The sequence below is a fragment of the Vulpes lagopus genome, chromosome X, assembly GCF_018345385.1.
Source record: "Vulpes lagopus strain Blue_001 chromosome X, ASM1834538v1, whole genome shotgun sequence".
In the NCBI taxonomy this organism is placed as follows: Eukaryota; Metazoa; Chordata; class Mammalia; order Carnivora; family Canidae; genus Vulpes; species Vulpes lagopus.
Window position 1 is genome coordinate 110,456,019 of NC_054848.1, and position 144,179 is coordinate 110,600,197.

Genomic DNA, 144,179 nt, shown 5'->3' on the forward strand with positions numbered 1-144,179 from the left:
AGTAAATTTATTTTTATTGGTGTTCAATTTGTCAACATACAGAATAAGACCCAGTGCCCATCCCGTCAAGTGCCCACCTCAGTGCCCGCCACCCAGTCACCCCCACCCCCCCGCCCACCTCCCCTTCCACCACCCCTAGTTCGTTTCCCAGAGTTAGGAGTCTTTCATGTTCTGTCCCCCTTTCTGTGTATATCTGCTTTAGAAAAATGTCTATTCAGATACTTGACTCATTTTAAAATCAAATTATTTGTTTTATTTGTTTGTTTGTTTTTTGTTATTGAGTTGTAGGAGTTCCTTATATATTTTGGATGTAATCACTTACCACATACATGATTTCCAAATATTCTCTCCCATCCTGTAGGTTGCCTTTTCACTTTGTTGATCATTTCTTTTGCTGTGTAAAAGGTTTTTAGTTTGCTGTAGACCTACTTGTTTATTTTTGCTTTTGTTGCTGTGCTTTTGGTGACATATCCAGAAAAATCATTGCGAAGACCAATGTGAAGGAACTTTTTCCCTCTTTTCTACTAAGTTCTACAGTTTTAGATTTTGCATTTAAGTCTTTAACCCAATTTGAGTTAATTTTTGTGAGTGGTTTAAGGTAGGGGTTCACTTTCATCTTTTGCATGTAAATATCCAGTTTTCCCAGTACCATTTACTAGAGACTATCTTTTCCACAATGAGAGTTCTTTTTAAAAATTTTTTTTTTATTGGAGTTCAATTTGCCAACATATAGCATAACACCCAGTGCTCATCCCGCCAAGTGCCCCCCTCAGTGCCCATCACCCAGTCACCCCAACCCTCCCCACCTCCCCTTCCACTACTCCTTGTTCATTTCTCAGAGTTAGGTGTCTCTCATGTTTTGTCACCCTCACTGATATTTTCACTCGGAAAAGGACAAACATTATATGGTCTCATTCATTTGGGGAATATAAAAATTAGTGAAAGGGAATGAAGGGAAAGGACACAACGAGAGTTCTTGACTCCCTTTCAAATATTAGTTGACCATATATGCGTGGGTTTATTTCTGGGCCCTAGATTCTGTTTCTGTGTCTATTTCTGCCTCTTTTTCTGTGTTTCTACAGAGGGGACAAGCTTATCCTTTTACTGTGATATCAATCTGTTCAGCTATCCAGTTTCATCAATTTCATCTTAGATTATGCTTTTAAAGAATACCTAGATTGATGGGAATAATATTGTTGACTTGTTCATATTTTGAGATCCCTGAGAGCTATTTTGTGTATGGTGTAAAGAGGAAATACTACTCTAATTCATAAAATGAATCACTATTCTCTCGTAATTTATTAGAGAGAGAGAATTCTTATATCCTATCATGTATATTTAGCGAACAAATGCCTGAAAGTCTAGTTCAGAGTGAGCTTAGCAAAAAAGTGGAAATTATTTTCTTTGTTCACATCAATAAAGAAAATAAATCATTCCTTACAACTCCTTTAAACTGTGTGATATCAGATTTGGTAACCATTCCTCGCATCATGAAATTAACAAAATCTGAGAGAGGTCTAGGAAGATGCTAGTGGAGTAGGAGGACCCTAGGCTCACCGTGACACATGAATACAACTAGATAACTACCAAATCATCCTGAATACCCCCAAAATCAACCTGAAGACTGACAGAACTAATACCACAGCTAAAGGAGAGAAGAGACCATGTCAAGGAAAGTAGGAAGTGTGGAGATGTGGCTTAGGACCAGAAACGGATCTTGGCCATAAAAAAAGAATGAAATCTTGCCATTTGCAACAACATGGATGGAACTAGAGGGTATTATGTTAAGTGAAATAAGTCAGTCAGAAAAGACAAATACCATATGATTTCACTCATATGTGGAGTTTAAGAAATGAAACAAATGAGCAAAGGGAAAAAACAGAGAGAGGTAAACCAGGAGATAGACTCTTAACTATAGAGAACAAACTGCTGGTTACCAGAAGGGAGGTGGTGAGGGGATGGGTGAAATAGGGGATGGGCATTAAAGAGTGCACTTGCTGTGATTAGCACCAGGTGATGTATGGAATTATTGAATCACTATATTGTACACCTGAAACTAATATTACACTCTATGTTAACCAACTGGAATTTAAATAAAACTTAATAACAAACAAAAACAAAATCTGAGACATAAAATGTTGAAATTTGGGTTTCTTACTAAACCACATTCTTAAGGGTTCATATTTTATCTCTGGACAATAGTTCCCAGAACTTTTCTAATAGGGGTCTAGTAGGCTTCCTTCAGCGGAGTAAATAAGTGAGAGATATTCCAAGAATTGAAGAGAGTTTGCGAGCCCAAACTACATTCTACAACTATGGCTCACGGTTGTGGATTCAGATCCTAGAGCACCAATATCTGAGTCATTTTGGGCAAATCATTTTCCTTCTCAGATATTCAGGAAAGAGCTTAGTGCTCTTTTTTTTTTTTAACCTAGTAACATGGGATAATAATACTTGCCTTTTTTACAGGATTGTTTTTGTGTGCAAAAGCATATAACTGAAGTGCAACGTTGTGTGTGTGTTTATGTATTCAAATGCTCTCCATGTGATGCCCATGTGGTGTGCACACTCATATTTTCACATCTAGAGTGTAGCCAGATTTGCTCACAGTGCTTTCTTTTTGCTTTTTGGCTCACAGTGCTTTCTGGTACATGAGATTCATGTCACAGAAGGTAACATGTGGCTGTAAGGGGAAAGGATGGTTGGATGGTTGGATGGTTGGATGGATGGATGGATGGATAGATAGATGTGATAGATCCCTGATAAAGAGACAGGCCACTCTGAGTCCCCTCAATAGAGGAGAAATGGCTCCAGTTGCTCTGGGGAATTGACATGGAGTATTCCTGCTGCATTCCCTTGCCATGTAATAAGCTTTGTGGAAATACACCATTTACTGAAATGCACTCTGGCCTGGGTCTCAGGAATTTCCCACCCTTGCCTTTCTCTATGTTGCTACTGCTGGGGAAACTATGTCAGAGATATAATATTGGGCTCTACTTTGGTAATACCCAAGGAACCCAGAAATAAATTCCAAAGTCTCAGAAACAACATGGTTGGGAGACAGAAACTCCAGTATTGCCTAGGTAGGAGGCTCAAGAAGGCTTTTGTGCACATGTATGGTTTCAGGGACATCTGTCCACATAATTACTCACTCCCCTTTTCTAGCAAATACCAATTTCTTTTAATTTTGAAAACACTAAAAAAGACCTCTATGTGGAAAAACTTTTCTTTAGCTTTTAACTTCTACATAAAGAGTTGAATTCCAGTTCTAAATGGGAGCATAGGTGACAGAGAACACTTTTCCCACCAGTACTTCGAAGCTCATCTTTTCTTCTATATCTAAACCTGTCCCTCTTATCAACTTACCATAGACTCTAAACTCTGTGGGGTCATGAAAATTCTCTCCCCTATATTGATTGCTTAATGTTATGAACTTTGAAAAGTATTTTCATTTATATTAGCTCATCTAGTTCCTACCCCAGATTGATGAAGTTATCCTAATTTTTCTTTTGCTCTAACTTTTGGATTTGTGCCTTCATTTCCCATAGCCACTCCTTTTCTCAGATCATTATTACCTCATCTGTATGGGCTCAGTGGCTCCTTTGGAGGACACTGACAATTGAGTTGCAACCATTCTGTTCTAAAATCTGACTTTTAGCTGTATCTGGAATGGCTTTACATCACCTACTTAGAGGTATCAGGTCTCAAAGGCTGGTTGTCTTTTTCCTCCTTCTGGTATTACTGACACTTGAATATACACACACATATATGTAATATTTTCATTCACCAGATGTTCGTACGGAGATTCTGTGATTGTAGAAATGAAAAAGGCTTGAGTGGCTAAATGATGACCACAAAGGTGCAGAAGTCAGTATTTTGCTTTGAGTTCAGCCATTCTGAACCTTTGGCTTCTGATAGTGGTTCAGTCAGTTAGCAGTTTTATGTGTCTCTCCTTAGGCCCAATCCCATTTCAATTTTGAATTTTCTTAGTATCACTTCTCTTTCAAAGCTATTTTGTACTAATATGTCATTGATATGTCAACTTATGACTTTTTCTTGTTTTTCATAAAAGAATGCTCATTGGTATGTATCAGCTGAAAGATGGTTTTTGTCATTCTTCGAAGAGGTAAAGAGTCCCTAATATGGTCTCTAAGTCCTAAAAGACTTTAATACTCCTTTGCTTATCTTTGATCAACTTGGTTATAGAACTCTAATTATATAAAAAAATGTAACTATCATAATGTCAACCACATTTAACCTTCTTGATATCCCATGATTCTTTGCACTAAGGGCACAAGGCCAGGTCTTTGCTGACTGCTTGATAACTGAATGAGTGATTATTCTCCTTGTTAATGGACAATGATATAGAAAACTCTTCCATATGTACAGAATATTAATGAGAAGCTGCACACGCTGAGATAAGACTATAAGATGCTGCAAGCAATCACTTATAAGAACATTATAAAAAATATTACTCGTCAAGGATGTAGCCAGACTGGGGGTCTCTGTGTGACGAATGAGGAAAAAGGCAAGACACATTCCTGCCCACATGAATGAGTAATTTGCAAACAACAGTGTTTCTTGTGATTTCTAATATTGAGTTTTCCATTAAAATTTTAAAAAGTACTTTGTGAGATAGCATTGCAGATTCTGAAATGGGGAGGGGAACATCTTGCTTCCTGCCTAGCCCCTTTAATGCTTTTTCTGCCAGCTACAGTGTGTCAAAACATTTGTCCTTCATGATAAATGTCACAGAGATGACTGCTAGAGAAATTTCGACCAACCCCAAGAAACTGGTCTATCCATTTTGCTTTCATTTTTGAGTATTGTTTCTAATTGGAAAATTTAGGAAAACCATTCTTCTAATCTGTTTTTTTTAGATGATATACCAAAAAAAGAGGGAATGTTCATTGGATGTTTAATTCTCCACTTCAAAAAAAAAAAAAAAAAAAAAATTCTCCACTTCAGTTCACTTGGGCTCTGTAAATAGGATCTCTGATTTAGTTCTAACAGATGCATGGACTGTCATAGCCACGAGGGGCTGAGAGACCGTGTAAGCCTGTTTTTCTCAATTCAGTAATGTAGAGACCACTTTTAAAAGGGGAAAAAATTCTTACTGACCCCCAGTGTCACTCAAATTATTTTCAGAATGCTATTAAAATAGGAATGTCATACTATAAGGGGAATGTGTAGTTTAACATGTATTTATATATATAAATATATATTTTTAGTAATACACATAAAACTAGGTATAAACTTAAGAACATGTGTGATAATTGCCTTCTCCCACTCCTTTCTTGTAGTCAAAGAAGGACACCTGCATCATATATAGGGCCTTTGTTTGGCAGGAACGTATCTTTTGTCTAACACGTCCACCTTTGTGAGGTTTTTGTCTGGCTTTTAACAATCACAACAACACTCTACTTGGCTGCCATTCAACTGCTAACACAGACACATAAATGGGCAGGAAAATAGCATGGCAGTACTTCATTGTAAGAATATACCTTTGGAAACTTTATTTTTTTTTTTCCTTTGGAAACTTTAAAATAATGATCATAGTAATGGAAAAACAAAATTGGAATATTCAAATAACAACAATCTCCCCTAATACATCTGCAGAGCCTGGTTTGAGAAACATCAATCTAGACCAGTGGTCTTCTTTTACAGAAGGAGAACTGTTAATCAATGTCACAAGCCAGAAGTAGACCTGGAACCAGAAGCTAGAACTAAACCAGTTTCTTGACCTTTAGTACATTTTCTGCAAAGCAATACTGCTTTTATCTGTATAACTTAAATTTATCTCATCTAAGAGCAAAGTCAGGATAACACCACTTTGTGTTATCTCCCATGATGCTGGGAGTTTTACATCACTTAGGGACTCACAAAGTTTTGTCTATTTACTGTCATTAGCTACTTTTTTACTTGAAGTCTTATTTGTTGTAACCATAGAATTGATGCCTTACTTTTATGTTGATACTATTAGTATTTGATGTATGAGTAACAGGTGATAATAGGAAAAGTTTCTGCAAAAAAAAACAGGTTAGGAAAAAAGATCAAGGGTCCTGGTTGAGGCATTGTGCATTTGGCCAAGGCAATGAGTTTAGATAGTTGGAATAGTGACAAGTTCTAAGACTTGTAGGTAGTTGTTATTATTGAGGTCCTAAAGTCCCACCTTTGGGGACAAAAAATCAAGGTTGCTAGATGAGGAGCTAACCACATTTCCTCCCTCGAGCTCTGTTTCCCTGTGTGTAAGATGAGGCTATAGGTGAAGTGATCTTTTAGACCTTTCAGCTCTGCTGTTACAGGATATAAATGAGCAGATTATTGCTGTCCTACCCTTTTTACTTTATTTCCCCTTGTAATTTGGTTCATATGATACATATCATAGGAAATACGGTATATCCAAGCAAAACACAATTTGCTCTGAGATTTTCTTTGATGCCCTTAAAATCAGAGAGATAAAAATTGTTTTATGCTTCATCATTAGGTAGATTGATTACAAATTCAGGTGGATTCCATTTTATTTGCTCTCCTTTCTATTTTATTTTGGTTCTTAAATTTAATTTAAAGTTTTGAGCGAAGTACCATGTTGTACATGTATAAAGGCAGAAATTACAGGAATAATTTGTTGTTGTCACCATCAAATGAAACATGCAGTGATGTTTATGTGGCACCTCGAAGGATGGATAGGATTTGGAAGGCCAACAGATAAAAATGGAAGGCACTTGAAGTTGGGGAGGAGGTTAAACAGTTAAGCCTGGGATGTTTCTGAAATACTAAAGAACAAGGGAGTGGTGGAGAGTAGGGAGACAGGCAGTAGGACTTTAGGAGAGGAGCCAGGCTTTTGGAGAGAGCCTTGAATGGCAGGCAGAGGAGTTTGAATTGATAAGCAGACCAAAGGATTCATCAGGGCTCTCTACTGCCTGCTTATAGATGTTCTCAGGGAAGCTGAGAGTTAAGTAGTAAGTCCTGGTCTAGTGCCTGTCACATCAGTTTGTTTTGTTTCTTCTTTGAGGATGATGTGTTTTTTCCCCTCCTTTAAAATTCCCTTAGCACTTTGACCCCTCTTAAGGACTGCTTTGGGTGACCTTAAAAAACTCACTTGGGCTTTAGTTTCCTCATCTATAAAGTGAGGGCATGATGATCAGATGGTCATGATTCACTCTCGATCTCTGTGTCCGTCTGTGTCTTTCCTAAAACACTCCAGCGGTGGCATAATCTCATCAGTGAAGTGTCTCACTACAGCAGCTATCATCTACCTGTATGCAGGCGGGAAGATAGGTGTTGTTTGGGAAAACAACTGCAGATGACTCCTACCAACTTTAAAATCATTAGACTCCATAAATTATAAAAGTTTTCCCCACTCTGGCATTCTGATTTACAGGTCTAGTTAATGACAAAAGAAGTCAATTTGGTGACTTTGGAGAGCACACAGGAAAAATGAATCATGTTTTTAAAAGTTATGATCCTTTTGGTTGCAATTAATGGAATACCCATCTAAAAGTGGCTGAAAGAATGAGGACATTTTATTATCTCACATTCAGAGGTGGGTTGGTTCTAGAATTACTTAACTCAGTGGCTCAATAATGTCATCAGAGCTGTAGGTTTTTTTCAATCTTTCTACTCTTTCAGTATTTCTATAGTCTCTCTAACTTCATGGCATCCTCAGCATCCTCGGGGTGATGGCGTCTCCCCTCTTGGTTGCAAAATGGCTGCAGCAGCTCCAGATAGCATATGTAGGAAAAAAACTAGATCTGATGAAGGGGAAGAGGGGACATTTCTTATTTTTCTTTTATTATATAGGAAAACCTTCCCTAGCCAACTTCCCTCAGGTTCCATTGGCCAGATGAGCGAGAGTCACACACTCATTCTTAGCTGCAAGAGAGGATTAGAATGTGTGTATATAGTAAGAGGTAATTCTGCCTGAATAGGAGAAAGGGGGAGGAAAATGGGTGTTGGGAAAGCAACTAATAGTGACTGCCACATATGTCCTTTTTCCAACACTTATCTTATTACCACCTCCCCCCTTCCTTTATGTAGCCGCTGGCTAATTAAAGCTAAGTATTTAGCATAAATCAGGGCTTTTGTGAATTATCTGAATAATTAGAGTCATTGTAAGCCCAGGGCCCTTATTTTATTTCATCTAAAAGTTTAATGATAAATGGGCTTCCATTGCCCAAAATGAGCTTCTCTGGTGCCGAAACCGGATGTAATTTTTTATTGAATTGGGCTTTAGGAAAATAACTTAAAATGTACAGGGATTGTGATAAAGAACAGCTTAAATTCTCAATTTTTTTTTTTTGCTTTACAAATCTCTATCAGCTACCAAAAATAAGACCAGATTAAAGGGGTATGTGAATATTTAATGTAAAATTAGGAATATGTTGCTAAAAATCAGGAAAGAGTTTAGAGCTATGACCATGAATAAATTGTGAAATATCAGCTTACTTCTCTGCTACAACACTGACCTAAAGAAGCTTTTCTGTTTCCCCAGCAACCTCACAAGGCATTAGCTTGCTTCCCTCGGAGTAAATTAAATGTGATTTTCAAGTACTACACTTCATTATTTCAGAAATCACAATACCTTGCAGAAATAAGAACATTTCATAAATCATATTGGAGTTTATTTTTAAGCCAGAGGAGAGAAAGTATTTATTTGGGAATTTTTTTTCTTTTAAGTCTACTAAATTTCTAAAGACTTATAAATTATCTCTATGATGAAGTGGTAAATGGGACATAGTATGTTCAATTTACTTGAAATACATTAGTGATTGCCCAATCATATCTTTTAAAAAGAGTTTTATTTACCAGGTACATGAGAAAAATAAAAACCACATCTCAAATGAACTACCTAACTTTATGATCAAAAGCTCCAGAGGACAAAATCGTATGAATGCTAATCACCCTTTTCTAAAGCCAAGTTCTCTTCATGCATCCTATCACTTGCAAACAATGTTTCCCCAATCTTAGCACATATCTTATGTATGCATTTTTTTAAAAGATTGTATTTATTTATTTATTTATTCACGAGAGTTAGAGAGTGAGAGAGAGAGAGAGAGAGAGAGAGAGAGAGAGAGGTGGAAACACAGGCAGAGGGAGAAGCAGGCTCCATGCAGGAAGCCCGACGTAGGACTCGATCCCGGTTCTCCAGGATCAGGCCCTGGGCTGAAGGCGGTGCTAAACCGCTGAGCCACCCAGGCTGCCCATATGTATGTCTTATACACACATGCACGCACCCACAAATACATGATCCATGCAGCGTGGACCCAAAAGTGGTACACTCCAAATTTTGGTTATTTTAACACCTGAGATATCTCTATCCAGGTCATTTTAAAAAATTCTTATAACCAAAATTGACATAACAACTTATTTTCAAACTATTTAATAATCAGTTTTTAAAAGGCTTTTGAATTTAGCCTGTCTCTAATACTTAGCCCAGTCTGCCTTAGATAGGATTGATCCAGGTACATAACTGACTCCTTATTAGACTGTGAGTAACTTGAGAATGGGGAGAGTGTTCAGTTTGTGCACCATCTGTGGAAGCAAGCAAAGTGCCTTGAGACAAGTAAGTCAGCCTAACGGTTCTTTAATAAAATCACTTAGTATGTGGCTAGAGCTAGACTTTGCTTTGTCCAGAGCAGTGGTCTCCAGAGTGTGTGAGATAATCCATCCAGTAGTAGAAAGGAAATATTAAAACTTGTATCTGTTTTGATCTTAACAAGAAATAAATGGATCTTCAGTAATAGTTAATATGTGATTTGCTAGTAGTCCAAGGATATAATTTAATGCATATAATGAAATATGCCCATATTAGGAGCACATGTTCAGATTTTATCACTGGCAAGGTAGAGATGACAGATGTTTGGAGATCACTGCTTTAGTTGTAGAATGTGCTAGTAGGTTAGATTCCTGATGTGGGAGGCACACTCTGTCCAGACCTTCCCAAACTGCTGACAGATGCCCCAGATTTTCCCACTTTACCTCTTTCTTTAGTATGGTCAGGAGTATAGACTTGGGAGCTAGTCAAATCTGAATATGAATTCCACTGTTGTAGCTTAGTTATATGACCTTGGATAAAACAGTTTACTTCTCAGTCTTCTCATCTTTAAAACGGGGATAAAAATGCCTCTCTTACAGGGTAATTGTGAAAGTCAATAGAGTAACATATGGATAAAACTCAGCAAATATTAGCTGCTTTCACCATCTGTTAAAATTTTAAACATGTAAGCTATTGGATATCAGTCATCAGCACTCCTGCATAAATGAGTTTGGGATTCTTCTTTTTAAATTGTGATAAAAATACACGTAACATAAAATTTACCATTTTAACCATTTTACTTAAAAAAATGATTTTATTTATTTATGAGAGATGCACAGAGAGAGGCAGAGACATAGGCAGAGGGAGAAGCAGGCTCCCTGCATCCCTCCCCGATGCAGGACTCCATCCCAAGACCCTGTGATCAGGACCCGAGCCAAAGGAAGACACTCGACCACTGAGCCACCCTGGTGCCCCATCATTTTAACCATTTTAAAGTGAAAAATTTCAGTGAGTACTCTGACTATGTCTTCCAAAATTCAGATGTTGCAATCCCGACCCCCAAAGATGATGGTATTAGGTGGTGGGGCCTTTGGGAGGTGCTAAGGTCATAAGGGTGGTGCTTTTGTAAATGCAATTAGTGCTCTCATAAAAGAAGCTCCAAAGAAATGTCTAGGCCCTTCCACCATGTGAGGACACAGTGAGAAGTCACTGGTTATGAACCTGGAAGGGGGCCCTCATGAGAATACAGCTGTGCTGGTGCCTTGATCTCAGACTTTCAGCCTCCAGAACTGTGAGAAATGAGTGTCTGTTGTTCATAAGTTATCCAGTCTATGGTATTTTGTTATAACAGCCTGAATGGACTAAGCTAAGTATTTAGTACATTCACAGTGCTGTGTAGCCATCACCACTAATTCCAGAACTATTTTACCACCACAAATGGAAACCCCATACCAACTGAGCAATCACTTCCTAATCCCTCTTTCCCCCAATCCCTGGCAATCACTAATCTGGTTTGTGTCACTATTGGCCTATTCTGGACATTTCAGATAAATGGGATCATACAGTATTTAAAAAAAATTGTTTTTGGATTATGCAGTATTGTGGCTTCTATGACTGGCTTCTTTCACTTACATGTTTGCAAGGTTAATTCATGTGGTAGCATGTATCAGGACTTCATTCCTTTAATGGCTGAATAATATTCCATTCCATGGATATACTACATTTTGTTTTTCTAACCATCAGCTGATGGACATTTGGGTTGTTTCCACTGTTTGACTCTTGGAAATAGTTCTGCTGTGGACATTTGTGTATACATTTTTGTGTATACAAAAAGGTGAAAAGGATGCAGGACTCATATGTCATGAAGACATATGTCTTCAACATGTATATACATAGACATAGAATTGCTGGATCATAATGGCTGGAGCTTGAACATTCCATCTGGGGTCTCCACATGGGAGGACGTGAGGACCCTCATGTAAGTGGGGCAGTCTGGGTAGAAGTGGGAAGAGAAGAGGAGGTGATCTGGGGACAAGGGGCTGGTGCTCCACTCACTGCCACATTCTGACTCAGCACTCCCAGGAATCTGAGAATTCTATATTTGAAACTGGCCTTCTGCGGTGCTGCAGGTGCTGTCATTTCATTTTACCAGGAATCTCAGGGCACATTTTTTTAATCTTAAAATTGTATATTTTTAATTTAAATTCAATTTGCCAACATATAACATCCAGTGCTCATGACATCACATGTCGGGGCACATCTTTTTGCCCCGGGCATGTCTTCAAGGAGTCTTCCTCTTGTAAGATCCTATATCACAAACTCCTTCTAACCCCGGGGAGAGGGTTATCAATTTTCATATCCTACTAGAAGAAGGAGCATCATCACATTGTTGGGGTGGGTGGTTGGGGGAGGATAGATAGCACCACCAAGGAAGAGACTCATGCCTCTCCTCTCCTAGTTCAGTGAGTTAGCCATTTGGTAGCATGATGCATTATCTTTTCCCAAGCACAATAGCCTTGAACCAGGAGTTCCCTTGAATTCCAGCCCCAGGACTGTCTTTCAGAGACAGGTAGATAAGTTGGACTGTTCTATGTTGTTTTCCAGAAACCTATATATTTTTTAATTGAGTAAAACTGAAAGTCCCACTCTAGGAGCGCCTGGGTGGCTTAGTTAGTTGAGTGTCCGACTCTTGGTTTTGGCTCAGGTCATGATCTCATGGCTTGTGAGATCAAGCTCCACATCGGGCTCCTTGCTCACTGGGGAGTCTGCTTGAAGATTCTCTCCCTCTGTTCCTTCATTCTTTTTTTTTTTTTTTGAAAAAAGAAAGAAAGGCCCACTCTAGCTATTATAAAATTAAAACTCTTCCCTGATAACTTCAAGCTGATATCTGGCTGAAGAAAGGGACAGCAGAAGGCTTAGTTTGTTTCCCAGTCTCCTAGAGTCTTGTTTTTGCTTTCTGCACTCCCACTGAGGGTTACCGAAGTCACAAATTTTTGTTATTTTAAAATAATTTCCTATAATACAAGGTACCCAAACCATGGACTTATGAATTTGTAAATGTAAGATGAGATTCCCTTCACCTCCTCAGGACTCTTCCTGAGTACTTCCTGCACTCCTGTGACCTTGAGGAATAATAGAGTGTCTTGGTAAGTGATGAGATGGCTTCCTCACAAATCAGCTGAGCGTGTGTGAGTCCTTTGTGGGGCCTGAACCTAACTAAGCCGGCCTTGAATGACTCCTTCATCCCTGATACTTTCATAAAGATTGTACTAATCAGTTTTTTTTTGTTTTTTTTTAAGATTTTATTTATTTATTTATGAGAGAGAGAGAGAGAGAGAGAGAGAGAGAGAGAGAAAGAGAGAGAGACAGGCAGAGGGAGAAGCAGGCTCCATGCAGGGAGCCTGACGTGGGACTCGATCCCGGGTTCCCAGGATCACACCCTGGGCTGAAGGCGGCACTAAACCGCTGAGCCACCCAGGCTGCCCATACTAATCAGTTGTTAATGCCAAAGACACACATCTTATAAAGCAAAGCAAGGCCAAATACAAAGCAAGTCACCTCATTTAATTATTCATTGTAAATGTGTTTGGCCCCAGACCTCAGCTAAGGTATGGGGATCTAGAAGATGAAGGCATGAGTCTCTGCCTAAACTAGGAAGACCCTTCAAGATTATGTCATTTAACAGTTGTAATGCCTATCTTTGAATTTATAAAAGTAAGACTTTACAAGGTCTGGAGCAAAACCAGACATAGTGTCTCATCGTTGCTGAACCCTGTGGAGCACCCCAAATGCTTAAAATGTCAAAGGAGGGAGAAACTCCTCCACAAGTACGAATTTGGCTTGGAGAGCATATGCTCTCAGGGCACTAAACAGTTTGACTCAGACAGCTACCTGGGTGTGCAATAGTTGTGGATGCCTTCCTCTACAGAGCAGTAGTGACTGTGAGGTCGTTATCATCCACATGCTTCGAGCTGTTTTGAATCTTTTAGTATATGCGCTGCTGAAGCGAGCACTGTTTTGAATCTTTTAATCTCTCTTTTTTAAATTTTTTAAAAGATTTTATTTATTTATGATAGACATAGAGAGAGAGAGGGAGAGAGAGAGAGATGCAGAGACACAGACAGAGGGAAAAGGAGGCTCCACGCAGGAACCCGACTTGGGACTCGATCCCGGGTCTCCAGGATCACGCCCTGGGCCGAAGGCAGGCACCAAACTGCTGAGCCACCCAGGGATCCCCTCTTTTAATCTCTTTTAAGTGTGCTGTATAAAATGCAGTATTTGTGTGTGTGTCCTGTTCACAGAACCCCCCAGAAACAGTATTCTAGTGAAACTTGCTTCTGTTTGCTGGTGAACTATTGTTGAAGCCTCATGGAGTATCAGAGTGAATTCAGAGAAGAGAGAGGTGCCTCCCGGCTGGGATAACGAGGAAAGGCTTCTGGACAAGATCTTGAAACCCATTGCACAAGTACAGGTAGAAGAGATGGGCCTAGCATACCATGTGAAAAAGGGTTGGGGGGTTTTAGGCTATAGTTAGACCATGAATTAATATATTCCTTAATGCTTTACCATACTTCTATTTGGGGAACTGTGCTGGAGAATTAAGCATGGTAATGCCCTGGGGATGCTCACAGGTTAGTTGGAGAAGATATGCTAATAGCTGTTAGAGGTGACAAACTATCACCTGTCACTGGAAGGCAATTAGGAAGGCCTGAAGCATAGGGCTCAAGACAGCACCTGGTGAGAATTGGCCAGAGGCCCAGTCATTGAGGGCCTTGTCCAACATTCTGAAGAGCTCATGCTTCATCATACGTGAGTCGAGAGTGCAGGATGTGATTGCCCAAGAATTTATCATTTTTCCTTCATTTCAAGGTGTCACCTGTTGCTTACAACATTTACATCAAGTGCCCAAGTGCCCAACACTTACATCACTGATCCAAAAAGATCTCTGTTGGAAAAGAAAGTGCTTTATGTTAAGTGTATGCAGTTGCTTCTCACTTTAAGACATATTAAAATGTAAAAACAATAAACCTCAGAATTGAGGAAATATATGATTTGGTGTTAAGGGTAAATTAATTGAAGTTTACAATCTGTAATGATGGAGATGTGGTTGCTTGGTGGATCATCATACCCCTGTGTGGGGTTTTTTTTTTTTCTGGCTCATTTTATTTTATTTTTATTTTTTAAAGATTTATTTATTTGTTCATGATAGACACAGAGAGAGAGAGAAAGAGAGGCAGAGACACAGGCAGAGGGAGAAGCAGGCCCCATAACAGGAGCCTGACGTGGGACTCGATTCCAGGACTCCAGGATCGCGCCCTGGGCCAAAGGCAGGCGCTAAATCGCTGAGCCACCCAGGGATCCCTTCTGGCTCATTTTAAAGGGACCATGTAGACACACCTCGTGCATTGGAAGAAGAGAGAGGAGGCTCCGGAGGGAATTCAGCATTTCCAAGGTGAAAAGGATGCAGGACTCACCTGTGCTCCACACTTCACCTGTCCCTGGCACCCCTTTGTCACTCTCAAGACCCAAGTTTTATCTGTTTTCTCCACTAGATTCTGAAGTTTCATGAGCTAGGGAGTGCTGTTTCCTGCCATATGCCTTGTATCCAGCACACTGCTTGTGGCAAAATTTGGCATTTAATATATATTGAGTGAATGAATGAGTGAATGAGAGTCTGAGGCATAGAGGGTAGAGACAAGGAGTGAAAACTACAGTTGAATCTTGGGAAGGCTGGCATGTGCAAGTGGCAATGTGCTGGTCTCCTAGGGCTGCCTCATAAAATGAGGCCCAATAGGTATAGAAAGAAACTCTGGGGAGACCAAGTGGTCTCCAATAGAGAGAATTCTTATCTTCTCAGTCACCTAAAGACAAAACGGTTATTTACATACTGTAGCAGTTTTTAACCTTATTTGGGGGCAATCGGATGAAAACGGTAGTCAATCTTTCAACACACAAAAAAAATGCACATATGTACATACAAGCAAAGCTTGCAGACAATATCAAGGGGTTCAACAAACTCCCTGTAGCCTGTTTGTGGACCTTACATTAAGAATCCCATTTCTGGGGCACCTGGGTGGCTCAGTGGTTGAGCGTCTGCCTTTGGCTCAGATTGTGATCCCGGGGTCCTGGGATCGAGTCCTGCATCGGGGTCCTCACAGGAAGCCTGCTTCTCTCTCTGCCTGTGTCTCTGCCTCTCACTCTGTGTGTCTCTCATGAATAAATAAATAAAATCTTTAAAAATTCCATTTCCACCACTTTACAGTTAACACCTTCACATACATTATCTCAGGAATGATGACACTGTGGGGAAAATAAGGCTGCACACACAATGAAACCCAATGTGTAGGTGAAGAAAATGAAGCCCAGAGAGTTTAAGCCATTCACCCAGGGTTACTCACACCCCTGGATGTGAGTCCAGGGGTGTCAGATTCCAGCTTTCAGGGGCTCTGCAGGGCACTATTCTTGTTTCCATGTCTCCAGAAGCACTCAGACAGCCTAGTTAACCTCTTGGCTGGCAGAGGTGATGTGAGCAGTGACAGAGTGGTTGTGAAACACTTGACAAATGTATAAAATACAAGTCAGAAAGTGCTGTGTGCTTGTTTGCCATCAAAGAGGCTGTAGAGCATACCAGGAAAGGGGATGGACTCTGGAGACAGGCTATCCAGCTTTGAATCCGATTTTAGCCACTTACTGGATGTGTGATCTTAGGCTGTTTAAGTTGCAGTTCCTTTATCTGTAAAATAGGGATAATAATAATATCTACCTGTGTTAGTGACAGGCTAAAATGGCACTTGGCAAGCACTCAATAAACTTTAGCTCTTCTCAATAAATTATAACTAGTGTTGAAGTAATTATTGTTATTATATGAAGTAATTTTTGTTTCCGTTCATCTCTAAGAAGGGAATCCTGTCCTTTGTGACCCATGCTATAAGCTGTAAGGGAAGCTTTCTCTTTCTGTAATCTGTAGGGTTATATTAATATGCAGCTTTATTTTATGTTTTAAAAACATTTTATTTATTTATTCATGAGAGACACAGAGAGAGAGGCAGAGACATAGACAGAGAGAGAAGCAGGCTCCATGCAGAGATCCCGACACGGGACTCGATCCTGGAACTCCAGGATTATGTCCTGGGCCAAAGGCAGCCGCTCCACCGCTGAGCCACCCAGGTGTCCCTGAATATGCAACTTTAACACTGGACATTGGCCTATTTAAGTTTTGCTTTTTCTTTTGTGAGTAGGTGTAGGGATAAGAAAAATTAGCAGAAGTGATGACCATAAGTTGTATGGTTTCAGTTGATAAAGAACCTCATATTTAATATTTATATTTTGAAAATACAATTACATGCCCATGTTTTTCCCAATTTTTTAAAGAATTTATTTATTTATTCATGAAACACACACACATACACACACACACACAGAAAGAGAGAGAGAGAGAGAGAGGGGGGGGGGCAGACTCCATGCAGGGAGCCCGATGTGGGATTCAATCTCGGGACTCCAGGATCACGCCCTGGGCTGAAGGCAGGCGCCAAACCACTGAGCCACCCAGAGATCCCCTGTTTCCCCCAATTTAAAGCAGCCTCAAGAAGGAGAGAGGGTGCATACAATGCAGTTTGCCCTTCAGAAGTAAGCATTCCATTAAATGGGCTAAATGTTTAAAATATCTATAGAAGGTTTAGAGGTGTTTGTAGAATAAGTCAAGAATTGTCACTTTAGGAATGCTGAACATCAGGGGAAGATAAAGAGTGGGGTAGCAGCTAGTGTGCTGAGAATTGTGTAAAACCCACAACTTCTGATCCTATAACAAAATGGAAAAACCATTAGGCTTCCCTTGCTGATTTTGTCCTTGTCACTATTATTGTAAATTTCCTTTTCTGGCAGATAGTTCTTAGAATTGGAAAGACAGTTGGTAAATATGCACCTTCAGATTTATATGGCAGATAACATTTCAATTGCAAGTGGGCACAAGATGTTTTGACGACGTGACTTTAGGAAGGTTTATCTTATCATTTTCCAGCAATAGATTTTTCTACGTTTTTTTTTTCTTTTCTCCTAATAAAAGCAGTTGGAATGTTGTTTGGTTCTGTGTAGTCTTTGCAATGACAACCAACTCTATGTTTTTGTACACTAGTGAATTGTATTAGGCAAACTACCGGCAAAACTCATTTGGCTTAAATTCCAACTATCTTTAATTTTATTGGATTTGAGAACAATTGTTTTAGGTTTTGAATAATGTAAACTATCACACACTGTGTCAAATTTACTGCGTGATACTGTATTTTTTTTTCCTTCCAGACTGCAAATCTCTTGGATTTTCAAACTTCCTATAGCTCTGGCAAGGGAGACAGTCACAGGTGGAAAATTAATCCGTATTTTATAAAGGCCACACAAATGGAGTGGAGAGTTAGAACTCCAAGTGTGGTTATTAAAATGCTGACATAATTCTCATCTTTCTATGTAAAGTGAGGTGGAGAGTTGAGACAACTGTCTAAGAGTGGGGAAGTCCCATATTTACCTCAGTTCTTTTGTTGAAAAGCTGGCTAACTTCCTGCCTGGAGTGTCACGGTCTGGGCTCCCTTGATCAAGGCCAAGTTTACTTCTTCTGAACAATAAAGTGAATTCTCTGAATTCGTTGTCCTCTAGCTTTATTTCAGTACTTTATCTGTATGGTGGGAATACCAGTGAAGTTCATAATAACTGCCTGCATTTCTAAGGAAAATACAGTTAGTGGACATTTAGTATTTTAAAGCAACCGGTGCAGTGATGCCTGAAAGTTCAAAGTTCTGTTGTTTCTGTTCGGTTTGGTTCTATTCCGTAGCATACAAAATAGCGAAGATATTTGGAATTTTAAAAGTGCCTGACTTTGGCCTATGTTTGAATCATCCTTGAGGCATTGTTGGTTATGTTTATGCTTATGCTCTGCTTTTGCTCTACTGCTTATGCTCCTCCATTCCTCCTGGTTTCCAAATAGTGGTTTTCTTTCCCCTCCCCCCTTTTTTGCATCACAAACAAAAGTAAAAAAGGGCTGGAAATTAGTAAGGATTAACATATACACTTCTTCCTGCCATTACTTATGCAAGAGTAATAAAAAAAAATAAGGTCCTCTATCTTTGTATGAAATGACAGGTGAAACGGTAAGTACTCAGTGACAAATGCCGCCCCCCCCACCCCGGGCTTGTCAAGTGGAATAGTGTTTCTTTCCCTGAACTTACTTAATTTTTCTGTCTCTGTTGCAAATGTTACACAGTAAAATCATTGTCTTATTTTTTTCTTTCTCGCCCCACCCAAATTTAGTCCAAATATTTTGGACAAAATTGGGTTTGTCCCTTATTCAGACACTAAAACTGTAGAGTGATGTGGGTGAGGCGGTTTGTCCAAAAGTTCCATATCCCTTTAGGAGATTCTAGGAGAGGACTGAAGGCACAATTTCCTTTTTCTTCAGTTTGAGGGGGAGATGTAGGGTAGGTTACTTGATCTATAGCAGGGAATCTTGTGATCTGTTGTGCCACCCAAGTTGGGAAATCAGTTTAATTCACTTCAGCTCTAAGCAATTCTGGAGAATGTGCCTGAAATAGCTGTGATATAATAGAATTGGCTGTCCCTAGCTCTAGCCCCGAAAGGTGAGACAGTAGTCAGATAGCTACCCACCCACCTACAATCTGCTTCCCAAACTCAGCCCTGTGAACAGTAGTATCTCTTCCCATCCCGGGTGCAAAAGACACTTGCCACTTGCTGAGAGAGGATGTTTGCCCAAGGAAAGGGCCAGAGTTGGAGGGGTGGGAGGTCATTCTGGAGTCAAGATTACCCAAGCATTCTCTGCTTCAAGACTCAGCCAGGGATCCTGATAAGAGGGAGGAGATGTGGGGGAAATGTGGCGAAGGATTTCAAAAAGTCATCTTGCACTCACCTAGGCTGTTCCCGTGGCAGTTGATGTGGAGCATGGCACAGGTGTTAGATACTTAAGGTTGGGGGAAAGCCACATGGGGCTTTGGAAAGTGCTTGGCATTTGGGGTCACTGGGCTAGTACCCAAATCCCTCCTGAGTGACTTGAAGCAGGTCACTGCATCTCTCTCAGCCCTGCTAACTTCATAGTGCTGTGGTGAATATCTTACCTAACAATAAGCATCAACATATTTTTAAAATACTTTGTCTTTAAGTAATCCCTACACCCAACGTAGGGCTCAAGATCAAGAGTCACATGCTCTGGGCAGCCCCAGTGGCCTAGTGCTTTAGCACCGCCTTCAGCCTGGGGCGTGATCCTGGAGACCTGGAGTCCCACATAGGGCTCCCTGCAGGGAGCCTGCTTCTCCCTCTGCCTGTGTCTCTGCCTCTCTGTGTCTCTCATGAATAAATAAAGTCTTAAAAAAAAAAAGAGTCAAAAAAAAAAAAAAAGAGTCACATGCTCTACTGACTGAGCCAGCCAGGCACCCCTGCAAAGCATTTTCTAAAACCACAAAACACTAAACCAGTATTAATTTTTTGTGTGAGAGCTCAGGACTGTAAATGTAGAGTTGAGTCATGGATATAAATGTAAGAATGAAAGCCTGAGAGCAGTCGTTTGTAAGACTTTTTCTGTCAATTTAAGTCCTTAGATCATCAGATTTTCTTTTCTTTTCTTTTTTTTTTTTTTTTAGATCATCAGATTTTCTAAACTCCGATTTCTCTCATCAGTTTTACTTCTTGTGTTGTTGACCTTCCTTAACGGTCTTTCCCCTTGATGGGGTAATCTAGACCCTTCCCTTACAGAGCCTTAATCCTAGCAGGTAGACTCTACATTTATCTGTTCAGAAAGAGACCTCTGCTGTTCAGCCCTGCCACTCTGTCCTTTTACTGTGTGAGCCATCTCTTCCTGAGCCTCCAAAATTAAGCTGAGGAACCAGCTAGCCCAGCTGGCCTCCTCTGCCCTGATACCTGAACAGATTTGGCCAGCAGTGTGGGGCGCCTGGGAAACAGGCACCAAAGAGGGGCTGGAACTCTAGGGAACTCCCAGTCATTCTTGAGTAACAGTGGCAAAGGTTGCCACCCCACTGCAGGCAGCTCAGGGACTGGGGTTGGGGAAGGGTGACAGGTGTACACTCCCCCTATGGGCCAGGCTGAGAGCAAGAATGAAAATGAGAATGGAGGATTAAAACTATAGATCTTGGCTCTTCCATATCTGGGACTTAAATCTCATAAATTTCAGAGATTATTTTCATCGGGTCACATAAATGATTGGGGGTGGGGGCAGGAGGTGCTGAAAAGTGCCAACTACAACTAGATTAAATTGTCTACAGTACGTAACTTGGAACAGCCCTTTCGTTTCAGACTGTGGCTTTCGTCACGTAGCAGGCAGTGATTTGTCACGTTATTTTAATGTCAGCTTTCTGAAAACATCATAAATCCATAATGTAGACTAAGTCTTTAAAATTGCTAAGCAGGGCGAATCTTCTGTACAACGAAACCAAACCAAACCTGGGGCACTCTAGTGAAAGGCCAGAAAGGCAATAGCCATACGGGTGGATGCTTAGAAATAAGTTAGAGGAATAGCTCTTCTATTCCCTGTCATTTTTATGTACTATGAAGATCCAGAGTGGTATTACTTGGCAGGCGGTATTATTTGGAGGCAGGTGTTAGACATGCAATTATCATAAAGACTCTATGAGGAAGATGACCACATGATACAAATTTATCTTTATTCTAATATAGTTTACAGAGTTTTTTTCCTGACAAATTACACTACACTTTATGGAAATGTAACATTTTGTATGAATGGGAAGGATAAGCCTGGTTGCATGCTAATGAGGGAGACAAAGTAGCCTCACTCTTATTTGCAACTGGCCCAGACCTTTCCATTAGCAAATTAAAATCTGTTCAAATTTATTTACTAATATATTAGGAGAAGCTTCAGGCTAACCCCTTGACCTATATTATATAGCAAACAACTGTAGCAGTGAAAATAATTAATAGCATGTAATGCACCTCCTGTTTATTTCTTCTTCATGCCCAAGGGTCAGCTGTATAGTGGGTATGCCATCTGCATTCGGTTACAAGGGTATATTTACTTAAAAATTATCAATTATAGTTTTAAATGGCTTTCCTTAATTGCAGCCTTCTTATTCAAGTGCGATACATATCATATGTATGCTTTGTGTTTATTTGTATATTATATCACCTGCTCCTGACCAATTCTGAGAGGAGCCTATTCATTTGAAAATAATGTCTCCTGAAGCCTGTTAGGTTGTTTGTGTTTACTGCATAATCACGAGAGCCATGGCTTTGTTCATCCTCATTATGCCAATACCGAAGCGATTAGTAATGTTCACTTTATATATCTAAGGAGAAACCTTTTCTTGATTATTTTGTGGATCCTTGCAAGAGAGGTTTGGTTGCTAATGGACCTGAAATTTGCAATATGAATGTCAGAGTCTGCAAGTCTTCCCAGGGGTAGGTGAGCGGACTGGGCTTTGCTGACCTCTGCTGTCTATTTTAAAAGGCAATGGTGGGTTTTCTTGCTGCAGAGTTGTTTCAAGGCACTGTTGGGTGTCTCATTCTACCGAGAAGCTGCAGATTACAATCTGGAGCACTGGAAATGAAAAAGTGCTATTGGCATAGCAAGTGCCTGTAGATAGTACCAGAATCACATGATCTGTGCCTGTCTTACCTAAGAGCCAAGCGCACGCACCTTTCACAAATACATTCAAAATTTGGGACCAGGAATTCTCACGCATGCAGTATTATCCTTTTGTTGCCTTCTTTTCAAGATCTTTACCAGAAAATTTCCTAATATTTCATTGGTTCAGAATAATATCCATGCTGGGATGGTTTTTTGATGGTAAGAAGGTCCTCCAGGTAAAAACAAGTCTCAGAGAGAAAGGGTGGAAATAGAAGTATAACTTGTGGGAGTGGTTTGGGTGATTATTCTGATTGAGTAGCTGGGGGAATGGGACACTTCTGATTTCTACCTGATAAAGGTGAAAGGTGTATTTCCTTATATTTATGATCCCAGGGAATTGTATTTTCCTTTCTATCTCAAATTCTCCAGGTGAAGTTTTTTTCTGGCTGTAGTCTACCTGCTTGTGAAACTCAGAAGCAATCATAAATTGGTGTGATAGAAAGTGAGGGCAGGTTCTTGGATGAACTCTGTAGCATCCATCATGTCAGTGTCTCCCATATTTCCAGATGCCAAGAAGTACAACTAAAGATGCTTGTTATTTTTCTTGTCCGCACAAGCAAAATCCTGTCACAGGGTAAAGATAGGTGTGGCTCTATTTCCCATTTCTACCTAACCCAGGCTGGACAAATGCCTTGAATCACAGCAGTCCCTTCTATTTGTGTAATATTCCAGGTCTCCTAAGATCTCCCAAATAACCCGTGGAGTGTTGGCAGCAGTTGTTATTGGCCTATTTCACAGGTGAGCAAACAGGTACAGAAATGAAGGGACGTGGATAAAAGTCACTGGATGTAAGTAAACCTGATAGGCATAGAGTAGCACCTGAACCCACAACTTCAAAGGTTCAAAGCCCTGGGAGGATTCTTTTTTTTTTTTTTTAATTAATTTTTATTGGTGTTCAATTTACCAACATACAGAAAAACACCCAGTGCTCATCCCGTCAAGTGTCTGCCTCAGTGCCCGTCACCCATTCCCCTCCACCCCCCGCCCTCCTCCCCATCCACCACCCCTAGTTCGTTTCCCAGAGTTAGGAGTCTTTATGTTCTGTCTCCCTTCCTGATATTTCCCTGGGAGGATTCTAAAAGAATAAATCCTTGTGAAATGCATATCACACACTAACACCATCTTTTCTTTTTTTTTAAGCACCATCTCTTTCCTCGGTACCCCTGTCCCTTCCATACTTTCTTCCCTTACCATCCTCCTACTCTGTCCCCCACATTTTTGGCCAGTGCCTTTCGTCCTGCTTCTCTATGGCAACCACTACCAGCTCTTCCCTTGACTCTATTCCAGGCCCAGGGAGCCATGACATGTCCCTTCCAGGTTTGGATCCATACTCTTCCTCTTCTGAGGTGAAATTGGAAGATTTGCTTATCCTATGAGAAATGACTCTCTTGGTAATTAAAATACTGTGTTGCTGCAATAAATGAAACCATTTTGCCTGTAAAATTTAGCCCCTTTTCCCTTATGGCTCTCAGCTTCCTCTTGACTTGTAGGATTAAGGTCTCTATTGTGAGGTGGCATAGGAATATAGGCTCTTAGGTTGTTCTTCGACATGTTGCAATCAGTCTTTGGATTACTTTGATTGAGTGCTTTCTCTGGAGTAATAAACTAGGGCATTGTACGTAGTTCAGTGGTTCTTACCCTTGGGGCTATACCAGGCATTTACTGTGGACTGAATAAATATAGCAAAAAATAAACATATTGTAGTTTATTTTAATGCATGTAAGTACTGTTATGCTTAGTAAAATACATATTGACTTTAAAATGTTACTGACTTTATAGTAGCAGTCTATCAGTTTCTAAATGAATTGGTGCTGCTCTTATGTGGAAGACAATGTAACATTTCAGTGTTAAAATAGCATCCTATTATTAAAAGAGAAACAGAGAAAGAGAAGAGAGAAGAAGCAGGAGAAAGAGTGAGAGACAGAACCTATAGCAAAAGACAAAAAGAACTGAGCTGGAATTCAGAGGACTCAGTTTTAATTGTGGCTCAGTTATAAATTCTGGATTCATTATTTTTTTTCTTCCAAATTTGTATTTAAAATCTAGGTAGTTACCATACAGTACAATATTGGTTTCAGGAGTAGAGTTTAGTGATTCATCCCTTACGTATAACACCCATTGCTCATCATAACAAGTGCCCTCCCTAATGCCCATCCCCCATCTAGCCCATCCCCCACCCACTTCCCTCCACCAACCCCCAGTTTGTTCTCTATAGTTAGGTGTCACTTATGGCTTGCCTCCCCCTCTCTTCTTCTCTCTTTTTCCCACTCTGGGTCCATGATATACTGAGTGATTTGGAGCAAGTGAGTTGTTCTCCAGTCCTATGTTTTCCCAGTCTAATAAAAAAATTCGTTATTAATAAATATTTACTGAGGTTCTATTATACTGCTGACATGTTTTCAGTACTTATCAATATGCCATTAATCAGCCTTTTAAACGTTCACAGTGGCCCTGTGAAGTAGGTATTATTATCTCTTCTTTCAGAAAAGGAAAAAGAGGCAGAGAAGGTATTTGTTCTTTCCTATTATTTTAGAATTTTTAGAGAAAGATCCTTACTTCATTTATAGTTCACCATGGCATGCAGTTAGGGTTTCAGTTAATTTTATTTTTCCCAGTAAAGTTGATTCTATGATTACTGTTGACTGAATCCTTTTATCACTTATTTTTAAATCAACCTTTATCATATGCTTAAATTCCTATATATACAGGATTGGCCCCTGGACTCTGTTCTGGTCCATTGATCCGTCTTCTGGGTCTATGCCATTTCACTGTTTCAGTAACTAGCTTACATTGTTTTGATGTTTTATAAGGCATGTGTAATTTCTTTATTTTTTCTTACTATTTCTAGACGTTAAAAAAATACAGGCCATTCTCCCCCATTATCTAATATCTCTTCTGGATGAATAATTAGACTGAAATCTTCAAGTTTAATGGGAAAAAATGCATTGCATTAAAATTAATTTGTGGAGAACTGACCTTTCCAGACCATGGTAGATGTCTTCATCTATCCTCATCATCTTTTATATCCTTCAGTAAAGTATTATTGTTGCATTCCTATAGGTCTTACATATTTTATGTTAGGTTTATTTCTAGAGATGATTATTATTGCTGTTGTGAATAGGTAGAGCTAGCTTTTGAGTGATGGGTAAAATTAGGATTTGGGGAACAAGATGGGTAAAATTTGGATTTGGGAAACAAAATTAGCATGATGGAAGGTTTATTGAAGCAAATAAACATGTAGCGTCTGGGAAAAGTTAAGGGTTAATTATTGGGTGGTAGTAGCTTTATGGGTGGGTCCCTCTTATCTCCAGGACAAATTTTACTGATAATACTTTTCTTACCTCCTTGATAGGGCATTTAGGAAGGTTCTTGAAATGTGTGAGATATATGGAAATTAGTCTTCTAGTCTGTTGCAAAATCACCAGAATAGTTCATCGAGAACTGTTTAAATGTTAGATGAGCACATTCTGACACCTTGTGGTCATTTAGGGGTATGTGCGATATTATAATTCCATTGGTTGAACCGAAGGCATATGGATTGTCCACAGAATCATATTTAGAGCTAAAAGGGAGGTTTAGAGATAATCTAATCCAATTTTCTTGTTTTACACATGAGGGAAGTGAGGCCCAGAGAACAAATGGACTCTTCCCAAGCTCACACATCTGCTTTAGCAACTGAGCTGGGATCAATTTTTCTGACTTCTTGCCTATTACTTCTTTTATTGTATCATGTTCCATTTGCCGATTTCCTACAATTACAGAAAAAAGGAACTAAAAATCAACACAATTTTCAATCCCAGAGTGATATCTTTATATAATTTTGATGTCATCTATGAGGAACTTAAAATAATTTATGTGTATATGTGTTGGGGTGGTGGTGGTAGTGTTTTCTGAGGTTGGGAGGGAGGAGTAGGGCTAGCTTCTGGGTGTCCTTAATGCTGGCCCAATTGTTAAGTCCTAAATGACTTAGTCGTTCTGACTCAGTGCAGTGGGTCTACACAACAGTTTGAGTATCAGCGACCTAAGATATTTTTTAGGTCATTCACAGGGTTTTCCTAAAGAGGCCTACGTCTTCCAGGAAAGAGTCTGTGTTAGCATGCCTGCTACTTTCAGTCTTGGAAGTATAGTCTTAGCCTAAATGTGGCATTGGCTTCAGAGCGTAGCAGCTGGAGATTTGAATGTGCATTTTATTGCTCTGCCCAGATATCTTTCTCCACACAGGTTCAGGGAACACTTGTTCCATGGTTCCCATGTACTTTTTTCTGAGAACTCAGAAGAGGGAGGTTAGTGGGATGACCTACAGCCCTATCCATTGCAGTCGATCTTGGGGCCACAACTCTCGACTCATCTCCCTCCTCCATTATCCATTCAAAATGCATCTCACCCTCAGTGACCTCCTCGGCAGATCTTGGTGGCTTACCTGGTGGTATGACCCATACCTTCATTCATGAGCGCTCTGAGAAAGTGCTCTTGAAAATCTGCACTTGTCCATTCACAGTTACAATGGGGCAAGGGTAACCAAGTGGATCACATGAGTTTCACACATCATTCCTCCTGGCCCCCTTGTGTAAAAGCAGTCTTACCTTCTTATGGCGATAAGGATCAATTTTCTCTGCCAGGATCATGAGTCTTCTTGTCTTGCTGGTCCTTTGGCATGAGGAATCCACAGTGCCCTGGCATCAGCTCTGACTTGTAGTTCAACAGGACCTTTGCTGTGTTCACTGGAGTGTGTACCCTTTGGGAACCAGGACCTCCAACCCTGCAGAGTTCAGGGTTGAGGGAATAGAAAGTATAAATTCTGCAGGTGGTCACTGAGAGTCATAGTAAGTGGGGCCAGACCTGCTTCTACTCCTTAGTTCATAATCCATTTATTCTTCCTAGTGAGGATACAGCACCATATTGAGGTCTTTAATTAATATATACACTGCATTTCTCAGGGTGGGACCCCATCTTTTCAGACCATCGTCTCCAAGCTAGTATTTCAGCTGTGTCTTTAGAAAGCCATTCCAGCACTCTCTCATCCATATCTTTCTCTGGGGCTGGCTGCTTTTGAATAGTATGGCATGTTATATAATGGTAGGTCCCATGGTTATGAGTCCACTCCGCACTTCCTTCATTCTGAATTGAGTCTTCTGGTCCATGCCTGTGCATTCGGTAAGCCCCAGGATAGTGGTGCTGGCTGAGGCCCTGCTAGCAATAATAGAAAATTCATTGCCGGAATGAGTATCTATCCCTGTGAATGTGAATTGTCAGCCCATCCAGGATGAGAGGGTCAGGTTATAGTCTATTTAAAACGAAGTGGCTAGTTACTCTCTTTGAGGAATAGTACCGTAGCAGAAGCACAGAGCTGGTCCCTGTTGCTGACAGTTTGGACATTGAGAGATAGTGATAGCTAGTTTGGCCTTGGTAAGTGGGAGTTGAGGCCACCTGGCCCATATACAGACTATGTCTTTGCACTGTGCTCATTCCATTCCTTTGCCCATCCTGACAGTTCTGGGCTGGCCAGTGGCAATGGATAGCTAATGTCACCTGGTCAAGTTATTTTTCTACTTAATTAGTATAGCCTCCTAGTAAAATTTTAAATTGGGAGTATAAATCCTCAAATTTTGTTCTTTTTCAAGACTACTTTGCTCATTACAGGCCTGTTGCATTTTCATATACGTTTTAGGGTCAGCTTGTCAGTTTTCTGTATTTAAAAAAGGCCTACTGACATTTTCATAGAGATTGCATTGAATCCATAGGTCAATTTGGGGAGAATTTCCATTTAATGATACTGCATCTTCCAATCCATAAAGATTGAATGTTATACCATTTCTTTAGGCCTTCTATAATTTCTCTCAGCATTATTTTGTAGTTTTTAACATACAAGTCTTACACTTGTACAGGTGTTTTTATCATGAGAGGCTTTTTTTTTTTGGTCATGAAGGAATTTTGGATTTTGTTAAATGTTTTTCTTATGTCTGTTGACATGATGTGGTTTTTTTTCTTTATTCAAATAATATGGTTGATTTTTCTATTTTGAACCAACTTTCATATCTGGAATAAATCCCATGGCCATGGCATATAGTCCGTTTTGTATGCTTCTAGATTCAGTTTACAAGAATTTGTTGGGCAGCCCGGGTGGCTCAGCGGTTTGGCACCTGCCTTTGGCCCAGGGCATGATCCTGGAGACCTGGGATCGAGTCCCACATTGGGCTCCCTGCATGGAGCCTGCTTCTCCCTCTGCTGTGTCTCTGCCTCTCTCTCTCTCTCTCTCTCTCTCTCTCTCTCTCTCTCTCTCTGTGTCTCTCATGAATGAATAAATAAATAAAATCTTTAAAACAATTTTTAAAAAAGGATTTCTTAAAAAAAAGAATTTGTTGAGGACTTTCGCATCTCTATAAAGGATATTGATATGTAGTATTTTCTTATGATATCTTTGGTTTCGGTATCAGAATAATTTTGGCCTTATAGAACAAGTGAGGAAGTGTTTCCTCCTCTTCTGTTTTTTTTTTTTTTCTAAGTTTGTGCAGAATTGCTGTTAATTCTTTCTAAATGTTTGGTGAAATTCACAGGTGAAGCCACGTGGGACTGGATTTTTCTGTATGGGAAGTTTTGGGATTACTAATCCAATCTCTTTTCTAATTATAGGTTGATTCAAACCTCCTATTCATTCTTTAGTCAATTTCAGTGTTTTGCATCTTTCTAGGAATTTTTACATTTTATCCAAATTTTTTAATCTGTCTGCATATAGTTTCTCATTGTATTTTCTTGTAACCCTTTTAATTTTTGTAAGAGTAGAGGTGATGTCCTCTCTTTCATTCCTGATTTTGGTGATCCATATCTTCTTTTGTCCTTGTTTAGTCTTGCTTATGGTTGCCAATTATTGTTCATCATTTCAAAGAACCAGTTTTGGTTACATTAATTTTCTCTGTCTTTTTTTCTGTTTCCTATTTCATTGATCTCCACTTTCCTCCTTATTTCCTTCTTTCTGCATCCTTTGGGTTTAGTTTGTTCTCTCTCTTTTTTAAGTTGAAGTATAATCAACATACAGTGTTATATTAGTTTCAGGTGTACAACATAATGAATCATCATTTCTGTACCTTACTCGGTGCCGGTCATGATACATGTACCTCTGATCCCCTTCACCTATTTATTTCATCCATGCCCTCTCATGTCCCTTCTAGCAACTACCAGTTTGGTCTTTGTATTTAAGAGTGTTTTCTTGTCTTTTTTTTTCCTTTGTTCATTTGTTTTGTTTCTTAACTGCATGTATGAGGGAAATCATACGATATTTGCCTTTCTCTGAATGACTTATTTCGCTTAGCATTATACCCTCTTGCTCCATGCATGTTGTTGCAAATGGCAAGATCTCATACTTTTTTATGGCTGAGTAATATTCCATTGTATATGTACCACATCTTTATCCATTCATCTATGGATAGACACTTAGGTTTCTTTCATATGTTGGTTATTGTAAATAATGCTGCAGTAAACATAGCGGGGGTGCATATGTCTTTTTGAATTACTGTTTTTGTTTTCTTTGGGTAAATACCCAGTAGTGGAATTGCTGGATCATATGGTAGTTATATTTTTAATGTTTTTGAGGAATCTCCACATTTTTCCACAGTGGCTGTACCAGTTTACATTCCCACCAACAGTGCAAGAGGGTCCCCCTTTCTCCATATCCTCACCAACATTTGTTTTTTGTGTTTTTTCTTTTGGCCATTCTGACAGATGTGAGGCAATATTTCATTATGTTCTTTTTTGCATTTACCTGATGATGAGTGATGTTGAGCATCTTTTCATGTGTCTCTTGGCCATTCATATGTTTTCTCTGGAAAAATGTCTATTCAGGTTGTCTGCCCTGCTCTTCTCTTTTTATTTGTCAAGGTGGAAGCTTAGTTTCATGGTTTGAGATTTCTCCTTTTCTAATATGATGTTTAAAGCTATAAATTTTGCTCTACTTTTTTTTTTGGTCAGATTCCACACATTTTGATATGTTTTTGTTCTTGCTCAATTAAAAATATATCCCATGTTCTCTTACAATTTATGATTTGACATTTGACCTGTAGGTTATTTTTAAGTGTATTATTTAATTTCCAAATATTTGTTGATTTCCCAAATTTCCTTCTGGTGGTTTCTAATTTAATTTCATTTTGGTTGGAGAACATACTTTGTGTAATTTCAGTCTTTTAGAATTTATTGAGATTTGCTTCGTGCTTGCCTACCTAGTATATGATCTGTCCTGGGGAATGTACTGTGTGTGCTTGAAAATTCTGTTTTCATTTCAACAAACTGCTGTTGTTAGATGGGGTGTTACAGATACCAGGTTGAATTTGTTGATAGTGTTATTCTATCCTTGCTAATTTTCTATCAGTTATTGAAAGGAAAGGAGGATATTGAAGTCTCTATTATTATTGAATTGTCTATTTTTCCATTCAATTCTGTCATGTATTTTGGGTTGTGAAGTATGTGTATTTCTTTTACTTGTTATATTATAGCTTCCTGATGAATTGACATTTTATTATTATAAAATGTTCTTCTTTATCTCTAGGAATTTTTGTCTTAAAGTTGCTTTTGTGTGATACTAGAGTAGTCACTCCAGTTCTCTTTTTCTTACTGTATACATGGTGTATCCTTTTCTATACTTTTACTTTCAGTGTCTTTGTGTCTGAATCTAAAGTTCATGTCATGGGGGTGCCTGGGCGGCTCAGTTGGCTGAGAGATTAACTTTTGATTTTGGCTCAGGTCATGATCTCAGGGTCGTGAGATCAAGCCCTGCATCAGGCTCTGTGCTCAGCATGGAGTCCACTTGGGATTCTCTCTCCCCCCACCCCCATTCACACACACTCTCTCTCAAATAAATGAATAAAATCTCCAAAAAAATAGTAAAGTGCATGTCTTATAGGTAGAATTCAATTGGACTGTATTTAAAAAATTCAGTCTGAAAATATGCCTTTGATTTATTTTTAATCCTCTGCAATTAATGTAATTATTAATATGATTGGATTTACCACTGCCATTTTGCTATTGTTTTCCCTGTGTCACATATCTTTTTTGTTTTTCTGTTCCTCCTTTACTATTTGTTTTGTGTCAAATATTTTCTAGTATACCATTTTAATTCATTTATTGATTTTTTTCTCTATATTTTGAATTATTTTCTTCATGGTTTCTCTGGGGATTACAGTATAAACCTTAATGTATCACAACTGACTTTAATTAGTGCTAACTAGGGGATCCCTGGGTGGCTCAGTGGTTTAGCGCCTGCCTTTGGCCCAGGGCGCCATCCTGGAGTCCCGGGATCGAGTCCCGAATCGGGCTCCCTGCATGGAGCCTGTTTCTCCCTCTGCCTGTGTCTCTGACTCTCTCTGTGTCTTTCATGAATAAATAAATAAAATCTTAAAAAAAATAAAAAATAATAATTAGTGCTAACTTAATTCTAGTAAAATATAAACATTATTTTTAATGTTGTTCCATTCCCTCACTACTCCTTTGTGGTATTTTTCATATATATTACATCTTTATATGTTATAAGCCCAACCATGCAATTTTATAATTATTATTTTATACAATTGTATATTAAGGTAGGAGAAGAAAAGCGAAAAGTGTATTTATACCATCTTTATAACTAGCTACATCATTACCTTTACCAGCTCATTGTTCTTTCATGTGAATTCAAGTTACCATCTGGTGTCACTTCTTTGAATTTGAAGGATTTCCCTTAAATATTTGTTGTAGGGTGGGGATGCTAATGATGAATTCTCTCAGTGTTTGTTTTTCTTGGAATATCTTTATTTCTCCTTTATTTTTGAAAGATGGTTTTCTAGACATAAGATTATTAGTTGATGATTTTTTCCCTTTCTTTCTGTTGTTTGCTGTGGCTCCCATTGCTTTCTGGCCTCCACTGCTTTTGACAAGAATTTGGCTGTTAATCTTAAAGTGTTTTCCTATGTGTGATGAGTCTTTTTCTTTTCTTTTCTTTTCTTTTCTTTTCTTTTCTTTTCTTTTCTTTTCTTTCTTTCTTTTCTTTTCTTTTCTTTTCTTTCTTTCTTTTTTTTTTTTTTTACTTCTTTTAACACTTTGATGATGAAGCACTTAGGTGTAAATTTCTGTGTTTATCAACTTGGAGTTTGTTGAGCCTTGTGGATATATATCTTCTTAGGGCAAGCAGCCTCATACATGTATGAAGCCTTCCAGGACACCAGAGATATCTGGTAGCTTATCAAGGCTCATTACGGCTATTTTGTCCCTGTTTCTCTTTAAATTTCTGGCCGGCATGTTGCTTGTCCCATGCAGGATTGCAGTCTCAAGCAACTGTGATAATGGCCTTCTCCAATTGTTTACCACTAAGGTGTTATTTTTGTCAGCGAACCCAGGCTCTGGGCTTTTTCTCAAGTTAGGACCCTCTGGCCACAAGGCAGTAATTCTACCAGAGTTCGTTGAGGATAGGAGCTCAACATCCAAGACTCAAAAGTTCAGTCTGTTCTCTTATATAAATGCTTTTCAGTCTGTTGTATGCCTTTGGTCAACTTACAGAGTCCTAAAATGACTGCTTTTGACACCTTGTCCAGTTTTATCCTTTCCTTTGGGGAGAGGATTTGCTGAGCTCTTCACTGTACCATTCCTACATTCCTGCTCCCTCCTGCCACCCCTTTATTCCTTTTTCTACCATCTCAAATGCTTCCTTCTTGTTGAATATTGGCCATGACGTTCTCCAGGCTACTAAAATTCCCCCAGTAACATATGTGCACCCAACGAGATCCTCACTAGGATGTTAAATCTTGTGTCTTAAGAGAGTACTCCCAAGTCAATCAATTCCTGATTATTAAGTCTTAATTCCATTCCTCTGGGACAAACAGCCTCAGAATCCCATCTCAGGAATGCTCCCATGCATCTCATGGATCATATAGATACACACAGGCTAAGTTTTACATCATTTCAGCATATAGTCACGTTGCTCACTAGTCAGGCCTGGCCCATCATCATCTGGGTTATACTAGAGTTTAACCCCAGCTATTGGTCTCAGGAGGCAGTCAGGAGAGGAGGTGAAGGCAGATCCTTAGTGTAGCATCTGTAATCTTGCAAGGAAGAAGCCTCTGCAGCATTTTCTAGTACAGCAGAAGCACTTGCACTTACCAGGGAAGGTTAGGCCACCTCTGCAATCCCATGTGAAGATGCAGAGCTGACATCTTCAGGGACTTCCATTCAGATAGACGTTCTATTTTCATAGTTCAATGTCCCAGGTTTTTCCCCACCAGGTCCCTAACATTTACATAACTGATCTTATCTTGGCTAAGCATCTCTGAACCTGCACCTTTAACAGTTTTAGTTGTGTTTGCTCTTCACTGCAGGAGATAACAGCCTCTTTGTGAGCTACCACTTAGACTTTGTTCTCACACTTAGCCATTAACTGCTTGTTAGAGGCCCACAGGCTCATTATCCCTCTAAAGAGCATCAATATAACTTCTCAGTAACTGGTCAACTCCTCTTTTTTCTTTTTAAAGATGTATTTATTTGAGAGAGAGAGAGAGAGAGAGACAGAGAGAGAGAGAGAGCACAAGCCCAGGGGGCGGGGCAGAGGGAGAGGGGAAGAGAGACTCTCTAGCAGACTCCCTGCTGAACATGGAGTCTGATGCAGGGCTCCATCCCAGGACCCTGAGACCATGACCTGAGCTGAAATCAAGAGCTGGCTGCTTAACCGACAGAGTCACCCAGGCGCTCCTCCTTTGTGTAGGCACCATTACACCCATATCTCTCAAATACCTGAACCATTACACCTGCAACAGCATTTCCCTCCACCCGGACATTTCTTAGGTCAGCACTGGGGAATCTTCAGCAATTACTCAAAACCACTATGTGCCAGAGACTTCTGTGTTCCATTTACCAACTGGGATGGTGTCCTCTTCCTCTACTGGGTAGTGAGTGAGCCAGTCCCCAAATCCAAATCTTCTTGCCTGCTTTTGAAGATCACATTTGCGGCAATTATGCAAGTTCCCCAGGAAGCAGATGCCCAGATAGGATTAAACAAGCAGAGAATTATTAAGAAGAATGCCTATAAGGGAAAGTGTAAATGTTGCCAGAGGAGGCTGGGAGAGCTGAAAGATCACAATGCAGGTTTCATCCTTATGAAGGAACTTGAGAAGGAAGAATGAGGGAAAGAATCTTAGACCAAGGACAGTTCTGAGGACATTTGTCAAGGCCAATGGGCGGGGGCGGGGGGTATTTGAACTAAAGCTGGCTGTCAGAGGTGTTCTGCGTCAGTCAGTCAGGACCATCTGTCTTCTGTCCGGTCACTGCCTAGGAGAAGCTCATGGAAAGTGTCGCTTCGGTGTAAATACAGTATGGATTACAGAGCACAGCAGGCAGAACCATCAGTGAAATGTATTTCCTATAGTCTGGAGTTCTGAGGGGCAGAGTAAGGAGACATTTCATGACTACCAGACGAATTCTCGGTATTCCTTTATTTTTTTAATTAATTAATTAATTAATTAATTAATTTATTGGAGTTCAATTTGCCAACATATAGCATAACACCCAGTGCTCATCCCATCAAGTGCCCTCCTCAGTGCCCTTCACCCAGTCACCCACACCGCGCCCCCTCACCTCCCTTTCCACCACCCCTTGTTCGTTTCCCAGAGTTAGGAGTCTTCATGTTCTGTCTCCCTTTCTGATATTTCCCACTCATTTTCTCTCCTTTCCCCTTTATTCCCTTTCATTATTTTTTAAATTCCCCATATGAATGAGACCATATAATGTTTGTCCTTCTCCGATTGACTTACTTCACTCAGCATAATACCCTCCAGTTCCAACCACACTGAAGCAAATGGTGGGTATTTGTCGTTTCTAAAGGCTGAGGAATATTCCATGGTATACATAGACCACATCTTCTTTATCCATTCTTCTTTCGATGGACGCTGAGGCTCCTTCCACAGTTGGGCTATTGTGGACATTGCTACTAGAAACATCGGGGTGCAGGTGTCCCGGCGTTTCACTGCATCCGTATCTTTAGGGTAAATCCCCAGCAGTGCAATTGCTGGGTCGTAGGGCAGGTCTATTTTTAACTCTTTGAGGAACCTCCACACAGTTTTCCAGAGGGGCTGCACCAGTTCACATTCCCACCAACAGTGCAAGTCCCCCTTTCTCCACATCCTCTCCAATGTTTGTTGTTTCCTGCCTTGTTAATTTTCCCCATTCTCACTGGTGTGAGGTGGTGTCTCATTGTGGTTTTGATTTGTATTTCCCTGATGGCAAGTGATGTGGAGCATTCTCTCATGAGCTTGTTGGCCATGTCTATGTCTTCCTCTGTGAGATTTCTCTTCATGTCTTTTGCCCATTTCAGGATTGGATGATTTGTTTCTTTGCTGTTGAGTTTAATAAGTTCTTTATAGATCTTGGATACTAGTCCTTTACCTGATACGTCATTTACAAATATCCTCTTCCATTCTGTAATTTGTCTTTGAGTTTTGTTGACTGTATCTTTTGCTGTGCAGAAGCTTCTTATCTTGATGAAGTCCCAATAGTTCATTTTTGCTTTTGTTTCTCTTGCCTTCATGGATGTATCTTGCAAGAAGTTGCTGTGGCCAAGTTCAAAAAGGGTGTTGCCTGTGTTCTTCTCTAGGATTTTGATGGATTCTTGCCTCACATTTAGATCTTTCATCCATTTTGAGTTTATCTTTGTGGCTGGTGTAAGAGAATGGTCCAGTTTCATTCTTCTGCAAGTGGCTGTCCAATTTTCCCAGCACCATTTATTGAAGAGACTGTCTTTTTTCCAATGGATAGTCTTTCCTGCTTTGTTGAATATTAGTTGACCATAAAGTTGAGGGTCCACTTCTGGATTCTCTATTCTGTTCCATGGATCTATGTGTCTGTTTTTGTGCCAGTACCACACTGTCTTGACCACAGCTTTGTAGTACAACCTGAAATCTGGCATTGTGATGTCCCCAGCTCTGGTTTTCTTTTTTAAAATTCCCCTGGCTATTCAGGGTCTTTTCTGATTCCTCACAAATCTTAAGATGATTTGTTCCAACTCTCTGAAGAAAGTCCATGGTATTTTGATAGGGATTGCATTAAACGTGTAAATTGCCCTGGGTAGCAGTGACATTTTCACAATATTAATTCTTCCAATCTATGAGCATGGAATATTTTTCCATCTCTTTGTGTCTTCCTCAATTTCTTTCAGAAGTGTTCTGTAGTTTTTAGGGTATAGATCCTTTACCTCTTTGGTTAGGTTTATTCCTAGGTATCTTATGCTTTTGGGTGCAATTGTAAATGGGATTGGTTCCTTAATTACTCTTTCTTCAGTCTCATTGTTAGTGTATAGAAATGCCACTGACTTCTGGGTATTGATTTTGCATCCTGCCACACTGCCGAACTGCTGCATGAGTTCTAGCAATCTTGGGGTAGAGTCTTTTGGGTTTTCTATGTACAGTATCATGTCATCTGTGAGGAGGGAGAGTTTGACTTCTTCTTTGCCAATTTGAATGCCCTTTCTTTCTTTTCTTTCTTTCTTTCTTTCTTTCTTTCTTTCTTTCTTTCTTTCTTTCTTTCTTTTTTTTTTTTTTTGCCTGATGCTGAGGCTAGGACTTCTAGTACTATGTTGAATAGCAGTGGTGAGAGTGGGCATCCCTGTCCTATTCCTGATCTTATGGGAAAGGCTCCCAGTGTTTCCCCATTGAGAATGATATTTGCTGTGGGCTGTTTGTAGATGTAGATGGCTTTTAAGATGCCTAGGAATGTTCCCTCTATCCCTACACTCTGAAGATTTTTGATCAGGAATGGATGCTGTATTTTGTCAAATGCTTTCTCTGCATCTATTGAGAGGATCATATGGTTCTTGGTTTTTCTCTTGCTGATATGATCAATCACATTGATTGTTTTATGAGTGTTGAACCAGCCTTGCATCCTGGGGATAAATCCCACTTGGTCATGGTGAATAATCTTCTTAATGTACTATTGGATCCTACTGGCTAGTATCTTGTTGAGAATTTTTGCATCCATATTCATCAGGGATTTTGGTTTATAATTCTCCTTTTTGGTGGGGTCTTTGTCTGGTTTTGGAATTAAGGTGATGCTGGCCTCATAGAACGAATTTGGAAGTACTCCATCTCTTTCTATCTTTCTGAACAGCTTTAGTAGAATAGGTACGGTTTCTTCTTTAAACGTTTGATAGAATTCCCCTGGGAAGCCATCTGGCCCTGGACTTTTGTGTCTTGGGAGGTTTTTGATGACTGCTTCAATTTCCTCCCTGGTTGTTGGCCTGTTCAGGTTTTCTATTTCTTCCTGTTCCAGTTTTGGTAGTTTGTGGTTTTCCAGAAATGCGTCCATTTCTTCTAGGTTGCCTAATTTATTGGCATATAGCTGCTCATAATATGTTTTCAAAATCATTTGTATTTCCTTGGTGTTGGTGGTTATCTCTCCTTTCTCATTCATGATTTTATTAATTTGAGTTTTCTCTCTTCTTTTTAATAAGGCTGGCTAATGGTTTATCTATCTTATTAATTCTTTCAAAGAACCAACTCCTGGTTTTGTTAATCTGTTCCACAGTTCTTCTGGTCCTGATTTCATTGAGTTCTGCTCGAGTCTTTATTAACTCTCTTCTTCTGCTGGGTGTAGGATCTATCTGCTGTTTTTTCTCTAGCTCCTTTAGGCACAAGGTTAACTTTTGTATTTGAGTTCTTTCCAGTTTTTGGATGGATGCTTGTATTGCGATGCATTTCCCCCTCAGGACTGCTTTTGCTGCATCCCAAAGATTTAGAACTGTTGTATCTTCATTCTCATTAGTTTCCATGAATCTTTTTAATTCTTCTCTAATTTCCTGGTTGGCACTTTCATCTTTTAGCAGGATGGTCCTTAACCTCCACGTGTTTGAAATCCTTCCAAACTTCTTCTTGTGATTTAGTTCTAATTTCAAAGCTTTATGGTCTGAAAATATGCAGGGGACGATCCCAATCTTTTGGTATCAGTCAAGAGCTGATTTGTGACCCAGTATGTGGTCTATTGTAGAGAAAGTTCCATGTGCACTTGAGAGGAATGTGTATTCAGTTGTGTTTGGATGTAAAATTCTGTAAGTATTTGTGAAATCCATCTGGTCCAGTGTATCATTTAAAACTCTTGTTTCTTTGGAGATGTTGTGCTTAGAAGACCTGTCGATTGTAGAAAGTGCTACATTCAAGTCACCAAGTATAAGTGTATTACTATCTAAGTATGTCTTAACTTTGTTTATTAATTGATTGATATACTTGGCAGTTCCCACATTCGGGGCATTATTCGGGGTATTGAATGATTGTTAAGTCCTCTTGTTGGATAGATCATTTAAATATGAAATAGTGTCCCTCTTCATCTCTTAGTACCGTCTTTGGGATAAACTTTAGTTTATCTGATATAAGGATGGCTACCCCTGCTTTCTTTTAAGGGCCATTTGAATGGTAAATGGTTCTCCAACCTTTTATTTTCAGGTTGTAGGTGTCTTCAGTATTCCTTTAAAGAGATTTCCCAGCTTTTCCATTTTACTAAATCTCTTCAATACTAGTCTTCCTGGGCAGCTCTGGTGGCGCAGTGGTTTAGCGCCGCCTGCAGCCCAAGGCATGATCCTGGGGACCCTGGATCAAGTCCCACGTCGGGCACTCTGGGTAGAGCCTGCTTCTCCCTCTGCCTGTGTCTCGGCCTCTCATTCTCTCTCTGTGTCTCTATGAGTAAATAAATAAAATCTTTAAAAAAAAAGAAAAAAAGAAAATTATTAATACTAGTCTTCCTTTGCATTTCATAATTAATATTTAGGCAAATTGTTACTGAATTGCTAATTGTTGAAGAGTAAAAGTCGAAACAAAAAGTCAAAAACACGGAAAGATAAAGGTGTGAACAGGGGAATTTCATGGGAATATATGCTAATTGTCAAAAGATGCTGAAAATTGATTTTTAAAATTGTTTTCCCACTTTAGTCAAAATTTATAAATAATGCAGAGAAGTTTTTTTTTTAAAGAATTATTTTTATTTTAGAGTGAGTGGGTTTAGGGGGAGAGGCAGAGGAAGAGAGAGAATCTCAAGCAGAGTCTCCGCCGAGTGTGGAGCCCGACACAGGGCTCGATCCCATGACCCTGAGACCAGACCTAAGCTGAAACCAAGAGTCAGATACCTAACCGATTGTGCCACCCAGGCACCCCAAGAATGTAGAAAAGTTTTTAACATATGCTAGAAGTAACATTAAAAATTTGTTTTCTATGGAGTATGACATGGGCCATCTATTGCAGTAAATATCCATTATCTCTTTGTCTCTTGGGTCCTTTACGCCTTTTGAATGCCCTTCTATGTATGCCTTGAATTATCAGAGGTAACCTGTGCATGACTTCACTACCTAAATGTTTTCACTTTAGATTTTCTTAAACAGGTAACCGGAAATCTTAGAACTTTTACAAAGTCAGGTTTATATAATCATATATGTTGCATTCCTATTGCTATTATAATGCAGAATTCTTTTATTATAGATATGCCTCTAGAATAGGGGTCTTTCACTGGGGTGAATGTTATCCCTAACATACTCTGATGTTCTTTGCACAAGGATGCACTTACGTGGGCTCGGGTCACATTTCATCATCAGATCAAAGCAGTTGGCATGGCTGGAAGAGGTACCATCTGTGTGTTTTCCTATGTGCAGGAATAACACAACTTCCATATGTATGTTTATGGGAAATATTTTGTCTAGGAAAATAGCTTGTTCAGACTCCTGTTTTAGATGCTTAGGATTTCCCTGCAAAATGAAGCAACCAAATAAGCTATTTGTCCTTCAGTATAATTTGACGAAAACAGCTCTTTTTCTGTAGCTGTGAATATTTTAATATTAATCTTTATTACCTTTAACTGCAATAAATCCCATTTAGCATTGTTGTTGAAAATCAGGGGCAGCCCAGGTGGCTTGGCGGTTTAGCACCACCTTCAGCCCAGGGCCTGATTCTGGAGTCCTGGGATCAAGTCCCACGTTGGGCTCCCTGCATGGAGCCTGCTTCACCCTCTGCCTGTGTCTCTGCTCCTCTCTCTCTCTGTGTCTCTTATGAATAAATAAATAAAATCTTTTTAAAAAATCAGATTATCGGGATCCCTGGGTGGCGCAGCGGTTTGGCGCCTGCCTTTGGCCCAGGGCGCGATCCTAGAGACCTGGGATCGAATCCCACATCAGGCTCCCGGTGCATGGAGCCTGCTTCTCCCTCTGCCTATGTCTCTGCCTCTCTCTCTCTCTGTATGACTATCATAAATAATAAAAAAAAAATTTAAAAAATCAGATTATCATTGCTAGCTTAGCTTTCCTGTAAACTTGAATCTGGTAGATTTACTACTTTTTTAAAAATATCTTTGTCTTCCTAAATTTCTTCTTCCACCACTAATAATGATGTTTTAACATTTTGATTGAGCCAGTTAGCTGGAAGTGTTTCCGCAAACTCTTTCATGACAACTAGATACATTAATATGTATAAATTTAGGAATGAATTTTAACTGGAAATCATCATCTTAATCATGTGTCCATTTTACTGGAAAGGTGTACAACCATCTATATGAGTCTCTTGTGGGTATGGGTTGGTGGGGAAGGAGGGTAGGAATGGATCTTTAAACTATTATAGTCAGCTCTCAAATTTATGTGCTAAAAGGGGAATAGCTCTGGTAATTCCAGAGTGTGGATCATCTAACAGCTGTTTCTCATTATTCACTGTTCGAGTGGATAATGAAAATTTTTATTTTTTCCTAACATACTGATGTTTTTAATTCTGTTTGGTTATGTAATAAAAAGTAATTTTTGACTTACCTTATTTGTATTCCAAGAGCTAGGAGTGGGAGGAGGGCAGGCATTCCAGAAGCATGCTGGTTGGTGGGAAGAATTTGGCTTGTATTAAACTTTGTTAAAGATACTCAGGAAAATGTGTAAGCCAAGTATGGGAACTTTGAAAGATTACTTTAGCTCAGCTCCTTATTTGAGCACTGAATGATCAGGGGGATGTTCTTTCAATTTAAATGTTAGGGAATTACTTTTGAAAATTTTATATTTTGATATTTGTGCACACTAATGAAATACAGAAGAATTGCACATTTGAATAAATTGAATCAGTGTAGGTTAACATAATGCAAATAACTAGACAACCAGACTAGATGGCTTAGAAGCAAACATGCCAGTTACTTTTTGTCAACAGCAAGGTTTCTTTGGGTTTGTTTTCCATTTTATTTTGTCTATATTTGCTTACTTCAAAGTAGTCCTAAAATGCCTACATGAAAAAATAACACTTACATGGCAATATGTTCTGTTTTTTTTTCTCCTTAATTTTAGTGGAACAGGTAAGTTTATACTACTTTAAATTCTTTATTATGTGATATGTATTTTTTAATGAATTTATTTTAATTTATTTAAGATTTTATTTATTTGAGAGAGAGAACATGAGCAAGGGGAGGAGCAGAGAGAGAGGGAGAAGCAGACTCCCCACTGAGCAGGGAGCCCAATGTGAGGCTCGATCTCGGGACCCTGCGATGATGACCTGAGCTGAAGGCAGATGCTTAACTGACTGAGCCACCCAGGTGCCCCCAGAAATGCCATTTTAAACAAATAACAAAGAATGGAGACTACATTGCAATGTGTGTAAACAAATACAAATTAAATTTCCACTAATGACTGACTCCCTTATTGCATCTGCCTCCTGTCCCTAGTCAAAGCAAGCACCTGTCTCCTGCATTGTTGAGCATCTGAATTTCTGACTCGGAATGACACTTGCAACATATTTGGTTGAAAAAAAAAATAGAAGCCATACTTTTCTGATTAAATAATGCATTTATTGTTTCACATAGTGTAGTGATATATGAGAATGGATTACAGGGCACTTTTGGATTGAACCTTATAAATCCATATTCCCTAGATTCCATTTGATGTATCTTTTTGGTATAGCATATGCTATATCATGATCTCTCTGGGTTTTTATCTCTTTGATCACAGTTTCATTTTTCATTGCACCTGGAATAAAAAAAAAACCACAGGAATTATTGTTGGTATAAATTGAACAGAAATGCAACAGGTGATGTAGCTATATTACTCTTTCCTTCCTTAAGTCTGAGAATTTGAGTTGACCATCTTGAGCCCCACTCTTTACCTTCCTTCCCTGGTCCAGGATGAGGTGGCTTGGCCTCCTCGAGCTGAAAAATGTCCTCAGGCTCATACCACCAGTAGAAAGGGAGAGTGGCATGGTAAAAATGGCATGGGCTGTGAGAAATGACTATAGTAAAATGTTTAATTTTAGTATCTAGACAATGGCTGTGTTCAACGTACAGTTCTTTCCATATATCTGTACATTTGACAATTTTCGTACTAAAATGTTAAGAAACAATGCAAAGTGGTTTGGGTAAGATTTCAGCCTGAGAATTGACTGTGAAATGACAATGTGGAGGTAACTGGAGTTGTGGGAGGGGGATGTCTTGGTGGAGTGAGGGGGCAGTGCCAGCCCGGTTAGAATGGATTCAAGAGACAAGGAGAGGAAAAGAACAGGAGACAGCACATTTTAGCTGGACTTTTGAGGAGCTGCTCATAGGACTGCTGTGTGTGGCTGTGTAATTTGTGTGCTGCACAAGGGTACCTAGTAGGTGGGAGTGGGTAATAAGGCTTGAAAATCGGCCTGTGTTCTGTTTGCTATGCCAGGGGCCCACAGGGCTGCATAAGCCTGGAGAAGGTTCTCATTTCTAATATGTCCAACAAGAGTGTGTGACTTATTTGTTAACCCAGAGGGGCACCTTTTCCCAAACTCATTTATCCTGAGGGGGTACACGTCTCTGATTTGTACAAAAGTGCTATGTAGGCTAGTGGTGGCCACATTCGTCCCCTCCGCAGTCATGCAGCAGTGTCCCTGGCAATGGCTGTGGGTTCTCACTTGCCCTCCCAGGTCCTCAACTTCCCCTGATAAGACAAGAGTAGTGAAGGGCAAGAAGTAGGGCTCCCAGTTTGAAGGCTGTGGAAGGAGATCTGAGGGAGGTGACAGATTAGAGAGATAAGTTTAGGGAGTTTAGGAAGTAACTTGGAATTGTACAAGGACCCAGAAATGTAGTTGTAGATTAGGAAGCCTCTTGACCAGAAGACAAGAAAGTCAGTGTCAGGGAGGGGCCAAGACTAGCACTAGTTAAATGTTATTATATCATGTCACTATTATCTACTTTCAAAAAATTGAATCATTTTTGCATACTGCACATCTCCGATAAATATTCACCTTCTGACTGTATAGACTGTTGGGTTTTGATTCCTGTCTTTTGAGATAAACAGAATTCTCACTGGCATTCGAACAAAAAAAGCAAAGCAAAAGACAAATAACTTTAAAGAAAGCTGTACGCTTGCAAATCATCTGTGTCTGGACTAATAGCCTCTACCACCAAAACATGTGCATCAGATTACAGTTACACTCATGTTCATATGGGCAGGTTAGGAATGAGGATTTTGTGTGTGTGCCAACCAAAAACAAAAGAAGAAAGAAAGCAGTAATCCCTAAAGAGAATGTTCCCCTTAAAGATACAGAAGATTATGATATTTAACTTCTGAGCAAGTGCTCATCTAATTATTATAATTTATGGCCAATGCTGATAACCAATGCACAGGCAAAGAATCACATAGTGTACAAAAAGAAGTCTTAGCCCTTATTTTCTTTGAAATGACTATAGTCTTACTGGATGTGAATATTGCATTGATTTACCTGAGTATTTTGATGGATATCCATCATCTTCATATGCTTCGTTGTTTTCATTTGGTTCATCAGGCCATTCATTGATTTTTATGGGTGCTGCAAAATATTTGTGATTATTAACTGTCTTGAACACTTTTAACAGGAAAATGTAATTACCCTGGGATCCAATTTTAACTTCCCCAGTGGCTAGTATTACTTTTTATTTTTATTTTATTTTATTTTAAATTTCCTTTTTTTAAAAAGATTTTATTTATTCATGAGAGACACACACACACACACACACAGAGGCAGAGACACAGGCAGAGGGAGAAGCAGACTCCATGCAGGGAGCCCAACATGGGACTTGATCCCAGGTCCCCAGGATCACATCCTGGGCTGAAGGCAGCGCTAAACCACTGAGCCACCCGGGCTGCCCCAGTATTACTTTTTAAGCTTATTGCCCAGTTAATTTTCACTTACCAGAATAAGCCAAGTGTAGATGAAGTTGGCTCTCCACTAAAAACACAGAAATAAACAAATAAAACAGCTTTGGAACTTTGTCCATTATTTATTTCAATACTTTTTTCAGAACAAGTTGGACTGCAGTCCAGTTATCTGCCTTTTCTCTGTCCCTTGAATTGAGGTGCTCTGCTCCCTTCAGGATTCTGAAGTACTGAGCTGCTAATATGAGGTCACCTCACATCATCATAATGGTATTACCTCACAGAAACAAGCCAGCCAATGGAATGAGGGCAAGAATGAAGGGGCATGCCTAGAGGTTTGTGTAGGGCCTGTGGCTATAGGGTAATGAAACTAGTTCCCTGCTCTCAGAGAGATTATACTTCAGTGACAGTAGGCAGACAGTTATCAATGATAATTTAGAATGACACACATCACAAGAATCAGATAGAGGAAGGAATGTAAAAGAATGTCAAGAGGAAGGATTCTATGATCAAAATGTCTGGATTCCAATCCTGGTGCCTCACTTATTAGTTGACCTGATTCAACAAGCTACTTGTTCTCTGAGTCTCAGTTTTTTTCTGTAACGTGGAAGTAAAAATAGTACCTCCTGCATAAGGTTATTGTGATGGTTAAATAAGATAATCAGTGTAAAGTTCATAGAGCAGTTTCTGACACTGAGCATATGTCAGCTGTTGCTATTATATATGGTAATCTGTACACCCACAGTAAATCAACAACTCTGTACATGTCTAACCTCTGGGTATTATTTAGAGACCTAAACCCAAGTGCCCATCTCCTGGTTTGTTTATGGAGACAAATTGGATAATCTCCAAATGTGAAAATGGAAATGAAAAGTGGATGGCATACAAGAAGATTGTTAGCCCTTGCCCTGGTTCCATCCAGAAGTTCTCATGCACAAGGCACTTTCAGGCTGCCCCTCTTCCACAGCCACATAGAAGAAAGTGAGCAAGTAGGTCTTTGGGCCCTTCTAAAACCCACTGATAAAAAATAATTAAAATAAGAGAAAAAATTTATCTTATCTCACTTTCTAATCCCTCTGGAATTAGAGGTAAGGCTTTAGTAAACAATTAGGCTTAAGAGAAAGTAATGCTGTATTGGTGCCAAATAAAACAGTTGATGGCAGATAATAGTATTTGGGAATCTTCTAGTCCAGTGATTTCTGAACCTGCCAATACATCCTAATCCTGTAGAGAACTTTAAAATACAGATTCTCAGGTACCCCCTCAAGACCTGCTAATTCTGTGTCTTTAGGGACATATATGCATTTGAAAAATATTTTTCCTGGTGATTTTGGTGCTCCTGATGTGGTCTGGCCTCCTTGTGTGACTGACAAAGAAACTCTTACGATAATCTTTCAACTGATCTATGCAGCTTATCCATTCTGTCTTTCAAAGTGCTGCTCTTATTTCTAGGAGAGGGTTCTGTTTAGGATTGATTCTCTGCCATAAGATTAATTATGCATTTTCCTTTCCTTCACTCTCTCCGGTTGGGCCACAACCTCCCGCGAACTGTCTCAGCAACACTCCAGAATCGGACCAGTCTGGCCCCCGGAGAGGGCACTAGAAGGGCCTCCGTACCCATACACAATGCTGCTAGCTTAGTTACAATCTGGCTTTTGACCATAAATCTTAGCATTTTTAATTGAGCTCTTACCTGTTCTTTGTGCTACTGACTGAATCCCTTGCGTGTCTTCACCATCTTCAGGACTAGGGTTTTGCTTTTTTCCTAAAAGTTATTCTTCTTTAGCAGAAGTCCTGCCAGAGAACCAGAGTTCATATGGCTGGACCTAAGCACTACTTTTTCCTTCTTAGCCTTGCTTCCTTCCTGTTTCCTTATCTCTCTGCGTGTTCAGTCTCTGTAATCTGGCTCCCAGCCTCTTTTTGCCACTATTACTATTATTTCTGGGGTCTTTGCACCTTATGTCACATTGGAGGATAATACTAATTCATACCCATGCCTCACTAAATTGCTATGAGAAGATTAAGCATTATAGTCTGAAATTGTTTGGCCATTTGCCCAGCTCTCCTGGGTTGTTGGTGCTTTGCCAAACTGTGGCTGAGCCTGCTGTAGTCCATTTGTCTGAAGTGTGGTCCATTCTGTAGCCAGAGTAGGGAGACTGTAGGCAAGCAGCATGACAGTGTCTCATGGCAACATGTTGCATGTAGGGAAGGAGAGACCATAGGATCTGGCCTAAGATTGAGGCTGCAGATAGAGGAGAGGGAGTTCGATGAAATAAATCAATTGCACTAGTACAAAATGGAGGATGCCTGTTTTAACAGAAGAGTATCATATGAAAAGCTCCAGAAATTTGAGTTAAACACAGATCTGCTTCCCTACATACATCAGCACAGCTACTAAAAATCGTTTAAACAATCACAGGCTACACTGGTTTTCTTTAATCTTTACAACAACTCAATCTGGCACAAACATTAATGGGTATCAGCAGCCTTTATTTTTTTAAAGATTTTGTTTATTTATTCATTAGAGACACAGAGAGAAAGAGACAGAGGGAGAGAGGGAGAAGCAGACTCCCTGTGGGGAGCCTGATGTGGGACTTGATCCTGGGGCCCCGGGATCACAACCTGAGCCAAAGGCAGACGCTCAACCACTGAGCCACCCAGATGCCCTCAACTGCCTTTTATAGATGAAGATTCTGGTGTCCAGAGAGATGCAGTGACTTGTCCAAGGTGTGCAAGTTATCCTCAAATACTCCCCTGGTTTTCATTACTATTTTTAGGCCGATGACTTCCAGTTTATATGTCTAGTTTGCACCTCTCCTGTGAAACTCTGTCCAGCTTTTACAACATCTCCAATAGAGTCTCGAATTCAGTCTTTCCAAAAGAGAGTTCTTGATTCATACCTTCCTCCCTCAAATCTATCCCTCCTCCTGTCTCCCCATCAATTATTTGGCACCACCATTCACCCAGTTATATAACTAAGAGTCATCCTAGATTTCTTGTTTCATTTACCTAGATTTTATTCTCCCTTATTATTACAGCACTAGCACCCTGTTGACTCTGCCTCCAAAATACATCCTGAATTTGAACTCTTTTCACCACTCATTCTGCTTCTACCTGAATTGATCCATCAACTTCTTTTGCCTGGACTTCTGCAACATACTCTTCACAGATCTCCTTGCTTTCAGAACTTGCCAAGATATAGTCTATTCTCAGCACAATAGCCAAAATTATAATTTTAAAACACAAATCATATCATGCAGTTTCCTTGCTTAAGTCCCCGCAATAGCTTCACATTGCAATTAGGTATTTATTACCATTTCCAGTAAGGTGCTATGTGATCTGACTCTTGTCCACCTTTTTGGCCTTATCTCCTACCTTTTCCCATCTTTTTGTTCCTGGACATGTCTAGCTCATTGATGCTGAGAACCTTTGCATTGGCTCTTCTATCAGCTCTAGAAAATGCTTCTACATATAATTTCTTGCTTTACTCCTTGTCTTTCAGGTCTCACCTCAATGTCACTCCCTCAGAGTGACCTTTCCTCACCACCCAAGGATGCTCTGTCATGTTATTCTGTTTTATTTTCTTTGTAGAACTCATCATGATCTTATGTTCTTATTATTTGTTTGATTCCTTGTATTGATCTGTCTTCTCTATTAAACTTGTAAGCTCTTTTGAAGGCATGGACCTAAAAAAAAAAAAAAAAGAATGAAGGCATGGACCTTGTCTGTGTTATTCATGTTGTACCATAGCACCTAGGACAATGCTTGGCTTTCCCCACTACACCCCGTGCTTTGTTCTGTAGTATCCTGAAGTTGATTTTTGATCATCAGAAATAACAACTCTAGTTTCCTCTGTGATCTTTAGCCAAAATCTAGACTACTTTGAGGAGTTTGTAGTACCATCCTCTGAAGGCCATACCAGAGAACCTCCAGAGAAGAATGTTCAAAATGGTGAAAAATTTGGAAGCTTAATGAGGAACAGGTCATGAGACTTCGACATTTCATCTGGAGAAAGACAGACTTAGAGAGCCATCTCTCCTTAGAGGGCCATCTCAGGTTCATCACCAGTGTCATTTACTCTCTTGCTCATTTGTGCTGTCTCACTTTCTTCCCAGATTTTAGGCATTAATGCTTCTAGTTGGGTTAGAAATAAACTCCATATCTGGGCCTTCTATTCTCCTTATAATGAAAACTGTTGAATTCAGATGGAAATTACACTTTTGTCTAAATTCTCAGCAGAAGAGTTGAGTTTCCTCTGACGCCTTCTGTGATTTTATTTATGCTGTGCTTGCACTGGTACCATCTCATGCTAGAGGCTATGTTCTGATAGATGCAAATTGCTGGAAAATTCCATAGAATTTCCTTTTATGCCAAAAAAAGCAGTTAAATGTATTGTATTCTCCTATTTTCTAGGCATTAGGTTGCAAACACCATCATCTTTTCTCTCATCTCCTGATTCAAAAGAAATTAGAGCCATTTTCATAGCAGTACCAGGCACGAGAACATAAACAGCACAGGATACAGCCTCAGTGGTGCATAGTTCCAGCTCTGCCAGTCCTTCTCCAAATACTGGTTCCTCTTTTTCTACTGAAATAGGTCCTGACTAATGTTACCTTGGCACACAAGTGGCAAGTGTGGCTCTGCTGTTGAGTCTGTTTTAGTTGGCCTGCTATTGCCCAGCAGTGCTCTTCTCCTTGGCCCAGCTGGAGATCCAAGGATCAACTCCAAAGACCCAGGTGTCTCGCACAGCGCCATTGATGACCTGCCTTAACAATCCAGAGTCCAAAATTCCTCTCTGGAGGATCCTTCCTAAACAGTATGTTGCAGATATTTTATTTAAATTGGATTGCATTTTGATCAGGAAATAATTTGGATCAGGCCTAGAATAGAGTCACTCCTTTGGTATCAATATTCGCTGCAGAACTCTCCAATGAAAATATGTATATTTTACTCAGAAATGGTAACGCTCGAGGATACAAGATAAAATTGTAACTTCCTTTTCCTCTGCTATCCTTTCCCAGAGCTGATATCACAATTATAATGGCATAATAGGGGATCCCTGGGTGGCGCAGCGGTTTAGCGTCTGCCTTTGGCCGGGGGCGTGATCCTGGAGACCTGGGATCGAATCCCACGTCGGGCTCCCTGCATGGAGCCTGCTTCTCCCTCCGTCTATGTCTCTGCCTCTCTCTCTCTCTCTCTCTCTCTCTGTGACTATCATAAATAAATAAAATTAAAAAAAAAACTATGGAAACTTCCTATTTAAAAAAAATAATGGCATAATAAAAGATATTGGGGAGGTTGGGTCCAAGAAGTTATTTTTGTTGCTTAAAAAGAGATTTCTTATCAATCCTTCAGTAGATGGTTTTGGTAGCTACTGAAAATTATTGCCTAGATCCATTGTTTTGTTGAGGGTTGCAAAATGATTATTTTTATTCTAATTTTTTCTTTTCTTCTTATGTATTAGCTGGAAATTTGCTTTAAAAAAGAGCTTCCCCCTTATTAGCTACTTGATTATGCTGAAATGCAGTCCACACAGGAGAGTTAAGTGCTTGAATAATTCCCTTTACTTACCAATTTTTAAGAATAAGGGGGTGTTACCTTAGTAACTACCAATGATTTGAGGAGGTTAATTATGATTTTTACATATTGATGCATTGCAGTCATTTCTGGTATTTATGTTTATTATGAGCCCCTTCATGGTGGCTTTTGAGTGGGTCTGGAAATTTCCATTAGGTAACCAAGCAGGCAGGTCAAATCAAGAGCTACTATGGTGCAGTGCCTGAGAGGGAAAAGGGGTGCTTGCTAACGATCAATTCTACTTACTTGGCCTGAAGCAATATGTTGGACTCACAATGAAGCCATATACTTTTTTCCTTCATGATTTGTTACTCTTTTATTTATAACTAAGTGATTACTTGGGTGCCTATGTTAATCTCTTCATATTTACTCTTCTTTTACCTCTCTGTGTAATTTTACTACACTGAGCACTGTCTGCAACCCACCCTCACCCTGGCACAATGTTGAAAAGAATTTGTAAAAATGGACATCACTCATCATGTTCCCAGTTTCAGGAAGAAAGCTTTCAGTGTTTCAACAGAACGTATGACGTTTGTGCATTCTTTCTATGTACACACACCACAACCCCTACCCCACCCCCATGCACATTTGTGGATACTTAAAAAAAATTTTTTTAGAGAGAGAGAGAGAGTGCGCAAGCAGTGTGTGTGTGAGAGGGAGGTACAGAGGGGGGGGAGAGAGAGAATCTTAAGCAGGCTCCACGTCCAGCACAGAGCCCAGTGCGGGGCTTTCACAACCCTGAGATCATGACCTGAGCCAAAATCAAGAGTCGGACACTTAACCAACTGAGCCACCCAGGTGCCCCTGTAGATACTTTTTTTTTTTTTAACCAAGCAGTGATTAAGGCTCTAATCCACAAGAACTGCTAGCTTTGGCTTGCCACTCTGCCCTGTATTTAGTTGGTAAAGAGACAGTGAGCCAAATGGACACAGTCTGTTATGTACAAGTGCAGCAAAAGCAAGAACAGAAGGTCAGCATGTTGTCAGCTCTCCACATCCCTGATCCTACAGAATGACAACCAGAAGGGCAAGATGACAGATGACATGGGAAGTGAATCACTCTATCATGGAGGAGCTGTTTCCATATTACATCTAGTGGATTGTATAGCTTGAAGTTGTACCTTAATGGAGGAAGCAAGATGGAAAGTCCCATGCCTCACCAGAACTGGGGGGGCGGGGGGGTTGTGTAGATGAAAAACTGCCTCTTGGCAGCCCCTCACAAAATAGGGAGCTAGTGAGAAACAGTTTTTATAAGACTGTTCATCTTGCCATGTTCCAGGGAGGATCCCAGGGCATTTCACCAAAACTTAGGTCAGCTTACAGTTGAACCTTGTTTATGGGACCCTATGTGGAGATGTGCCAGGTTGTTAGGACACCTGAACAGAGGCATTCTCCTATAGCCAAAAACAAATAGTGAAAATTAACAGTATTTATAAACAACAATAATACTTTTATTTGTTACAATAAAATTATAGGAATATTTAATGGAACAGTTGTCAACTTGTGTTCTTTACGATCCTTCAATCATGGTAAATCAGTATTTTACCACTAGATGGCGCATGACAAAACGACATCATCCAATTGGTCAGTATGGAAAGCTTTCTCTAAATGAGAGATTATAAACCTGTCATCAATTCCAAAATGTATATGAATTTTAACTTTTTTAAAAAAGATTTTATTTCCTTATTTGACAGATAGAGCACAAGCAAGGGGAGGGGCAGGCAGAGGGAGAGGCAGGCTCCTCCTCAAGCAGGGAGCCTGATGCGGGGTTCGATCCTAGGACCCTAGGACCGTGACCTGAGCAGAATGCAGAGCCTAACCGACTGAGCCACCCAGGTGCCCCATGAATTTTAACTGTAAATATAATTATTGTGCAATAATTATTTTTAAAAAGATTTTATTTTCTGGATTTTAGACCAAAGAATAATATAGTAAAAAACCTGTGTATACTTAACCTAGATTTACCAATTATTAACATATTGCCACATTTGCTTTATCTCTCACTATGGTTTTTTCTAAAGCATTTCAGAGTAATTTATAGACATTATGGCACTTCACCTCTCAGTACTTAACATGTATGTCATGAGAACAAATCCATCATCCTATATTATCATACCAGAAACCTTTTATGTTGATCTAATATTATCTAGTCTGCATTCAAATGTCTCAGTTGTTCCTGAAATGTCTTTTATAGCTGTTTTATTTTCTGTCCAGGAACTAATCAAAGATCACACCGTGCAAAATGGTCATCATACTTTTTTTTTGTCATATCTCTTTAATCTTCTTTTATCTAGAACAGTTTCCCTTCCCATCCTTTAAAAAATATGACAATTTTATGCCTATATACAGATGGGTATATACACTTATTTATATATTAAAATACTTAATAACATATTAAAATATGTAATATGTATTTCTTTGCTTCCTCTACCCACTGGGAGTCCGGTATCTTTTAGGCAAACACTGTAACAACCCTAATTATAAATGTCACCCAAAATTGATGGAAATTAAAAAGTATGTTACTAAAATATCTCCATTTCTAAATGCAGCAATTCCATATGTCATGTATAATAAAAGCCCATATAGAAAATTTGGGGGTAGTTGTCCATTAGATTATAAGCTTTTAAAAGGGAACAGACTGTGTTTTATTCATTTTTATAATCTCTGCCCACCACACAGTATACTGAATGTGGTGAGACTCAGTACATGTTTGTGGAGTGAATGGATTGTTCTCTCTTTTTTATTGTGGTAAAGTATTCATAAAATAAAATTTAACATTGTAACTATTTTAAGCGTACAGTTTAGTGGCAGTAAGTAATTCACATTGTTGTGCATGGTTCTCTTTTAATAACCTAAGGGATATGTGTTAATTGCAGAAAAGTTATTAGATAGATCAGCAAAGAGAATAATGATCTAAACTCCCATCAAATTCTGCCATCCATAGAAAAGCAAGACATAATCACTCTTACCATTTTGGTGTAATATCCTTCCAGACTTTGTTGCGTACGTTTGTTCCTATCTACATAAGTTCTAAGTGATTGCATTATACAAATTGTGTAATAACCAGCTCTTATTTGCTTAACATGTAGTCAATATTTTGTCCTATTGATGTTAATATTTACAGATAAATGGGTTTCAATCTGATTATATTTCATCCACTGTTTTTATGACACATACCTCCAGTAGCCATGCTGACAGGTGGGGGTCATGATGATAGAGCTGAGGACACAGGTGAACTCTGTGCATTTTTTTTCTGAGCAGAGTAGATAATAACAACACTGGGTCTGGGCCTGAATTTCTGCGTGTAATTGGAGGATTGCAGAAGGAGTTAGGCATCTTTTGCTGAGACCCATCTTCAGGTCAGGGGCCTAATGGCAACACTGCACCAAGGGAGGGCAGAACAAATCATTTGAATGGAATGCATTCCAATCCAGAATCTTCCTCTAGAGAACATGTTATTGAATGTCTGACTCTCCTTATTACTTGTGTGGGGGAAAACACGTACTGAACAACAAAATGCCACCAGAGACTAGACCTTGTCAATGTTCTCTGATGCCTAGTAGGACCACTGCAGAAAAAAAAATATTAATGAGACTGTTGCCAGGAGACGGGAGAGCCAAAAGTCCATGACATTGTAGGGGTTCCACTGGAAACCAAGGCAATTTAACTGTGTTTTAGATCAGAAGTTTTGCTACTAAAATCAGTTCTGTGATGAGCATGTACTTTTTAGCATGTGATACTTAAAATGATTCTGTGTTTTTGGAGGAATTGGAGGATAATCCCAAGGCATTTCATTTCTTTCCACAGAGCTAATCCCTTCTTCAGAGCACAGCTCATTTTCAAGTGGCTGCTGCCGCTTTCCCGCCCCCCTTCAGTGCGACAGCCTCAGAGCTGGTGGAGAAGCAGAGCGCATGCAGCTGGTAAGTAGCTGAGAAATCTTTTGTAAAATAGATACCCAAAATACGCTTTTCAAAGCCAGTGACATGTTTTGATGGAATAGAATAATACAGAACTGTGTAGGAATTCCTGATTCTAATCAGCAGTATTGGGAAAATGGATTCATTAAATTCTAAATAATCCACGGTCACTTTATGAGTTTAAAGCTTGTTTCTTAAATGGCAAATGAGTTGCTGGAAGGAAATATAGAAATCTCCCCCTTGTGACTCTGGTAAGATATTTCCCAACCTGTGACTTGACGAAGATGTTACCAGGATGAGAAATTGTACTCGGAACAGTATCTCAGTCTTATGATGTTTGGATTAGACTTGATAGGATGGGTTATGATTGAAGATGTTCTCAGATCTGAGTTCCTGTCCCTGTATGGAGAGAGCATGAGAACTGTTACTTTGCAATGGGAAGGATACCATGCCTCGTTTTTTTTTTTTTTTAATTAAGAAAATCATGTGACTGGATGTCTGTACAGGAGAGAAAATGACGAAGGCAGCCTGCATGTTCAGCTTAATTGCTTCATGTGAGAGATGAACATGTGTTGAATGGGAAAGATTAAAATTTGGTTTTATGATTAAAAACCATGAAAAAGAAATAATGAATATTGTGACTGCCTTTATTTTGAAAATAATTTATTTGTATTCATGGACATCGATTTGTACAGTAAGGACAGAATATTCTCAGTGCTTCTTTATTCGAGAAGGGATGTGAGAAGGATAGGAGAGATTCCTATCAAAAAAGCTTTTACGTTGGTTTCTGAAATGTGCCTGAAAATGTGTAAGCTTTTGTGCCCCCTTTCACCTGGAAATCGTATTTGTAGATCCATTTCTGCGAGGAAAAGAAAAAAAAAAAAGCTGAAGTGGTGGCCTTTTTATTTCTTTGAAATTCAGGTTGTGTGTCACTTCAACAGGAAGGAGCCAACGAGATAGGTAAATTTTTGAGTGAGATGACAGGCAGGCAGTCGAGGAGGAAAAATAAGAAGGAAGAGCTTAAAAGAAAGCTCACAAGATGGGCCATTTTTCCAAGCCAAAAATGTCTGCGGGTGGCATGTTTTGCAGGGGGGACGGGGGGGGGGTGAGTGTGTTGCAGGCAAAGGGAGGGGGGCATTGCACTGAGAGCACTGCGGCAGAGAGAATGACTGGCGCATCCAGGGACATGTGACCATTCTCTGGTGTAGTGAAGAAAATTTTCCAGGAGTCCATCTTGTATAAGAAATTCTGTACCTGTTCAAATGCACATAATACTGTGATCTTCATGTAGTACATACTTTGTTTTGCTGGATCCTCCATTGCCATATAGGTACATTTAGGCTTTGGGTTTTTATTGTCTTTCTGCCTAGACTTTCTTTTCTGTGCTCCCACTGCTTGTAGAGCACTTATTAAAATAGCTTATTAAAAATCCCACCTTTCCCCTTCCTTATAAAAAAGTCACATATTCATTGTTTAAAATACGGAAGGATTACTCTCGGTCCCTCGTCCCTGAAAACATACAGATAAATGCATATAAATAGATCCTTATATATAGAAAATGAAAATCATATGTACATACAGTTTTCGACTTGCTTTAATAATCATTAAGCAATATATTGGGAGCAGTTCCTCATATTTTTAAACATTCCGCAAGAAGGCAACGTTCTCTGGCTGCATAATTTCTGATCATATAGGTGTCTCACTAAATGTCCTGTTATTGAATGCATATATGTGCAATTTTTGCTGTTATAATTTAAGGAATATCTTTCCATATAAACCTCTGTGTGCTTTTCTGTTTTTTTTTTTTACCCCCCTAGGATCAATTCATAGACGTGGAATTTCTGGATCAAATGGTATGAACCAGTTTAAGATTTCTCCTCCACCACCACCTTATACATTATCACCTAATTTATTTATCATATGTGGTAAAAACATTATTTCCCAGTTGTTTGCCTATTGATTTTGTATCATTTATGCTGGTTTTTTTTTTTTACATGATGCAGCTTTACATTTTTAGATATCCTCAGCTATCAGTTTTTGGTTTTATGATTTATTTCTTTCCTTTGATGAGTATATTGACCTGTATTTTTTCTAGTTATTTCATTGCTTCATTTTTTAATGATTAACTCTGATTCATCTGGAATTCATTTTGGTATATGGTATGAATATGAAGTAGGATCTAATTTTGTTTTTTTTCCAAATAGGTCACCAATTGTTTCAGCATCATTTATTGAATAATCCAACCTCTTCCACTGATTTGAAATGGCAACAACTGCTGTCCCATTAGCTAGGGTATAGTGTCCACAGGTCAGGCATGTTCTTTCTACCCAAGATGGTCACATTCCACAATAGCACTCCTACCTTCTTGCAGCTTCTGGCAGCATGCTAAAACATCATGTTCGTGCTCATGCCTTTCAAGAATTCTAGGCACATGCGGTTTAGGGTAGTGGTTTTCAAACAGGATTTTTATATTTTAAATATTCCAAAATTATATTTTTATCAGATGCTTTTTACAAATTAAAATCGAGGAATCCGAGTGTATAAAACCACTGTTCCAGATATGCTATTCCTCTTGGACACAGTTGGCATCCTAATTGTATGTTCGAAATTCCTCCTCCCCCACACACCAGGGTTAGTAGAGTTACTCCTAAGGTTCCTCCTTCACCTTTTTTTCTACTCCTCAGGTACTCGGAGAATTAAAGCTGTCTGGACTCAGTTCCTGGAATTTTCTAGAATGGTAGAAGAAGGAAATGTAAGGAATGTATGAGGAGCAGAAATAAATGATATTTGCCAGCCTGTTGCTGGCAGTAGTCTGATCTAGGGATTTAAGGGAGTTAGGATGAGTCCCAATCCATGCCACCACTGCCACCATCTCTTGTAGGTAGACACACCCCAGTGGCTCACCTCTTTTCACTGTAGGTGGAAGGCTCCAGCATGAAACACAGACGCTTAGTGGGAGAAGAGTTAAACGTTGCTCACAGACATATTTGATTATTAAGATCACCTGCCACCCACTGTTGACAGCCCCACCCCCATCCCCACTCCCAACGCAGCCTTTTTTCTCTAATAACTTCGGACTCTGGCCTCTAGCCTCTAGGCTTTACTGATTCAGGAAGAAAAATAGGGGGCACTGGGTGGGAGGCTGCCCGGGCCGCCCTTAGTGCAAGGGGCTCTTTTGGCTCACAGCCGCGGCCGGGTCATTTCTTGACTTGCGCAGTTAGGCGGTGATTTGTTTGTGACTGGTGGCTGGTTTCCCTGGCAACAGCGGCTCGCCGGGGCATGCGCATTTGCTCCTCTGCAGCGGCCGATTGCGGCTGTGGCGGCGAGGGAGGGGCTGTTTGGGGGCCGACGTCACTGGAGGAGCCCTTCTGCAGCCGTGACGTCAGTTGCTCTGGGCTGAACTGCCATCGTTATTGTAAATAGAGCGTTTCGTTATTTTTTTTTTTTAAATACATGGAAGGCTTTGAGCTACTCCCCTTTTCTTCCAAATTACCTGCTCTCAATATACCCGGCAGTGACCACGAAGTATCCCCAGTGTTGGAGGCCACTGATGTCCCCAGGGCCTCGGGGGGACTCATGATAGTGTGGGTACGGGGAACAGACGGCCTGGCCTGGTTTCAGACCTCCGCCTCTTGCTAGCTGCATGACCATAGCACAGGGTGCTTCAGTTTTCTCAGACCTAAAATGCAGATGCATAATAGCACCTTCAGAACGGTGCCTGTTGCGTGGGGACCGTTGCGTAAGTGTTGCTATTATTTGTAGATATTAAAGGAGAATTTGCCCTAAAACAGACTTGCGCTGCAATGTGCCAACTTACCCTCTAATGTCCACTGGTCAATTAATACACACACACGCACGCACGCACACACTTGCCCTTGCAGCGCAGACTCTTCCCATGGCACCGCAGCAGAAAGACTTGCCCCCATAGCAGACACATCCCCCCCCCCCCGCCCCGTATCACTGACTCACCCAAAGGCACACATATTCTCCGCAAGGCAAAAAGTCTCACCTAAGGGACACAGACCTGGCCCACGTGACAGACTCACTCTTCCATAGACTCTATCCATGACACACACACACACACACACACACACAATCCTGACATCACAGAGTGTCCCCATATCACGCAGGCCCTTTGCCTGGCACGTCTCTCTAGCGAATACAGACTGACCCCATAGGACACAGACATGCCCTGCAGGATACAAACTCTCACCCCGGAACACGGTCTCTGCCCAAGGCGTGTAGACTCCCCACAGCACACAGATTTCTCCTAGTGCCCCACTGACTAAACCCATGGCCAAGATTCTCCCCAGGGCACAGACTCCCCTCACATCCCAGAAACACTCCCTAGATCACACAGATCCCCCCCCCCCCAACTCAGGGCACACAGCCTTATCCCACAACACATAGAGGCACCCAGGAGCACATGGATTCTCCACAGAACACAGAATCCCTCCCAGAATACAGTCCGTGGCCAAGCTTGGCCACCCACACAGAGACATACTCTCCCGCAACAGACAGACTCGCTTCATGGCACATAGACAAGCACCACAGGACACAGACCATTCCAAAAGGACCCACACTTGCTCCATAGTCTACAGACACTACCCAAGTCACGCAGACTCACCCTGCGACACACAAACTAAACCCATGGCATAGAGGGTCTCCCCACAGCACACGGATGATTCTCCCCACGGCCAAAAGATTGTTCCTACAGAACACAGTCTGTCCCACAAACTGAGATGCCCCACAGCACACAGACACTCCCTACAGCCTATAAACTCATCCCACAAACTTTCTTCACAGGATACAGGCCCTCCCCACTTCAGGCAGACTGGGCCTAGGATGCACGGGCTCTCCCCAAGACACACAGACTCGTCCCCCAGCACAAGCACATGCCCCTGGAACACAGAGTCACCCCACAGCTTGCAGACTTACCTCATGGCACACAGATTAAAACCCAGAGCACAGAGACTCTCTCCACAGCACTCAGACAAGCTCACCCCACATCACAGAGACGCAGTAGTGTATCTTACAGGACGTATATCCCCCCGTGAAGCACAGGATTGCAGCACAGCACACAACCTTTTCCTACAGGGCACCAGTTCACTTTATAACCAATGCAGTCGCCACACAGTACAAATACTTGCCTCATGGTACGCTCGTTTGCCCCCCACCAGACCTCCACTAGACCTCCACCCCCTAGACCTCCACCATACATACGGTCACCACACATACTGTGGCCCTGAATCGACGAAACATGCCCCAAATTCCTTAGACACATTGCAATAAATAGACACCCCCCCCCCACGGTGCACAGCACTGCCCCGCAGCATGCAGATTGGCCCTACAACGGACAGACTTGCTCTATAACAGACACACTCATGCCGCAGCAGCGCCTAAAGCGTCCAGATCTGCTCCTCAGGGCACAGTCACAGACATGATCCAGACTTCCCTCACTTACTTCCCAGCACAGATGCAAACACACAAGCACGTCCCACAGCACAGCACCCCATCCCCACAGTGCACGTAACTGTGTCGCAACACACATTTGTCACACAGATTCACTTCACAAAAACCACACTCCTTAGGGTGGCTACACATGGCGAACACATGCCCACAACATGTGCAACCATTTGCCCTACAAGTCCTGGATCTAGCTCAGGCCACACAGACTAGTCTCACTGCTCGTGCCGCTGCCCGTAAACCAGCTGTGCTCAACCAGGCACAGAATTCCACCCAAATACACAGGTTCTTCCGTTAATACACATACTCACCCCACAACACACACGAACACGACCAGGCACTGAGACTCACCCTAAGTGGGCAGACAAGCCCTTTAGGGCATAGACTTGCCCCGCAACTTAATCACACTCAACAAAACTTACGATTCATGGGCACACCTGTGAACACATAGATGTCTTCTATGTGCAGTGCACAGGATCGCATCGTAACGCAGACTTAACCCTAAAATGGAAAACCAACAATTCACATAAACTTTCCCCAGTGCATAGACAGGCACACAACACGCACATTACCCCTGCAATGCAGATGTTTCCATTGTAGTGGGCAGACAAACTTTACCACATTACTGAGCTACGACTCTGGCCTGCAACAGAGACACGGTTTGTGTACTGGTTAAGAGCAAGGCCTCTGGACCCAGACTACCTGGGTTAGGATCCAGGCTCCACCCCTTTCTAATTGTATCACCTTGGGTAAGTATATTTCTCTGTTCTTCAGTTTGCTCATCTGTAAGACAAAGATAAGGGTGGTTGTGAGGATTGAATGAGTTACAGTATGTTAAGTGCTTAGTACAGTGCCTGGCACATGGGAACTATTGCAGTTGTTCCTATATGTTACTATCACTCCCCCCCACCCCATTACTATTAAAGTGAAGAGGGTCTACCTCAAATACTTAGCATCTGACAACACAAAGATGCACCACATGATACACAGACTAGCCCTAGGACATGTACAGATGCTCTGTAGCACACAGCTACCCCACAACACCCCCACACGCTCTACAGAGCACAGGCAGACCCCTAAACCTGATGCCACTCACAAAACACAGCTGTATCACAGTCAAGAAATTTGCTATACAGTGCACAGGCTCGCTCTATCATACACAACCTCATCCCACAACATTCACATACGTAACACCCAGACTCACCCCACAAGGCACAGACCCACAACACACCACAACACACAAACACATATGCATGCACCCTACAACTCAGTGATGTGCCCTGTATCACACCAACACACCCTCCCACACTCAGATTTTTGTTTTATCATGTGTGGATATATCTTCTAATCACAAACATGCTCCTAAATTTACAACACTTGTACCGTGATCCTAAGACTCATCCTGTAACACACAGACTCACTCAACAATCCAGAGGTTCTCCATGATGCAGACTCGTTGCAATACACAGACTCATCCAAAGACACCTAGACATGCTCTGCAGTACACAGATTTCCTCCAAAACAGCTCAGCCTGTACACATGTACCCTGTACGATGCATGGAATTGCATTATAGCACACACACTAGACCCACAACTAAGGCCTTTCCTGTAAACTAAGGCTTGCCTCAGGAATACAGAGAACACTCCGTAATACATATCCCAAGACACCTAGCGGTATGTCAGTATGTACAGGGAAGCCTCACCATCGCGTAACACATCCTCACTCCACAATGCACAAACCGATCCCCCTGCAACATGCCTCCTGGCCTCTATTGCGCAAACATGTTCCACAACACAAAGATACTTCCCATGAGCCCCGACAGGCCCCAAAATGCACAGACACATTCCATGACAACTCGCCTATGCATGTGTGCACACACACGTATTACAACACACGGAGGCATCCTACAATGCACAGCCCCTCCTCCCCATGTAGCAATCAGCCCCAGCATGCCTGGAGACCCCTACAACATATACACATTTCCCACAGCACACATGGTTCCCTCATGACTCACAGAACTGCCTCACAGTGTATAAACTTCCCCTAGAAAGCAGACTTTGAGCAAAAATACCCACACCCACTCCACAAGGCACGGATACGTGCCATAATCCAGGGACTAGACGCACAAGTAAACATACCTTTCAACATACCTTTTACCTCATGCAAACACACGAAATTCTTTGACAATCACAAAATCCCATCACCACACAACTTTCCTTTAAAGCAGAGGCTTGACATACCCCTTACGCCGCTGGCCCACAAATAGAAAGCCTTGCCACACAGTGCAAATATTAACATTTCCTAACGATATAAAACAATGCCCTCTCAACAAGACCCATCCCACGATTCACAGATAAGCCCCACATTACTTAGATAAATTTTATAATCCCTAGGTATTTTGTAACCCAGGACATGCCACAACACCTAGACATATCCCCACAAGGCCCAGAGACAAAGGGGCAGTAGAGATTGTGGTTAAAAGCTTTACGCTCAGGATTCAGACTGCTAGGGTTTCAATGCCACATGTATTGTTTACTAACTGTGTGACTTTGGAAAGGTTTCTTAACCTCTCTGCCTTATTTTTCTCAGATATAAATTAGAATACTAGTAGTATTCTAATAAGTATAAGTATATATATTTATAAGTATTTATAAGTATATCTATTTAGTAGGGCTGTTAAGAGAAATAAATGAGTGAATGCCTATACAGTGTTTAGAACAGTGCTTGGCACAGAATTAGTGTTATCAATGTTAGTTGATCTTGTTGTTGCTATTATTGTTGTTGTTTCTACGCAACTGGACTATGATGGTAAGACTTAATCTAAAATAATTAGAATCAACCCACAGCACATGGGGTATACCCCCATAAAGCCCAGAATCACACCATAGCTCTCACTCTCACCACCCTTTGCTTATAATTCCTATAATGACTGCACTTAGCTCACAACGCCCAGAAGCAGTTACCACACCGAGTCTCCGCATAACACGAAGCCTCATCACACAACACCTAGGCACACATTTCAGTGCATAGACATACCCGTGATACAGACCATGCAAACACTCATCAACTGAATGCACTATCATATATATACAGGCTCTGCAGTACGCATGCTCTCCACAGAACACATTGGCCCCACAGCATTGAAGAACTCAATTTCAAATCCCTAGAAACAATCCACAACGCAGACTTCAACAACACACAGAATTGTATCACGTCATCCCTGTCAAAACCCACAAATTGCTCACAATGCTCAGACTCACCCCATAACGCAGATTGTCTTTCCACAGGATTCACACTTGCTCCACAGCACACAGGCTTGTACCTCAGCACACGGATAGCCCCATTCCCCACAAACAGATCTTCTATATACAGAATCATGTGACAGAGCAGATGCACCCTGCAATGCCTGTATTAGGCACATAACACACACTGGCTCCAGTAAATATCTTCATTTCCCAGTACCAAGACTTGTCCTACAACATACAGAAAACCTTCTAACACAAAGGTACACAAGACCTCGAATGCCCTACACTGTACAGACTCAGTGTCCAGGTGTAAACTCCTCCCACACAGTAGAGAATAGCACCGCAGCACACCATCTCGTCCCACTGTACACTCTAGCATCCCCACAGCCCACAGCTCCCCAAGGGAACAGTTACGTCACAGCGCAAAGATCCCAAAGACCTTCAGTTCTCTCCACATAGTCCCCCAAAGGATATGCAGGACCCGTACAGCTCAAAAACAACATATAACCACAGACTTATCCCACAATCTGAAAACACGTCCCATGATGCACTGATATCTCCCACGATGCAGATATCTGCCTGCATTAACCACGTGCACATCACAGCATTCAGAGTCAACCCACAGGTCACAGAGTACAACCCACAAACTTGCCCCATAACATGCCTCTCAAAGTATGGACATAACCCTAACTCACCAGCTTGCCCCATGGTGAATAGAATAATAACACAATGCCAAGTGGTATGCTCCACAAAGCCCACACTGCCACACAATACACACAGTTCTTACATAGCACAGTCATGCACCACAATGCCACATGTAAACCCCGACTAAGTACAGATAAACCCCACAGGGCATCGGCCTACCTCATAACACAAACGTGCCATGCAACACAGGCTCCATGCAAAGATTGGAATCACAATGCACAGACTCACTCTACACAACTGATCTGCTCCACAACATATGCAGTCATTCCACAATGAAAACACTAGAACCACAACACTCAGGCTCACTGCAAAGCATCCTCCCCGCCCCCACTTCTCTACCACATAGAGGCCCTAAAATGCATAGAGATGCCCCTCAACTCATAGACTTGCCCATCCACACCTGGACATGCCATCCAATGCATAGACATCCCCCACGATCCAGACAGATGTCAGAACGCCTTGTATACAACACAAACGTGCCTCATAGAACATTTAACCCACTGTGCACAGACTTGTCCTGTGAAGCATAGGTCCACCCTACTCAGTTTGATCTAATATCACAACCCTAGCCTGGTCCCCACACACAAAGGGGCACAGACATGTGTCACAACATCCAGAATTACCTCATGATACCCAGATTCACCCCACACTACCCAGAAGCACCGTATCATTAATGCACAGACAGAAATACACAGCATATAGATTTGTCTTGAAAGTGCTTAGCTGCACAGCAATACACAGACATGCCCTACAACAAAGACACGTCTCACAAAACATCCTCTCCCTGCAGTGCAAACACCAGGCTTACAAGGGAAATAGGAGCAACAAAGCACCTAGAGTTTGAACTGTCTTGCAGTTCCAAGACACATCCTACAATAGGCATCCACAACACATTACACAGACATACTAGCTCCACCAACTACTAGCTCATTGTGCAGCATGGAGAATTGCACAAAACCCGGTGCACAGACATAAATACACAACTCAGACTCTTCCCAAAAAGTACAGAATCATATCACAAAGCACTGATATGCCCTTTACAACACACAATAACAAGTCACCAGGGGGAGATGCATCTCGTGTCACACGACTCTTCCTACAGAGAGACATGCCTCAGCATGCATCTCTTCCATGACACGGTCATTCATTCTTTACAGTTCCTAGATATAAGCCACGACTCTGCCCACCACGCATAGGTGCACACCAAAGCACACAAAATTACCCCAGAGTGTACAGATTTGCCATGTGTTGTATAGGGTCAACTCATGACACATAGATGTGCTACACAGTATTCAGAGTTGATACAAAATACACACACACACCCCTCATCAGAAGACAGACCCCAAAATACTTGGGGTCAGTGACAAAACTCAACCTCCTCTTCCAATAAGGTGTGGAGCAGCATCACAAAACATAATCCATCCTACAATAGGTAGAACAATCTCACAATTAATGCAGTTATCCCATGGTGCAAAGATTTGCCCAAGCACTGCACACACATGCACTACAACACATAGGCACATCCTATAGTGTAGAGATGTGTCCCCAGATACCAACTTCTCTTGCAACAGACAGGATTACATCACAGCACATCAACTCACTCTTCAAGATATAGACCAGCCTAGCACACTTTTGCTCCACGGCACACTAACTCCACAAATCCCAAACTTGCACCAAAATCCAAACCTGTACATATTTAACCCATAACATCTCAAACCCGCAATATGGCATAGAAACTCTAAAAATAGCTGCCAAGTTATATTAAAATATAAAAATACGCCTCCATGGAGGCACCCTCACTAAGCCTATGGTTGCTCTGCAATGAATAGAAAGGAACAACAGCACTCAAACTCAAGTCACAATTTTTTTGAGTTGCCTTACAATGTACAGAATTGCATCATAATGCACAACCATGACTGACAACTCACAGACCTACCCCAGAGAACAAGGCTCCCGCACCGCATACTTACCACACAATTCCCAAATTTGTGCCAAACATGCATACTCAGCCCAAAATACACAAACCCACCCTGCATCAAACACAGCATAGCACATAGATTTGCCCTCACTTAGAATCAGCTGACAACCCATATTTGCCCCACAATGCCCAGATACACAATAGAACGTACAGACAACAATCACAGCTTAGATACTCCCCAATGAACAGAATCCATAACACTGCAGAGCTTTCTCTATAATGTCCACTTCACAGCACCCCAAATTGCATGAAAACACACACTTGTTCCAAAATGGACAGCTTTTCCCACAGCATACATCCCACAGTACACAGATATGCCTCATAAGATATATTCCCCCCCCACCCCCAGAATCACACAGTATTGCATAACAACTTACAGACACTTCTCAAAACATGCACTCCATCATCAGTGGACTCCTCCACAACATCCAGTCACATCCTTAAATGCCTAGACTCAACCCCACCCCCACCAGCATTCTTGGCCAGTAGTTCTTCTAAAACATGCCACAGAAAACAGACTTGCCCCACAAATGCGTAGAAATTGATACAACTTCCAAATTCACCGTTCGGTGCACAAACTTTACCCCTACACAGTGTTATCCCACAATGCAGAGACTCAACCACAAAGCAAATAATTAACCCATCACGTACCACAGCCACCAGATATGTGCCCAAACACACAGACCTGCACCACCGCACCAAGAAACACTCCACAACATGCTTATGAGCCTCACAACGCCCAGATTCTCCCATAACTCCCACGCTCACCCTTCAATTCTTAGACTAATTTATGATTTCACGCATGTTCCATGACATAAGACTCCCAGCATAGCCCATGGAATCCCATCACAATGCACAAATATACCTTACAAGGCAAAAATTCTCCAATAAATGCCAAGACGTACTCGGCAGGCGTTCAGTATTACCATAACAACTCGGTTTGCCTCAAAACTCAGTTTTGCACCATAATACTACAGAAATGTCTCATGATACCTACAATGAACTTAGAGTGAACAGATTTGCCCTACAATGCCCAGACTTACCCCATAATGCCAAGATGTGCTCTATAACCCACAGTTAAGTTCCACAATGGAAAAACCTCCCTACAATGCACAGTCTCACTCTACAACAGCAAGTTACCCCACTCTGGTAAGGATCGACTGCAGACATCCAGCCACATCCCCAAATTCACAGTCTTGCCATACACCTCTAAGACATGTTTTACAGGGAACAAAATAGCTCCATGATACATTAATACAGCTAACTTGCCATGGACAGAGGGACTCTATAACACATAGATCTCTCCCACAAACACAAAATTGCATTCTGATACGCACATTTACCCCAATACACACACATGCACACAGTCATTCTACAAGACAAATACCCCACATAGAAAAACACGTATCCCCCAAACCCAGAATTGCCCTAGGATACACAGACTTCCCTCACAGGATGAAGACATATTACATAGTTTTGCTCCTCATCAGACATGCTTTACAACTTAGCCTTGCCCCACAAGGCACCCTTGATCCACAATCTAGACACAGTCTGTGGTGCACATACCCCCACAACACGTTGACAAACCTCCAATGAAAAGATGCAGCCTACAATGTTCAGAATACCTTGAAAATACACAGACACTCCCCACAGTCCCAGAATGGTCACATCATGCTCAGACTCTGTCCCGAATGCAAATTCACTCCCAAACATCTAGAATCAAATCACAGGACACAAACTCAACCCATACCTGGTTTTCCCCACAAGGCACTGACATGCCCCATAGCACTCAGGTTCTCCTACACACACAAAATCTCATTGCAACCTCACACCATCCCACAAAATGAATATATGAACTGCGGTACTACAGATAAGCTTTACAATTTGCAGACTTGCCCCATATCACTGAGACCCACCAGCTGATGCATAGACATGGCCTGCCATACAAACTACCCTACAAAACAAATCATCACCCAACATAAAGATTTCCAACTCAGGAGATGCTCATTACACACTGGCATACCCCATAACACACAGAAATGCATCACAAAGCAGATAGGCCTTACAGCATATAGAGTAGTCCCACAGCACAAACACAAAGTTCCCCTATGCCTAGATTTGCCCCCTAATAACCCATACTCTGTTTACAACCCCAGAATACACCTAACACCACATTTCCAGCCAGCCTGTATCATACACACTTGCCTCACAATACACAGTATTGGACTACAACCTCTTGAAATGCCATACATTTGTATGTACAGACACAACCCCATACCTGAGAGACTCCCCCCCTGCTTTAAAAAAACCCACATAGATTCGCCATAAGGCACAGACATACCCTACAATGCAAAGACTGGCCCTATGACAAGACAATTTGCTATGAATCTCTAGAATCAACCCATGACACAGCCTCACCTCATTACTCCAAGATACATCCCACAGTATTCAGGCTGCAGTGTATACACCACAACACCCAGACATGCCCTACAATGTAGGAAGATGTCCCACAATCCCCAGATTTTCCAGATAATACATCCAAAAAAAATCACAGCCATGAAAGTCAGAACACCCAGAATCACTCCCACAAAGCACAGTTCCTCCAAATCAGAAGCTCAGGACTCACAGGATCCATAATTCACAGAGACAACCCACAATCCACTGCTTCACCCCATCTCTCCTTGCTATGCTTCCCTTAATGTGCACTGAGAACAAGCTTACGGTGCACACATGAATCATACTAGTCACAAACTGACAGCACAGGAAACTCACTCACAGGACCTACAATTTACTAATACTTCATAAAACCCACATGCTTGCCCCACAACACCTACACCCACATTCCTTCAGACAGACTCACCCTACAACATAAGACTTAGCACCTCAAACCATGTAGCATCAACCCACAGAACAAAGAGATTGCCCTGTAACAGAAAGGTTTTCTCCACCACACTCAGACTCCCCCCACACCTCACCTCATGCCAGAGCACAGAGACAAGCTGAGACCTACCCTGTGACACATTTCACCACATGACATCTAGCCTCACAGCACTACACAGAGACGTGCCACCTAACCCAGAAACTAGCCCCGGAGCGCTCACACTTGCCCCACGGTCCTCAGAGACCCATTCCACAACACGGAGAAGAGCCATACGCAGAGACGCATAATCCACAACATACGGATTCACCCCAGGACACCCGGGCTTGCTCCAAAACTGCACAGACACCTCTAATAATACCCGGACTCATTACACAATGCTCAGGAGGCCCCACCCACCAAGAATGACAGCCAAGTATGTATCCTGGTGCTAGAACATTCAGCTTCACTTCACGAGGCACGTCCTCACTCTATCGCGTTTGTCCTCAACGACCCTTTGCTCTGTAGGGTACCAGCAGAGGACCTGTGTGCTCACACAGAACTTTGGCAAGTGACTGCACTTCTTGGAGCCTGTCTACTCACGTGTAAACTTGGACAGTACTTCCTTTTAGGTCATTCCAAGAATTAAGCGAGATCGTTTCAAGAAGGAATCATGGTTTAGAACAGTCTTTGGAGGCAGACGTGCCCGTTTACTGGTTGCTGGGACCCGGGCACGTTCAATAGTAGAAATGGTCAGCAGAGCAGAAGGAATGTAGGTTTGGTGTCTGTCAGGCCTGGTTTGAATTCTGCGGCTGCCACTTGTTGGCCACATGACCCACGTAATGCTCTCTAAGTCTCTGATCCTCAGCCCTCATTTGTAAACTGAGGATGACACTGGTTCCCGCCTCCGAGGCCGTTGTGAGGATTGAATGACAGCAGGTATCTTAATCTGATTTTCTAGCCAAAGAAAAGTAGAATGAGGAAGAAAGTAGCAGTAGCACCTTTGGGGCCCTTGGCAGTAGGCAAGCCTGGGGAAGTGGGAGGTGGGGTGGAGGCCGTATGATGTGGGCTTTGGGCAGCCAGGAGGCAGCATGTGGGCTCCGGCTGGGGCCGGACGTGAGAAGGTAGGTGCGTGCCACAGTCTCTGACAGAAATGTCTGCAATGGCAGTGGGATTTGAAGAACTGAGCAGCCACTTGCTTTTTGTCTTCAGATTATAAAAAGCCTCTGTGCTGTTAGGCCATTATTACTATCTTCAGTAATGAATATTTTCCAAAGGAGCCCATATTTTGATGTTTATTTTCTTGGCTACTTCAATAGTAGGAAGAAGATCTTGAGCCCCTCATGCTGGCTGTATCATAGAAAAGCAGGTGTGGAAATGCCCAGAAAAGTTTTTCTGGAAAAAAAGTGCTCACATCTACACACATATATTCATCATAGATAAATACACCCTAGAACACACACACACACACACACACACAGTGCCAGAGATGTTCACACTGACCCAGACCTACAGGGGTGTCATAATCTCACAGACCATATATTCTTACAGCCACAACCAGAGATACATGTTTGCACAAGTATGAACCTAAAACTCAAGCGTCCCGACGTGGGTCATCTCGTATACACACAGATACACACAGATGCACACAAATCCCCATAGTTCTGTATGTAGGCACAGAGCAACACATAGTCATAAATACATAATCCACATTCACATAGACCCAGAGAAGCATGCAGAGACATATATGCTGACCTGGGTAGCATCCAGAGGGTGTATTTACTGATTCATAGCCTCAAAGATGCAAAATCACAGATACACACACATATGCGCATGCAAGAACACATAGATGCTTCTAGAGGCTCATGAGTCCTAAACACATTCCCAAGCACCCCTGGATGTTTACGCAGAAATGTAGGCAGGCATACACGAACCCACACAGACACATATGTGTCTGCACATGTGTACATGTACCCACAGACAGGTGCATTGAGTCATCCATACATAGATGTGTTTTTACTGCTCTGCAGACACAGAGACATTCACATAAACACTGAAACATAGAGACTCATTCATAGGTAAATACATGTGTTTTAAACATATATTTCCTGGCGTTTTCCTGCTTACAGAGTCACATGCATGTACACACAGAAGCATAGTTGTTACTAGAACACATATGTACAAACACGTTCATGCTTGCACATGCATTGTAAGTGCTCATGCTAACCATGACGATTTAAATGTGCATACAGGCACACGCCTGAAAATTTTATGAAGATACACAAAGAAATATTCGGGCGTGTGGATGTACATATGGAAATACACAAGCACGCAGGTGTGCACATGTAAATGCACTTGTGCGAGGAGAAGTATACATGTACACAGATACAAAACCGAGATGGAGCCACAAAGAGATTTCTACATGCACACACACAGGGGCAGTGGCATGTGCATTTAGAGAGATGCTTTTATACAGAGAGGGAGATGTGTTGTATATAGATCTGGGGGGACATATGCTTTTATAGACAGAAGCATACACCTACACATATAGCCACAGGCCTGGAGACCCACACAAAGATATATGTGGGCAAACGCATCTGCACTCTCAGAGGCTCACTCGGGTGCATGAGAGGGGCACGCAGAGTCCCCTACCCATAGAGAAGCACATGGACATTCACAGGAATGCAGGCATGGACACAGAGGCAGAGATGTACACAGACCCACACGCACATGGAGTCACAAAGAGACAGCTGCAGAAGCTCGAGCAGATGCAGGCAGAAACACACATACAGATTTCTACCTGTGCAGGTAGATGTGGAGGCCCACAAGGATGTACAGATAGACACAGAGGCCCACAGACATACACCTGAACCAACCAGGAGGTGCACGGATACACACAGGCGTGTGCATGTCCATTGACCTCTGTGCATAGTCACAGAAATGCAGGCACACACTAGCAGAACCCAGCACACCTTCCAGACATACCGCCACACAGATGCTTATATGTGTTCTCCTGTGTATGCACACGAACAGATGAGTATGCGTAGCACAGAAGCGTGCACACAGACAAGTACATGCAGACATGCAAAGTTCTCCTGCATGCAGAGTCCTTATGTTAGGCAGCAGCATAAACATCTGCACACAGGCACATATGCATTCACCCAGAGAGTCATCCAAAAAAATTCATTCTCACGTATACAGATTGAGGCAGATGCACTCACACATGCCCCTGTGGACACGCAGATGGTTACACAGACTTACACAGGCTGACAGGTGGACAAACAGATGGGTGAAAGCTGAGGCTTGTGCATGTGAATATAGAAGCACCTAGACATGGATAAAGAGGCTTACAGCCAGAATGTATAGGTACAGACATATCAGTTGACACACAGACATGCAGACGTGCAAATACTCACACAGATGAATAGCTGCAGGCAGCAAACATGAGGACTAAACATTTCTGCATAGACATAGATGCTACTTATACACATGGACTCATGCAGAAACATATACATAGGAATACAGGTACAGTTCCGCGGACTTACATATGTATACATAGACGTGAGTACTGCCTCCAAAAAAGACAAGATTTCACCTACTCAGATGGTGACACGCTCCAAACCTCTCTTAGAGACGCACGCACACACAGCTCCATAAAAGCACTCACATATACAGACATATAAATGCACATGGAGATGCACACTCAGATGCCAGGTGTACCTGCCAGAAATACACATCCTCAGCATATAACATAAGAGACATGCCACGTGGTATTTACAGACAACACAGACCTGAACATGGTAAAAAAAAATAGACATATCTATAGGCATACGGAGGCACAGACATGTACACATCAGCATATATACACATTGGCACAGATGTACATACACAAATGATCTACAAATGTACCCTATGCCCCTGTGGCACTCAATCCTAGATGTACATCAAGTATATGAGTGCACACACACATGCATCTGCCATCATAGGCATGTAGCTGCATACGTGGACTTAGTCTGCAAGCAGAAACACAGGCACATGCACAGTCACGGAGACATATGCAGAGGTTTATATATATGAAAACACAGAGACTCAAATACTTATAAAAGCACGCACAAATAAACACACTTCCACATTCTCAAAGGAAGCTGTGACTTTATTTTTTAAATAAATTTATTTTTATTGGTGTTCAGTTTGCCAACATATAGAATAACACCCAGTGCTCAAGAGAAAATGGGAATTCTTGAGCTCCCTCTAATGACTATACAGTATAAAAGCAGATGTAGAGATTACCAGAAAGAGATCTAAAAGATCTGGGGTGCACAGGTGTTTGTGTGCATGCACACACACGAATGCACACACTTCCACATGCATAGAACCCCAGGCATAGAATCACAGAAATACAAATGTGCACAGCCAAATACAGAAAGATACACAGACGGATGGCATGCACACTCATATGCGTGTGCACACGCACACACACGCCACTGGAACATCATACAGTGTAATATTTAAGGGCATGGCTATTGAATTGGGAGAAACACAAACTTACATTTTCTTACCAACTCAATGATTTGGGGCCATTTTTCTGCTTTCTCACATATAATATGGGGGTGATATTAGCCCGTGTCTTTGAGAGCTGTTTGAAGATTCAATGAAATTAAGATCTTAACCTTGTGCTTGGAATGTCATAGATGCTGCTTTTCGGTTTTACCAGAGGTGAAGTTCTTAGCTGCATAGAGTTTGGGTTTTGTGGTCAAAGTACATGGTTATATCATAGAATGTATTAACATTATTTGTAAATGGTATTAATGAAGGGTAGATTAGATTACATAAACAAGGCCATTTGTGAAATTTTCAGATGTTAAGGGCTTATTACTTTCCCTGGCAAAAGGAAGCAAATATTCCCTGCTACTGTTTGTTGTGATTGTCTTTATTCATATCCTTTTTCTTTTTGCAGGAGGAGATTGGACAATTCAGAGAGCCCTGGAGGAGGGGGAGAGGGCTTCGTTTCCAGTGTGTACTTGCCACCTAGTGACCATAGTGAGTAAGTACAGTGTTTGTGGATTGCTCAGAAATATTCCTAAAATTTCACCCATTGCAAAGTTGCCTAATTGCCTTGGCAAATAAGCTAGTATATTCAAGTTATAGTGATTTCTGGTATATTCAGAAATTAAAAATGATAGTAAAATAAATCTTTGTTTCTAAATTTCCTTTCTCCCACTTAGTTTTCCTCTGGGCTTTACTGAGACTGTTCTATAACAGTGGTTTTTAAACTTTCTAATTATAGACTTGCTAAAATAAATTTGGAAAACTATCAATTCCAAGTTGGCATCTGAAGTTTTTGATCATAAGTTTATTTGTAGTTATTATTTCCGGCATATTATAAATACTATACTTTTAAATACAATGATTTAATCACACTTGTACGTTTATTCAGTGAACTAAAAGTACCATAGCATCTTGATACTCATCATTGTTGATTTAAAAGCAAAGAAAAAAACATGAACAGTCAGAAATTTTCATGATATTACCTTCTTTAAATCACCATTCTATTTAAGTCCCCTCAGTAAATTACCCTAATGTAATATATTTTTATGTTTAAAAGCCTTTTATTGGTCCTACCATACATCTCTGTGAAAGATATTTCAATATGGATTGAAAGAAATTTTCCTATAATGCCGAGCCTATTAAATATTAAACTTTTTAACCTTTAAATTTTTAGTAGTATACAGTTTATCAGAACAGTATAAAATATTACATATTTTGAAAAGTAATTATTAAAAATAAAAACTCAAATTTGGTTGGAAATGCACCCCTTAAGGGCATATGATTGTTTATTTTCCTCCAAGATAGTTCATGACTCTGAGGATGTCTATTACTTCTAATGAGACAGTGCAGTAAAAATTTTCTTCCTATTTTTCACTTTTAGAGCTATAAGAGGTCGGAAAACTTCGTTCTCATAAATAAGTAGAAGGGAATGGAATGAATGTCCAAATCATAAGTCAAAAATCACAGTGACCTGTTACGACAAGTAATTTTTCATGATTTAAATATTTTAATTAAAATTTAAAATTTGTAACAGACAACTTGATTAGGCCTATCTTTAGTTCCATGAAAGTAAGGAAGCCCCAATTTATTAAAGGATTTCTTTTTTTTTTAATTTTTATTTATTTATGATAGTCACAGAGAGAGAAAGAGAGAGAGGCAGAGACATAGGCAGAGGGAGAAGCAGGCTCCATGCACCGGGAGCCCGATGTGGGATTCGATCCCGGGTCTCCAGGATCGCGCCCTGGGCCAAAGGCAGGCGCCAAACCGCTGCGCCACCCAGGGATCCCTATTAAAGGATTTCTTGCTGAATAATTTATTTCTGGGTTTCTGGTAAGTTTACCAAAATGACTTTATCAAGGATTTAGCAAATGACTATTATATCTGACATACTTTAAGTTTTGGGCATTATTTTTAATGCAGTGTACTTAAAAAGATTAGAAAAATCAAAATACTTAGACCGATATGCCTTAGCCAACATAATAATTTTGATAAAGTGCCTTTAATTTATTTAAATATAAATCTTTGAGGCTACAGATTTGGATCATTGATTTCATAGAAAATATTTATAATATAACTTAATTGGCAAAAGCAATATCCATATCAAAATAATCGGCTAGATCAGCTGTACCTTCAGAAAAATGTCTACTTCATTTTTCAATGGAAAAATGAATTGATATGCATTTTGAGGAACATTATTAAAACCACAGAGAAGTCAATTATGGGACACCTCCTGTTAAATAGTTTATTAACAAGGGAAATAGATTAAAATTATAATGAGAATTTTATCAACTTCAAAATAAATTAAGAGATTAAATAATAATTTTGTTTCTCGTGATTTTAAACAATGTAATATGTAGCTAACATTATAATTCATGTATAAAACAAGGAATCTGATAGGAAGCATAGTTTCCTTTGGTAAATTTGTATGCATGTGTTTTTAGAACTCTGGTGTTGGGTTTGTGGAAATAATTAACTAGGAATCATGTACAGAAATTTAAAGATCCATTAACTTTATTAGACCACAGAATCAAACTTTTCAACTGTATTTTATGAAAGAGATACGCATATATAGCTAAAGAATAATTGGTCTGGAAACTACCATATTTTGTTTTTGATAATGGGAGGAAGAAAATATATAAGTGAAATATTATATAAATATATATTTATAAAGTAAATATTATAAAGTGAAATATTATATAAATATATAGCATATATTTATAAAGTGATATGAGGATTTACTTTAATTGGAAAAGATACTTCAAGATACAATCTGAGAAAACAGGTTTTAAGTAGTTTAATTGAATGATGTATCTTATCTGAAATAAATAACAATTTCTATGTATTGGTTTTACTGGCGTAAACATTTTGTCGTATAGGAAAACATTCTAGTTATATATATATATATATAATCTTTATAATAAAATAAAGATTTTATTTATTTATTCGTGAGAGACACAGAGAGAGAGAGGCAGAGACACAGGCAGAGGGAGAAGCAGGCCTCATGCAGGGAGCCCGATGTGGGACTCGATCCTGGGACTCCGGGAGGCAGACGCTCAATCGCTGAGCCACCCAGGCATCCTCATTCTAGTTATATTTAAAAGAATCAATATCAACAATATATACTGCCATTAGTTAGGTGCATTTTTTCCCAGTTAATGATGCATTTAAGCGATCGGTATTGAGAATAGTTGCAAAATAATGCCTAATTTTAAGCACGTGGGAAAAAAGTTTTTAGGCAGATCAGTTTTAGTAGAAAAGATCCATGGGAGTTGAGAATCTGAGAGTGGATCCCATGGAAACTATCCATGCTCACATACTTCTTGAAAGGATTTCATGTACCAGTAGCCTAGTTCGAAGACCACTGCTCTAGACTATTTTCAGCAGGATTGCTCCAGAACAATATATCATTGTCATTGTTGGGATAATCAATTCATCATAGTTCACATGCAAAAGAGTGCTGTGGAAATAGCTGCCACTGTTGAATTTCTGCTGAATGCTTCTGTGTTTGAGCAAAATGTTCTGGAAGGGATTATTTTATTTTGTTGATAATGTATGTATTGACTAGGTCTACATTGTCCAATATGGGAACCACATGTGGCTCTTGAGCATTTGAAATGTGGCTCGTGCAAACTGTGATATATTCTAAGTGTGGAATACGGTATACAACAGATTTCAGAGACAGGGTAGCGAAAAAATATTTCGCTAATATTTTTATATTGATTATATGTTGAAATAATAGTATTTTGGATATATTGAGTTAAATAACATATTATTAAAATTAATTTTGTCTACTTTTTAAACTCTTTTTTACTTCTTAAACTTTTTCAAAAGGTCGCACATGAAAAATAAAATTACACCTGTAGCTTGCATCGTATGCGTTGTATGTGATAGTGCTGCTCTAGACCTTATGTTGGAACTCTTGAATTTCCTCCAAAAGCATGACCACAGGAAAAAAAAATGGATTTGTCCACTAATCTGGTCCAGTATATTGGTATTCTGATGTAACCAGGACCTCTTACTAGTGTTTAGGTTCTCAGGTTGGGGAATTTCTAGTTGTAAGCAGGAAAAAGTAAAAAACAAAACAAAACAAAACTTCGATATTCCATTAAGGATATTTAAAAAGTAGTCTTTTGTTAATATCTAGGAATTTTCCCAACATGAACTTTAGATGGCTTCTAAGTGGGTGCGTGTGAAGCTTTTCAAACTCTTCAGAAATGTCAGTGGCAGATATTGCATTCTATTGAAGATATGAAGCGTTTCATCGCATTTGAGATGCTTTTTTCCCCCTGTAATTATGTTTTTGTGTAACACTAAGAAAGAAAGCAAACACCTCTAAATAAGCTGTGATGTAATGCTTTCATATCAGTAGAATTGTAACTTTATACTTATTGGAGAGCTCTTTTTGGCTTCTTTAGATATATATGTTTATCGCAGGTCATGATACTACAATAGCCACGCGCAGATTTGAGTGTACACAGGTGATGACCACTCCCTTCAACTGCCTCCTGGCTGACAGTGATTGTTAAATGCCCACTGATTATAAGGTGCATTCTGATTTCAGAGACGTTAAAAAGGGAAGAAAATATACATCTCAGATTCAGGTAAATATGGTAAGTCCTTTGTCACAAAAAAAAGGACCACGGGAGACAGAATGCAAACCCCAAGACATCAACCTAGTGAAAACCTCTCTTCTGTGTATGACTGTATTTGTGAAAAACAAAATGTGGCTCTTATCTAAACATCTATCAGAGCGCACTTAAATACAATTGCATTATACATTACATCTGCACTGTTTCATGGTTTTCTTAGCATTCTTTTATTTGTTTCCTGGTGCGGGAGTGGGAATCATGATGGGTGGAGTATGGCTGGGGACAGAGTGGATTTCTCCAGACTGAAAAAGTCTAGCATCTCTGTTGTGAGAACCACTTAGCACAGTCTTGTGGGAGGCTGTGCCTTCAATGGCACTGTTTGTTCTTCGTAAGTGGCCTAACAGAAGGAGCCTTTCTCCTTGTCATGGCTTAGTTTAATTTTAACATGTTCATTGTATCCTTTCTTGACTGAAGGGCTTGAGAGAGGGAGGAATGGAGATTGAGCTGCTTTTCTAGTTTTTGTTTTATAGAGTATTCAAGAGGGTCCATAAGATGAATCAGAACTCCACAGGAAGTACATTATCTCAAGAATCAATGAAAACAACCCTAGATTTGTCATCCAGGAATTGTGACACATCTCTGATTCTAATGATACTCTTGATAATATGAGACACTTGCAAGAGGTAACAAAAACAAAAGTTTTCATGAAATGAGGAGGATAAGAGAACCAATACCATGTTTAATTGTAGGTTTAACTACAGTTAAACATTATACTAAGACTTACATATCTCTTAGGGGCTCAAAAGCAGGGCCAGCTTCCCGGACGTGTGACTTGTGAGTCTCATAGGGCTCCATGCTTAGTTTAATGCTCTGCTGTAATGGTCTTGAAATTCTTAATACATTTTTTTTTAAGATTTTATTTATTTATTCATGAGAGACACACAGAGAGAGAGGCAGAGACACAGGCAGAGAGAGAAGTAGGCTCCCTGCACGGAGCCCGATGTGGGACTCGATCCTGGATCCCAGGATCACGACCTTCCATAATTTGGCTATTGTAAATAATGCTGTTATAAATATAGGGGTGTGGGCAGCCCCGGTGGCCCAGCAGTTTAGCGCTGCCTTCGGCCCAGGGTGTGATCCTGGAGACCCGGGATCAAGTCCCATGTCAGGCTCCCTGCATGGAGCCTGCTTCTCCCTCTGCTTGTGTCTCTGCCTCTCTCTCTCTCTCTCTCTCTCTCTCTCTCTCTCTCTCTCTCTCTCTCCTGAATAAATAAATAAAATCTTAAAAAATATATAAGGGTGCACTTATCCCTTTGAATTAGTGTTTTTATATTTCAGGGGTAAATACCCAATAGTGCAATTACTGGATCATAGAGTAGTTCTATTTTTATTTTTTATTTATTTATTTTTTAAGGGTTTTATTTATTTATTCATGAGGCACACACACACACACACGCACACACACACACACACACACACACAGAGGAAGAGACACAGGAGGAGGGAGAAGCAGGCTCCATGCAGGGAGCCTGATGTGGGAATCGATCCTGGGTCTCCAGGATCACGCCCTGGGCTGAAGGCGGCGCTAAGCTGCTGAGCCACCTGGGCTGCCCCTATTTTTAAACTTTTGAGGACCCTCCATACTGTTTTCCACAGTGACTACACCACTTTGCATTTCTACCAACAGTGCAAGAGGGTTCCTTTTTCTCCACATCTCTGCCAACGCTTGTTTCTTGTGTTTTTGATTTTAGCCATTCTGACAGGTGTGAGGTGATATCTCATTGTGGCTTTGATTTGCATTGCCCTGATGATGAGTGCTGTTGAACATCTTTTCATGTGTCTGGTGGCCATCTGGATGTTTTCTTTGGAGAAATGTCTGTTCAATTCTTCTGACCATTTTTAACTAGATTATTTGGATTTTTGGTGTTGAGTTGTCTAAGTATTTTTAATATATTTTAGATACTAACTCTTTATTGCATATGCCATTTGCAAATTCTCCTCCCATTTCATAGGTTGCCTTTTAGTTTTGTTGATTGTATTTTTTGCTGTGCAGAGGCCTTTTATTTTGAGATAATCCCCATAGTTTATTTTTGCTCTTATTTTCCCTTGACTTAGAGACCTTCATAGGAAAAGTTGCTATGGCTGGTGTCAGAGAAATTACTGCCTGTGCTCTCTTCTAGGGTTTTTATGGTTTCAGGTTTCACATTTAGGTCTTTGATTCATTTTGAGTTTATTTTTGTGTATGGTGTAAGAAAGTGGTCCAGTTTCATTCTTTCCATGTAGCTCACCAGTTTTCCCAACACCATTTGTTAAAAAAGACTTTTCCCACTGAATAAACTTTCCTACTTTTTTGCAGATTAATTGACCACATAATTTTGGGTTTTCTATTCTGTTCTATTGATCTGTATGTCTATTTTTATGCCAATACCATACTCTTTTGATTATGACAGCTTTGTAGTATAACTTGAAGTCCAGGATTGTGATGCCCGTAGCTTTGCTTTTCTTTTTCAAGATTGCTTTGTCTATTCAGGGTCTTCTGTGGCTCCATATAAATTTTAGAATTGTTTGTTCTCTGTATTTTTATTTTTCTCATCTATAAAATGGCAATGCCATTACAGTTGTTCTCCTTAGCCCCAGATGAGGCTAATTCAGAATCCAACTGAAATGCCCATGGAAGTACTTGTAAACCATAAAGACTGAAACAGATGCAAAAATTATTACCCTCCTCCCAGCATGGAATCCGGGTGGCAACTACCTGCTTGGGGGTCCTAGAGGCTGAGTTGGGCTCCACAGAGCAGCCTCACTATGAGTTGCCATTACCTGAGTAAGAAAAGGAAACTTTTGTCTCCATTGTGTAAAGGAACTCATTTTCTCCAATGTAAAGGGGGAAAAAGTGGCACAGCCGAGATTTTGAGCAGGTCAGGAAATCCTGCATGGCTTTTAAGTGTGCAAGAATGCCTGTCAGTGACTTCCATGGTACGTCCTCAGAGTCTTATTTACACACTTGCTGGGTCTTGCTGTGATGCCATAGAGAGAGGTGAAGGTAGCACTTCAAGTGAGGTCACAGAAAATGCTATTCTAAATATCTTGGCAATGTCTCCTGTCGCTGATGGGACGTGGTGATCAACAATTTGTCTTATTTCATATATCAGCCTATATCAGAGATCACTGAAGACTTTGTGTCTTGTGGGGGGCGGAAGCAAGGATAGGGATGTAGCTTATTAGGAATGAGTGTCCAGGAGAAGGCTGTTTTCTCGCTAAGAGGGTACAGTGTATTTGATTGCGTATCTCCGTGGGGAAATGAGGGGTTACTGTGTTGTACCAGAATGCAGGCATGAAGTGGCTGGGATGTATTTGCATTATTTTGATTTTTTTTTGCACCGGGGTTTGCCCACCGGGTCCGGTCTGCGGCAAGGGCGGAAGACCTGATAAACCAAAAGCAAAGAGTCAATATCTGGTCTGTGATCCCTTGGTTCAGATCTGAGCCTTCCAGCTACCTGGCAACTTGGCTTGAGGAGGATGTGTGACAACCTAGATCAGGACTGGAGACGAGGGACAAGGATGCCGATTGGGCAACTGTAGGAGCATGTTCATTTTGAGAGGTTTTCATCACAAGGGAGCCTGCGAAAGGGAGTTGGCTGTGGCACATAGAGGTCTGGGTGCAGGCACAAAGATGCCTGCATGTGAGAGGGTGAGGAGTTGGGGGGTTCCGTGGGGGCTTCATGAACTTGTTGGATGGAGGTTGTCTGTGTAGGTGTCTGTAACTGACTTAGGTTAAGCTCTACTCAGGTTGGAATAAGAGAACTTTGTTAGGGAGGGAGAGAGAAAGGAGAGGGGCAGAGGGAGAGGGAGAGAGAGAGAAGTTTAAGCAGGCTCCACGAACAGTACAGAACCCAATGTGGGGCTCGAGCTCACGACCCTGAGATCATGACCTGAGCTGAAATGAAGAGTCAGATGCTCAACTGACTGAGCCCCTCCAGGCCCCCAGGGAGAAGAGCTTTTTTGAGCTCCCTGTAGCACTGCCTGAAACCCCTACTGTGTTCCCAGACCAACCAAGAGAGGCTGTACCCATTGGCGAAGGTAAGTTGGGAGTTCAGCAAAGATCTCATTTGTAATATAGGAAGATTTCCAGTGTTTCTCTTAGGACCCCAGTTGAGGTTGAGGACCAGAGAAGGGAAGATGATAATATAGTCTCTGAATTGCAGAGAACCCTTAAAGGCCATTTAGTTCAGTCCTTGTATCTCCATTTTGAAATCTGCAATAAATAGTTTCTCCTTCCTTGGCCTGAACATCTCCAGGAAGGGGGAATGCCATGTTTTCTGAGGCAGCCTGTTCAGTGTCTGGCCATGTTTATAGCTTGGCCTCATGTTGGATGCAGTCTGCCTCCCTGGGATGCACGTTCTGAACTCGAGGCAAGTCGCCTCCTGCTGACACATGGCCCCGTTGATCACTGAAGACAGTTCCTGCCTCATTGGACTCTTCTCTTTGCCGAGGTTCGTCTCTCTCTGGCATTGCCCATTTGACAGTTTGGGCCCCTGTTCCCCTTGTTTTGTCCTTCTTGACCGGGTACCAAAGGTCAGGGGACCCTCTCCCTGGGGTACTGAAGTCTTGCACAGTCTGATCTCTCTATTGACCACATGGCATTTATAGTCAGAGTGTTGACTCACTCAGACTTTGCAGACAGTCTAAATTCACCTTAGTGAAGCCTGAAACCTGCTTCCCTAAGAACTACAGCAATAGGGTCCCTGGGGTGGAGGCGTTCAGTCAGTTAAGCGTCCGACTCTTGGTTTCAGCTCAGGTCAGGATTTCAGGGTTCCGGGATTGAGCCCCTCATCAGGCTCTGTGCTCAGTGTGGAGTCTGCTTTTCCTTCTCCCTCTCCTCCTCCCCCTGCTCGTGTGTGCTCTCTCATAAATAAAAATAAAATATATTTTTTTAAAGAAATGCAGGGGTAGCTGATGCTTCTGACCAGGAGTATTTCCCTCACTGAACATTAGGTCATGGTGGCGTAGGGAGGAACAAAGGTTTTTTTTTTTTTTTTTAAGATATTTATTTATTCATGAGATACAGAGAGAGAGGCAGGGACACAGGCAGAGGGAGAAGCAGGTTCCCTGCAGGGAGCCCGATGCAGGACTCGATCCCAGGGCCCTGGGATCACAACCTAAGCCAAAGGCAGACGCTCAATTGCTGAGCCACCCAGGTGTTCCAGGGAGGAACAAAGTTAAGGTAGAAAGCTATCTGGTGTATTGTCTTTTGTTAGGAGCTTTAGTATCTATTTTCCTTCGACACATCCCTCATTTATGTACATATCATTTCATATGGAGTCTGGAACCTGGGAACATATGGAACAGTGAACCTGAAATGTGGTTGAGGAATTGTGTTAATCACACGCGTGGCTCACAATGGAGCAGGAGTGAGCTTGAAACTTTCCTTTCCTCTTATGTCCCCCTCCCAGTCCTAGGAAAGAACAGCGTTACCTGCAAAGGAGAGGAAGACAGGACCCCGTCACTAAAAATAGAGCAATTTGATTTTTTTTCTTCCTCTAGATTTTAGCTAATAAGTTTGTTCACTGCATAGGCTGCAAAGTGTGGTATGTTCTCTACCTAATTCCCTCCAAACTAATCCCTGGCGGAACATAAAGATGTGATGTTGCCGATTTCTGCTTCATATAAATGAACGAAAGCAGGATCCAGTGTGGTACTACTTTTTGAGCATGTTCACATTCCTGGTTTATATAATCAGCACACATCACAGTAATCACTCACTTAAAATTATGTAATCAATGCTCCGTGCAATGGTTATCTTACAACACGAGGACTGATAGCCAAATGTATTTATGGACATAGTAGAACACACTATTTAGCGTGAGGAACTTTCTGGAAAGAAGAACATGTGGGAGAAGGTTTTGCTTGCATGGTACCATATTCACAATGACATACTCTGCCCCCCCCCCCCCCGCCCCACGCACCTCCTTGGCCTTCACTACATTGACTGCTCTTTCTCCCTCTCTTCTGGGGACTGGTGTTCCTATAGTCTCGAATCTCATTCCTTGCCTTTGCCCTCCCTGAAGTGTTCTGTAGAAAACAGCGTGTAAGCGTCACACACCAAACTGAATTCATTTTATTTTATTTATTTTTAATATTTTATTTATTTATTCATGAGAAACATAGAGAGAGAGAGGCAGAGACATAGGCAGAGGGAGAAGCTGGCTCCATGCAGGGAGCCCGATGTGAGACTCGATCCCGGATCCCCAGGATCACGTCCTGGGCCAAAGGCAGGAGCTAAACAGCTAAGCCACCCAGGAATCCCCCTGAATTCATTTTAAAAAGGAAAGAGAAATACATTTTCCCTGCATTGGAGTTTTCTTAGTAGGAGAAATAAGGAGTACAATAAGAAAGCTTTATTTAGGTAAAGGGTGAGCTGAGCTGAGTCTTATATTTTTTCAAAGCTTGGAAATCTCTGGACCGATGAATAAGGAATTGTGTTGGAATGCACTGAATCTTGGCCTGGCTTCATGCACAGCAGCAGAGTAATTGCGAGCCTGTGAAACCAGGTGTGTTGGCTTCGATTGTAGGTCTCTCGCAGCTCGCAGTGGGGGGGACCGGCCATGCCCAGCCGCCTTCTCCAAGAGCAGAACTTTTTGAAGAAGCAGAACTGGCCACGGGCAGCAAAGTTCCTCTGGTTTCCTGGCCTGTTTGGCCACGGCCCATCCCTGCCCTGGACTCTGCCTCCCCTTCTTTGGCCACCGGCCTGGTAGTAGGGAGCAGAGTGTAGACGGATGGCACTGCCTCATGCAGTTAAAGCACCACTGCATGCTGATTTACATACAGATAGAGCTGGCGTGGAACACAGAGCATTAACTTCCACTCCCGAAGAAACTACCTCGCTTTGCATCTTAATGAAGCTGTATTAAGGCTATGAGCTTCACATTTTAATATTCAGGAACCTGTGTTTCTTGTGTAGAGAAAGCGAGAGCATGAAGCAGCAAAATTTTAGTTGCGATTTCATGGCAGCAGGTGAGCGGTTGACCTGGGGGTGGTACAGATCTCTTCCCCTGGACGTTCAGCCCCATTCTCTTCCCTCAGCTTCTCGGTTAAGGGTCAGGTAGCTCCCTGTTGTAATTCTATCCAGTTTATCCAGATGGTGAACGTCTTTATTACCGAATGGCAGAGAATTCGAGTTTACCCCAGTGGTATTTACTGGCAACACCCATGTTGAACAAGAAGGCAGAGAACTGGGATGCATCACCCCCACTACTGACTAATTGGGTAAACTTCATCCCATTCCCAGTCTCCTCATCTGTAAAATGGGAAGTATAATAATATTTGCTCTGCCTACCTCACGGGGCTGTTGTGGGTACAAGTGAGAAAATACGTATGAACACATAAAATTTAATGTGATCTACAGTTGTGGAGTATTGTGAAATGTAATAACAAGCATAAGGAACTTGTCAGTTGTGGAAAACAATGCCTAACATATTTAATATAAGTGGCTTTTACTGCTCCAGTAGTTATTAAAACTGCAGATTTTAGTGTGCACTCCCGTTTCCTCGAATTTGTAGACATCTTTTGATATATTTTATAAAGATCACGGTATTTCAGCTGAGTTAGATTCCAACCTATTTCTCAGAATCAGTCCCTTTTCATGAAAGGATAAAAAAAAAATGTGGCTTCCACAATTCTGCATAGTTTTCTTTTTTTTTCTGCATAATTTTCGATGACAACCCTATAACAGGTCAAACATGAGGCACTGGGCCACGTGAAACAGCCCAAGTAGCCATAGTTATGGGAATATAACTGTCTTGTCATTGAGAGTTTTCTAAAATTCTCTATCTTGGGTAGCGGGGGTGGGAGAGTTTTTGTGATGCATTTTATTTACCCCCAGCTCAGAGAGAGGCAAATTGGCACACTTTGTAAAATAATGAAAAATAGGAGGCGACTGGGTGGCTCAGTGGGTTGAGCATCCGCCTTGGGCTCAGGTCATGATCCCCGGAGTCCTGGGATTGAGCGCCGCATCCTCGTCCTCCTCGGGGCTCTCTGCTCAAGGGGGAGTCTGCTTCTCCCTCTCCCTTGGCCCCCTTCCTGGCTCATGCTCTCTCTCTCTCTTGTTCACTCTCTCTCTCAAATAAATAAGTAAAATATTTTTAAAAAATAATGAAAAATAGGGAAAAAGTTGTTGCTGCTTGCAGAGGAAAATGGGTGGATTCTAAGCACACAGATGCCCATGACTGGAATCTGAGATCAGCTCCCCTAAGGAAGCCTTGGGGAGCCAGAATGAAAGAGCAATGTGACCCGGACACAAAAGAAGAGGGAGACACACAGTATTCAGCCCAGGTGGCCCAAGTGGCCCGGAAATAGACCCAGCATGTCTGTAAATTACAGGGAGACATGAGAGGAGGAAAAGAGGGGAATGGGGGGTGGCGGGAAGGGGAAGCAGAGAAATAATATCTGTGGGTCACAACTGGAAAAGTATTTTAAAATTTGCAGCTTAAAACCTGCAAAGCTGCAAAACTTAAAAATGACTATTGATAGAGGATGGTTTAATCCACAAAAGAATCACAGTGAGTCCAAAGTGAGATGCATGGAATATAAAATAAGATCTGAAAACCTCAACTGGTCTGCCAGTGGGCATAATAAATTTTGAAGAGGCTTCAATTTCTTTCCACGGCTGGATGAACAATTTGCTGAGGTGGAGTTTCAGAGGAAACAAGAAGATTAGCTTTGTATTTGATGCACAGTATTAAGGGCTTCCTAAAGAGATTAAATCAAAACCTGATTACAGTCCACTAATGCTTTATTAATGTAGCAGACATTTTTTGCTTTTCAAGTTTTTCATTTAAACTTGTGTTTGTGAATATTATTAAATTTCTTGGGATTAAGGACTTTTAAAGCCCCTCGTTTGCAAAGCCCTATTATTCAGTTCTCTGCAGGGGCTCAGAAAGCCCTCAGCACATTCGCCCCCACAGCTGGTCATTATCGCAGGGGGGCTTAGGGAAGACAAAGGGGAACCCGAACAGCTTTGGCAGAGGAACTTGGCCAGGGGAAGAGAGATGTTCACGACTGTTCCTTCACCTTTGCCATCCCATCCCCTCATCCCCTCTCTCTGATTCCTGGCTGCTGATGATTCTGGGGACAGGGTGGGGTATTTAGCCCTGCTGAACCGCACGCAGCTCAGCCTCCTGAATGGGCTTGCTAGGGCTCCTAATCTGCAAGTGTAGGCTCCGTGTAGGGGCTCCCCCCTCTCCTTCGCATGCCACTGCCTCTGCCCAGAAGGCTCCTCTTCCTCCATTTGGCTGTTTAAATTCATCCCCTCCTTCCAGGCTCATCTCAAATGCATCCTCATTGTCCCTTTCATCACAAACAAGAAACAAAATCTTCAGTGGTGTTGGGCCATCCCAGCTTTGCCTACTCAGTGGCAAAACTTAAAAATCTTACAGGTTCCAAGGTCGAGAGGAGGAGGAAGTGGAGAGCAAAGGTCCCAGGCTTTCCCATGGGGAAAGGCTTCTCTGTCCCTAACATCAATAGTGTCTGTTGCTCCAACTGCCAGGCATGGTCATTTGCTTGTGTCTTCCTCATATGGCTCATGAACTGCCAGATGACCTGGGCTCTGTGCAAGCCCTGTAGTGACGATTTTCTTGCTTACTCTGGGCAGATATTTGACTGTCTTGTGAATGTACCAATGTACCATTGACTAGGAAGGCTGTCTTCCACATTTTTGGTAAAAATTCATGCCCCACTTTTATAGGGGACGGTCAAGTTGGCTGAGCAAGAATGCATTACTTTTCTGGGTAAAATGCATTACTTTTTTGGGGGTAAATGGGGATTTTCTCACCACTGTGGAATTAAAGCAGAATACAGAAAAAAAACCTGTTGCTGTGGAAGCTAAAACTGTAGCTTTCATCCTTAAATCCTGATTTCAAGTGTTGGAGTTAATCAGAACTCCCTGTCCCTTCATCCTGCCTCATCTGTGTGTCCCTTTCTCATTTTGACAGATCTAGTCAAAATGATCTAAAAACAAATTATTTTTTATTTTTATTTTTTATTTTATTGGAGTTCAATTTGCCAACATATAGCATAACACCCAGTGCTGATCCTGTCAAATGCCCCCTCAGTGCCCATCACCCAGTCACCCCCACCCCCTGCCCACCTCCCTTTCCACCACCCCTAGTTCGTTTCCCAGAGTTAGGAGTCTCTCATGTTCTGTCTCCCTTTCTGATATTTCCCACACATTTCTTCTCCCTTCTCTTATATTCCCTTTCACTATTATTTATATTCCCCAAATGAATGAGAACATACAATGTTTGTCCTTCTCCGATTGATTTATTTCACTCAGCATAATACCCTCCAGTTCCATCCACGTCGAAGCAAATATAAAAACAAATTATTGAGGATATAAATGTATAAAAAGATGTGTCTCCCATAATATTGCATCTGCATGTCTTTGAATGCTTTGAAGTTTTTTATATAGTTCAGCTATTTGTATATTCCCTTCTCATACATGTGAGCATCTTGAGGGCAGAAGGTCTATCTCCTTTGCTTTTGTGTCCCTTGCAGGGCCCAGCCCGGTGCCTTGTATAGGGCTCAATGATCGCCTGCATGAAGGACAGGATCAGTGTGCACGTGTCTGTTTGCATCTACATGTTGGCTCTTTGCTCCATTATGTGGTGTAACAGTGATAAGCCATAGTGAGGCCAGTAGTGAGTGGGGCTGAACTGTCTCTGGGTTAACCCTAACCTAAACCACAGGAGAGAATAAGTAAAGGAACAACAACAACAAAAGACCCAAACACATGGACCCATAGCTCTCTCTAGTACACAACTGCATATTAGGGAAGCACATGTTGATAGTCACTATCAACTTGTCTTTTTGGTGGGGGGAGGGGTCGGAGAGACACTTTAGTTGCTACACATTCCTGAATATTAGGCAGTTTGCTATTTAAGTAACCTTTACTGACTCTTGTTTCCTTAGGAAACAGATGAAAGACTAAGGAGGCTTGTGTAACCAACAAGTGGCCTTTAACACCCGTGATAACATTTTGTTTAACTCAGGTCTGTTAATGAGGCTTCTGATTGCTCCTACCAGATACGTGGATTGTTCCAGAAATCAGTCTATTCAACTGGGAACCCCTTGAGTTAATTTGGCCCTGTATGTGCTGAAATTGACAGTTGAGGAGGCATCAAGTAAGCTGTCCAAAGCCTGCTGTTCTAAAATTAAAAAAAAAAATCTCAACAAAGTGAAAAATTTGAATTTCTAACATAAAATGCAGACCTTCTGATGAATTTTTGTTTATTCAGCATTGGAGAAAAACACTTCTTTGCTAATCAAGAAAAAGGAGAATTAGGACAGATGCCACCTTTTCAACTACCAATCTTTTTCAGGATAGAGAAAACAGCCAGAGATTCCAGAGCCTTTGTGCTGTAACAGATTATCAGTACAATCTGGTACAAGCCTTCCACCCATGGGCCCTAATCACTTAATAGGTAAAGGAGTTGGACCAAATATTGACTGGCTCTTCCAGCTCTGACTATAGATGAAACATTATTTTATCACTTTATATAGTTCCATTTTGGAGTGGTAACCGATAGGGAGGTAGAAACCATGCCCATTTGGTGGGTATCCATTCGAATTTACTCCCACGATAGCAGAGCGTCTTCACTTGTAGCTGTGCTGTCCAGTGCAGAGGATATACTACTGTATGTCTACAATACACAGCACACTTCCAGAATTGAGAATGGAAAAAATTATTCCATTATTTTTCATATTGATTACATGTTGAACTTATAATATTTTAGATCCATTTGGTCATGTGAAATATGTTATAATATTAATTTACCTGTTACTTTCTACTTTCTTCTTTGTATTATCTAAACAATGTACAACTCTATCCATGCCTCATACTATATTTCTCTTGGACAACCCTGGCCTAGAGAGTTCCTCCTTCTCCATGTGACCTGAGTTCCACTACTTAGAAATCTTCCAAGGTTGAAACCATCTAAACTTGTGGTTTTCAGCCTTCGATGCACTTTAGAATCACATGGGGATCTTTTAAAAAATACTGACCCCCCCCCCACCTTATTATTCTGATTCTCTGATCCAGCTCCTAGCGATCTTGGAATTTCTTCCAGAGGCCGTAGGGGGTGTGGTCATGAAGAGGCAGACTCTGTTAACCGAATGCCAGAAACACATCTGAGCCTGGGCCGGACAGCTGCTGGATGAGGGGGAGGCAGCACTGAAACAGGCTTAGCTCAGACCCTCAGCTAGTTATTAAGAGCAAAAGGGCCCTCTCCTTAGCTCTTCAGTTGTTACAAATCAAGCAAACAGAACCAAAACAGTAACTTGAATTAATTCTGTCTTAGCTGCTACTGCTTATTTGAGTTTCTGAAAATCAGCTTACAGCATTCCATCCGGCCTCCCAGGGAGATACTGGGCATTGCTTGGTCTGTTTTCAGAGAGGAAAATGGAGCTCAAGGACTATGACCATCTCTTTGGTTAAGAGAATTCCTTCTGGGGACGCCTGGGTGGCTCAGCGGTTGAGCGTCTGCCTTGGGCTCAGGGCGTGATCCCTTGTCCAGCGATTTGAGTCCCACATCGGGCTCCCTGCGAGGAGCCTGCCTCTCCCTCTGCCTGTGTCTCTGCCTCTCTCTGTGGGTCTCTCATGAATAAATAAAATTACAAAAAAAAAGAATTCCTTCTGCCAAATTTTGGCTATTTTGTTTTACATTTATTTCCATGCAGAGGTTTTTTTTTTTTTGGATCCTTAAGGGATCTAAGGAAGAGAACATAGAAAAGGCAGTCGCATTGGACTTAGACTGTCCTCTAGAATGGAGCAAGCAACCATCAAGTTCATGTTGATTCCTAGTAGCATAGGCTGCATTGTCTAGCCTGACCCTCAAATTCTGGGAGTTGCCCTCTGCGATCTGCCGCCCGGAAGGCTCATTAGAGCCACAGTTGTTTGTGGTTAGGCCCTGGCATGGGTCCAAGCGAGGAGGATGCTGCTCCTCTTCTGCTAAGTCTTCCTGCTTCTCAGGACTGTAGGTGCCTGTCCGCCCTCTACAGATGACTCAGGTTGGAGTCCTGGCAATGAATTTGGAACAGGTTTAAAAAACAACTGAAAACCCTAGGCCTTTAAATCAGACTCTACTGAATTGTCTCTTGAGGTCTGGGGAAGTCACCTTCCTTCTCAATTCTAGGGATGCTTGAGAAAGAGGTACTGAGTTACTGTGATCACGAATGGCCAAATTCAGTGCCACCTGCAGTGGTGGTGCTACCTTGTGAGGCACCAGATGATTAATGGGAGAAAAGTTCCAGTAAATAATCCAGTGTGTCCACAGTGCCCTGAGGCTTTACCATTCCTCTCTCTGCCCGGGAATTTTGATTAAATACCACTTTGATGAGTTAAGATTAAGTTAAAGGGTTTATGTTATGTTTTTCTGAGTTAAGATAACGTTAAGGTGTTGATGTTGTCTGAGTTATTTTGGAGTGACTCTGCCACTTACTAGCTATGTGACGTTGGGCAAATAACTTCTCTAAGCTCCACTTGTAGAATAGGAGTCATCACAGTACCTACCTCCTATTCTTGTAAAGATTTAATGAGTCTCCCTGCATATTTCCAGCCCCTGGTACAGTGACGTGCTCAGAATAGCACCTGAGGAAAGGTTTGTGGGATGAATAGATGAATGAATTAACAAATATTAATATTACAGTCAAAGCGCATGCTTACAGAGATGCATTTTTGGGTCAATCTTTTTTGGGTCAATCTGAAAGTACCAGGGTTGGCAAATTGAACACCAATAAAAAATAAATTAAAAAAAATAAAAGTACCAGGGTTTAGTATGCAAAACTAATTACTAAAGCCTAATTAGTTTCTCTATCAAAGATTCAGACTCGGTGTGCCTCCATTTCCTTGCCATTTTCATACAGTAGATGCCAGACATAGTAGATGGAGAACTAGAGAAAGCATCTTCTAACACTGGCTTTGAGGCTCACACTGGCCACAGTACATGTTTTATGTTGCAGAGATATTTTAGGGGTTCAAATTGTTCTCAGCTGTGAAAAATGATAAAGACAGATACTTTATAGCCAAATGTAAGTACAGTCTACTAAATAAGGAGCCATTGAAATGGACAAGCATTGAGTTGGATTGGTAATCAGTAATTATATATTATATTGAAACATGTACATTTTAGTGTTTGAAGAAAAAAGTAGGATTCTCTGAACTGCTGATGTAACTTCTCCCCACCCCCAAAATAGAGCAGATGGGTAACTAGGAGCCCAACTTTTTCTTTTTAAGAGCAGCTGTAAGAGGATAGTGATATTAACTTACCAAAAAGATTTTACATGGAGCCATGCATTTAGATTTTTTAATGTCAGGTGTGGTATGAAAGATAACAACATGCTTTTTTACTGAGGAGAGATTTTTCTGAAAGTTCATCTTCATGCTATAGTCATAACCTAAATTACACTTGAATGAAACTTTGGAAAAAATAAAATTGAAAACCTCTTGGATTAAGAGAGAGTTGTAGCTACAGCAAATAAAAATGACTTGCTTTAAGTTAGGTCCAGATTAGAGAGCATCGACCTTGATGTAATTCATTGGAATTTCAGTTTTATTTATTTTATTTTTATTTATATTTTGAGGGGGGGCAGAGGGAGGAGGAGGAGGAGGAGAGAGAGAGAGAAAGAGAGAGAGAGAATCTCAAGTAGGCTCTACGCCCAGCGTGGAGCCCAACACAAGGCTCCGTCTCATGACCCTGAGCCCAATTCAAGAGTCAGCTTAACTGACTGAGCCACCGAGGTGCCCATGGAATTCCAGTTTTAAAGCCAGATCAAAAAATAAAAAAATAAAAAATAAAAAAATAAAATAAAATAAAGCCAGATCACCTGCATGGCTTCATTTTAGTTTTTCTTAATCCCATGGATCATTTTCTTTTGGCGTCTTCACTATTGGACCTCTATGGCGTGGGGGATGGGAGCAGAGAATATTAGGATCTCACACTTGGGCAGGGACAAAGTGAGAAAGAGGGAAAAGTGGTGCAAGTAAGGAAGCTGGATGTATAGCCGGCTCAACAGGTGCTACAGGGAGCTGGGTCACAAAGTGAGTTGGAGCTTTACTCCGGCCTCTGTGCCTGGGTGAATGTAAGGAAATATGCATTTACCATGCCATTACTTTATTTTCGATTCTGTTAACAGCTTTTTAAGTCAACATGATATTTCATAGCAATTAGCTGTAATTACAAATCTTAAAAACATTTTTGTGGCTAATTACATGCTTAATTGTTGTTCCTTCATTTTCATTTAATTCTAAAAGAAATTAACTGTGCCATTTGACAAGTGCTTAGTGTTTTTAAAACTGATTATGAATACTCTCTTACTGAAATTTGTGGTTATACATCTTCGCAAACTTTCCCCCAGTCTGAAACTGTCTACAAATGTTGGCAGTAGGTCCCCTGTGTGCATGCTGGTCTCAGGCTACTCTCACAGCTATGGTTGCCTGGAAGGGACTGTCACCGTGGCCAAGAAAAAACAAGCCACTCAGTCAGTGGCAGACTAGAGAAGAATTGGGCGTCAGATTTTCTGATGGTGATTGTTTGGCCACTGGGCAGCAGGCCACCAAGTGAGTTATTGATCCAGTGGAGCTCAGCCCATTTGGATTGCCAGGATTGGCTTTCTGTCATCAGGTTACTAAAACTGTGTGTCTGGAGAAGAAGAAAACAATTAAAAAACCCTAGTAGGCTCTGTGACTTAACAGGTTTAAACTCTCTAAAGGAAAATATCATAGGCATTGGCTCTAGGGTAGATGAATGGGAGAAATCCTGACCACTTGGACTTCAGATGTGTGGAATGAATCTCTGAAATTCAATTAACTGGCCCGGATAGCATCTGAAATGCCGTTCGTGGTGGGGAGGGATAAAGTTCAACAGTACTGATGAGGAATTTCAGTAAGTGTGATATTTGCTCTGAATTCTTAAGAGGAAGGGGAGAATAAATAGGTGAGGACACAGAAGACGTGGGCCAAATTCCAGTTCAGATGCTTATTAGCTATGCAGCCTTCCACGATTTTTTTCAGACCAATAAGATAATGTGAGTAAAAGCAATGAAGATAGTACTTGACACCTAGAAAGGGTCTCAGCAAATGTTCTTTTTCTTTCTTCTCTTAAGTCTTAGGGTTGTTATTCTATAAAGAACTCAGTTTTGAAGATGACTTCATTCTGAGATATTTTATCCTTATTTATCAGTTGATGGCATAAGAGTGACCCATTATTAACCTGTAGACCCATATAATTTTTTAAAAGATTTTACTTATTTCTTTATTAATAAAAGAGAGAGAGAGAGAGAGAGAGAGAGAGAGAGAGGCACAGGCAGAGGGAGAAGCAGGCTCCACGCAGGGAGCCTGATGTGGGACTCGATCTGGGCCGAAGGCAGGCACTAAACCACTGAGCCACCCAGGGGTCCCCCCCCATATAATTTTTTATGATATTTTAACACTTTTCTACCAGTGCATTATAATACAAGCTTTTTAATTTCGTATTTTTCTTACCTTATGTTGCTAAGATGATGTTTTTAATGATCTGAAAGGAATACTAACTTAGGATTGGGATATAATCGCACTGGCAAATGGATGCAGAATTTTTTACCAGAATATATACAAGTGTTGTGTGAACCTGAAAATAGTTTTTTCTCTGTCTGGATTTTTTTTTATCACTTTGTCCCATTCTCTTGGAGGATGTTGATGTTTGTTTTCCTCATATCTCCAGTAGCAAAGCAAAAAATAATGCATTGCCTTTAATGTCAGTCCTGACAATGATAGATGATGGCTGTTTGTATGGGTGTGAGTGACAGGTCCCGTAGCTCACAGCCCTTCCATCGCACGCATCTCACCTCAGCCTTCATGGTTGAGTCCCACCCAGCTCAGCCTGCTTGTTTGTTTGTTTCTTTCATTCTTTCTTCTAGGATTTATTTACCTATTTGACAGAGAGAGAGAAAGAGAATGAGAGAGAGAGAACAAGTGGTGGGGACCGAGGGGGAGGGAGAGAGAGTCTCAAGCAGACTCCACACTGAGTGCGGGGCCCAAGGTGGGGCTCAGTCCCCTGAGATCACGACCTGAGCTGAAGCCAGAGAGCTGGACACTTAACCGATGGAGCCCCCCATGCACCTCAGCCTTCTTGAACCTATTCTTTGGGACTACCCGTGAACCCATCACTTATGGGTCTCGGTCATTGTGATGAATCATTCATCCAGAAAATATTTATTGAGCCCATTTACTGGACCAGGAATTCTGCTAAGTGACGGAATCATGGAGATGCCTAAGGCACAGCTCCAACCAGAGCTAAGACCTGTCTAGAGATTAACTATAACAAAGATTTAAAAAAGGTCACACGGAAGAGCAGGGAGCAATTGGTGTTCAGTTGGGGGAATTCGGGCAGGGCTACGCTCATTCGTTCAAGAAACAAATGAATAAGAGCTTGTGCTAGGCTGAGGCTACAGAGGCAGAACTCGGTCTGTCCTCAAGGAGTTTAGCTTCTTGGGTGAGGCGGACAGCCAGGCTGATGACAGCACCTTAGAGACAGTTAAGGCAGGAACAAAGTGCTGAGGGAACCTAGGAGTCAATATATTTGGGGAACCAAGGAGTCATGGCAGAAGCAGAGGTTAAGCTGGGTGTTCTTTAGTGAGTTTATACTCTAGTGAGTGTGACTGCTAGGCATGCAAATAATTCCCAAACCAAGGAAAAGGTGCTGAGTGCCCTTGAGTGCCCTAGGAGAGCTTCAGACTAAGGGCTACGAGGAGGGAGAGTAGGGTGAATGTGCTGACTTCCAGCTGGGGGCCTCAGGGGACTATTTCTCAAAGAGACCAAATTGCAGCTGGGCCTTAAAGGCTGAGCAAACATTGGGGGGAGGGGGGGGGGAAGGAGAGGACGAAGCAGCAGGAACGGCAGGCATACAGATATGGCCTGTCACTGGGAAGTCCTCTGGGGGTGGAGGACACACTTCTGGCTGTGCTTTGGGATCGAGGGCTCTGGAGTCCGGCTGGTGGGGTTCCAGCATTGCCGTGTCCTTCACAGTCAGGCCTGCTGGTGAGACTGAGCAAGTGTCTTAGCCTCTCTGAGCCTTGGTTTGAACATCCGTAAAACGGGGCTGACAGTAATACTGAATCCCACAGGGACAGCCCCTGAGGATCGGTTTAGTTCACGCATACGCAGGTCCCCCAGCAGCACCCAACGAGAGGGCAGAGAGGGAGCACCACATGTGTCCCTTGTGGGCGGCAGCGGCAGTAGTATCCACCGCAGCTGTCATATAAATAGGAACAACTTTAGGGAGTTCTTGTGCTGCGAGCTTGTGGGGACACCCCTAGGATGACCTGACCTGCTGGAGGAAGCCCAGCAGGTAGTGAGCCTCAGGGGCCGTTGAAGAATGATCAATACTGTCGTGTCCTCTTGGCATAATTGTTAAGGTACCCCTGGGCCGTGTCCTAGCCACATAAATAACCAGGCCTCAGCAGTTGCAAAGGGCCCACGCAGAACATTGGCTCTGGGACAATGGGGACAACTGATGAGGACCACGTCCAAGGTGGAGGTGCAGAGCCCCCCGTCTGTGATACAAATCACACCAGCAGCAGAGCTTGCCAACAGTAGGCACTGCCAGTGGTTAAACTGAAGGTGGTGCCGGGGCGCGTGCGTGGCTCAGTCTATTGGGTGTCTGACTCTTGGTTTGGGCTCAGGCCCTGATCTCAGGGTCTGGGGATCGAGCCTCGCACTGGGCTCTGTGCTTGACGGGAGTCTGCTTGAGATTCTTTCCCTCTCCCCCTTCCCCTGCTCATGCTCTCTCTCTCTCTTTCTCTCTCTCTCTCTAAAATAAATCTTAAAAAAAAAATGAAGGTGGTGCTGAAAGTCTGGCCATCAAAGACCTGAATGCCTGTGTCCCGGGTGCCTTGTGTTCATACTCCTACCTCCAGCTGAAATTTTAGTATGGAAGCGTGGCTATTTGCAAGTAATCCCGCAGTGTTCCCACTAGGGGCAGGCTCACAAGAAACAGGCACAGCCTGAGAACAGTGATCTGCAAAGTCGCGGAAACTGTTCTTTTCTTTTTTGGAAACTGTTCTTTCTTGCGTTGACACTTTTGTGCATTTTCGGACGCACTCGACATGTACAGCTGCATTTAGCAGGTGGCCTGGGACTCCGTATATTCCCACTGTGCGCCCAACTGCAGATCCAGCAGATGGATGTCATCGTAAACGTGACTCTTTCGGGTTGCCCTAACCTTTGGCTATTTAATCTGGCTCCTCGTAATCGCTAAGCACACACACCACTGCTGCAAGACAGAGGCGCCTTACCAACTCCTGGAAGAGCCCACAAATCTCCCTTCTCAAATGAGCTTTAGCATAGCAGGCTCAAAGGTTCCTTTGCAGATTCACGACGAGCCTCTGGAAGTTTCTGAGACACAGAGCAATTAAAACGGATCTCTTTCTGAGACCTCTGTGTCTTACACTCTCAGAGCTCTGTGTAAACATCATCTTGTAGACCTAGAAGTAAGGGAATCATACTGCACTGGAAAATTATTATTCTGTGTCTTAATCAAAAAGGATTTAAAGGTGGCCAGTGGCAGGTATTGTGCCAGTAATCAACAGCCCTGCAAGGGTTAAGCTTTGAGTGTCTTCTGCCCAGTCTTTGCACCTTCCATTAGAAAATGGGTCTTGGATGAGCACTGGGTGTTATTCTGTATGTTGGTAAATTGAACACCAATGAAAATTAATTTATTAAAAAAAAAGAAAATGGGTCTTAACTAATACCCTATTTTTGACAAACGCTAATTAAAAATTTGCCTGGAAAAAATTGCGTGTGCCTCCTTTGAATTTTTTTTCTTGAGAAGGGATATTTTGGATGGCTCTTGTTTGTTTAAAAACACTACCCATGGAAGTTTCCTAAAATAAATGTACTTGTGGCAAACAGACTTTCAAAATCACTCACGGATCCTGGAGACCCGTGATCGAGTCCCACGTCGGGCTCCCAGCGTGGAGCCTGCTTCTCCCTCTGCCTGTGTCTCTGCCTCTCTCTCTCTCTCTGTGTCTCTCATGAATAAATGAATAAAATCTTTTAAAAAATCATTCACAGAGTAGAGGTAGGGGCATAGAAACAAGGGAACTGAAGTTCAGAGGAGTTAGGTTGAGTGAACAGAATGCGGCACTTGGGTTTGAGCCACCTGTATGACCCTGAGTGAGCTACAGTGCAGACTCAGTTTCTTCATCCGAAAAACTGGGCAAAAAAGATTCCCCCTATAACACAGCACGTGTCCCGAAGGAGGATTAATTAGAATAGTCTAAAATAGGGAAAATGCTTTTTGTAAATCGCAAGCTGCTATTCAAATGTAAGGAATTACCCTGAAATCACTAATTAATTCCTAGAGTTTGTGGAATCTGTAGAGGTTGCCCCTGTAGCAGATCATGTCATATGGAAGCAAATAATTTTTCTTCCTCTCTACTGATTATTATTTTTTTTTTTATTGCCCAGTTTCCCTGGGTAGGTCTTCACCTTGTTGTGGCAAAAAGATTTCTCTTCTATTAAAAAAAGAAAACAAATGTAAGGAATTACTCTGATCATCACTATTCAAGGTCCTACAGCTTATTTTTTAGTTTTTATTTTATTTTAATTCATTAACTGATGACTTTTTTTTGCCCGGGATAGTCCCACAGCCTATACCTGGCTAGTCAGTTTGTCTGAATAAATATAGTGAGTCACTTATGTCTCTCCCCACTAGATGGCAGGCGAGCCACTTGGTAAAATACTGTTCCGCCGGGATCCACGCAGCCAGCAATCGTGGGGCGGTGAGGCAGTGCAGCAACCACAAAGGGTGGATTAGAATTGTGATGAGCAGAGACAGCCCGTATTGTGAAAATAAATTTCATTCAAACGCCACTGGCTTCCAGTTCACCAAAATCTTGTATCTGTGAAAACATGATCCTTTTGACTATAAGAAAAAGGACAGCTAAGCAAATAATTTCAGCCAATAAGGAAGTGTTTAGCCCACTCCGAGTTATAGCTAACAGACTTAACGATTATTTATAGCACCACTTTACAGATAATGGTTTCATCCATATCAGGAGTCGACAAAGTGCTTCTGTAGAGGGCTGGAGAGTAAATATTTCTGGCTTTGCGGGTTGAGCCATTTCTGTTGCATGGACTCAACTTTGCCTTTGCCGGCTAGAAGCCTGCAAACAGACTGAGACAATAAGACAATGAGTGGGCATGGCTGGGTTAGAATAAATTTTAATGATGGATGCTGAGTCTGGAAATCCATGTAACTTTATTTATTTATTTATTTATTTATTTATTTATTTATTTATTTTTTCATGTGACTTTGACTTACCACCAAACACTCTTCTTTTGATTTTTTTGACCATTTAAAAATGTGAAAACCATTCTTAGCTCAAAGACCATACAAAGAATGGCAATAGGCCTGATTTATTCCTTGGGGAGTCATTTGTAGGTCCCTGGATTTTTTTTTTAAAGATTTTATTTATTCATGAAAGACATATATATATATATAGATAGATAGATAGAGAGAGAGAGAGAGAGAGAGAGAGAGAGAGAGAAGCAGAGGGAGAAGCAGGCCGCATGCAGGGAGCCCAAGTGGGACTTGATCCCAGGACCCGGCATCAGGGCCTGGGCTGCAGGTGGCGCTGAACTGCTGAGCCACCTGAGCTGGCCAGGTCCCTGGGTTAATACCCATAATAGTCTTAACAATCAGATGGACAGTCCCCTCAGTTAACGTAAATAAACTTTTTACTGTTTTCATAATCCATTTCAATGTGGCTTTTTTGTATGTGTACAAATGACTGACCATGCCTCTGATATTTTGCCGACCTCTCAATATAGCCTTGTGTCTTGTTTGCTAGATTGACTATAAAGAAACGAATTCAAGCAGTGGATGCGTTGTTCTTAGAATTACCAGAAAAAAAAAACCAGAACACCTGGTTAAATTTGAATTTCAGTTAAACAACGAATAATTTTTACCCTAAAAGTTTGTTCCCTGTATTGCATAGGACATACTTCTATTAACGAAATATCTGTTGTTTTTCTGAGATTTTAACGGGGTGTTTTTATCGGTAAATCCGGCATTTCTTGTACTTAGGGACTTCGTCCATCCCTCATTGGCTGAAGCCTTAAGAGTAAGGAGAGATCTGAAGGCAGGACTCTAAAGTGACATGAGTCTTTAAAAGAGGTTTGAGGAGATCCCTGGGTGGCGCAAAACTTGATACGACCAGGCAGCTTGATTATATGTTTGCAGAAGTCAGAAATAGGGCAGCCCGGGTGGCTCAGCAGTTGAGTGCCTGCCTTTGGCCCAGGGTGTGATCCTGGAGACCCGAGATCGAGCCCCACGTAGGGCTCCCGGTGCGTGGAGCCTGCTTCTCCCTCTGCCTGTGTCTCTGCCTCTCTCTCTCTCTCTCTCTCATAAAAAAATAAAAAATATATAAAAAAGAAAACGTTAAAAGAGGTTTGAGGAGACGGCTCATCTGCAACCCGTGGTGGCTTCCAGCGGTCCTTAACCCACTGAAAGCTCCGCACGGTGACGCGTGTTTCATTTGCTTGGTGACTTGTCCCGGAAAGACGCGGAAGGCTTGAGCCCTACCGGCCGATTTGCCGCTGCCCGAGCGGTGCGGCGGGTCAGCGCCTCCGACCGCTCGGGCGTCGGTCCCCTGGGCTGAGGCTCGTCCTCGGGCCTTGGGACGGTCACTCGGGTACTCGGGGCCGCGGCGCGGCGGGGGGAGCGCTGCAAGGGGAGAAGCGCTCCGCACGCGGCCACCTGCGCTGCACGCGTCCTCCCGTCCTTGCGCGGGCGCGGAGGGGGGGGCATCGGGGGAAGGTCGCGGTGGGGGGACGTGGAGGGCAGGTCGCGGTGGCGTGGGCATCGGGGGGAGGTCGTGGTGGGGGGAGATCGCGGCGTGGGGGGCTGCGCAGGCGTCTCGGGGCGCGGCCCGTTGCTAAAGGCGGCGCCACGCGAGTCCCAGACTCGTCGTCCCCACCCGGCAGCATTCGCATCTCGGCCGTCGGGAGAGGGCTTGGGGGTTCCGGGGCGGCGGGAGCCCGGCAGCCCGGCGTCGGTCGCGCTGCCACAATCCCCCGGGGCCGCGGCGTGGGCTCCCAGGCAGCGCCTCTTGCGCCTCCTGCTCCCGCCCGCGGCCCGGCCCGCGCCGCCGACCGCTTTTCCACTTGCAAAATGAGGCCCCCGCCTGCCCCTCCCTCCCTCCGGCCACCGGCCGGGCCGAGGGCAAATCGACCGACCCACCTTAGGCGCCAAATTGAAGGCAGCGGCGGTGCGGGGTGTGTGTGGGGGTGGGTGGGGGGAGGAGGCGTGGGGGTTGCGCACCAAGACACCCAGTAATTACCATAAAAATGAATTCAGTATCATTAAAAATTCAAAGTTCGTGCAAAATAAAATGCGATGATGAACAAAACATGAAGACGTGAAATAAAGACGAGATCTGACCCTCCTGCGGCACCACTCAGCCACCCTGGCCTCCCCCTAACCCCGGGCCCTGCAAATCTACTCTGTAGCGATTCCCTCCTCTCTCTGTGCCCCCAAGTCCTGGGCCTCCGGCCTACTTCGCATTTGCTCTTTCTCTGCAAGGAGTTCGGTTTTCACGCTGTCTGTGCCTCCCCGGCTGTGCAGAAGGAAGGTGACACTGCTGCTTCGCCACCTCGTACCCCCAGGAGCCAAGCCCACTTCTTGGCTCGCTGAGGCCATTGGAACAGGTGCGCAGCTTGGAGGAGACCAGAGGCGAGAGCTTATGCGGGAGCCCCGGGTTGCAGAGCTCAGCACTGGAGCCACCAACACCCCCCCCAAACCCCCACGGAGGGAAGGCACAAGAAAGAGGAAGCTGTGCTCCCCTCATTAGGGCCTAGGAACCCATTCACAGGAGGCTTAAATATACATGTTTTAAAAGGAACCACAATAAAGCAGGGAAGGACTTTTCAGATTATTTTGCAGAAAGAGGGATCCTTCTGTGCTTGGGGACAGCCTGCTCCTTTCTAGCCTGCCATGAGCATTTCCTGGTATTGCAATTCAGTCCGAATTTGCCATGCCAGAGGCCCCTTTTTTTATAAATTTATTTTTTATTGGTGTTCAATTTGCCAACATATAGTATAACACCCAGTGCTCATCCCGTCAAGTGCCCCCCTCAGTGCCCGTCACCCAGTCACCCCCACCCCCTGCCCACCTCCCCTTCCACCACCCCTAGTTCGTTTCCCAGAGGTAGGAGTCTCTCATGTTCTGGCTAGAGGCCCCTTTAATGAGCATGACGCTCCATAATTTACAGTGCGTCTCCCCTTTATTACACCTCATTTCAACTCTGTCAGCGGGCAGCCAGCAGGTGCTGGGCGCTGGCTCGCAGGGGCTTTCCCTTGTCACACTATCCCCTAGAACCATTGGTGCTGACCTTGTGTTGTTTGCTGTCCTTATGGCTCCCAGAGGGACAAATGGCACATGTGGCCCAGGCTGAGGAGACGGCCTGGCTGTATTTCAGGCAGGGACGCAGAAGGCCGCCAGCTCTGGGACTGCTGGATTCCCCAGAGGGTTCCTCCGTCTTGTCTTAGGCCAGTGAAAATGAGGTAAAGAGGAAAGAGCGAATGAAGAAGATCAGGAAACTATTGTTCGAATTTCTGTGCCTTGTCTTAAAAAAGAAAATCTCTGGAAGCTTTGGGTGTGTCCGGTCCCTGGGAAGGCCAGGGAAGAAGGGGGAATTTGTCCGATCACTTGCCCAATTCCTGGTCTGCTTACCTCCAGGAGCTATTTTTTTTTTTTAATTGAAGTTCCATTTGCCAACATATAGTATAACACCCAGTGCTCATCCCATTAGTGCCCCCTCAGTGCCCGTCACCCAGTCACCCCGCCCCCCCACCCGCTATTTTTTCATTATAAATTTATTTTTATTGGGGTTCCCGGCCCACTATTAAGTCAACGGTCTTTTTTTTTTTAATAATAAATTTATTTTTTATTGGTGTTCAATTTGCCAACATACAGAATAACACCCAGTGCTCATCCCGTCAAGTGCCCCCCTCAGTGCCCGTCACCCAGTCACCCCAAGCCCCTCAATACAAAAGGGGGAGAAGTTGGGGAAGTGCAGACATCCTGGGCCCTGTCCTGCAGGCGCAAGGCCACCGCCTGGGCTGCGAGCCTTCCCTCTCCCGGCCTAGCTGTTCCACGCTCTAGCCAGCAGAGGGCACTCTTGCTACGCAGACTCCCCTGGACTTCTTGGGGCGGGGAGACTTTTCAGAGGCATAAAAAAATACTTGGACCTAGTAAGAAATATGCATGATTTTCCATGAAATATTAATGGGAAAAATAGATTATTATTAAGAACTTGTCTATTTGATTAATGACCCATCAAACCGTGGAAGGAAAGAAGAGGTCTCATAACTGTCGTTATCAAACATTAAAATAGCAATGTGGTAATAAATATCAGCATGATATACTTAAATTATTTAGGACACAAATAAGACTTTTTCTCCTAGGAATGTGTGTGCCGAGACCTAGTAACAAGGAAGAACGGGTCTGATTTATCCTAAACATCTTCTTTTTAATTTTTCATTTATTACAAACGAACTTTCATGAACATCGAGACAGTTACTTATTTTTTTTTCATCGAGACAGTTAAACGAAACTTCCTCTCACCAAAGAAATCTGCCGTCTGAGGCCCTCTGTGATTTGCCTCAACAGATTTTGAACTTTGTGTTTTACTCTCTACTTTAGCCACCCTGTCTTTCAGCCTCGTCTCATTTTTTCCAGCATTTTCTTGCCTCTGCCTCCTCTTACTCCCCACTCACTTTCCCTCTTCACACTCTGGAAATCCTACCCATTCTTCAAGATCCACTTCAAATACTGACTTTTTGTGAGTGCTGTCAAGGCGTTCACAAGGGATGAAACCCAGGGAACCAGGTGGCACTGTGGTGAAATGTCACGAGTGCTGTAATCAGAGTGGGGATGGGAAGGAGGCTCTGGGAGCTCTGGTCGGTGCTTCAGAGCCAGCTGGTGCTTCAGACACAGGCCAAGAGATTGGGAAAGCTTCCTGGGAGAGGTGGTGCTTGAACTAGTGCTGAAGGTTAAGGAAATCTGGATGATTGAAATGGCCCCCGAAACTGGCTACCTTGTTGGTGACAAGGGAGGAAGGGAAGAGGTAGAGACAGGTAGGCCTGGGAAAGGAGGCCTGCACCATTACACAGAGGAGGTCGGACTTGATTCAATAAGCCATGGAGACTCATGGGGGGATTTCAAGTGGAGACGATATTGGATTAGACCCGCATCTCAGAAGATTGCTCTGGAGGCAGTGTGGTCCATGGGTTTGAATGGCCGGTGCCCCACTTAGGAAGTGGTACCATTCTTCAGATGAAGAAAGAGAAAGGCCCCAACTGGGTAGATAAAGTAAAAATGGATAAAAAGGGGGCACATGAGGCCCCAATAACATGTTGTTGCGACTCTTACAGAATGTGTGGCTTTCTACCTTGTGTTTTTTTTTATTTTTTATTTTTTATTTATTTATGATAGTCACAGAGAGAGAGAGAGAGAGAGGCAGAGACACAGGCAGAGAGAGAAGCAGGCTCCATGCACCTGGAGCCTGATGTGGGATTCGATCCTGGGTCTCCAGGATCGCGCCCTAGGCCAAAGGCAGGCGCTAAACCGCTGCGCCACCCAGGGATCCCATACCTTGTGTTATGTTACGTTGACCTTCCCTGGAAAACAAAGTTCCTGGAAATCAAGGGTTTTTTGTTGTTGTTGTTGTTGTTTTGTTTTGTTTTTGTTTTTTTTCTCAGTTCATTTCTTTACTCTTCGTATCATATGGCCTGGTACACGATAAGCATGAGTTGACTGAGGAGAAAATGTCTGAATGATTTTCTCAGGAGGGTTTACTTTTGAAATGCTCTACTTGTGCCCTCTGGGCTCAAAAGCCAGCTGGATGACAGGTTTGTTTATCATCTTAGTCACCGCGCTGTGGTAGTTTATACATTTTGAAAGGAAATAAGATTTCTCATGGAAATCTCACCATTGGCTCCCACTTAGGGGTATCATACTTGAAAATGGTAAAGGATTCCAATGGGCTGTACTTTTTGAGCTCGCCACTTGAGTGTGTGTGTTTTAAGAGCTGTGAAGGGGGATCCCGGGGTGGCTCAGCGATTTAGCGCCTGCCTTTGGCCCAGGGCATGATCCTGGAGGCCCGAGATCGAGTCCCACATCCAGCTCCCGGCGTGGAGCCTGCTTCTCCCTCTGCCTGTCTCTCTCTCTCTGTCTTTCATAAATGAATAAATTTTAAAAAATCTTAGAAAAAAGAATTGTGAAGGAGGAGACCCATAGCTCTGCACAGCTTTTATGACAGCAAACCCCTTGTGACCCAGTGTCCTCTCAAACAGAGGCTGCTATGAACTCAATCTGGTTTGTCCATACAAATCCTCACAGGCTGTGGTGTGTTCAGAAAGTCTCTGTTCTTCTCTGTTCAAAGGCTGACAGAAAAAAACATCCTGAGATCCTCCTGCCCCTTTGGGCACGTGAGCTGCGTGAGCCTCAACTCAAAGCTCAGTCAGTGAGGCTTTAATTCTCCTTGGAGAGCATGCCAGGCCTCCTTGGACTCACGAGGACTTAGAAGAATGATGTTCCACCCTCAGCCCTGGAGATAAATGTACTTGGGAATAATACCTTGAGAAGGGGGGCACATGAGTGTATCATTATTTAACAGCATCCCAACAGCTTCCAGTCTCGGTAAAGTTCGCGGAACCGAAAGGTAACAGAGGACGTTTATTTCCGAGGCTTTGCCCTTCCCACTAGCCTGGTGCAAAAGTGATGTGTCCTTGGCAAGTTCAGAGAACACAAGGTGAAACTGCGACCATAAGCAAATGTGGTGGGTAGAAGGTATTTTATCATTTGAAAGTTGGTTGAATGAAGTTTTACCCAGTGATTCAGTGAAACATGTAGTAGTCATTCCTCTTGCCCTGGGTGATCAGTTTTTATGCTCTTGTTTGCTCCTTATTTCCTTTCATACATCTCCACCTCTTTCTAAAAAGATTTTATTTATTCATTTGAGAGAGAGAGAGAGAGAGAGGGAGAGAGAGCTTGAGCATGCATGAATGGGGGAGCAACAGAGGGAAAAGGAGAGAGAGGATCTTCAAGCAGACTCCCCACTGAGCGTGGAGCCCGATGGGAGGCGAGATCCCACAACCTCAAGACCACGACCTGAGCCAAAACGAAGAGTCAGATGCTCAACTGACTGAGCCACCCAGGTGCCCCCATCTCTATCTTATAAGGTATAGAAAAGAATTGCTATTAGTATAATGAAGTTAAACTATCCCCAGGTTCAGATAATCTGGTTTGGGATAAAATTGCCATAAATCTGTTCAAGTTTGGTAGAGAGAAAGGAGACTTGGAAACTGAGCCTCATACCTTTAAATTGGTATTGGGATTCGGGCTTCATGATGCCTTAGGATTTAATCTGTTGATTTCAAGTGAGGAAATATTTCATTTAACGTGATTTCTCCCCAATGATCAGTTGTTCTGTAGTTGTAATTCTGAATCTTGTATTTAACCCGAAAAGCCACTGACAGTTATGTGATAGTGCCTAAAATGTACCATGAAACATGAGATTGTTCCCTCACGCCCACATGTGTATGCACCCCCCCACACACTTATTATTACGAGAATGTTCACATCTACAGAGAAGTGAGATAGTGAAATGCATGTCCACCTACCGACCACCTGGATCAAACAATTGTTGATATTTTTTCATAAAAGAAGCGGCTAGTTATATGTGTATTTGCTTCAGCACCCCCAGCACCCCAAAAAGTGAGTATTTGCCAGTGTCACCCCGGTTCCATTATTGGACCTAATAGAATCAACAATAATCACCTGCTCTCCACCAGCAGCCTACTCATATCCAGATTTCTCCAGTTGTGCCCAAACTGTGAGTGACCGTTAATTATTAGTGAAGCCATTATCGGAAGGTCGGAGATCTGAGAACTTGGTACTTACTGTCCCTCAGTTGACATGTCAGGAGTATAGATTGGTAGCAGAGCAGAACTTAAGCCGGCAAAATGTCTAGTAATTAATTATTCATTGGGAAACAGTCCCTTCCTTGATCCATACTGACCTCCGGAGAAAGTTGAGCCATTGACTGGAATCAACTTGCGCCTCTGACTTGGTCACATGGGGGCTCTGACTCCACCAGAGCCCCTGTCTCCTGTAAAGAGGGGAAGTGCCATGGAGAGAGGCCCTCTGGCACTCTTCTAGGTGCACGGTCCGTTATTCCAACACCACTCACTGAGTAGTCCATCCTTTCCGCAATACGTCGAAATACCACAGAACTATAAAAATAGTGAAAGAAAATATGTGAATATATTTTTTATCCTCTTAGGGTAGGGCAGCCTTTTCAAAGCAAGGCCTGAAACATTTGACTACGTAAATATTTGAACCATCTTTATGGCAAAAGACAAAATTAAAAAATAAATGACAGGCTCGGAGAAAACGTTTGCCACATAGGCTTACAAATAAGAGTTCCCTAATATGCTAATGGTGTCTGCAAATCGGCAAGGAAAACATTTTAAAGTGGGCAAAGGACATAAACAAGACAGTTTCGAGATGAAGAAATAGAAATGGCTCACCATATGGAAAGATGATTAAAGAAATGAAAATTAAAACAAAAATGAGTTACCTCGTTATTCACCTTCTGTTTGGCACAAATGACAAAGATTGGTAATATTTCATGTTGCTGAACATACGGCCCAGAAGGCCTCTCCTCCACCGTTAGGGAGCATACAAATCGGTAGGTGCAGCCCTCGTAAGGGCGAGTTGGCATATATTGAATTTCTGTTTCCTCGCCAATGTAAAAGCTCCTTAGGCAGTCTGCTCCTGTTCCTGACTTCATTTTCTATTTTTGTATCTGCTTTCTCCTAGATGGTGATACTTGTGCTTCTCAGCTCAGCCTGGTAGCCTGACCCTAACTCCTCCTGAGTTCCGTGATCCCGTCACAACTGCAAGTCATTCTCCCACAAAGTTTGAGGTTACCCAGTTTGCACCTTTGAGGGTTTTGGAACAACATGCAAGTTCAAGTCACCAGCATGTTATCTTGCCGTCTCGTGTGACAAGACCAACATCCGGGTTGCTTGCTTCTGGCTTCATTCTTCTGCCCGCTGGTCCCTCTGCAGCCACTGATCACACACGCGTGTTTGTCATACAAAAGCTGTTTTGCTTTTCTTATTTGTCTCGTGAATGTTGTCCTTGGCTTCATACACGTCATAAGTTGGTGTTGCGTGCTGACCACTGGTACATAAAACTTTCAGTACTTGTCGATTTGCGTAGGTTTGGGTGAGAATGGCATCCAAGCAGACAAACAAGAAGGCAGACGATAGAAATGCAAGAAAAACAAAGGGCAAGAAAAGTGATGTCTGTAGCAAACAATATGAAAGTGCTTGAAATGCTCCATAATGGTGAAACTGAGACCTCTGTAGGGTGCTTTTTGGGTGTTAATGAATCTAATTTGAACAGCGAAGAGAAATGAGAAAGCTGTTAGGGCCAGTGTGTCGAAGGGCACACTAGAATCATTGAGAAAACCATACATAGCTTGAAAGGTCAAAACATAGACAATGGAAAAAGATTGGCGTGTGCGGCTTCTAACACGGGGAACGCTGGCTAGGCCTCCTCCTGTGTGCGTAACTTGCCAGTGAGCATCACAAAAATGCAAGTTTATTTCTTTATTTTTTAAAGATTTTATTTATTTATTCATGATAGACACACACAGAAAGAGGCAGAGACACAGGCAGAGGGAGAAGCAGGCTCCATGCAGGGAGCCCAACATGGGACTCGATCCCGGGACCCCAGGATCACGCCCTGGGCCAAGGGCAGGCGCTGAACCGCCGAGCCTCCCAGGGATCCCCAAAAATGCAAGTTTAAATTTCGATCTGGATGAAAAGTTCTAACATTCGTCACCAGTAACGGGTGGTTTGGGTAGGTTTAAGAAACTCTGTGTGGTCTGTGTGGAAAGAGCTGGCTGGCAGAGGAAGCAGATGGTGAGGCTGCTGCCGAGTACCCTGAGTACCTGAGGAAACTGAGGCCCATGGCTGCTTCTTCCGAGCCCATGAGACGGCCTGGTTCTGGCAGCGCATGCCTACTTGTACGTCTATTGCAAAGGATGAGCAAAAGAACAGAGGCTTCAAGCCTGGTAAAGACAAGCTCAGAGTTCTGTTTTGTTCCAGGGCTTCTGGTGACTTTCTGATTAAATCCAAGTTGCCTCACAGATTCTGTAATCCTTGTCCTCCTAACAGAGAATGCTAAAAACACTTTCTGTTTGCATGGTGGGAAACCATAGAATATGGGTCACCGAGAGACTCTTTCTGGACTTTTTTGAAGTGTTTTGTTCCTGAGGTTAGACAAGATTTAAGCTAAAAAAATCACGAATTCAAAGTGTTGCTGATTCTGGACAGTGTTCCCACTGACAAAATTGCTATAGTTAACACTGATCCATGTGTTCGAGTCCTCTCTGTTCCCTCTGGTACGGTCCACTCCTTTATCCCATGCATCTGGGAGTGCTAAAATTTTTTTTTCGTAAATTTATTTTTTATTGGTGTTCAATTTGCCAACACATAGAATAACACCCAGTGCTCATCCCATCAAGTGCCCCCCTCAGTGCCCATCACCCAGTCACCCCCACCCCCCACCCGCCTCCCCTTCCACCACCCCTAGTTCGTTTCCCAGAGTTAGGAGTCTCTCATGGTCTGTCTCCCTCTCTGATATTTCCCACTTATTTTTTCTCCTTTCCCCTTTATTCCCTGTCACTATTTTTTATATTCCCCAAATGAATGAGACCATATCATGTTTGTCCTTCTCCGATTGACTTACTTCACTCAGCGTAATACCCTCCAGTTCCATCCACGTCGAAGCCAATGGTGGGTATTTATCGTTTCTAATGGCTGAGGAATATTCCATTGTACACATAGACCACAGCTTCTTTATCCATTCATCTTTCGATGGACACCGAGGCTCCTTCCACAGTTTGGCTATTGTGGACATTGCTGCTAGAAACATTGCGGTGCAGGTGTCCCGGCGTTTCACTGCATCTGTATCTTTGGGGTAAATCCCCAGCAGTGCAATTGCTGGGTCGTAGGGCAGATCTGTTTTTAACTCTTTTGAAGAACCTCCACACAGTTTTCCTTTTTTTTTTTTTACAGTGTTTTAAAAAACTTTATTCCTTACACTTATATATATTTACATAATAAATATTAATACATTTAATAGTATATTAGCAAATATACCTTACATTTTAATATATTATATTTGCTAATATACTATTAATGTGTATATAATATGCCTGCAGTTTTTAATATATATTTATGTAGTATTTAATTACCTAACAAAACATATAATACATCTGCAACTTATAAGTGGCCTAAAACTGAGGTTTCAGGACATTTAATAAAAATCTTGTTACAGGGTGCTTGATTTTTTTTTTAAGAATTTTTTTTATAATAAATTTATTTTTTATCTTCCACACAGTTTTCCAGAGTGGCTGCACCAGTTCACATTCCCACCAACAGTGCAAGGGTTCCCCTTTCTGGGAGTGCTAAAAATTGTTCACGATGTCCTGTACTTGCCATGTATTTGATTACCTTGCAGATCTCATGAGAGAGACACCAGAACTTACTGTTAAAGTAGCTTGGCAAAATTTCTCCATTTGTAATGCTTTAACAAGAGTAGAACAATCAGTGAGAGAAATAACATAATCAACCCTTAATGGAGCCTGGCAGAAACTTTTTTTTTTTTTCTGGCAGAAACTTTGGAATGACGTTGTAACTGACTGGAAATTTTCCTCCAGTGGTAGAAGGAATTGAAAATGTTGTAGCATCTGCAAAATGTTTGGGTGGTGAAGGATTTGAAGACATTGAATTAAGTGACTTTTTGCTGAACTCTCAGATTCTCACCCTCAGGAGACCATTGAGAAATTTCTCAGAGATGTGATCATATCAAAAATTGATAAAAGAGGTCAACATAGGTTAACATCCAGAACTCGAAGCATGGTGAAGCAGCCCCTCTGCAAATCAAATTGCTGTAATGATTCAGAGGAAAGAGATCCTTCGACGAAATATTTATTGACCTACAGGCAAGATTAAAAGGATTACCCACAGCCCTATAAAGCAGTAATAAGAAACTTTCAAATGAAGGCCAGTAAGCCTTTTCTCTCTGCTTCAACAGGGTAGAAGAGGCTCGACCTTCGGGTTTTGTCATTCAAGCCCAGCCCATGAGCCAGCGGCAGGCAGAAAGGCCACAGTGACAGTTGAGGCTTGGGAGTCAGATTCCAACAGCTCTGATGATGTGGTGATCTGTGTGCTGAAAGATGAAAGTAGCCCAGCACACTGAGCTTACTTATCCCCAGACAAAACCCAAGTGTCTTGATTCTTTCTCTGTATCTGCTGTGATGACCAGTGTTTTCATTGACGCATGATTGTCCTCACCTTGAGATCAGAGAGAATGGATGAAAAGACACACAGAAATCAATTGCCCAGTCCCCACCACTGCTAATGTGAAATTAGGAAAATACCAATAAGCTCCACTTAGTGTTTTACTTGAGTGAACAAACCAATTGTCGGGGCTGTCCTAATACTCCCTTCCCTGCCCCCGCTTGCCCCACAAGCTCATGAACCCCCCCAACACAAATTCCTCTACCTTGAGGGTTTCAGGAAGTCAACTCTCACTCATACCTAGGGAGGAGGGCTACTCTACTCGTGCACAGTTTGATTTTGTACTCTTGATCCTGATATTTATTTTCATTCTATTTAATCCTAGCTTGCCATTTCAACCGAAAGAATCCAAACTCTTGCCTTTTACCTCGTCTGGTACCAGTGAACTTGCTTTGCAGCAGTTGCGTAAGGGAGCCACTGGTCAGTCCTGAAGGGCACTGCATTTCGAATGGACTCCTGCATTTACTTTGGTATCTAATCAAGGAGCAGAAGGTGCTAAAGTTCATTTCCATAGATCTTCTCTGTTCTCATACCTGGTCTTCCCGACGATTTGAACATAGGAATCTCCTCCGGGAAAGGGATTCTGACAGGAACTTCCCTAAAGGGGGTGGAAATCTAATAACCCAGCCCACCTCCAGCCTGGAGGTTGAATGATAGGGTACCTATATCTCAGGTTGAAGTCATCAGAGGAAGGGGGAAAGATACAAACGTTAAAAGGGCCTGCTTGCATAGTTACAGTTGAGACGACAGACATTTCTCAACAGGTTCAAAAGAGACAGATGAGAGTTGAGACGGCATTTTCGGGTGCCGTGGATCCAGTGACCCACCACAGTGCCGGAGGAGCTTACACCCTTTAGCCACAGCAGTTCTCAACAGATCAAGATCATGTTGGGGAGCTTTGAAAAATACAGATTTCTGGAACCTGCTCCTAGATGTGCTGAATCAGGGATGGGGTCAGCACCTGTATATTTTGAAAGCTCCTCAACTGATTTTTTTTTTAATATGGTCATGGTTGTTAACTGCTGCTCTAAGCCTCAGCAGAATCGTGATAGAAAATATAATACAAACGATAGTGGGCCCAGGAGCTAGGAAACCTTGATTCCAAATTTTGGCTCCACCACTAGCTCAATGGATGGTTTTATTCAAATCACTCTACTCTTTCCTAATCCGTCAAATAAGAGAATAGGACCACTTGGTCTCTAAGGTCCCTCTGTCTCTAACATTGTTAGTCTGAGAGAAAGGTGCATCAATGTTATTGGTTGACTTTGAGTGTGTCTGAGCCCTTTCATAGAGACCAAGGTAAGTAGTAGCATTGCTGCATTGTGCTCTTGCTAGCTTGAAGATTGTGCTTCTGGTTCAAGTTGGACCATTTTTAGTCCCTTCCAGAAAAGAGAAGTTAGGCATAGAGAAAACAAAACAAAACAAAACAAAACAAACTGAACATAGCATCAACCTCCTGAAAGGAAAGACAGAGGGGACCTCCTGTGAGTTTCTTCTTTGTGATAATTGCTGTTTTTCTTCTGAGTTACAAGGCATGGGGAAAATAACAGATACTATGTGTAAAACACCTTAACATGTTGTATCTATTGTTTTCATAAACCAAAGCAGAGAACTCTGTATGGTTACTGTTCCAAGGTTCCATGGATATCTGATGCATTCTTTTTTTTTTTTTTAATTTTTTTTATTTATTTATGATAGTCACAGAGAGATAGAGAGAGAGGCAGAGACACAGGCAGAGGGAGAAGCAGGCTCCATGCACCGGGAGCCCGACGTGGGACTCGATCCCGGGTCTCCAGGATCGTGCCCTGGGCCAAAGGCAGGCGCCAAACCGCTGCGCCACCCAGGGATCCCTCTGATGCATTCTTAATCATATCTAGAAGCAAGTAGTTTTAAGTCCATGATTGTTTTACCAGTATAATCAGTGGTTCCATATGCCTTTAGAGAATGTGGTTTTTTTTTTTTAAGATTTTATTTATTCATGAGAGACACAGAGAGAGAGAGGCAGAGACACAGGCAGAGGGAGAAGCAGGCTCCATGCAGGGAGCCTGACGTGGGTCTCGATCCTGGGACTCCAGGATCACGCCCTGAGCCAGGGGCAGATGCTCAACCGCTGAGCCACCCAGGTGTCCCGAGAATGTGGTTTCTTGATAATTTTAGCATTCATTGAGATTACTGCCTTGGCATTTTTTTCTCTTAATCGACCAGAATTAAAGAAATCAAATTTAAGTTGAACAGCATCAACCAGGAACCATTGATATAAAATAATACAATAGGAAGCTGACAGTTGTGCGAGTTTGGTTGTTGTAGGAATGCCTAGACTTTGGCTAGATGGAAACGTTTGTCTAGGACCCAGGTCATTTGAAATAAAATATTGAGATCAATCTAATTCTCATTTAAGGTAATATCCAGTTAAAATAATCTAAGAAGTATCATTGATGAGGATAAAAGCTAGAACATTGTAATATGGCTGAATTTAACAAGTCAGCAGAACTTACAGGTGGATTTGGAAGTTGGTATGAGCTAAGTGGTAGAAGAAAGAAGTGAATGGCAACATTGCCATGTAAATGGGTGTTACTTTTTTCTTTTTCAAATTAAGAATAGTCCCCAAAATTGACAAGCTGACTTTACATACAGTTTGAGTGAAAAGAATCTTCCTATTGTCAGACAATTCAGGTAAATTCATGTGTTCAGTATTATGAAGTGTGTGGCAATTTCCTTCTTTGCAGACATATTTAACCAGTGGCAGAAAGAAAAAAAAAAAAAGGAAAAGGGGCAGGGAGAAAAAGCAGCCCAGGTTGCTGAAATTTGTAGAGAATATTAGAAAACTGGTATTACATTTAAAAAGAGCCTTTTGTTTGTTTAAGATCTTTTAAGTTCAAAATGCAGAGAAGGCTCTTGAAACCACACATTTGGGTTACAGAGCTGCCGCCACCCGAATGCTAATAAAATCTCTGAGAGTGTGTATAGTCTCAAGGAGTGTGTGAACCATGTTTGTGCGATGGAATACATTGATCACTGAACTTTACATAGAGTTACCTTTTAACGGTCTTGATGCCAATGTGCTATGGTTGTTTGTCTAAGAATTCAGAGATAAATCGTGGTATGAACAGAGTGTATATGTTCTTGGGAGCCATAAAATCAAATAGAAAATAGACGAAAGGCTAAACGGTACATTTCATTAGCATGAACAATGAATATTGAGAAATTAAATATGATTCTAATTGTGCTCGAGACATCACACTTCCATCTTTCTTGCATGACTACGTAAAGCCAATGATATAATTAACCCATTTTTGCAAATACCTAGAATTGGCTCTTGATTAATTGGCAGTGGTGTGATGAGGGCCACAATGAGAAGAACATGGCACTTAGATAAGGAGGGGCTTCGCCACTGGCTTCTTGCCTGCCCTGGACCGGGGATCTCCCTGTCTTTGGGTGAGTGGTGCTTAGTCCTGTCAGGATAACCCTTGGGTTATTGGGGTGTGACAAGTCAGCCTAGAGCCCAGGCTGTGGAATCAGACCTGCTTTCAATCCTGTCCCTGCCAGTTAGCAGCTATGTGACTATGGGCATGCTTTTTAACCGTTTCAGACTTGACTTTCTAATCTGTAAAACGGGGTCAAAAATACCTGCATTATAGGATTGCTATGAGAGTATAAGAAACGCTTAGTACGGTGCCTGGCACATAGCAAGCGCTCAATAAATTGTTGCTATTATTATTATTATAAGAAACATTATAGAAATAAATACGATAGTTTACTCCTGTTTTTGCAAAATCTTATTACTTTGGTATTTATCTGATTTCCCTCAAAAAATAGTATGCATGATTGTTTTAAGAAGAGAGAAGGAATAAAAATCGATTTTCAGTATTTATTTTTGCTTGTGAAACAGACCTGAAACAGTAATTCCTCTGTCCCGATGTTACTCCTTGACCTGCAGCTTTATTATTTATATATGATTTATTTATAATGTAGGTATCATTGCATGGTATTTATTTATATAGTGGTTACTTTTAATGACTTTTTTTCTCATGGATGTATTCCTAGTCTCTAGAAAATAGTCCATCCACTTGGTTCCACTTCTGAGATAATTAACTCACACTGTGTTAATAGGAGCTAAAGATACAGCTATGTAGGACCTACTTTGCTTAAACCACCAAGTTATTAGCTTAGCTGCCTTTGAGGGAGAATTGGATATCCAAGTAATGCTGCTAGGTGAGCACAATTCCTCATAACTAGCTTCTGAACAGCTTTGTCATTCCGTGTATTCTGGTAGCATTCAAGAAGTTTAAAATCATGCTTTCCGAATGCTGAGTATTCATCATAATCCCAATGCTGGATCTGTTGAGCAACGGAGCTGTCACTGCCTTGTTTCTGGCCTCATTTACCACTTCACCTGGATGATTAGAGCGGCCTCATAACTCACATCCCGACCCTTTTACTGCTTTAACGGGGAGTCTTTGATGTCCTGGTATATATATATCTGGTAGTCTTCAGCGCTTTGCTTCTTGATGAACTTTCCTTGTGTACAGCTCTGATTGTGGTACTTCCTTGTTCAAAAAATCTTCAGTGGCTGCCCACTGTCTATATATTCCACTATTTAACCTTTAAATCACAGCCCAGTCCCAGTGTTCTGGAATTGGTTTTGTCTGCCAGTATACTCTTTCATACGTTTATGTGATAGTCTGTGACTTCCTCAGCCCTATCTGATTAAGCACTAAGAATCTTAGCCTATACCTCAGCCCTGATCTCTTAAGTTTGTCACTTAAGCTCTGGTGGGTAAGAACATAAATTAGACTTATTAGCTGGAGCCAGAGTGCCTGAGATGAGACTACAAAGCCGTAGTCTCCTTCTTCTTCTCCTCCAGCATTACAAACACCTAAACTTGGCTCCGGCTAATGAGAAGAACATGGGAAGTAGAGTGAGGGCTTTGCCCCTTCTTGTCTGTCCTGGGCTGAGGACTCCCTTTCTTTGGGTGAGTGGTGCTTAGTCCTGGAAGGATAACCTCAGTCTGTAAAAGTGACTTTCTTCTTTAATTTTCTTTTTAAGCTTCCAGCCTACCAAATTAGGGTATGTGAACCCTACCCACCCCTTACCTGGAGTCCTGGATGCTACCCATTTAATTTTGGCTCTGAATACAAATATCCTTGTCAGGGCCCTGAAATAATTAAGTAGAGATCTAAACTCCATCCTTAGGTTCTTGTTAGCCTCCTATCCTGAGCATCATCACATACATAGTATCTTTATTTACCACCAGGCTTCGAATTGCTCTACTCATTCTTTGGCATGTGGCTGCTAGCCTGGAATGTACTCACTATACTTACTATACCCTAGATTTGGCATAAGGAGCTGGCCCTGGCAAACTAAGGCCCCCGGTTCAAATCTGGCCCAACTGTTGTTTTTTTTTTTTTTAAATTAAGTATTATTGCAGCACAGCCATACCCACTCATTTATGTATTGTCTGTGGCTACACTTAATGACAGAGTTGAGTAGTTGCCATAGAAACCATATGGCCTTTAAAAACTTAAGTATTTACAGAAAACATTTGCTGACTCCTACCTAAAACCATGAAGTTCTCCATGCCTTGATACTACTTATTCTTTGGCAATTCATTGTTTCCATCCCATCTAACAAGATGGATCTAGAAAGCTAGCTCATTGGGACCATGAAAATAGATTCCAACCCATTCAAATGACTTGCTTTTACTTGAATTTCCCACTTCCTCTATGTCATCTTCCCAAAATGTCCTTTCTCTGTGTTTTTCTTTTTAGCGAAAGAGATGTCCTAGACATAAAGACTACTAGAGTAGCTTTATGATATGTCTTCAAATGTCATATCAGGTCCTAATATGAAAGTCTTTCAACATTGCCAGTTCTTTCAACATGACCTTCTAGCATCTCTAAGGTTAGGACTTTCAATTCTTTAGTGTCTCTAACATCAGGTTTCCTGAGCACCAGAGCTTCCAACATCTCCAATTGCCAGATCTTCTAAATGTTAAAATATGTCTTCCACTCTCTGGCCTGAAGCATCTCCAATGTGGGTTTTCTAATCTCCTCAATATCAGGGAAATTAAAAGCCTAGGTCTTCTACTTTCTCCAACAGTCAATCTTCAAGATCTAGGTTTTGTTTTTCTGGGTCCAGAGTTCTAAGTTCCATTTTTTCTATGTTCCCAATCCTCCAGTGAGTCCTATATGCAGGTCTTCTAGAGTCCACATGTCTCATGGTGTCCAAGTCCAGCTCTTATAATATCTTCTAGTGCTTACATCATTCAGTTCCTACAACCTTCAGTATCTCCTAAATTCTGGTTTTGTAGTATCTCATTATCACCATACCTCCACTGCCCAAGTGTTTCAATATCTCTAAGAACTTGGTCTTCTAGTGTTTAGGTGTTCCGACATCCCCAATGTCTGAATGACTAGGTCTTTTAAAATCCTGACATCTTAATGTCCAAGTTTCCTAATGTCTGGGGCTAACCAACACCCTTGACTTCCAGCATCATGAAAATTACAATTCCCAAATTCTATGTCTTAACATGAATGTGTCAATACCCAGGTTTTCCAAATGTTTCCCAATACCCAGGCCTTCCAATTTTAGGGTTTCTAATTGTCTAGATCTTCTATTATCTGTATCTTTCAATGTTTAGGGCTTCCAAAGTACAGGACTTACAATGTCTCTAGTATTCAGGGCTTCTGGTACCCATGAATTCCAACATTCAAGGTCTCCAAAGTCTCCAATGTCCAGAATAACCAATGTCCACAAAATCCAAGGCTTCCAATGTCTCCAACATCCTGTGCTTGCAATGTCTCCAATGTCCAGGGTTTCCAATGGCGCCAGTGTCAAAGTCTTCCAACAACTCCAGGTCTTCCAGCAACTCCAAGTCTTCCAACAAATTCCAAGTCTTCCAACAGCATCAAGGTCTTCCAGCTAATCCTAGTCTTCCAGAAAATTCACGTCTTCCAGATAATCCACGTCTTCCAGTAATTCTCGGTCTTCCACAAAATCCGTATCTTCCAGGAAAATCCACGTCTTCCAGAAAATCTACGTCTTCCAATGATTTCAAGGTCTTCCAGACAATCCACGTCTTCCAGCAATTTCAAGGTCTTCCAGCCAATCCACGTCTTCCAGAAAAAATTACGTCTTCCACCAAATCCAAGTCTTCCAATCAATTCAAGTCTTCCAGCTAATTTATGTCTTCCGGAAAAATCCAGGTCTTCCAGTCAGTTGATGTCTTCCGGAAAGAAATCCAGGTCTTCCACTCAGTCCACGTCTTCCAGAAAAATCTGTGTCTTCCACCAAATCCATATCTTCCGGAAAAATCCAGGTCTTCCAACCAATCCATGTCTTCCACCAAGCCAGTCTTCCAGTCAATCCACGTCTTCCAGACAAAATTTATGTCTTCCACTAAATAAATCCAGGTCTTCCAAAAAAGCCACGTCTTCCAGAAAATTTATGTCTTCCACTAAATCCAAGTCTTCCAACAAATATACGTCTTCCTAGAGATCCACGTCTTCCAGAAAATTCATGTCTTCCAGTAACCTCCAGGTCTTCCAGCAAATCGATGTCTTCCAAACAATCCAGGTCTTCCGGAAAATTCGGGTCTTCCTGAAAAATCCACGTCTTCCAGAAAAGCCATGTCTTCCAGGAAATCCATGTCTTCCAGTGACCTCCAGGTCTTCCAGAAAATCCATGTCTTCCATCAAATCCATGGCTTCCAGAAAATCCACGTCTTCCAGCAAAGCTGTGTGTCTTCCATCAAATACATGTCTTCCAGCCTAGCCACGTCTTCCAGAAAATCTGCGTCTTCCAGAAAATCCACGTCTTCCAACTAAGCCACGTCTTCCAGAAAATCCTTGTCTTCCTACATCTCCAGGGCTTCCAGCATCTCCAGGGCTTCCAGCATCTGCTCGTCTTCCAGCATCTCTGCGTCTTCCAGCATCTCTGCGTCTTCCTGCATCTCTGCGTCTTCCTGCATCTCCACGTCTTCCGGCATCTCTTCGTCTTCCAGCGTCTCCACGTCTTCCGACAACTACCCAGTCTTCCAACAGTGGGCTCAATATCCACGTCTTCCGACGCCTCCAGGGTACCGGCCTTCTAACATTCAGGTCTTCCGGTGTCTACGATATCCAGGTATTCTAACATGTTACATAGTCCAGGTCTTCTGACCTTTCCCCAGGTCCAGACCTTTTTAAAAGGAGTCTTCCCAAGTCCGAGCCTTTCCATGTTCAGATCTTTCCACAGACAGGTCTTCCAACACAAATAATCCTGCTTCCAGTAGAATTAGCCTCAAAAAATTTAAATAAGGCCATCCTTCTTATAGACCAGATTCTATGGATCCACCATATTGAAGCTTAATAGTATTTTTTCGCTGTTAGGAAATGTGTATTTATTCACAGCTTTTTAAGATAAGTGTTCATAAGACAGCTTCTGTAAAATAAGTACATTGAAGGGATTGCTGTGATAAATTTTGCTACTTGGCTAATGCTTAAAGTTTTTATATAGTCAACTATGGTTAGGTGCAAATTAAATTCTTATTTTAATAAGAAAAAATTCCTGTTTAGAGACTGTTATTTCAGTTAGAGTGAACATACAATGTATTTATCCATTTCTTATACCGCCAATTTTTTGTTTGATCTTAATGTGACTAGCTAATAATAATAATAATAATAATAATAATAATAATAATAATAACATTTGACATAGCATTTGCTACATCCAGGCACTGTTCTAATGCATCACTTCATTTAATTTTCACAAGAACCCATTGAGGTGGGTACTATCATCTCCGTTTTACAGATGAGGAAACTGACACACAGAGGGGAAGTAACTTGTTCAAAGGACACAACTAATAAATGATAGACCTAGCTAGCCTGTTGAACCCAGCTTAGCCTGTTGCCAGAGTCCATGATCCCAATCACTATGCTATAATCTCTGCTGTTGAAAGTCAAGTTGAGAATTATGGGATCCAAAGCTTGATTGCTCCTATTTTATGTGCAGACTATTATCAGATCTTATATACAAATGGTCTACTTCATGCTGCCACTATCAGAACCTATTTGTATTCACAGATCTCATTCCTCAACTAGCTACTATTATTCCCTTGCCCATGTATGTGGAACTAGGCACACTTTCTTTTTTTTTCAAGATTTTATTTATTTATTCATGAGACACACACACACACACACACGGAGGCAGAGACACAGGCAGAGGAAGAAGCAGGCTGCATGCAGGGATCCTGATGTGGGACTCGATCCTGGATCCCAGGATCACATCCTGAGCCAAAGGCAGATGCTCAACCGCTGAGCTACCCAGGCATCCCACAAACACTTTCTGATACCATTTTCAGTCTGGGCAGAAACAATATAAGGAAGCACTGAGTTCCAAGTACCATTTGCTTTAGAATCATATTCACAGATCCATGCTCTGAGTACTGGTGCTTGGAATTTATCCATCTACTTTCATCCCTTATCATTGACTGTTCTCCACTTTGCACCTTACTATCTAGACCACTTACCATTAGTTTGTTTCTGACCTCCAGGATTCACCTGTTTCTTTCAATATCACTGACCTCCTAGATTCCTGACCACTGTCTTGTTGTTCAACTAATGGTAACTACAACTCCCTAACTCCCAGTATGCTGACCTAGGGAGCCAGCTACTTGGTTCTCTGAGTTTCAGCTCCTACCAGGTGCTTTCAGCAACATTGCTACCATGCCTCTGGCAGGCGTGCCAAGCATTAAAGCCACATAATGAAATTATGGTCAGGGAATTTCTAAAGATATAGAATCATCTACATGCTAATGCAAATGAATTATAATAATTATTACTAAAATTGAAATATCTTCCAAATGTCTAGTGACTTATTTTGCAAAGTGCTGTCATTTCATCCCTCACTCATCTATTGGTTCATTCATTCATTCATTCATTCATTCAACAGATATTTATTGAGCGCCAGCTGTGTGCCAGGCATATTTCAAGGGAGCTTACAATCACCTAAGGAAAACTGGCAATGCACAAACAATTGAACAATTATTTATATGTTGTTGCAAGGCCATGAAGGAAAAGTAAATATACGATGCTGTAAGAGTCTGGAAAGTTAGAGAGCATTCCTGAGGAAGTAACATGTATGGTGACTGAAAGATTGATTTTCTTATTTGATTATTAAGATGGATGTTTTTATATCAGTTTTACCTAATCAGGTTAAACAGCGAGTACTGAAGCTGGTCACGAGAGCATGTATTTTGACTTCTTTTCTTTCCCTACTACTCCATGCTGCCTTAAAATAAATAGTAAGTACGGTTTGGGCAACATATATCAGGGGATATAAAAATATTGGTACTCTTCAACTTAGTATTTTCACTTCAATGAATATGTTCAAAGAAATCATCTAAAATGTGGATAATTCATGCACAAAGATGTTCCTCACATAGTTATTCGGTAGAGTGAAAAACAGAAAAACCTGGGGGTCTAACTTTAAGGGCATGATTAAGTAAATGTGCTATTTCCATGTGATGGAATATTCTTTCATTAAAATATTTATGGTATGTTGATATTATATAATGTTAAGTGAAAAATCAGCATACAAGATTATATAAAGTGTGATTGCAATTATCTTAAATATATATAATCAGAGACAAATGACTAGAAATAAACACATTAGAGATTGTGAACTAATTATCTCTAGGTGGGTAGGATTATGTGTGATTTTTGTTTACTTCCTGGTGTTCTTTTTTTTTCTTCCAAAGTTCTTACGGTGTGAAAGTATATTCAGGAAAAATATTTAAATGATTGTGCATAAAAAGTTCATTATTTATTCATCTTATTATACATGTAATCAAGTTTTACTGTTGAAAACACTTCAAAATAAAAGCAAGCAAATTGAAAAAATTAAAATCTTAAACTCAATACTTAGAGATAATTGCTACAAAGTTTTTGATGTATGTATTTCCACACTCTTTCATAGTAGGTATGTTTATTCTTTTTAACAGAATGGAATCACACTGCCATTTAACCTATTTTTTTCACTTAACAATAGATTGTTAACACCTTTCCATGTCAGTAACTGTGAATCTATGTTCTGATTTTAATACATGACTTATTTACTTTATCTCCTTTTGGTGGGCATTAAGTTCTTCCCAGTTTTTTTTTTTTTTTTGTATTTTAAAAACTGCTGTGATGAGCACAAACATAGCACAAGTTGTGCAGAACACAAACTGTGTCATCTTGCATGGTGGCCCTGTACATGACTGTGTGCAAATTTGCACAGGTATTACTGAGGATAAATTCTTAAAGGAGAGTTGCTGAGCCAACGACTATATACATCATGATGCTTACCAGAGCAAAAAAATTAGAAGCAATCCAGATGTCCAACAATTGGGGATAGTTAAATAAAATTATGTGGTAACTGTATGATGGACTACTAGGCAGCCATTTAAGTTTATATCACAGAAGAATATTTACTGAAATGGGAATATGTTCACAAGATCTCATTAGTGAGAGGAACAGGTCACATGAAAGTATGTATAATATTCAAAAATTTAGAAAGGAAACTATACAAAAGTACTCAGTAAAATGACTGGAGGAACATATACTATGTTAATAGTAAAAGTCTCAAAAGAAAAATAACCGAATCGTGGTATATTTTCACAATGTAATATTGTTACACAGCAGTGAAATGAATGAGCTGCTAACATAATAATATGAGTAGATTGTACTTCTATAGTGTTAAATTAAGGTATGAAGTCCCAGAAGACTACATATAAAAGGATATTCTTTCTATAGTCTTCAAAAACAGGTAAAACTAAGCATTATATTATTTAGGTGTACATATATATTTGGGATTAAAAATATTCTTAATAAGAAGCAAAGAAAAATAAATTTTAAAAAATCGGGATAATGATCATTGGGGCTTAGGAAAGGGGCTTGGAATAGGAGAGGATCACAGAAATGGATTGAAGTTATTTGTCCATATTCTAGTGCTCAGGTTTTGATGGGTGGGTGGCTGTTCATTAAATAACTAAAAGCACACCATTGACTATTTAATAATTGCATGATTATTATGAAAATTAAAATAAGTTAATAGATGAAAATAAAAGAGGGCCATGCATAGATCGATGAGACAGTGTGCATGATCTATGACAGTGTGCGTGGATCACTCGTAATACAATTCAGTGCACTCAAATTTCATATTTCGTAAGCAGTTATCTGGGTGGTTGGAGTACATGGGCTTTTTATTCTCTTGTGGCTCTTTAGTCTCTAAATTTTCTATAGGGAAAATACAATATTATATTAATTGAAAAATAAGCCCCAAATTACATAGAGTAAGATCTCAAATATGTTAAACACGCATAACGGGGACTTAAAAAGTGTTGACGTGTTAATAATAATTGCCTTTGTGGAGTGAGAGTTCCTATCATTTTTTTATGTTTCCTTCTACTTGTTTTTTAAGCCAAATGTTATGGAGTGAGCTTACTTTTTTGCGGTTACAAAAGTAATATATGCTTATTATAATAGTAAAAAGTGCAGTCTTTTTATAAAGTGTGTAAGTATAGTATAATATATATACTTAAATTAAGTATATATACTATACTATATATACTTAAATTAAATTAAATATATATACTTAAATTAACTATATATACTATACTATACTTATACACTATACTATATGTACTATATATACTTGTATATAAGTATACTTATATACTTATTATACTTATATACTTATATATAAGTGTAAATATACTTAGATATACTTAGATATAAGTATAGTATATTTAGTATAGTGTATAGAATATGGACAATAACATTTTCACTCCTTACTAAGGAATATATAGTAAGGAGTGAAAATATCCTTCTCCTGGTCCCACTGTCCAGAGACAGACATGATTATTTGTTTACTTTGTATCTTCCAAGTACTTTTTCTATGTGCGTGTGTTCTTGGTATGTTTTATTTAGAAAATGAAGTCATCCTATACATATTATTCTACAGCTTGCCCTCCCCACCCACCACCGCTCGATAGAAAGTCATTGCTGTAATAGCCAGTAGAATTCCATGGTAAGGTGTACTGTATCATTTATCCAACTCTTTCCACATGGTAAATCTTTAGATTGTTAACAGTGTGTTTACTATTATAGATTACGCTATGAAAAGTATTCTTTTTCATCTATCTTTTGCACGTTTAGAAGTATTTTTCTAGGTTGGTACCTTAGAAGTATAATGGCTAGATCAAAGGGTTTGAGCTAAATAGCCCTCCTGGCATGCTGGACACTATCATTCTTTTTAATTTGTCAGCATTTTGGGGAAAAAAAAAATCCAATCTCATTCCATTAAGTTATTTTCCCCTAATCACTAGTAAAGTTAAGCACCTTTTAATGTATTTATTAGCTATTTGTATTTCTTCTGTTGGAGATTGCTTGTTCATATCCTTTGCCTATTTTTCTGCGGAATCATTTGTCTTTTTTCCTTGTTGATTTGTAGGAAGTCTCTGGATATTAGAGCTGGTATCCTTTTGTCTGCTCTATGCTACAAATGCCTGTCATCTGTCTTTGTAAAAGTTTATTTATGGTGGTATTGCCCTGAAGATTTAATTATGGAAATAGGTAAACATATTAATCTTTGTTTTATAGTTTCTTGGTTTTGTCTCATACTTAGGTAGGCGTCTGTATTCTAACATTTTAAAAAATAATCTCTTACATTTTCTAGGAATATGTTATATATTTTTTATTGCTTGGTACTTTAATCCATATGGCATTGAGTGTGTTTGTGTGTGTGTGTGTGTGTGTGTGTGTGTGTGTGTGTGTGTGGTGGAAAGTAGGGACCTATGTTTATTTTTTCAGAAGAGATAGCTAGTTTTCCTAATTTATTTACTATATTACTGTATTATATTTGCTCTACTTTGGAATTCTTTTTTAATCGTGAAGTATATAGGTATGCTTATGATTCTTTTCTGTTCACTTTTGTCTTTTACTGAGCTAGTACCTCGCTGCTTTAATTACTATGGCATTATACTGTGTTTTGAAATCTGATGGGGCTGCTCTTTCCCCCTTCACTATTCTTTTTTATTTTTCAGAATTTACTTGTCTATTCTTGTACATCTTCTTTTTTCAGATGAATTTTAGAACCAACGCATCAACTTCTATTAAAAAAAATCCTTTGAATTGCCTCGGACCTTTTGTGTCAAGAACTGACATCTTTACGATACAGAGTTTTGCATTCATCTTGTATCCAGGCATCATATTAAACTCCGTTCTCAGCTCTATGTTATTTTTCCAGTTAATTAGCTTGAATTCCTAGGTTCGCAATCATGTCAGTTGTAAATAATGGAACATTGGTCTTTGCTAATGTTTGTATCTAATTTTTTTTCCTTCTACAACATTGATAAAGATCTCATGACTTCTAGGACAATGCAGATTTATATTGATTAATAAAGAGAAGGCATCCTCTTGTTTTTGACTTTAACACAAATACCCCTTTTCACTTTAAAATATGACGATTGCCGATAAAAAAAAATGATGATCACCAATGTTCTGATGGATAACCTTTTTCGAGTTATGGAAATACCCTTCTAGTCTTGATTCCTGATTGACTTATAGTTTTGTCAGGAATAGATATAGAATGGTATAGATGTCTTTTCTGGCGTCCGCCAGGGTGATAATATGGTTATTCTCTTTAATCTGTTAATGTAGTTTATTATAGTAATAGGTTTCGTAATATTGAGATATGCTTGCATTCTTGGAATAAAATTGACAGTGGTGTTTTGGCCATGTCAATATTTGATTTAGGATGTAAAACTGTACATTAACAAGCAGCTAGAACAGTGTGCCTCCTTACCTTTTTCACATCATGGTATACTGGGGTAAATGGGCAGGATTGCTCAGGGTAGAGGCAGCTGGCTTCTCAGGCTCTGCCTATTTGCCCCTGAGGCCTTAGGAGATAAATTACACCTACAGCCCATCCAAGGCACACTTGTTGGGAAACTCTCATTTATAGTTTTCCTCTGTGTGATATCCTTTTCCTGATTTAATATCATGACTGTGTACTTGTGAATGAACTTGAACTTTTTTCTTATTTTACAGTGTAACTTAGCACAACCTGTTCCCTTGAAAAGTTGGTAATACCCATAAAACCATTTTGACCTGGTGCTTGTTTGGGGAGAGGGTGGGCAGAAATATAAATCTTTCAGTTTCTTTTTTATGTGTGTGAATTCTTATTTTTAAAATTTCATTTATATTTTTATTGAAGAATAATTAACATATAGTTTATATCAGTTCCAGGTGTGCAATATAGTGATTCAACAATTCTGTACATTTCTCAGTGCTCATTGAGATAAGTACACTTGGAATCCCCTTTATCTATTTCACCCATTCCCTCACCCACCTCCCCTCTGGCAAGCAGTCTGTTCTCTGTATTTAAGTCTCCTTTTTGCTTTGATGATTAGTTCATGCAAGTTTCCCACTTCTCCTGAGGTCCATTTGTAAAACTCTTCCATTTCATTTGAATTTTCAAATGTATTGATTAGAAATTGTACCTAATATTTTGTAATGTGTCCTAATTTGTATGTATGTGACTATACCTCCCTTTTTGTCTTTTCCTTTACTGTTCATAGATTAGTATATTTTGTTTTCAGTTAACTATTTTTACAAGTTGTTTTTAAAATATCACTTTCTGCTTTTGTTAATATGCTTTCTATATTCTTGGGTTCTGTTTGATTTTCTTTTAGATTAATTAGGTGAGTGCTTAGTTTATTTTCCAGTCTTTCTTATTTTGTACTTAATGGATTTAAATGATAAATTTTCCTCTGGATTCATGTTTGACCATATCACCTAGTTTCCACCTGCAGTGCTACCATCATCCTTGTTTTATCACTTCATCTGTAGTTTTGTTTTCCTTTTAAACCCAAGAGTTATTTAGAAGTATTTATATACTTCAGCATGGGCAAGTTTTATTTGATGTTTTTTCTATCCTTTCACCCCCTTGTTACTACTTACACTGTCTCATGGATGGATAATGTTTCCTGCGTGGATTATACATTTTGGAATGTTTTTGGGTCCTAATGTAATAAACATTACATATAAACTTTTATAACTATTCTATGGGCAATTAAAGCAAATGTATATTTTTTGTTTGGGTAATATTATATCATATTTCTACATATTAAGTCAAACTTGTTACTAAGCTCTTCCTTCTTTTATCTGCTTGATCTAAATCTTTGATGCAAGTATGTAAAACCCCCCACTTATTTTATCATAGTCTCTTATATCTAGCCTTTTTTTGCTTTACATACTTGAAGTTCTTTTTCAGTGCATTAAATTTCATGGTTATCTTATTGGATTGTGTTAATTCACAACATAAAGATATCTTTGATGCTTTTTGCCTTGATGTTCCTTTGCCACCTTTACTTGTTTTTTGTTACATTTGTCTGCTGGATCTTTATCCATTTCAGTATTTTCAGTTTTTCTGTGTTGTTTGGTTTTAGGTGTATCTTTTCAAAACAGTACAAGATAAGTTCTTTTTTTTTTCTTTAGGAATGCCTGCCTTTTAGTTCATAATTAAATCTTTCACATTTCTTACAATTTTGTAATATTTATTTCTAATTCCGTCATTTTTATTGTTTTCTCTTCTTGCTAGATTTGTGAAAGTGCCTGTCTTTTCCTATAGTGGTTTAGGAGTTTGAAATATCCTTCTTTTTTTTAAAGTAGGCTCCATGCGGGGCTTGAGCTCACAACCCCAAGATCAAGACCTGAGCTGAGATCAAGAGTTGGTCGCTTAACTGACTGATCCACACAGGCGCCCCTGAAATATCACTTCTAAGAGTGGTTGCATATATACATATAATGTATGTATTTTTTAACCTTCTATACTTTTGTATCATTAAAACTTTTAAAGTGAGCGTATAATACCTTTGTGATAAGAAAATAAAACAAAATCATCTGCTTCTAAATGTACCTAGTATTCATTCATTCCTCACCAGTCTCATGCCCCTTGCTCAGGCTCTCTCTTCGAGATTTTATATCCTTCCACTCCTGTCCATCCTGCTTATTGCTGCCAGATTATCTTCTTAAAATACATGTTCTTCATATAACTCAATTCCTAATAAATCTACACTCTACAACTGACATCCAAGTCCTCCATGACTCCCCTACATACCCCTCCTGTTCTCTACTTGCTTGTGGATCTACTCCAGTCAGACCGGTTTCCTCACTCCCTCATATGTCAGCATTTGTTCCTTCCTTTACTTTCATTTATTTTGTTCTCTACTTTTCCCCTATTAAATTTCACCCAACCACAAAGAGTGCAGATACCTGTCTTACAAGATGAGTTATTCTTTTGTCCTAATAGTTTTCCATTACAGGAAGATGTATATCTTCAGGGAGCAGAAACATTTCTGGTCACAAAACTGTGGGAAGAGACTTCATTTTTGACCATGAAACCCTAAAGCATTTGATGTTTACTGAGAAAGGACATTTAGACCATGTCCTAAAAGGACTTAACTTTGAGATTGATATTAACCCCTCACCCCAAACCAAAGGTTTCTTTATACTATTTCCTTAATAGTTCTGGTCAACATCACCTCAATTTAAACCTTTCCGCCATTTCTGAACCCTCTCTAGCAAAGGATAGTCAATCTTCTATTTCCTGGAGAATTGTTTGGGGGATATCAAACTGTAATCTGTGACCTTGAGCTCCTCTGGAAGTTTCTATCAGCTGCTCGAGGCCTGATGCATCAACAGAGCCTTTGCTTGCATTTCAGTCAGTGTGGCCAATCCTACCCTAGAATGGAAGCTAGGAATAGGACACAAGAACTCTAGGCACCGAGGAGACATATTTTCTAATCAATACCAAGAAATCATCAGTTATCTAGTGCACTCCTACCCAACAAGACAAGGTCTTTAGCATACTTTTTACTTTTATTTCCCTTACCATCTCTTCCAGATAATTCTGCCCTCAGAGTTCCTAGAAGGCAGTACATCTGCAAGCAATATTTTCCTCATGAGATGGAGTTCTGCTGGATCAACAAAGCTGAATTCTTGATGAACCACTGCTCCCTTGTCTAGACTTCAAAATATTTTTGGTTGCTTACACTGTACTGTTTCTATTTCATGACCTTAACTTAATAGTTTATTGAGACAATATGTTTTCCTGGTTTCCTGGTTAGCACCGAGTCTTGTCCCTTCTTGTATGCATCTCTTATTTTTAGTGAATAAAACATGTTTTGCCCCTCTACAGTGTGGCATCAAGTTTTCTTTCATAGCTCAGCAAAGCTGCTCTTGTAGGATCTCTGGGAACACATAGCTGCAAAATTCCACTACAGGATGGGTTCTTGACAAATCTAAGTTCACTGTACCATGGCCTTTTTATATCCGGATGTTATATCACTCAGGATAAACTCCCCAACACATGTGCCTCCGTTTTGAACCAACTTCAGCATCAGAAAGGTCCTGTCCTCACAGCAAAGTGAAAAATAAGGGGGAGCCCAGATGCTCGTGCAGTGCTTGCCGATAAGTTTCTGGTAGTCCCGATACAGAGTTTGTCTGAGGATTGCAGTCACTTGTGTATTGTACACAACTTTTTTCTCATCCACACTATGTTGTCCCTTTTGAGCATCTTCACAGACTAGCCACTTTCATGAAGAATGGAGATTACTTTTTTCAAAATATACTGCAAGTTCATGTTATTGCTTTTAAGTCACTATTTCTTTTTATCTGGTTGAATGAGGGCTTTATTAGTCTGATTTTTTCATGTGTGTTTTTGTGCAGCCAACTTTTTCTCCCTTTCTACTGACTTTACTAAACCATGCTATGTTTTACAAGACCATACCATGTGTTCAAATTAGTGTTGCTAGCCTCGCTCCCAATTTAGCAGCCTTCATTTTTCTTTCTAATAGCATATGTTTCTTCAAAATGGCTATAAATTGTATAGCTTCAGACAGTCTCCATCCATATTCCTCAAACCCTAGCTGTCTGCAAAGAAAAGTCTTTATCTGGGGAATTCAAAAGTGTAGGACAAAAGTAGTTCAAAGAGAATATTGGGCAGTTATCTAAAAATTATTATTAATGCTTTTTTTAATGGGAACTAGTGTTTTTCCTTTGTTGAGAGCAGCTTTAATGTTAACCCCAGTTTATTAAAGGCCTTTAGATAAATATAGATATTTATTATCTTAGTACTTCACCAGCTTACCTTTGCAAATAGCAATTAAGAATGAGAATATCTGAAAATGTAGCCAGTGTCAAAAATAGACTTAAATTTTTATCCAGGAAGTTAAGGAGGGTTTATTTCTGTACACATGTATAGTTCATAATTTGTTTACCATAAGCACCAACACAAAACACCAGAAAACTAAGATAACAAACTTCAATTGTAATTTTATGTTCGTTACATCTTACTTTTTCTCACATTTCCTCTCTCCTGCTAATCCAGGGACTAATATTTGCATGTTTTCTTATTTATAAAAGGACAAAACAGCCATTTAAAGTCTTAGATCAATGATCAACATGGATTAAGATGTCCCATCTCTGTAAGCCCAAGTTTGAATTTAGTGGTAATTTAATGACTTCCCCAGAAAAGATACACGAAGTCACTTCCAGGTAACTTCATTGATAGGGCCTGTGCTGCTTCCCTATTGTGGTATGACGAACCACTTCAAAATTCAGTGGCTTAGGGACCCCCGGGTGGCTCAGCGGGTGAGCCTCTGCCTTTGGCTCAGAGCGTGATCCTGGAGACCTGGGATCGAGTCCCTGCATGGAGCCTGCTCCTCCCTCTGCCTGAGTCTCTGCCCCTCTCTCTCTCTCTCTCTCTCTCTCTCTCTCTCTCTGCATTTTCTCTCTCTCATGAATAAATAAATGAAATCTTTAAAAAATTTCAGTGGCTTAAGTCAGTAACCTTTTATTATAAGCCTGAGTTAGGTGGGCATCTCTTCTCATTTTTTACTAGACTCCCTTATGAGTCTGCACTTGGCTATGGGTTAATTAGGAAGCTCTCTTGATCTTGTCTGGGCTCTCTCACATATTTGGGGGTTTGCTGGGATAAACAGGCTCCCAATCACATGATCTTTCATCTTTCATCAGACTAGCCTAGGCATGTTCTCATAGCATAGAGGAGTTCCAAGAGGGAGAGTGGAGGTGTGTAAAGGCTCTCAAGGCCTAAAAGTGGAACTGGCACACCATCACTTCCTCCACACTCAGCTGGCCAAAGGAAGTCAGAATGGATCCCAGATTAAAGCCACTGGGGGGAAAAACTTCACCCTTCAATTGGAAGAACTGCCAAGTCACCTTTCAATAGGTATGGATGTAGGGAATCCATTAATAGTGGCCATCAGCTGGGGATCCCGTACATAGCTGTGCTGCTTTCAACTGTGCCCTCTCACATATTTGGGGGTCACTAGCACTATGCTGCCCTAGGAAGGCCCCAGCTGGGATGGTTGGGGGTCTCTTCCACATGTTTTCTTGCTTTCAAGATTTAGAAGGGACCAAACTCTTGAGGCCTAGAGATGGAACTGGCACATCACCATTTCTGCCACATTCTGTTGGCCAGAGCAAGTTATAGGGTGCTATAGAATGCGTGTCTGTCTTTCCCAAAATTCATGTTGAAACTGAATTCCCAATGTGAGGTTATTTAGAGGTGGGGGCATTTGGGAAGTGATCACGTCAAGAGGGTGGAGCCCTCGTGAGTGAATGTTTCCCTTTCAGAGAATATTTTCATTGAGAATATTTTCACTCAGAGTTTCTGAGTGATTGAAAATTGTCTCTACCCTCATGTTAGCAAGATAGCAAATTAGGAAGTCCCAATGCTCATCTCTCCTACAAAAACAACAAAAACAATGAATAAACAACTATATGCCAATGGAATAGCTCTAGGAGAGCTCCAGAGTACAATAGAGAAGTACAATAAAGAGTATAATAAAGATAAACAGGGGGATCCCTGGGTGGCTCAGCAGTTAGCGCCTGCCTTTGGCCCGGGGCGTGGTCCTGGAGTCCCGGGATCAAGTCCCACATCGGGCTCCCCGCATGGAGCCTGCTTCTCCCTCTGCCTGTGTCTCTGCCTCTCTCTCTCTCTCATGAATAAATAAATAAAATATTTAAAAAAAACCGGATAAACAAAGCAGCAAAATGGCAACAGTAAGTTCTCACTTATCAATAATCACTTTGAATGTCAATGCATTAAACTTACCTATCAAAAGGCACAGAATGGATGAGTAAACATGATTTAGTGATATGCTGCCTATAAGAGAGACTCACTTTAGAATTAAACACGCATAGGCTGAGAGGGAAGGGACAGAAAAAGACATTTCATGCAAATGGTAACCATGAGAAAGCAGAGATGGTTCTATTTGTATCAGACAAAATAGACTTTAAAACTGTCTCTAGAGACAAAGAAGGTCATTATATAAGGATAAAGGGGTCAATTCAACAGGAAGATGTAACAATTATATAAACACCCACCATCAGAGCATCTATATATATTAATAAATTTATAAATTTAATTATAAATAAATAAATGTAAATATATATATGTATATATATATAATCTGAAGGCAGAAATTGACAACAATAAATACTAGTAAGGGACTCCAATACCTCCACTTAAAATAATGGATAGAAAATTCAGACAGAAAGCCAATAAAGAAACAGCTGACTTGAATAATGCTACAGACCACATGGCTTGGGGTCAGCTAGGTGTTGTCTTGATGACAAGTGTGGCTGGGTCTCAATCCAGCAGAATGGCCTGAACTTACGTGGCAGTCAGGGGGTTCAGGAATAGCAAAAGAGCAAGCCTTGATGTGCAAGGGCTTTTCAAGTCTCTGCTAATATTTGCTAATATCCCATATGGCCAACCCAGATACAAGGATTGGTGCCATAGAGTTCACTTCTTGACAGAAGGATCTGTGATATCACATTGCAAGGGCAAACATGGAAAGGGGGGAACAATATGCGGCCATTTTTATAATTTACCACACCCCTCCTCTCATTTCATCCCCTACCCCTCTTTCATCACTTACTCTACTCCAAACAAATGACTTCCTTGCTTTTCCTCAGAAATGGCAGACATGCTCTCCCCTCAGGACCTTTGCACATGCTGATCTCTTTTGCCTGAAATATTCTTCCATCAGCTATCCACATAGCTAGTTCCTTTGACTCCTGCTGGTTAGTGGGTTGGCAGTTTTTCAGTTCTCGGCTGGAATCATTCACGTGTCTGTGATAATCTGGTAGCCCAGTTGAGTGCTAGGCAGGCTTTCAGCTGTAATGGCTTCTGAGTGCTCCACATCTCACTCACTGGGCTTGTTCACACAGTAATCATAAGGTTGACTCTAAGCAAACGTAGAAGCATGGTCGAGGCCTCTGGAGACGTAGCTTGGCATTAGCACAGTGTTACTTCCAACACATCCTGTTGGCTCACGTGAGTCAGAAGTCCAGATTATCAGATTCAAGGGATGGGGAGACAGATTCCACTCCTCAATGGGAGGAGCTTCAAAGTCAATTTGCAAAGGAGCAGGAATACCGGGAGAGAATAATTGTGGCCATTCTTGCAAGCAGTACCTCATAAGGTGCCATTTTTTCAGTATTTTTCTTCAAAACAATAGTCTTCAGTGCTAAGGGAGTGTATCTTTCATTACTCCTGCAATTATGGTTTCCCATCTCTCCTTTCTCTTCTTCACCATTTGGAAATTCTATCAGACAGACATCAACTCACCTGTATCTATTCTTTATATCTCAGAATGTTTCTTTCCTAGCTTTGTTCTCTCTCCCTCCCTACTCCTAAAAGTGTACTTTAATGTCATCTTCCAGACATCTAATTTGATTTCCCGCTGTGTTCCTTCTGCTACTTAGATTTTTCCTTTAAGGGAATATTTTCTTTTTTAATCTGGCAATTATATTTACAATATTCACAAACTGTTTCCTTTACAAATGTATATTTTTTATTTCACAGTAGCTTGTTCTGTTCCTTTATAGATACACAATTTTTTTTAGTTTCAAGTTTTAGTTTAAATTCCAGTTAATTAACATACAGTAAAACATTAGTTTCAAGTGTAGAATTTAATGATTCATCACTTACATATGACACCCAGTGTTCATCATAAGTGCCCTCCTTAATGCCCATCACCCATTTATCCCACCCCCCATGCACTTCCCCTCTAGTGTGTTCTCTATAGTTAAGAGACCATTTTTTGCCTCCCTCTCTTCCCCATGTTCATTTGTTTTGTTTCTTAAATTCTACATATGAGTGAAATCATATGGTATTTGTCATTCTCTGACTGATTTCACTTAGCATAATACACTCTAGCTCCATCCACATTGTTGCAAATGGCAAGATTTCATTATTTTTGATGGCTGAGTAATATATATATATATATGGATAAAGAAGAGGTGGTATGTATATATATATATACATACCACCTCTTCTTTATGCATTCATCAGTCAATGGACATTTGGGTTCTTTTCATAATTTAGCTATTGTTGATGATGTTGCTATAAACATCGGGGTGCATGTATCCCTTCGAATCAGTATTTTTGTATCCTTTGGATAAATACCTAGTAGTACAATTACTGGATCATAAGGGTAGCTCTATTTTTAACTTCTTGAGGAACCTCCATACTGTTCTCCAGAGTGGCTGCACTAGTTTGCATTCCCACCAACAGTGCAAGAGGGTTCCCCTTTCTCCGCATCTCAGCCAACATCTGTTGTTGCCTGTGTTGTTGATTTTCAAAATCCTCTTGAATCTCTCTCCGAGGACTTTTTCCTAAAGCTTTCTTCTGTTTCTTGCATTAAGCCTTTGGAGTTAGTTCCTCTGTTCAGCTTTGGTTCACTTTTGCATGCTGTTCATCATCTTCAGGTAATGGGCAATTATTTTTCAGCTGGCCTCTTCTGAGCTGTTCAAGTTAATTATTAATGATCATAATGTGACTACTATACCTGTTGTTACTCTGGATCACATAACATTGAGTTATCTATTTGAGAAATAATTCAGTAAAAAAATCAGAGCTTATAATTTGGAGTATTCTAATTTGGAGTTATCTGCTCTTATGACTTTCAGAAAGGGGCTTCTGTTTAAGCATTGTGTGATTTTTGTTTCCTTGGCATCTTAATGCATATGGGAGGGCTTTCCTTATTAGCAGTCAAAAAGGGCTCTCCCTGAACTTCTACTATAGCTGTTTTGAAGTGGATTTTTGTGAGGTTTTCCCTCCTGACCCCCAAAGTGAAGCTCCTGTACTTTAAATAGCCTATTTTTTGAGCCAGACTATTCTGAACCTACCTTACAAATCTGGCAAAAATTCATCCAGCCATTTTCATATGATAGTGATATGCACTGATAAAAATATTCAACACTACATTGTTCATAATTTCAAGTAATTGAAAACCTATTTGAAAGTCATTTGGCATATTATATAGCATATATAGCATATGTTCTGATATATGTGCAGTGAAGATGCACCATTATACTGTTTGAATTTTCTAACCATGTATAGCTTTTCTGAAAAGGTCATCTGGTGTTAACTGGTATTAGAGTTACATGGGATATTTGTTTCTTGTACATTTTAAATTAAGAGAAAAGAAATAATTTAAATACAAATTATGCAATATTAGCTCAACAATGTAAAAATGCCTAGGAAAAAAAATAGGAAAAAGATACCAAAATGTTAATGGTGGTTATCTTGGGGTTAAGGGTGGTTTTTTTTTAAGGGTGGTTTTTAAAGTATTTTCTGTATTCTTCAATTTCTTTACTGAATATGTAGTATTTCTTAAGCAGAAAATAAATAATTGAATGAAAATAAATTTCACAAGATGAACAAAAGCATAGGACATATATTATGCTTATATGGTAGAAGTCATGAGTTTATCATTATAATGCTGGTGCCTAAAATAATTTACATAAGGGATGGTTGATATCTTTCTGGAATAGTGAGGAAAGACAATTGTGGCTTTGCTAAAGCATACTAGGGATTAAATGGAGACGATATATAGGTCTACACTATGGCCCCAGGTCTCTCCTCTAAACTCTTGGAAGGCCTATTGTGTATATTCCTCATTAATCACATATTCTTCAGCATTCCTAAGTGGTTTCATGGCGAAGGGTTCCATGTCTTAAAAGTCATTGTATTATCTAGAATGCCTAGTGCAAAACTGTCCTTAAGTAAACACATAATGGTTGATGAAAAAAGTGGCATAGCTTATTTTATGACGCCAAGTGGACTGGTTATTTCACCCGGTAAACTTGCTCTTTTACAGTCATGGAGGCTTCCATCATAATAGGTAATATGAAGAAGATATCAATGCACAGAAAGGTTATGTACCTTGCCCAAGATGATGCAACTGTAAGTGAGACGTTTGGGATTTGTACTCAGGTTGTCTTGCTCTGGAGCTTGGGGTGTTTGCCAATACATGCTATGTCAAACGCCTTGATTGATTCAGCTGGTAAAAAAACAATTAGCCCAGATACATTTAAACAGTGTATTAATTACTTACATAGACAGCAAAAGCCAGATTTTTATACCGTCACCTTCCACAGGGGGACACTGAAATAAAAGAGGCCAGATGAAAGGCAGTATGAGAAGTAGGATACCTTGTGGCTGAGGGGCCAATTCCACACCATACGTAAGAGGGGTTATAGACTGTAGTTCTCCCTTAGGGGGTTGGCATGGAGCAATCCTCAAAACTCTACTATCTAGATAAAATCTAGCAAGTGGGCAAGTAAGTCAGCTCATTTGAGTAAGTGGGAGAGGTAAGTAAAGAAATAGCAACAAGCTTCAGGTTTAGTTGAAAAGGCTAAGAGCCAAAATGCCCTGATGATGTGGGTGAGGAGCTTGGTCTTGGTTTACTGAGCATCATGTAAAATCTTAAGGAAGGATTATATAAGCTGAGGCGTCCTTCAAGAGGACAGCATTGTGTCAGAATAGCTGTTGAACCAAAAGCAGGGAAGAAGTTTATATGGTTATTATAGGATATTATTTGCTCTTGAGAGTTCAGGAGGATAAATTGTGGCAATGTGCTTCTGAGAAGTCACTAAAAGGACCTCTGCCCTTATTGCTTTGAAATTCCATTTTTGAGATGATTTTTCCATTTACCTAGTTTCTTAGTTTGCCTAAAACAAAGTAGCTGGTCCACTTATCTTTAGAATGCAAGAATGATTCTATAGATAATTTCTTAATATATAACATTTTAATATAAATCTAAGAAGCTGCAGCATGTGAAAAATTATGTTTGTGAAAAATAGAAAATGTCTGTAATGGGATCCCTGGGTGGCGCAGCGGTTTGGCGCCTGCCTTTGGCTCAGGGTGCGATTCTGGAGACCCGGGATCGAATCCCATATCGGGCTCCCGGTGCATAGAGCCTGTTTCTCCCTCTGCCTGTGTCTCTGCCTCTTTCTCTCTCTCTCTGTGACTATCATAAATAAAAAAAATTTAAAAAAAAAAGAAAATGCCTGTAACGTGCAAGTTCTCCAATATTGTACTTCTTTTGCTTCCAAATATGAATGTTATGGCTGAAGACCTAACATAAGTTAATATTCATAAATGTTAATATTCATAAATGGGAAACTATTGCAATGAAACCTGGTTAGATTCTGATTGGCTTCAGAGAAAAACCTTGGAATTAATCGACCTCAAACGGGGAAAGTATATACTGAAATCCATGCGTGCGCGTGCGCACACACATACGCACACGCAAGATCCTAAATTTGGAAAAGTACAGAACAAGGATCTGGAAGACTCCTGATTCTAAGACTAACTCACTGATTTGAACCATTTCATTGCTTTCTTTTTTTTTTTTTTTTTGTATATTTTTATTGGAGTTCAATTTGCCAACATATAGCATAACACCCAGTGCTCATCCCGTCAAGTGCCCCCGTTAGTGCCCGTCACTCAGTCACCCCAACCCCCAGCCCACCTCCCCTTCCACTACCCTCGTTTGGTTCCCAGAGTTAGGAGTCTCTCATGTGCTGTCACCCTCTCTGATATTTCCCACTCATTTACTCTCCTTTCCCTTTATTCCCTCTCACCGTTTTTTTATATTCCCCAAATGAATGGGACCAGATAATGATTGTCCCTCTCCGATTGACTTGCTTCACTCATCATAATACCCTCCAGTTCCATCCACGTTGAAGCAAATGGTGGATATTTGTCGTTTCTAATGGCTGAGGAATATTCCATTGTATACATAGCCCACATCTTCTTTATCCATTTCCTTGCCATTGTGGTTTAACTGCAGGATCTCTAAGAGCTCTTCCAATTCTGACATACTGAATCTAACATTTTCATAATGTACCATGGTTCATTAGCTTGTTTTTTTCTAATAATTCTTTAAAATAGTAACATTTATTACATAATATCCTACTGATATCTCATTGTTGTATTGTGGTATCTAATTGTTTATTATTTTAATAGTGTCAAGTATTGAGGATAATGAAGCCCATAGGAGGAAATGCATGATTTGTGCAATTCACATGCTTGGACAAATCTCAATCACTGCTTCCTAGGAAGCAATAATGAATGTGACAAACTAATAGGACTTTAGTCCAAACAGAGAATCATGGTCCGTAATGAAATTATAAAAAGACTCCAATTAATGAGTTTGCTATTGGACATTTCATGTTTATAAATGTTAGCTCACTGGGTTTTCATCAGTGATAAATATAAAAATAAATGCAAATTTGAGAAGTGCTAGGTTTTCATTTTAGGAGGCACCTCCAAATCTCTGCTTTTTTGCTTTTTAACAAATGAGTCTTATAAGGGCTCCCTGTGTATTAGGAATATAGCATATGGATTCACAATCTTGACTTTCAGAAATGTCTTTTTAAAAACTGTAAGGCCAAGCTCTTCACTTATTTTTATTTTTTTTTAATTGACAAAGGAATTAAGAAGCAATTTGTGGTTTTATACTTCATTGCCTCTGAGCTGGCTTTCCTGTTTAATTCCTGTGCTGTATACATTCTTAATAATTTAATATTTGAAGTATAATAAAGCTAAAAAGATGAAGACATCCTGATATGGGAAATCAAAATTGCAATTAAACTATCGTCTGAGTCACTCATTAGGGAGAGATCTCTTGAAGTGTTATTGTAAATAATAAAATTGGCCTTAGGGGGTTTCTTTCAACAGGTTCAGTTTATTTAACTACAAAGTGCTGGTTTTTTTTTTTTTTAATTTTTATTTATCCATGATAGTCACAGAGAGAGAGAGAGAGGCAGAGACACAGGCAGAGGGAGAAGCAGGCTCCATGCACCGGGAGCCCGATATGGGATTCGATCCCGGGTCTCCAGGATCGCGCCCTGGGCCAAAGGCAGGCGCCAAACCGCTGCGCCACCCAGGGATCCCCAAAGTGCTGGTTTTGAATGTGTAATTGCCATTTGACTGAAATATTTGTGTCTCCTCAAAATCCTTATGTTGAAACTTAATCTCCATTGTGAAGGCCTTTGAAGGTGGGGTCTTTGGGAGGTGATGAGATCATGAGGGTGGAATCCTCATGAATGGTAATAGTGCTCTTATAAAAGTGGTCCCAGAGAGCTCCCTTGCCCCTCTGCCATGTGAGGACACCATGAAAAGATTGCAGTCTATGAATTGAGAAATGAATGACACTGAATCTGCCAGCACCTTGATCTTGGACTTCCCAGCTTCTAGAGCTGTGAGAAATAAATATCTGTTGTTTAAATAGCCAAACTATGGAGAAAGCCCAAATGTCCATTGACTGATGGATGGGTAAAGAAGATGTGGTACATAGAGTCAATGGAATATTGATCAAAAAGAATGAAATCTTGCCATTTGCAATGACATGAATGGAGCTAGAACGTATTATGCTAAGTGAAATAAGTCAGGAAAAGTCAAATCCAATATGATCCCACTCATATGTGGAATTTAAGAATAAAACAGATGAACCTATGGAAAGGGGGGAAAGGAAAAAAAGGAGAGAGGGGAAACAAGCCATAAGTGACTCTTAACAATAGAGAACCATCTGAGGGTTGCTGGAGGGAAGTCGGGGGGGGGGGGGGGGGGAGGGGCTAGATGGGGGATGGGCATTAAGGAGGGTACTTGTGATGAGCACCGGGTGTTGTATGGAAGTGATGAATCACAGAATTCTACTCCAGAAACAAATATTACCCTGTATGCTATCTAACAAAATTTAAATTAGAAAAAAAATCTGTTGTATATAAGCCACCTAGTCTAGGGTATTTTTGTTACAGCAGCCTGAACAGACTAAGACAGTAACAGAAGGAAATACTAATCTTGCGACTTAATTTATTCATAAGAGAGAGAGAACCATATTGGTAAAAGTTTTGTGAAATAAACAATATCGATGACACTGAGAATCACAGTCTCATACATAACACAGGATGGTGATTTGCTAAGCACACAATTTACTTTTTTTTTTTTTAAAGAATTCTCTTAAATGTGTTTGATCACTGCATCTTTTTTACGTAGGCTCCACACACAACATGGGGCCCAAACTCATGACCCTGAGATCAAGAGTCTCATGCTCTAAGGACTGAGCCAGCCAGGTGCTCCCAATTTACTTTGATCATTAGTGCAAATACCATCCTTATGAGTATGATTTTTTTTCAAGAATATATATAATAAATTTCTCACAAGATCTATTTGAAACTGAACCTTAGGAAGGCAGAGAGGCATCTGGTAAGGAGAGCAGTGATTTGGCTTCTGTTTCTAACTCTGTCACATTTTAAAAATTACTACCTCAGTCAAGTCCTATCCCTGCCATGGTCCTCAGTTACCTCATTTGTAACATGAGTAAATTAGACTGGAGGCCTTTAAAGGATTCTCAAGATACGGTTCCAGGCCTACTGCAGGGCAGTGAATTTTCACCTGGTGAGTTTTAGAAGAATCTAAAAGTATGAGCCCTTTCTTGGTGAGTGCAGGCAAAAGGCACATAATTCCAGACACCATCATTTTATGCTCAACTGGGAGAACTTATTCTTGCTTAACACTCACATAGAGCTGACGCTATGCCTGGCACTGTCCTAGGAAATTTTAAAATACTGGTTCCGTGTGTTTAATCCTCATAACAACACTATAGACAGATGATGCTTTTATCGTCCCCATTTTATGGATGGAAAACTGAGGTACAGAAAAGTTGGGTAATTTGCCCAAGGACACAGGGCTAGTACACCCAGAGTTGAGATTCTTTTTTTCTTTTTAAAGATTTTATTTATTTATTCATGACAGAGAGAGAGAGAGACATAGGCAGAAGGAGAAGTAGGCTCCATGCAGGGAGCCCAATGTGGGACTCAAATCTGGCTCTCCAGGATCATGCCTTGGGCCGAAGGCAGGTGCTAAATCGCTGAGCCACTCAGGCATCCCCAAAGTTTAGATTCAAATATAAACAATCTGGGCCTCCAGGATGGCTCAGTCGGAAGAGCATGTGACCCTTGATCACAGGGTTGTGAGTTCGAGCCCCACATTGGGGTTAGAGATTACTTTAAAATAAATAAACAAATAACAAATCTAGACAATCCGGCTCCAGAGTCCATGCTCTTGAACATTATTACGTACTACCAACTAATGAAGAGAGTGATTAAAGCTTTCTAAAACTTGATATTGCATAAGCTGAAATCAGCACATTGCTTAAGTTTATTGAAAATTCAAATTCAGGATTGTAAGGCCCCCATGGCGCATGTTCATACACAGCTCGCTGCTGGACCTCTCATGGTTTCGGGGAAGCTATTTAAACGGTAGCCCGTTTTCAAAGTTGCCTTGATTGGTTTGCATTTACCATGGCCATTTCCTTGCATTTTCATTTTCAATGACCATTGGTGTGTGTGCTGGTGACTCTTCATCAGTAGTATGCTTTCTTCCTCCATTCTCGGCTCTCCTATCATTACTCCTTAGGCTTCCCCGCAGTAAGAAAGAGGCCCATGGCTGAGCCATAGAAGCCTTGATGACCTCTCCCTCAGCTATCAAAGACTCTCACAGCTTTGAGATTACTTACTTCTTGCAAAGGCCTCAGTTTAGTGCTCTCATTCCCTTTAGGTCCTGTGTTGGCAGAGTGAGGAGGAGGATGGGGGAGGTGTTTATTCCTCCACTTTCAACTTACTCCTCCAGTTACTTGTAGGCAATTTTAGGAAGATCTCGTATGGTGGAAGGTAGGCTGAGGAGGTAAATATGGTGTCATCTTTTCATTGTTCAAAAAAAAAATTCAGGTTGCTATTTGAAAATTCAGGTTCTAATTTTAGTGATAGAAAAAAATATGGTTCAGTGTATGCTTTTTGTTTTTCTAACCATTACAAAAGTATTCACGAATCTATAACTTTTTACAACGAAATATGTAGTTCCTATGAAGCTACGTATCTTAGATTAAGGGACATGTGGCAGGTACAGAAATGAAATATTGATGCATCTAGTAAGTATCAAATTAGAACAATTTCCATGACAACTTATTCAGTCTTCTCTAATACAACATTTGTACAGTTCATATACAGAATCAACATTCTGTTGCTTGGCTCCCAATATGTTATTTTGTGTATGAGATGTCATATGTTACAATTATGGTATCACATGCTGATATTTTTAGATATAACAGAATAATGCTTGACTTGACTATGAAATAACTGTTGTGTGCCAATCTCAGCCTATTGATAACCAATATGTGGCTGGACTGGCCTTTGTGGTTCTTATTATGATAGCAAGACATCCTTGGCAATAACCATTATGAAACTTTGAAAAAAAAACAGGCTTATTACTTATAGGTCCTAGAAATTACATAGTACACTTAGGGCCACACAGGTTGAGGGGTGTTGAGAATGGAGGGTGGTGGAGTTCTACTTTTATGGGAGTTGAAGGTGGGGGCTTTAGGATTTTGCTGTTTCGTTCTTTCTTGGTGAATTTAAAACATAAGAGCAGGAATTTAAATCTTGGGAAGAGAAAACACAAGACACTCAAATGGTCAGTTATTGAAATCAACCAAGATCTCTACAACAAGGGAGCCTCGGGGAGTAAGGGAGGATGGGCTCTCTATCTAGGCCTGTGGCTGGCAGTGCGTGGATGTCTCAGCAATCAAAGCTTCAGTCAGGCACCTGCATTATAAAAAAGAAAAACGCAACTGTCAAGGCTTACACTCTAGTAACTCATAAGGAAGTTAGGCCATTGGTCTTACTATTAACAAAAATATACACATAGATTAATTTGCTCATGTATGTCCATTGATATCATCATCAAAAACAGCAAGTATAAATTATGCCCCTACTATAGGCAGTCATACAATGAGGTATGCCTTGCAGACCTTTGAGAGCCAAGGAAGTGCCATCCAGTTGCAAAAATAGGACACATTTATGAAGCAAGACAGAAATACCAGGAGCCCAAAACAGTGATGCAAGCAGTAAGTGACAAAGGAGCTAAGATAAGTGACTGGTTGTTGGGGATGGGGCACTTTAGAATGGTTATGAGAAGGAGGTACCCCTTAAAACAGATGCTGAAAAAACAAAAACAAAAACAGATGCTGAATTTTTCCTGCTTCTCCTACTTAAGCCTATGGAAAGTGCCGCATTTGGGTAGAAGTTCACAAGTAGGACCCCAGGACCAACATTGGGCCATAAAGATCCTTCTGATAGGATTTGAATGGTTTCTCATTGCAAATCCTTCCTTTAACTGCTGTAGACAAAAAACATGATACCAAATTCCCAAACTTTCATTTTATGTATAACCAGAGACAACCCAAACTGACCTCCTGGTAGATATTAAAAGATTATCAAACCTTGGTATTCATAAAATGAAATGAGCACATTGCTGATGTGTCCTAGGGACTTAAATCTGGGGTTCTCTCAAGGAGCCTGGTAGGTGTTGAGCAACACTGTAAAGCGCCCCTCCCCCGGGCATGCTCACACATAGACGCTGGCGACCCCATGGCTCTCAGGAGCATACCTGGTCAGCAAGCCCTCTGTGCTTTCATTACTGAGTTGATTATAGTGTTCTGTGGCTGTTTTCTTGCTTTCTAATTTCAGCGTGCTATTGGTTTAGCCCCATAATTATCTGTTTCATTTGTTGTGCATGTTTTTGTTAATGGTACACGGTTGTATTGTTTGTCTCAACTTTTGGCAATAACTAGGCTTTCGAACGTGATGTGATACAATCCAAATATGATTAGTCATACTCTTGGTGTTTATAGTAGGTGTATACGTACCCTCCTCCCAAATGTGTTTAAACTATAAAGCTCCATTGTCCAAATATTTGATCTTTCATTCCATAAATATTTATTGAAGCCCTACTATTGATCTCTTCACCACCAATCCATCCCAAAAAGCCTTTCTCATCTCAGGAAATGACTTCACAATCTACTCAACTACTGAGGGTAAAAACTTAGGAATCAGCCTTGATTCCTCTTTTCTCCTTATATGTCACATCCAACCCACCCAAGGAAGTCTTGTGATCTCTCCACCTGCAAAATATATTCTAAATTCAATCACTTCTCATCATCTCCACTATTAGTCCCATTGTCCAAGCCATTAGCATCTCTTGCCTGAGTTATTGCAATAGCCTCAAAATTAGTGTCCTTGTCTCCTCACAGGACTGTCCCTCCCATGAAGATCATCCTACATACAGTAGACAAA

General features: G+C 41.0%; 1 protein-coding gene and 1 long non-coding RNA gene across 2 annotated transcripts; one reads left to right on the top strand and one right to left on the bottom strand.

The window, feature by feature from the left end:
• The first annotated feature begins 53,735 nt into the window (after window positions 1-53,735).
• On the top strand, window positions 53,736-107,296 carry LOC121482737. Its single transcript, XR_005985609.1, has 4 exons — window positions 53,736-53,779; window positions 55,594-55,629; window positions 72,986-73,072; window positions 107,084-107,296. It is a non-coding gene; the product is annotated as an uncharacterized LOC121482737 (long non-coding RNA).
• Window positions 107,297-117,817: 10,521 nt separating this feature from the next.
• Window positions 117,818-118,857, bottom strand: CDR1 (cerebellar degeneration related protein 1). The gene is given in 4 exon segments (XM_041740502.1): window positions 117,818-118,249; window positions 118,251-118,372; window positions 118,375-118,663; window positions 118,801-118,857. Coding segments are annotated over 4 exon segments (900 nt in total).
• Between the last annotated feature and the right edge of the window lie 25,322 nt (window positions 118,858-144,179).